The sequence below is a fragment of the Sceloporus occidentalis genome, unplaced genomic scaffold, assembly GCF_023333645.1.
Source record: "Sceloporus occidentalis isolate IW3139 unplaced genomic scaffold, rSceOcc1.0.p SCAF_3, whole genome shotgun sequence".
NCBI lineage: Eukaryota > Metazoa > Chordata > Lepidosauria > Squamata > Phrynosomatidae > Sceloporus > Sceloporus occidentalis.
The window spans coordinates 16,401,350-16,545,528 of record NW_028316983.1 but is presented as its reverse complement, the minus strand read 5'-3'; the positions used below and the strand labels follow the sequence as shown (position 1 = coordinate 16,545,528).

At 41.5% G+C, this 144,179-nt stretch overlaps 1 protein-coding gene across 1 annotated transcript; it reads left to right on the top strand.

The window, feature by feature from the left end:
- The first annotated feature begins 47,334 nt into the window (after nt 1-47,334).
- On the top strand, nt 47,335-100,791 carry EDN3 (endothelin 3). The gene is made up of 5 exons (XM_089518476.1): nt 47,335-47,932; nt 53,515-53,794; nt 97,210-97,386; nt 98,475-98,580; nt 99,557-100,791. Exons 1-4 carry the CDS (start codon nt 47,881-47,883, stop codon nt 98,542-98,544), a joined length of 579 nt encoding a protein of 192 aa, XP_089374602.1. The 5' UTR covers nt 47,335-47,880; the 3' UTR covers nt 98,545-98,580; nt 99,557-100,791.
- Nucleotides 100,792-144,179: the final 43,388 nt, after the last annotated feature.

The following is a 144,179-nucleotide window of genomic DNA, read 5'->3' as shown; positions in this document are numbered from 1 at the left end:
AATTCACATTATAACGTGAATGTTTTATCAAACCTGATTGCCCTTCTGTTGCCCTTCCGAATCGAGGGAGAATTGAATCCAAGGCAAGTAACGTGATGCAGATTCAAGCAAAGTGGAGTGAGTGCAAATTGTATTACCACACCAGTGCATACCATGTGGATTCATGATTCGAATCAGCAACCTTGCGCATGCTCAGTGGGGGTCTAAACACATCGTGACCTTGTATGTTTCTGGGGTGAAAAGGGCGCAAGTTCATGTTCCCTGTTTCACGTAATTGCGTGATTGTGTGAATATTTGCCTCGTGAATATTTCTGTGTCTTCTTCATCCCCCCCTTTTTATTTCCCCTTCCATTTCAGCAATTTCAGCACCCACATATATAGATAGATAGATGGATAGATATACATACATATCTGTATATTCACATTCTCTCTCTCTCTCTCTCTCTCTCTCTCTCTCTCTCACAGACACACACACACACACACACTCCAAACAAATGAGTGGTCCTGAACGTTGCCCTGAAAGTGAAAGGACCAACGAAAGGAAACGGGGGAAAATTGCAGCACCACATCATGGGAAATTTGCAACCTGGGGGGTTTGTGGTGGTGTACCAGAGCAGAAGCAAAGTTGAATTGCACACCAGACCAATTTGGAGTGAAATCGAAGTGAGTTTGGAAGCGATTTCTGTAAATTCACTTGTTACTGATTTCACCAAAATGAGGGGTCACTTTGGAATCACTGCAGAAGTGCCACGGAAGGAGCACTCATAGAAAGGAATCGCATGTGATAACACATCACATTATCACGTGAATTTGCATCGTTGGACCCGCAGTCACATCATATCTGAGCTGCAAAAAGCTGCAAAAACCTCTGTGTGATGAACACCATACTTTTTTTCTCTTTTCAGTTCTTAATTCTAAAAATGTATAAAGTTAACATTTGATAAATGACATGTTTTCTCCACTGCTTTCCCCCCTCTGGATGTATACATGTAATTTAGAGTTGTCATGCTTTATTTCAGATCTATTAGTGAAAGGATTATAGAATTGTATATATAATATAGTACAACTATTAAAGGGTTCAGCTATATGGGAACTTTCTCATCACATGTTGTTACATTTCATTGAGGAATTTTCTTTCTTTACAGAATAGAAGAAAACAGGATATTACATACCTTATATCACACAAGATGTACCTTCCAACTGTCCCAATTTGGCATTAACAATCCTGATTAATCCTGTGCCATCCTAGAGAGGTCTAGTCATCAAACAATCCCCAGGATTCCCCAGAACATTGCCATGGCAGTTAAAGTGGAGTCATTGTGATAAAACTGAGTAGTGTGAATCAACCTCTAAACTTGAAAGATTTCTCTTCTTCCCTCCTCCCCTCTCTCTCTCTTTCTCAAGGTTGGTCACCCCTTGGCATACAAATACTGCCCAGAGCCCAAGCAATGATGGAAAGGCAGCAAAGGAAGAGTAAGTGGCAGCAACAACACTGCTACTCATGCTGAGTGCATGTGCGTGTGCAGTGAACACAACCTGTAGCAATTTCCCTGCTTGAATTAAAAAAAAAAAAAGACCCAAAAGGCAGACCTTGATTTTGCCATTTTATATAAGAGACACCATTGTGACATTGTATATAATGAGGCTTCAACATCCATGGATTTTGGTAGCCACAGGGGCTCCTGGATGCCAAGGGCCCATTGTACCTTTGTTTTACTAGAAAGATATAAAAATTGTGTGCAAGCTGTTGCAACTACAGAATTCTGCACCAAGGAAAGATGTTTAAAAATCACAAAGGGGAAGGAAGAGGAAGAAATGATGTGACAGATTCTGCCTCAGTGCAGGCTCTGAAAGCTTGCTGCCAGTTGTTAATTGCATACCTGTCTCAAACTAGATTTCCCTTTCTACCTAGAATCACTCCTGGAACAATGCTGTGACTGACCAGAGTATAGATACACAAATTAAAGTAGCAGAGACACTTCTCAACCAAGGTATATAGTTCTTTTACTTATCCAAGCTTCTGTATATAAAATCAATTGTAAAAAGAGAAATACAAATTGTAAACACCACCATTAGGCATAGGCATTCATATCACTACAGAGTTATGCAGGTAAATTTCTTATGCATGCTATAGCAAAATATTAGTGAAGTTCTACATTATCAGGGCTAGACATGAAGAGAGCCAGCATGTATAGTGGTCTGAGAGTCCATCCACACTGCAGAAATAATCCAGTTTGACACTGCTTTAACTGGCATGGCTCAATGCTATGGAATTCTGTGAACTGTAGTTTTTTATGGTACCAGAGCTTTGCTACAATTCCCATAATTTCATAGCATTGAGCCATGGCAGATAAAGCGTGTCAGACTGGATTATTTCTACAGTGTGGATGCAACCTGAATGTCAGAATAAGACTGTGAGAAACCATGGTCTGAATCTCATTCATCCATGGAAACTCACTGAGTAACTTTAGGTAAGTCATATTCTCATATCCAAAAGGAAAAACCTCCTCTGAATAAATCTTGCCAAGAAAACCCTAAGATACATACCCTCCAACATTTCACAGTTACTGGGACACGTCTGGTCAAAACATTCAGAGTGTGGTAAAGATGGGAAAAGTTACTAAAGAGGAAGAGCACAATAGCTAGGAGAGACTGCAGCAGTTTGCTTTTGCCCAAGTCTACTGGGAAGCAAAAGATTCCACTCCATCCTCTCTTCCTCCCCTGCCTGTGTTAAGAGAGTGCAAACTACTTTTGCACATTGAAATATGCTTGCAGCAACCAAAGAGAGCTGAAGACAGAGGGGGAAAGTGGCTGGAGAGAGAAACTGAGACATTTTAAAAGCAATTGAAAAAGTAGGATGACAGAGAATGAAATGGAACTTCCAAATTGGAACAGTTGGAGAGTATCAAGACAGGGCCACCATAAACTGGAGTTGTCTTGAAAGCACATAGTAACAACAAATGATTGATGTCAGCACTGAACCCAGGCCAAGCATGTCACCAGAAGCAAAAGAGAGTAGTTTGATCTTTGGTTGGAAGGAATGTTTCTGCAGAAAACAAAGTGCCACTTTGGGATGGTGTAAACTCCTTTTCCTCCAGTGTAAAATCCCACTTGCTGAATGGTTAAATCTGATAATTCATCATGCAAATGCAGGGAAAGCCAAGGTAATAAGCAGAGCTAATTAGCATTCAGTTTTGTGTTATTTTTAGTTCTTTAGTTTAGATGAATATTAGACAGCTTCCTGCCCACAGCAGCCTCACTCATGATGGATGCAATCGAGAGGTTTGTTCTGCTGAGTAGATAATTGTCAGGGGAGGCTTCTTGTAACTGAAACTGGAACCCAGCAGGGGGCCTTTTCTGTTAAAAAGCTCTTTGGTTTAGCCAGGTTTTTTTCCTGTTGTTGCCCAGCCTGCTTTGGCTCCATCTAGCCTGTTTCTAAGTCCTTATTCTGTTCTGTGTATGCTTCTGTTCTGTTTCTGTTCTGTTCTGGATGAAGCAAGGATAAATTACCAGTCCCTGGAGAATGGGGGTATTGGCCTATCCAGGGACTACTTTCAGTCCTTTTTCAGCTATCCCATCTTTTTCTCCTTAAAGGTGATTGTGTGTGGCGGCAGTGGTGAGATGTTGGAGGAAATTATGGAAAAACATAATTCAAGCTGGAAGAGAATGTCATCTTGAACCCACCACATATTTCAGTGATGGAGGTTGGGTGACTAAATGACAAAATACATCTGGAAGCATCCAGCCACTCAGCTGCATGAGGATGAACAGAAAATTATATCCTTCATGCTGACATGAAGCCAAGGCACATGGTCCCCAAAGCCAGCATTTTGATGTATGGAGACTATCACACAGGGGAAATCCCATGAATGGTTTGTTGCTGGAGCATTCCTGGTACTTCTCAGGATAAGTCCTCTCTGATCATGATGTCATCTGAAAATTTCTGCCATAATTGTGTGTCTTCCTCAGGAAAATACCTTTTTAACCCCCTGATTTTCCCCATATGATAGACTCCTATGTGACAGAAATCTCACAACCAGCTCTCCCCATCACTGGCTGTAGCCTCTAATGATGAGTAGAGGCTCTCTCTCCATGTTCCATCTGCCATTGCTCTGGTTTCTGACAAGGAGAAGAGTAGCCAGCATCTGCTGGATTTAATTTCCTCCCTCACTTCTATTCTTTTTTCCTTATGTTGTTATATTGTTGTGTGTCTTCAAGTCATTTCCAATTTATGGTATCCCTAAGGGATTTTCTTGGAGTGATTTGTTCACAGGAGGTTTGTCATTGCCTTTTTCAGAGGTTGAGAGAGTATGATTTGCCTAAGGTCACCTAGAGGGCTTCCATGCTGAGTGAGGATTTATACCTTGGCCTCCAGAATCATAGTCCAATGCTAAAAACAACTACACCATGCTGGCTCTTTTCCTTATTTCCTGAGTCTTAGGTGTTTATCACACTGAGGTTATTGGAGCTAAGATCAGGGGTGAGTGAGGGTTGAATGATTCGAATTGACATTATAATGTGACTGTTTTATCACACCTGATTGCCCATTCGTTGCCCTTCCAAACTGAGGGGGAATCGAATCCAAGAAAGTCACGTGATGCAGATTCAGGCAAAGCGGAGTGAGTGCACAGTGTATTTCCACACCGGTGCATACCATGGGGATTCAACAATTCAAATTGAGACCCTTGCACATGCCCAGTGGGGCCCTGAAGGCATCCTGAACCTTTGCACTTCCTGGCTCCACTTTCGAATGACAGCTTCCCCTTTTTTCTTCCTCCCTTCTAGTTTCCCATCCCTGGCAGCCAAATTCAAAGGGTCCTCCGTGTCATAGCCCTCTTCCATTTCATCCACATCTACATCCATCCTCTTGTCATTCTCCTCATCTAGTCCATCATCTCTCCTTCCCTTTGTAGCAGTTGCCTTCTCTTAGGCTGCATCCACACTGGGGAGATAATCGGGTTTAACTCCACTTTAACTGTCCTGGCTCAATGCTATGGAATTCTGGGAACTGTAGTGTTGTCCTGAGACATTGAGCCTTCTCTGCCAGAGAGCTCTGGTGCCTCAGCAAAATAATTACTTAAATTATTATTATTTTTATTATTATTTAAAAATATTATTATTATTAATTTAAAATAATAAATTATTATTATTATTTTAACAACAACAACAACAACAACAACTACAACAACAATAATAATTACTATTATGGGAGCTGCAGTTTGTTGTGGGGTCCTTGGCTTGAGGCTATGGAATTCTGGGAGTTCCAACTCTCTTTCCAGCCTGCTGTTTCATTCCCTTCACATACATCTGTCATCTGGATTGAAATCTACCTCCTATCCCTTTCCAGTTTCATGTGAATGCTAGCCTCTGCATCTGTACTGCGGAAATAATCCAGTTTGACTTCACTTTAACTGTCCTAGCTCAATGCTATGGAATTCTGGGAACTGTAGTGTTGTCCTGAGACATTGAGCCTTCTCTGTCAGAGAGCTCTGGTGCCTCAGCAAACTATTAACTGAAATTATTATTATTAATAATAATATTTTTAAAATTATTGTTGTTATTATTATTATTATTATTTTGCAGTGAAAGATTTTTTAAATAATAATAATAATAATAATAATACATTTCTTTCACTGCAAAATAAGTGTAGAAACTGCAATTCTACTTGGAAGTAAATCCTGCCTCCACCTTGGCCCCACTTTGGAGGACGTCCTGCCCCCATCCCCAGAGTCCTTTGGAAACTTCACTAACCCCACTCTCTCTCTTTGCCCCCTCTTCCTCCCTTCTAGTTTCCCAACCCTGGCAGCCAAATTCAAGGGGTCCTCTGTGTCAGAGCCCTGATCCATTTCATCCACATGTACATCCATCCCAGTGGTCCCCAAACGGTGCCCTTTAAAGGACCCTGGACTTCAGCTCCCAGAAGCCTCAGCCATGTTGGCCAATAGCCTGGGATTCTGGGAGCTGAATTCCAAAAGCCCTTAAATAGCTATATCTATATATATGTACATCCATCCTCCTGTCATTCAGTTGCCTTCTCTTAGGTTGCATCCACACTGGGGAGATAATCCAGTTTAACTGTCCTGGCTCAGTGCTTTGGAATTCTAGGAACTGTAGTGTCCAGAGACATTGAGCCTTCTCTGCCAGAGAGCTCTGGTGTATATGTGTATATATATATATATGTCTGTGTGTGTCTGTATGTATGTATGAGTGTGTGTGTGTGTGTGTGTGTGTGTATGTATATATATATATATATATATATATATATATATGTCAGTGTGAATGTGTGTGTGAATGTGTGTGTGAGTGTGTGTGTGTGTGTGTGTGAGATAGATATGGAGATTGACAGGAGGATAGATGTACATGTGGATGAAATGGATGGAGCTCTGACACAGAGGATCCCTTTGGCTCCTGGCCAGGCTGTTCTGCCGAAGTTGCATGGGGAAGAGGAGGGAAGCAGAGAGAGAGAGCTCCAATGGAGCCTTGGTTGCCCTGAAAGCGAAAAGGGCCACTGGAAGCTATTGGGGCAAATTGCAGCAGGGCATCATGGGAGATTTGCAACCTTGGGGGTCTTTTAATGGTGTTCAGGAGCACAAGCAAATTGGGATTCCACACCAGACCAATTCGCAGTGAGATCGAACAGAGCCCCAATGCGAATCGCGTCAATCCACTTATTTAGCGAACTTGCCAAAATGCACCAAAATGAGGAGCCAGTAAGGATTCAGTTTGGAAGTCCCGTGGAAGGGGCTCATATTTAAAGCTACCAGGTATGAAAATACATTCTCGTTATCATGTGAATGCGAATCGCCCGATCCGCAGAAGCCCCGGATCTGAGCTGCAAAGACCCCGTCTGATAAACGCCTTATTTAGATGGTAGGCCTGAGGGCAGGGAACTTAAATTACAGTGAGCCCACCATATCAGTGGGCTAGTGATTCACAGATTTGGCTGGCTGTGGCTTCCCACACCACAAATTATTCAATGGCAGCATGTGCATACAGACATGCTGACACAAATGTGCACACATTACCACCCACTGAGCAATATGGGGCTTGAGTGTCCATGTTTTTCCCCATATCAGTTTTTCCCCATGGGGCTTAAGTGACCATATTTTCCCCCATCCATAGGAGTTCCCAGAGCCAAACCCAGATGGTTGGGAAGGGTCCACTGAATTTATAAGCTGCCCTGGGATCCTTCCTGGCTCAATGGTGGGGTATAAATATTCTAAATCCACCCTTCTGCCCAACCCAAAGTAAGACCAAAGTAAACAACAGTTTTCTGGTCTTTCATGGTACCCAAGACCTATTGCCTTTGCTAGCCATCTCACTCTGTCTCGTAACCTGTCCCCTCTCCCTCTTAAAAGTGGCTCTGCTAAAATACTGGCTGACATTCTACATTAGGGTTGTATAATGTAAATTATACAGTAATTGCTTGGAGCAGTATGGTACAACTGAATGTGGAACACATAGTTTGCATCCTCTGTATTGCTAATGCCTCCTTTTTCAGTGTGGGGGTTTTTGCTGGCATCTTATGGGTGTTGTGCTCTAGTCAAGTTGTGAGCTGCATCCCATCAGTCATAGCAGCACATCCAATGGTGAGGATGATTGGAATTGTGGGGTGCATAGCAGGGCTTCAAGGTGCTCTTGAAGGGCCAAATGTTGCTTGACCCTGTATTACAGCAACCTCCCCACCTCTGTTTTCTCTTTGCAGTAAAGGAAGAAATTCTTTCTTTATTCTCTTTGTGGAAAAGAACCAAACCAAACCGCAAACACCCCCTGCTGTGCAACATGGGTACATAAAAATAATCTTTAACTCCACAACCAAAAAAGGAGACACATCATCCAAGTTTTTCCTGATTGAGAACATCAGCTATTGTGTTGAAAACAACAGTTGCTGCACAGTGAGCCCTTCGGTGTGAGGCTTTCAAGTTACTCAAGCATACAGTTATGCTTATGAAAGATTGCTATGGTGCAGGACCATGTATGCGTATGAAAAGAAGATATTAATGAAAGCAATCTGGGTATAAACATGAAGGCAGCTTGCATGCAGGAGATAAAAACAAAACAAGAGACACACGACTGGAAAAAAAAGCAGATGCTCCAAACACTGAACTCCTATTAACAGTCTTCAGAGAACCATGATGATGTATCCTTGAATGGGCTTCACCTCTCACATGTGCTGAGGTGACTACTGATTCACTCCTTTAAGAGACAGTGGAACAATGGAATAAAAGGAAGTTGGTAATTTAACACACTCACCCACTAGGGAGAAGAAGACAACCAATTCTACTGTACAGGGCAGTGTGCAATAACATCCTAGATCCACAAAACCACAATCCTTTATTGGGCCAAGGAAAATGCACAAAATACATGATGCAAACTGTCAAAGCACCATTGTTTTTTTCATCAGACAAAAGTGTTAAAAATCATAAAGGAGAAAGAAAAATCTGATGATGTTAGAATTACAAGACTACATTTTGTCAAGATGTTTTTATTGTTTTTAGCTGAGATGGTAGGAAGGGATATCTTTGCAGACAGAGGCTATTCCTCTCTTTTGACCCTGTGGGCTCTGGGAATCTCATTAGAGGAATGGAAAGAGAAACAGCAGAAATTGAATATATCAACAAACTGCAATTCATGAGCAATGGGTTGAACAGAGACAAAGGTTTCCTGGCACACTACACACATTATAGCTAACCCCCCAGCCTCATGGGGGTTCTCTTGGCCTGCTTATCTTATTTCCTTTTTGATTCCCACACTACATCCCAATACTCATTCATATGGTTATCATTCATATGGCAAATCATATCATTCATATGGTTATCATTCATATGGTAAAGTTTCCATTCAGAGGAAATTGCCTCTCCCCAAATGATTCAGGGATGCTGGAGGGGAGCTGATGATTCCCTGACGTTTAGGAAGCACGCCAGGCTTTCACACACTTCCTAAATGTTTTAGCGGAGATTTACCAGCACTTACCCCATGGTAAGCGCTGGTCTGAAAATCATATATGACTCTGGAGACCAGGGTTTGAATTCCCGCTTGACCATGGAAGCCCACTGGGTGACTTTGGGCAAGTCACACACTCTCAGCCTTAGAAAACCCCATGGTTAGTGCACCTTAGGATCACCATAAGTCAGAAATGACTTGAAGGCACACAATAACAAGAACAACAAGAGAAGGTTGATAGGTGGCTTAATCATTTGTGCCCCAGTAAAGCATGACTCTGGTTTTTGATGGGTGTTTTGCTGTCAACTACCCTCCTGTTGACATCAGTTTATGACAACCTCAAATCATCCTATCATCAACAGTCCTGCTCAGGTCTTGCCAACTTCCTTGATTGAGTCTATTCATCTGTAATATGATCTTCCACTTTCCATACTGTCTTCTGACTTACCTCATTATTGTCTTTTCTAGTAAGTCAAGTTTTCTCATGATATATCCAAAATACTATAGTCTCAGTTTAGTAATCTTGGCTTCTAGAGAGTGTTCAGGCTTTATTTGCTTTAGGATCCATTTATTTGTCTTTTTAGAAATCCACAGTATCTCCAGGACCACAGTTTCTTTGGCTCCTGGTCAACTAGGCTTAAAAGTGCTAATCTTGTTTTTTTACATTATCTTAACATTCTACAGAGATGTTCTTCAAGTTGTATTTTAACAGTATGGTTGGTTTAGTGTTCTTTAGTTTTACTCTGATTTTTCATTTTATTTTACTGGTTCATGTTCTGAATGGTAGATTGTGGCCATGTTCCCACAAACTTTGTGGCTGTGTCTATTGTTTCCCCACCATTTTTTTTTACTTTTCCTGTCCTCACCTAAGCTGAGCATGTCTAGAATTTAGCATCCTTTCTCTGGTGCAGTCGTGATGTATCTCTGAATCCAATGTAATGTAATTATTAGAACGCTTGGCCCAGCTGTAGTCATATGCATGGTTACTTAGAAGTAAGTACGGTTGAATTCAAGAGTTTATCATCTGAACTGAGGTCTGAAGCAGTAAATTGGAATTAGAGCAAGATATTTGTGTATTTGGCCAATACTTATCACATGACATAGTGTCTATTCAGTTGCTGCTTTGCGTTTCCTTTGTTTCTGTAGCACACCATTTTATTGATGGGGAAAACCTGTCAATAGGCTCCTAATATTGCTCCTATTCTATTAGTCCCTGTAATATGATAGGCCTCTTCCATGGCACTAACAATTGATGGCAGTCATGTGGCACAAGGGGTGTGTATAAATCTCCTTCTCTTTCCCCTCCCCATTGCTATTCCCAGGCAGGCTGAGCTTCTTTTTATTCCATGCCTTTTACTGTCTTTATTTTTTGCTATTGCTGTGATTGGATAATTATAGCAAAAATAAAAATAAAAAAACCAAAAGGAACAGGGTAAAAATAACCTTAGCAAAGGCATGCATGCACTGAAAGGCATGGAAGGTGGGGTTAGAGAACAGATGTGCAAGGGACCATGGATCGCCAAGGCAGCACACTCGTGACTGAAGAAAAGTGTGATACTGAACTGTCATGTTCCCATTTGCTTCAATAATGCAGTTGTCAAGGGGGAAAGCTGGTGTGATTAAAGACCTCAGTGGGACCTATTCTGAATAGATGTGTCTTAGCCTTGCATTGTTAATAGATTTCTTCCTTTGAGAATCACAGCTATTTGGTTTGTTCTCAAAAGGCCATAGTGTGAGACAGTCTAAGCCATATCCTGATCCTTCTGGGTGGACCTGCCACAGTGACTTTAGGCAGCTTTGGGGATTGTTATGTTTTTCATACTTCGACAGACAATTTGTATTGAATTTGGAAAGATCTGTATATGTTTCCTGGAGCAAAATTACAAAGATTATTTATTCAGTTTAAGTGATTCTCTAATGCCTTTGCCTCTCGACTCTCATTCGGTCTCATTAAAACTATCACTCATTTCAAATAAAGTGCAAGTTCACTGGATGGCTGAAGTATTGAAGCAGTTATTCCGGTGAGGTTGGTACAGCATTGCTCTCCTTGGCTTCATTGTCTAGATTTTTGGAAAGGAAATTGCTTTTTATTAGGACTGTTTTCATAAGTGATTCCTTTTTGTGAATGTTGTTAATGCAAAACAGAAAGCTGGAGAGAACAATATTTAAATTCATGCAGCTGTTACATTCAATTTACAGATCCAGAAAATTCAAATTCATTTTCAAGAATAAATTGATGATGGCTTGAGGAATGGATGTAAGGTTGTAGGCTGGGTCTTACCTCTTATTCTGGATTTCTGGACTCTACCCAAATCATGACATTTTACCAGCTCTTTTCTGGGTTCTTTTATAATTCCACCTTGCTCTGTCCTCAAAACTACAATTTTCAGGTAGTTTTGCACAAGCTGGGAAGGCAAGGGTCTTTATTTCCTGCTGATGCTGAGTAAAAGTCAAGGGTCACATCTGTAAGTTACCCTACTTTTGGTTTGCTTTCCACCTACTTTTTGCTCTGGGCCTCCCAATATAATCTGTCCCCCTACTTCCAAAGTCCATGCTGGGGTGGGGGCTTTTTACAAAACCAAAAGTGATGTCTGATCACATTTGGATTTGAGAAGATCTAAAACAGCTAGGGCCTAAAACAGCTCAGACGAGATCAAGATGTAGCAAAAATCCTCTTCACACCCTGTAGAGCTAACAGCTTTTCTCATACTGTAAGAACTAACTTACCTGCTTGCTTGCTAGCTTTCAGAATATATCATCTATATACCCCTCTCTTGCCACAGTGCACAGTATTAAAAAAGCAATATTATTGTTACCAGGATGACCAGATGTCATGACTGCAAAGGAGGACAAGACACCTCAAAATGTAGTCCATTCAAGAAAAAGGTTGGGCATGACCAAATAAAAGCCCAAAACATTAATATAAATCTACATACATTTCATATGGTTTATTTTCAGCTATTTTACAATTGCTGTATTTTATTATTTATCCCTCTGATCTTTTATAAAATTGAAGGGACATCCCTCTGAGTATGTGAATGATATGTTGATATATGAATTTTAATGTGCTGTCTTGATTTTAAGATGTATTTTATATATGGAAATTGGTGTTCCATTTTTATTATTGTAAGCCCGCCTTGATCTGTAGGGAGAGGCGGGAAATATAAATAAACATTATTATTATTATTATTATTATTATTATTATTATTATTATTATGTGCTCAACCATATTTTGCTGATGACCCTACCTTCATTAAAATACCTTGTTGGCTTGTAATATATGGTACTTACAGAACTCTGAGGTAAACAAATGCTTAAAATTGTACTTTACATATCCTTGACTAAATCTACATTTAAATTATTTATTTCATTTGTCCATAGTGCTGAAATTAAGGGGGACACCCTTTCAACATTTGCATTGTGTCCTTGGGCATCCCATTGCCTCACACATTGCTGTCCTCCCCTCTGAGAACCAAATACTCTCTGTAGTTTTTTTTGTGGGTTTTTCAAGCTATGTGGACATGTTCTAGAAGAGTTTCTTCCTGACGTTTCATCAGCATCTGTGGCTGGCATCTTCAGAGAATGCTTGCCTGGAAAAAGTTGTGTGTGTGTGTGTGTGTGTGTGTGTGTGTGTGTGTGTATATATATATATATATATATATATATACATTGTGTGAGCCTGGGAATGCAGGAGTGATTTGCATGTGTATTGTTCTGTTGCTGATGGCAGGCCTCAAACTGGGAGGCTAATGCAAACGAGGATTAATGTCTGCTAATTGGTGATCATTATCTGCTGGGAAAGCCCCTGACTCTGAATGGTTTCCTATTTGCATTTGCTGAGTCCTCATTTTGCTATTCTTCAGGACTGGTAGCCAAATTTCTTCTTTCCGGTTGTAATTATCCAGATGTTTGTGGATTTCAATGGCTTCCCTGTGCATCCTGACATGGTAGTGGTTGGCATGGTCCAGAATTTCAGTGTTTTCAAACAGTATTTTTGCCCAGGTTGGTTTGTGGCATGTTTTGCTACTGCTGATTTTTCTGGATGGCCCAGTCTGCAGTGTCTCTTGTGTTCCTTGATTCTTGTTTGCACACTGTGTTTGGTGGTCCCTATGTAGACTTGTCTGCAGTTGCATGGTATGCGGTAAACTCCTGTGGCTGTGAGAGTGTCTCTCTGGATTTTCTTCATTGTTTTGTAAACCATTTGAAGGTTGTGCTTCCTCACCACTTTGTCTGTTCTGACTCTGAGTTCTGGAGGCAAGCCTTGTCTACTGCTGCTGCTTGGAAAAAGGAATTTTAGAAGGATCCATCCTATCCCCCTGTTTGCAGTTCTTGAAAAGTTCTTGAAAAGCCACAGCAAAAGTTCTTTAAAAGCTGCAGAGTAAACCTGGCTGGCATCTGGGGTGCATCTGGGATGTATTCACTCGTGCATGAATAATGTGATAAAACCCATTTTAAAAATAAATTTGCCTTTATCCTGTCAGGGATAAGGTGTATTAAAAGAGAGTGTGCTAATCTCCTGAGACAGTTGGAGAATATGGCCTAGACTGCTTAAATTGTTTATAACTACAGTAAAAGAAAGTTTCAGATAGGAGGGAGCTCAGGGCATCTCTGAATCAGTATTCTGGGAGGGACACAGAGAGAGAAGGAGAGAGAGAAAGAGAGAGAGGGGTCTCTGTGTGACCACAGATATTTGGGAGTGTCAGAGATCACATGACTTGATTGTCTTAAATATATTGATTATTGGCGGCAACGTGCCCAGGTCTGCTATGCCATTAAAAGTTGGGCAGAAAATGAAGGAATATCTTGGCAACTATGGTTTATGTCAGAAGTGGACAAAGTGTGGCCTACAGGCCACATGTAGCCCCCAGGGTAAAAAAAACCCTTTTGGCTCCAGAATATCCCCAAATATACTTTTGTGGGCATAGAGAACATTTCCATCATGTTTGAAGGCCCCCTCGAGTTTCCAGTGGTCAAAAACAATTTTTGATTTTTTTCCTCCTAAAAATGTGTTTCTAAAAAAAGGTCTTGAAATGCCCCCAAAGTGTCAACTGGGGCACATTTTCAGCATGTATTACAGCCTCCTTGGGTCAATTTAGGCCCCAAAGGAGCCTTTTTCAAAACAGGAAACAAACAGAAAATGACTTCTGCTAAAATGGCCAAAACGTGGTGAAAATGGGCATTGCTGTTGTTTTGGAATCAGTGTGCAGGATGTACACATTTGAGTCCTCATTTGACATAGCTTATTGTTCCCAATTGGGACAAAGATTTTCTCCCCTCTTATGGTTTAGAAGTCCTGCCAACTGGTTGGCTAAGTGCTACATTTTTTACATTCTCTTCCCTTCTTTTCTCCTTCTTGTCTCCACAACACAAGCAGCAGCAGCTGGTTCCCACTCCCCATTCCTACCCCCAATATTGGCAGTACATAAAAATCCTTAAAAAGTCCTTATCCATAAAAAGTCTCCATGATTACTTAGCTCTCCAGCCCTTCACCTAAACTCCAGTTCTTCCACTGAACCTCTTGCAGAACTTGGAAAAGTGACTTTGGCCATGCTGGCTGGCAAATTCTGGGGACTGTAGTCCCTAAAATGAACCTTCCCAAACTCTCTCTCCTAGCAGGTATGTTCCCAGTGGGATTCCAGCCTCCATCATATGTCACTTCTTCTGTTCCAAGAAAACATGGAGCAGGAGTCAGGGCTTGGGTTCCCAAACTTGTCTGTGGCTTCATCCTTAGACCTTCATGCACTGGATGGAAAGTAGGAAGGAGGAACCCATACGTGTTCTGCTGGATGCCCAAGATGAAATTGTGGGCAACAAATTGGACAGCTTTTGAAGGCAATTAAACAAATTAATGGAGGATATAAGTTGCCACTAGTGATGACAGCTGTATATTACCATCAGATGAGCTCACTACACTTCTGCATATTCATGGAACACAAGTGAAGGAAAGTATACATATGCATGATCATCATCTTCATGTAATCTTCATGTAATCCTAAAATACAGACTGTTCATTACTACTTTAGCAAACAAGCTAACATTGGAGGACAAATGCACAAGAATCCTCTTGTCATAGACAACCAATTACATCTAACTGGTTCTCGGTGCGTATGAAAGAGAGCACTGTGGAGCAGATACAAACTTTTAAGAAATGGTAAACCTCAATTCTGCAGCTACTTAACAGCAGAAATAGACACTGCCTGAAGAACTGGCAGCGTGTTCACTAGCTGGATAACTGGCCAGAGGTCATTGACATGATTGTAGCCACTATATCTCATCTGATCTTGGTAGCTAAGCAGGGTCAGCCTTGATTAGTACTTGGATGGGAGACCATCAATGAATACCAGGTGCTATTTCCTGTCTTTAGAGGTAGGAACTGGCAAAACTATCTCTGAGTATTCCTTGCCTAAAAATCCTATGAAATTCATGGAGTCATCATAAACTGACAGGCAAAGGCATACGCGTGTGCACACGCATGCATATGCATGCGCGCACGCACACACAGAGATTTTTGAGCAACAGTACAGTGTGCCCTTTTTTTATGTGGGGGATCTGTTCTGGACCTCCCCCCTGCATAAAAAGCCCCATTGAAAATAATGGGATGTGCCACCCCTTGTGCCCCGCATACTCCCTGGCAGCTTTCAGCATATGCTGAAAGCCACGTATAGTGCGTCCGCGTATAACGTGGGTGCATTGTACTATAAATTGACATGGTTGAATTATGCATGTAATACTTGAGATTTCACTTCAGTTATCAGAGGAAGAACTGTATAATGAATTGGTATGATTCACAGTAGTCTTGATTAGAAATATGAGAATATAGTGTTCTTAGGCCTCTGCTTGGTTGCTGTTATTTAAAGGCATTTGTTCTAAAATCGGGATTAGAACCCTGGCACTAGCTAATGGGAGTGAAGCCAGGAAAAGGTGGAGACTCCTCCCAGGAATGAGTATATAAGGAGGAGGAGCAATTTTGAAAGGGGTTGTTGATGTTTAATGTGGCCTGAGGGGTGAAGAGCTGTCAAGGCTAGGTTAGGCTGCTGTGATGCGCAGTTACAAAGGTTTTTAGGTAATAAAATATTTCTGTTGGGAATGCTAAACGAAAATGAAGGGATGTTATATTGAGGAGTGAGCAAGCTTGTTTTCTGCTGTTCCAGAGAACAGGACCCAGAGCAATGGATGCAAGCTCCAGGAAAAGAGATTCCACCTCAACATTAGGAAGAACTTCCTGACAGTAAGGGCTGTTTGACAGTGGAACACATTCCCTCAGAGAGTGGTGGAGTCTCCTTCTTTGGAGGTCTTTAAACAGAGGCTGGATGGCCATCTGTCGGGGATGCTTTGATTGAGATTCCTGCACTGCAGAATGGGGTTGGATTGGATGGCCCTTGCGGTCTATTCCAACTCTATGATTCTATGATTCTATCTAAAAAAAGAATATGGTAAAGTGCTATTTTATATGATTATAGCGGCAAGACCACTTAAGCCAAATATTGGAAATATGAGAAAACTCCTGATATATCAGAGTGGTATATGAAGCTTCAAGAATGTATGGAAAATGACAAACTCATGCAACTACTTAGGAATCGATCAAATGAAAAATTTGAGAGAGACTGGTTGAAAATAACAACCTACCTCAACTCAATTTAAATATTAAGGAAATATTCAAAGATAATATTTATGTGGTGGTATATAAATGTAAAAGATTACAAAGAGGAAGGTTATTGTAAAGGATACGTTTGTCATTAAGAAGCTTAAGCACGACAATAAATGAACTGGTTAAATATGCAAGATCAAGTAGAGAGACATGACTAATATATATATATATATATATATATATATATATATGTATATAATGGAAACTTAAAAGTCAGTATATTTAGAAATAAGAACTAACAGAGAGGTGAGGAAGTTATAAATGTATGTTTATGTTTGTATGATAATAATAATAATAAAAAAATAAAAAATATTTATATTTTCTCGCCTCTCCCAGATGGATCGAGGCAGGATTACAACCCGATAAAATATGCAATTCACATCAATAAAATACAATATCAGATTAAACATAATTCCTTTAAACAAATTCTATCAGAAGGCGAGGGAGGAGCAGGGATATTATCTGTTTGTTCTATGTTGTTTTATGTTTTTTTTTTAAAAGAGATAATGAATTCAAGTTATGTATGTTTGATAAGTAATATCATGAGTGAATGTCTATATTTATAAATATATAATTAAATTATACATTATATAATTAAAAAAAAAAGAAAAAAGAAGAAAGGGTTTTAAGTACCCAAGAAAAGGATGAAGAGTGTCCTTAATGAAATTGTCCTGTGGGAGACATAAGGTTTGGTGACTAGTGGAGTCACAGGAAATCAGAAGGGTTATAAGATACGAAAATTTAATAAAGGTTCTGTGAGAACTTAGGGGCTCAATAGACCACCTCTAAAGGGAGGCTTCATGCCGCCCCTTTCCTCATTGGATCGGGGCTGTGGCAACCGCATGCCATGGCCCTGATCTGGCCTTTCCATGGCACAAAAAGAAGCCAGAAAAGGTGGCTCCTTTTGCGACGGGGAAAAGGTGCCCTAGCTGCAGCAGTCCTTCTTTGGTGCAGGGCATTTAAATGCTGCACCAATGGAGCGCCATAATGCTCTGCGCCATGCGGTTGGGAGCACTGCATGACACCGGTGTGGGGCGGCATGAGGGCAGCCGGCGTGCATACACCACATCCCCACATCAACGTATAATTCCAGTTTGTACAGGCTCTTAGTCTGTAAGGGAACATATATATAAAGCTATAAAGAAACAATTACAAAGACAAACTAAAGAAACTGTTAAATTATGTAACCAATAAATTATACTCTGTATCCATTGTGACAATATCCATCAAAAGAGATACTGTATTCAGACTGACTTGTAAATAAATTTATTACTTTGTTTCAACAAGCAGCTGTCTGAAGTGATTTTAGAAACACATTAAAAATGCTACCAAGACGGAGAAAAGTCTTGTAGTTTGGAGATACAATAGGCAGTGGGTGTGTGACTGTCAAAGAATAGTTGGTGCCAAGCTGGGGAAATTTTAAAACCCAGAGTGTTGGCATCTAAAGAGGGTTATAGTGCAGGAGACACTTGAGAGAGTCCCGAGTTCGATTCTTGCAGTGAAGAATTGGTGAGATAGTGGTCATCACCTTCACATAACTGGTGGCAGTGGTGGCACATATGAAAAAGGAGTGGGAGGTTTTGGGGGATTTTGGCAGTACCACGTTGGCACCATGACATATTGGTGGCAGCAGTGGGATTAAAAAGATCCATTGGGTTGCCATCTGAAAAAGTAGCTGGGTGCGTGAGTCTCATGAGTTTTCTTATGCCTCTGGTTGCTGTTGTTTAAAAGCATTTGCTCTAAAATAAGGATAGGGAGCCAAAGACCCTGAGTCAAATCCAGGCTTCCTGGGTAGTTCAGGAAATCTGCTTTTTGTATTGGCTTTCTTCCTCATTCTGACAGATTGAAATGCCTCTTCTAAGGCACTGAAAAACATGGATTTATGGCCTCTAATTTGTCGCCTTCTGGATGTTAGTGAACATCTATCACTATTGACTATGCTGTCAAGGACTGTTGGGAGCTGTCATCCAATTATATTTGGAGTACTACATTTTCCCCAACCCTTCTTCCTTGCAGTAAAATCTAGAAATATGACAGTTGCTAATAAATTACAAAGTAAAGGAGCTGTCACATTTTTTTAAAATTACCTATTGGTCTGACACAATCTTCTCCAACATGGTACCCTCCAGATATGTTGGCCTGCCACTATTATCATGCTCAGCTAGCTTGTAGCTTTGGAAGATGTTGTAGCCCAACACATCGTGAGGACACACAATTGGGTAGGTGGACCTAACTCAAAGAGAGAAGAGCTGCTATTGCCATCTTACAAGTGTAGTGTTTGAGATAAGTTCTCAAACTAAGGGCTGGGTCAGATGGGTGCTTTGTGCCGGCCTGGGCCCAAAAGTAGAGCTAGGTAGGGCTCAGCGTTTACACACTACAAGCCCCACTATTGGTGCCCGAGTGCCATCTTGGCACACACCTGTCCATACAGGGCACGGCATGATGACGCATGGGCATCAGAATGCCCAAATGGTGCTCTGTGGAATGGGTGTCATAATGGCATGCGAGCCCACCTGTGACGCCCCTTTAAAGAAGCTGCTTAAAGTGGCTTCTTTTTAGGGAATAGGTCAGTGCCTCAGTGTGCGGCTGCTGCCTGTCTGTCAAACCCCTATGTCTCTTTTCCACTCCATTTTGCTGAAATCACCTACGGGCCTCATTATCAAGGATTCATTTGGGTGCACCAAACCACTTCCAACCTGTCAGAAGCCAAACTGTTTACTTTGCAATCCCCTTAAAAGCAAAGGACACCAGACATTTGGTAGTAGGGTACCTCAGAAGAACTCCCCCTTGCTAAATTTCACCCATACTTGGATTTCGTGGAAAGTTCATTTGAATTTTTGGGATCCAACTATGTTTTCCTAGCTAGTTCTTCAAATTATTATTATTATTATTATTATTATTATTATTATTAATTAGTGCTCTTTGCTTTTAATAATATATTTTGTCAAATGTGTCACTGTGGATGCATTTATGTAGACCAACCGGTTGGGGCTGCATGGTTCCTGGGTAGGGAATGAAGAAGGAGGTAGAAAACTCTAGATCAGTTGTTCACAAACATTGTTCCTTCACATATTTTGGACTTCAGTTCCAAGAAGCCCAAGTCAGCTTGGTCAACCGTCAGGAATTATGGGAACTGAAGTTCAAAACATCTAGAAGACAAAGTCTGGGAACCATTGCTTAGATTTTGGAACCAAATGAATGACCCCAAACTGAATGTAAAAATTATAAACATATAGAGGGAAGGTGGAAGGATATTCAGAGGAAGGATGTGCAGGGATGGAGATAGTGAGACAGCTTACTACAGATCATTATTACATTTTGAAACACATACACAAACACACTCCATAGTTCTTAGTGTAGTGATACCTTTATTTTTGTTGTTGTTTTATGTCTTATATCATCTATGACTTTTGTTGTTGTTAACTGCCCTCGAGTCAATCTCAACCCATGGCAACCCTGTGGATGAGACACCTCCAAGACTTCCTATCCTCTACTGCTCTGCTTAGGTCCTGTAAAGTCATACCTGTGATCTCCCTAATACAGTCCATTCATCTAGCATGTGGCCTTCCTCTCTTTCCACTTCCCTCCACCTTTCCCAGCATTATTGTTTTTTCAATGAGTCATGCCTTCTCATGATGTGTCCAAAGTACGACAGCCCAAGTTTTGTCATCTTGGCTTTCAGGGAGCTCTCTGGCTTCATCTGCTCTAGCACTCATTTATTTGTCTTTTTGGCTGTCCATGGTATCCTCAGCACTCCTCTCCAGCATGGCAACCCTAAGTCAAACTTATCATGGGGTTTTCTTGGCAAGATTTGTTAAGAGGAGGTTTACCAGAAGCTGAGAACATGTGATTTATCCAGTGGGTTTCATGGCCATATTGGGAATCAAATCCCGGTCTCCAAAGTCATAGCCCAACACTCAAATCACTATGCTTTGCTGGCTCCCAATAATGGTCCGATACAGACAGGCCCTTTGTGGTGTGGCGGCGGCAATACTAGGTTAGGGACCATAAGGCAACTGCATGGTCCCTAACCCTAGTACGGAGTGGCAACGTAACAATGGTGGCATCCCATGTACACGTAAACTGCCATTGTGACATAAGAACCATGCGGCATCTGCACAGCGCCACGTGTCACTTACATCATGAGTGTGCCATTGGTGCACTTGTGACGTCCACCCTGCAGTGCAAAAAGAACCCATTTTTGCCGGGTTCTTTTTACTCCGGAGGTAAGCTGCGTGGTTTGGCGGCTGCGGCTTCCTTCCGGAGGAAATTAGGTTGCTGGCAGGTCATCCTTTTCAGGAAACCTGTACTGGGCCTAAGCCAACCAAAAAGTGCAAAATTCATCATGCTAGTTTTCAAGGCTCACAGGCTTCTTTATCAAGCAAGCAGAGTAAAAAAGATGGTATGTGAGTGATGGTGTTGGAGTCATGGCATCTGCATTTTGCTCGAAAGTATCATGGGAGGAGGGGATTGTAGATGAAAAAAGGTCTGTATAGATGAAAAAGTTAGGACAAACCTAACATGGCAGGCAGGGACAAAGGGAGTAAAAGAAAGGCAACAGCCTTTTGTTTCTCCATCTGAAGACTCAAAGCACTCCCCAAATCCGAGTCTCCCTCTATCCAATGCAATGCCCATATCCCCTTGTTAGTCAAAGTGGACTGAGTTCCTTAGAAAGGTCTCTCTCTCTCTTCTTTCTCACACATGTCCACTCACAGAGAACTGTGAATTTTTAAGATTAATATATTTCTGTTGTTCTAATTAGAAGCATAGCAGCCACTCTTTTGCCAGAAAAGCCGACATTGAGAACTGGTAGAAGGAAGAAAATGTAAGAATCACAAAGGGGAAACAACCATAACAAGATACTTATGTCCCAAAATTCAAAGGGAAACAAAAATGTCCATCCTAAGTCTTGATAACTTGCTAATTCAAGGAAGGATTAGAAATCATAAGTCATTTGGTTTCACTCACTGATGTGCCCCAAGTTAGAAATTAAAGAAATACTATGACCTTCCTTCCACACTGAGGAGGCTTTCATTCATGCCCAAACAAATTACGTGCAATGAAGGACATCATATCTCTAGCCACTGCAGTTATTTCCCCCACTAAAAATACCCTTCCACAGCTGCATTTTGCTTCCACAGAGTGGAGTGGGGAGTACCTTCATTCCATGGGTCAAAAAAGAAGATGGGAATGTCTCTTCATGGAAAAACTGATGGAAAAAGGAAGGCAAGACAGCTCCTGGTCTCTATCATTTCACCACTTAAAAAGCTTCAGATGCAGGGTTGGGTTTTGCAGTTTGTGTGGTATGTGTGCGTGTGTGTGTGTTTGTGTATGCATGGTGGACAATACCATATATCATTGTACACAATTTAGAATATAGGTCGCCTTAGTCAATGATCTCCGTCTGGGCATTGACAGGGGAAGTGTGGCCCTGTTGGTGCTCTTGGACCTCTCAGTGGCCTTCAATACCATTGACCATGGAATCCTTCTGGAGTGTCTGAGGGAGTTAGCAATTGGGAGCACTGCGCTCCAGTGGCTCCATTCCTCTCTCTCGGGCAGATTCCAGATGATGATGCTGGGGGACAGCTGCTCTTCTAAAAGAGAGCTGACATCTGGCGTCCCTCAGGGTGCCATTCTGTCCCCCGTGCGGTTTAACATTTACATGAAGCCGCTGTGTGAGATCATCCAGAGACATGTGACACTGCATTATCAGTACGCTGATGACACCCAAATCTATTTCTCTATGTCTCCAACTGCTGCAATGACTAGAGATGGCATCTCCCCTCTGGATGCCTTTCTTGGGTCAGTAATGGGCTGGATGAGAGAAAACAAACTCAAATTGAATCCAGAGAAAATGGAGGTATTTGCGATAGGTACCCTTAGTCTGGGGATGGAGATTAGTCAAACAGTCCTGGACGGGATCACACTTCCCCTAAAGGATGAAGTTCGCAGTTTGGGAGTACTCCTGGATTCGTCCTTACAGTTGTCATCTCAAGTAGATGTGATGGCCAGGAGTGCTTGGTACCAACTTCGGTTGATACACTAACTGCGTCCCTATCTGGACCAAAAGGACCTTGAAGCAATGGTACATGCACTGGTATTATTATTATTATTATTATTATTATTATTATTATTAACCTTTATTTATAAAGAGCTGTAAATTGACACAGCGCTGTTCATACAATCTTTTTAATTGGACGGTTCCCTGCCCTCAGGCTTACAATCTAAAAAGACACAACACAAAAGGAGAAAGGAGTGGTGGTGGGGAAGGGGATGAGGGCCAGCAGTTCTTCTCTACCTCTGAGGCCTGGATCAGGGGAGATGGACTGGAGGGAGGGCTTGGCTTCTTAATGGATGGTTAATCTTCTTCCAGGGAGGCCTGTTGGAGCTAGCCTTCCTCTCTAGTAGGATAATTCATATAAAATACATAGCAATACAGGAAATGATTCAATAAAACAGGCAACAAAAGAGCATCAAATAGCAAGTGACAGTTATGCAATGCCTGGGAATGCTTCTCTGAACAGGATGGTCTTCAACTCCATTTTGAAGCTGGTTAAAGAAGTGATGGCTCTTGCTCGCGGGGGAAGAAGGTTCCAGGAGTGAGGGGCAGTGAGTGAAAAGGGGCAAATCTGAGATGGGGCAGAGGAAATCCTGGGCTGGGACAGCAGACCTTGACTACCAGAACGGAGGTCCCTAGTGGGAAGGTGAGGAGAAAGAAGGTCTGATGAGTAAGGAGGGGCCAGCCCATGGAGGGCTTTAAATGTTGACAGCAGGAGCTTATACTGAATGCGGAAAGGGAGCAGGAGCCAGTGAAGGGATGCCAACACAGGAGAGATGTGGTCAGAGCGGTGGGTGGAAGTGATAATGCGTGCAGCTGAATGCTGGACAGAAATTAAAGGATGGAGGAGAGAAAGAGGAAGCCCTGCCAGAAGGATGTTACAGTAATCAAGTCATGAGACCACTAGGGCATGGACCAGGATCTTGGCAGTGGAGGCAGAGAGATAAGGTCGGATTTTGGCAATATTGTATAAAAAGAATCTACAAGCCTTGGCTGTGGTCTGGATCTGAGGGATACACGATAGAGAAGAATCAAAGATAAAACCAAGACTGCGGGCTTGCTGGACTGGTTGAACAGAAATTTGTCCACAGAGACAGAAAATGAGTGTTGAAGGGTGGACTTAGGAGGAAAGACAAGAAGCTCTGTCTTGGACATGTTGAGTTTCAAATGCCGATGGCGCATCCACTGCGAGACAGCTGTAAGACAAGATGAAACTTGCTGTTCAAGCCTTGGAGAAAGGTTGGGGGTGGAAAGATACAACTGGGTGTCATCGGCATACAGATGGTAGGAAAAACCAAAAGAGCTAATGAGTTTACCTAAGGACAGTGTGTAGAGAGAAAACAGAAGGGGACCCAGAACAGAGCCCTGGGGAACTCCAAAAGATAAGGGAACGGAGGACGAAGTCTAGATTTCTGTAATGCGCTCTACTTGGGGCTACCCTTGTACCAAGTTCAGAAGCTTCAACTGGTTAAAAATGCTGCAGCCAGATTGGTCACCAGTACACCTAGGTTTGACCATATAACACCAATGTTAAAATCTCTTCACTGGTTCCCAATCAGCTTTCAGGCGCAATACAAGGTGTTGGTTATTACCTTTAAAGCCCTACATGGTTCGGGCCTGAGTTACTTGCGGGAACGCTTCTCCCTACATAATCCGCCCCACACTCTTGGAAGAAGTGGGAGGAATTTGTTGGAATATTATAACACTCGATTAAGCGCAACTTCCTATAGAGCATTTACTGCCACGGCCCCTAAATTGGGAAATAGTCTACCGGAAGAGATCTGTCTCATTACCACCTTAGAAGCCTTTAAGAAGGCACTTAAGATGGATCTCTTCCAGTGGGCTTATCCACTGGATTCCATAAAAGAGATTATGGTTAATGCTCCACCCCGATTATGATTGTATAACCATTTGATAACTGGATATTTTAAGGAACTAATAGGAATGTGTAATCCAGTATTAGTATTTTATAGATTGTTTTTCTGGATTGTACTGTATTATTTTAATGATGTAATCCTGCTTCAATCCTTGGGAGAGGCGGGAAATAATAATAATAATAATAATAATAATAATAATAATAAAATTTGGGAGCTACTCAGAGTATGGAGTGGAGTCCATATTACACACACTGTGCCACTTCATTCTAACAAGAGTGAGAAGCTATCTGTGAATTTCTTTCCTGTTTTGTTCCACACAGAGCCTAACTGTAAATTTTGCATGCATCAAATGTATTTTTATTAAGACATTATCAAAGGAAACAATTTCAACTAAGAAGGGCTATTACTTCTTAGGAGCAGAAAGAATGTCAGTTTGGTATTTTTGAAAGCACAGGGCCAGCCCTACTATTTGGCAAAGTAAGTCAATTATCACAGGAGGCAGATACATTAGAGTGGAGAGCAGCCTTCCATCTGTTCCTCTGGAGCCACTTGGCCTTTCTTCAGTCTTCATATAATCACAGAGCTGGAAGAGACCACAAGGGTCATCGTGTCCAACCTCATGTTGTGCAGGAATAAACAATAAAAACACTTCCTACAGGTGGCCATCCAGCCTCTGTTTAAAAACCTCCAAAGAAGGAGACTCCATCACACTTTGAGGAAGCATATTGGATAGCTGTTAATCTTGGAGGATGCTGTATGTGCCACACAACTTCTCCTGTACCCCCTAAACCTCCCTGATGTCCTCAGGTGTTTGCTGTTTCCTTTCAATCCAAGTACTGTTGAAGAATTGAATTCCATTTGAGGCAGAGGGAATCAAATGGAGAATTGTTTTCACTTGGGTCAGCTCAATGTGAAAAATTATTTGCTTGGTCCTCCATGAAGTATTTAAGTCTCACAGCTTGCTTGGTGGTTGAGGTGGTACCATTTTGCCCTTTGCCTGAGGCAGCAAAATATCTTGGAGCAGCACTGTAAGAGCATATACACCAGCCCCTTGAAAACAGTCGAAATGAGATGTCTTAACAACCCAAGACCAGTTGTGAAGAATTTCCTTGAGTCAATACCATGGAATTTGTAATTAAAAGCTTTGCCTGCTGCACTTGGAATGAATTCACTGACATTTAGTTCTAATTTGCTTACAAGTAACAGGCACGTTTCAAGAAACCAAGGCTACACACATATATTTGTTTCTATTTATCATAAAAGAAAGATATCCAACATTTCTTCCTATGTGCTCCAAGCAAATGTACACAACTTTCCTTCTCTGTCTTTTCTATATGACAACCGTATGAAAAAGATCAAGCTGAGGTAAAGTAACTAATCCCAGATCACTCAGTGAGTTGCGTGTCTCAGTGGGGACTAGAAACTGGGTCTTCCAAATCTTGGCCAATATTCTAACCATTCCACCACATTGGCTCTTCCCCCTTGATTTCCCACCCCTTCTCTATATAAATTGGTTTCATAAATATGTTTTGAATATATTTCTGATTAATCTGAATTGTTGGAAGAAATGAGAGGGTAGTTAAATAGTAGTGGAATTCCATGGGCACCCAGTATAAGCCTACTTATGTATGCATTGTTTGCATTGTTTGAGTTTAAAGATGTCCTGAACACCCTATTTCCCACTTCATTAGGTATTGTGTTTATTTAGGCAGGGCTGTTTTTTTTCTTAACAGCAAAATTATTGGTTGTTTCTTGCCATTTAATTAATTGAACTGAGTATAATAACTTTTGTAGCATTTGAAACCAAAGCTCAACCATATTAACCATCATACCAGATCAGAAGGTATTGTATCCAATAGTTTATTTGTTATATTAGTCATTGTTTAATGGATGTTGGTGCCACGTTATTTACAAAATCATGTGAAAACATGCACTCACGTCAGGAACAATAAAAGCTATGTTGAGTGGTCCAGGACAATTTGCTGAAAATGAAACAAATGCAGTAAATTTGAGAGAGATTCCTTCCCATGTTCTATCCAAAGTATGCATGTATTTCACCTACAAGGTTCACTACACTTGCAGCTCCACAGAGATCCCAGAATTTTCTATTGCACCTGAAATTGCACTGGTATTACTGATGGTTGCAAACTTCTTAGATTGTTAAATAAAATAAATTACAATAAAAATGTAAACTTTCCCCAGTATTTAATACATGTATTTCAGTTGGATTGCCTGCTTCAGTTGGTGGTGGTTGTTATTTTAATGCAGTGCATTCTATATTTTGATTCACCTGCTGAATACCAGGTGCTGTAATCTGTATTTCCAAGGAAGAAACTGACCAAACCACCTCTGAATATTCCTTGCCTAAGAAAACCCTATAAAATTCATGGTGTTGCCATAAGTCAAAAGGTGACTTAAATACGCACACACACACAAACACATACCTACATGTAGGCAAGATTAATAATGTCATGCCTGCCAATATTGAGCACCCTCCTTAAAAACAGTTCCAGGGTCTGAGTGATTGTTATATTCTTCTACTTCTGTTGCATAATTTTATGTCACAACAGGAAGAGTGAGCTAAGGATTTGTGTGTATTCATCCCTCTACTCATCCCTTTGGCATTAATGGTCAGTCTGACTCAAGTAGTTTTAGGACAGGAGCCAGCTGTTTTTAATTAAAGGGAAATATTATTCATCTACTTCAGAGGATCTTAACAAAAGGTCATTCTGTAGTAATACCTTTTTTGGGCCAACCAAAGGGTGCAAGATAAATCACATTGTTGTTATTTGCCATCACTTTAACTTTGTTCTTTATTGTTAACTGCTGTCAAGTAGACTTTGACTTATGGTGACTCTATGGATGAGAGCTCTCCAAGATCTCCTATCATCAGGCTCCACAGACTCAGGGCTGTGGCTTCCTTGATAGAGTCCATCAGTCTGTTATACAATCTTCTGTTTCCCCTACTGCCTTATATCTTACCAAGCATTGTTTTTTCTAGTGAATTGTCTGCTTATGATATGTCCAAATTACAACAGTCTCAGTTTAGAGTAATCTTATCTTATAGGGAGAGTTCAGGCCTGATAAACTCTATTATCCAGTTGTGTGTGTGTGTGTGTGTTTTACCGTCCATAGTATTCATAGAATCATAGAGTTGGAAGAGACCGCAAGGGCCATCCAGTATCTAGGTGAGGCCTTACCAAAGCAGAATAGTGTGGCACTATTACTTTCCTTGATCTAGACACTGTACTTCTATTGATGCAGCCTAGAATCGCATTGGTCTTTTTAGCTGCCACGTCACACTATTAACTCATGTTCAACTTGTGTTCTACTAGGACTCCTAGATACCTTTCACACATAGTCTCATTCAGCCAGGTGTCCCCCATCCTATATCTATGTATTTCATTTTTTTCCTGAAGTGCAGTACTTTACATTTCTCTGTGTTGAAATTCATTTTGTTATCTTTGGCCCAGTTTTCTAATCTATTAAGGTCATTTTGAATTTTTATCCTGTCCTCTGGAGTATTAGCTATTCCTCCTAATTTGATGTCATCTGCAAATTTAATAAGCATGCCCCCTATTCTTTCATCTAAGTCATTGATAAAGATGTTGAATAGCACTGGGCCCTTCTCCAGCACCACATTTCAGATAAGTTTATTTTATTCCTGCCAACTTTCTTCACTAGTGTCATCATGATAGTATGATGGACTTTTTATAGAAAAAGGCACCTTTTCTCAGTTAAGATCTGGCAGTAGATGTGTTGCTGTCTCTCTTTCTGTGTAGGCGTCTTCCAGTCACCTGCAGACTTGTGGCAACCCCATGATTTTTACAGGGTTTTCTTCAACAAGGAATACTCAGAGATGGCTTGCCATCACCTTCCCCTAAAATATAGCCTACAGAACTTTCATTAGCAGTCCCTCATCCAGGCACTAGCCAGGCCTGACAAGCATAGATTCCTACTTGGGCCCTCCATTCTGGTAGTCAAGGTCTGTTGTCTCAGCCCAGGATTTTCTCTGCCCCGTCCTGGATCTGTCCCTTTTCATTGCTGCCCCTCACTCCTGGAACTTCCTTCCCCCATGAGAAGCATGGGTCATCACTTCTTTAACCAGTTTCAAAACTGAGTTGAAGACCATCCTGTTCAGAGAAGCATTCCCAGACATTGCATGACTATTATTTGCTATTTGACGTTTTTAATTTGTTGCCTGTTTTATCGAACCTTTTCCTGTATTGTTATGTATTATTTATATGTATTATGCTATTATTTCTTAGATTGTACGCCATGGGCAGGTTTACTCTTATCTGTTTTATTGTTTGTATGTACAGTGCTGTGCAAATCTACAGCGCTATATAAATAAAGTGTAACAACAACAACAACAACAACAACAACAAGATCAGCTTGTCTGGTGCCTTCATAGTATTTAGGGATCCTGCTGTTGTCTGCATTGTGTGCAACTCACAGATATTGTATAATGATTCAGAATAGTCAGCAAAGAGATATTTCTGCAGACTAGGGCATAGTGGGAAGAGTCTGTGATACCCAGCTTTTGACTCTTGATTTTAAACATGAAGATGGACAGTTAGGCAGATGTGAAAAACAGCTGTTAAAAAATTTGTGGGTGTGTAAAAGCACTCTGGTGTCATTCTATGATATTATAAATATAGAATCTGGAATGTGTTGAGGTCACTTGTCTTAGAGATTCTGGTTGCAAGCTCAGTTTGGGAATTCTACTGTCAGCTGTTCCACATTCTAAAGTTTTTCTATGAGTGTTGCCCTTGTCTTTGCTTGAAATGGATACTCCTTTTTCCTTCTCCTTTCTTTTGTGTTGTTCAGCTGATAGATTGAGAACAGACCTGGGAGCTCTATCTGGGAAAGCTCTTGTTACCCACCAGTTCCAGAGTATGGGAAATTACCTTGTAATACTAGGGACTTGTTCTGGGAACCTAATGTACCATATTCATTTGTATGGTACATCTCCTAGTTTCTTTGAGGTGCATTTGAGAGACGTTCAAAATACAAAGCAAATAGGGATGATAATTCTTGATTATTTTATTTTATCCTTCCATGCAAAAATGAATAATACCACGTTGTTGTTGTTGTTTATTGAATTTATATCCCACTTTTCTTCTAAAATGGGATTTAAGGTGGCTGACAGTAATTTTAAAAGATCAAACTAAAACATTAAGTTACAAATAAAAACATGTCCTTACTGCTGCAGGGGAAAATGAGTATTTTTCCTCAGTAGTCTCCCCATATTCAAATGCCCAGAAGTGTTTTGTGCTGTTTGAATAAATCTTTGGAGAGATATAGTTGGGCTGGCATCCTGTTGCAAAGTTATTTCATTGTGAACTCAATTACAATTTCATAAAGTTGATTTGCATTCTTGTGCAACACTTATATTTTCAGCATAGGTACAGCCCCAGATAGGTTTGTCTTAGGATCACCATAAGTCAGAAATCTCTTGAAGGTATACAACAACAACAGCAACAACAACAGCAACGTAAGTATGCCATCAGGATCATTGTGCAAGTGGAGCCAGCAGTATGGCCATTGTAAACAGGAGCCTTTAAATGGGACATCTTGCATAATGTTAGGCAATCATCACAATTCATTAGTATGGTGATGCATCATGCTGGCAATGTAGCTCCAGCATTGTAAAGTTATGCATTGTAGTCTCTGGTGCAGATTTTGGCTTTGTATGTTTATGTGCAAAAAACATGTTTTGTCTGCAGGAAACACATTTCTGCACAGGAAACATGCTTTTTACACCAATCCCTACCCTATATTTTTCCAGAGAATAATTCCCATGGAATATTTTGGGACTTTGAAATATCAGGATAAAATTGTGCAAATGTCTTGTCGCTCTATTATATTTCTTTTTGTGGGGGACGAGGATTGGGGTTACATCTGCACTGCAGAATTAAAGCAGTCTGACACTGTTTTAACTGCCATGGCTCAGTGCTATGGAATTCTGAGATTTGTAGTTTTGTGAGATATTTAGCCTTCTCTATCAGAGAGCTCTGGTGCCGCAACAAACTGCAAATCCCAGGATTCCATAGGATAAAGCCATGACAGCTAAAGAGGTGTCAAACTGTATTAACTCTGTGGAGCAGATGCAGCCTGGGGGACAGATAATTGGAAGTATTATTTTCCGTCCCTATGTGTTAGTCTTATAACTAAAGAACAAAAAGTCTTGCAGTACCATTAACAGACTATTAGAGCATGTGCACTGTAGACACAATATCTTCTTCAAATGCATAGAGCATCTCTTGATAGGTTCAGATACATATCCAATACACATGGTTTACTGTAGACAGTGAAGTGAAGGAGAATTAAAATATAGAATTTACAACCATGGGCCCTGTAGATATGCCTGAACCTCCAAGATTGCTTTCCATCTACCTGAGGAAGTCAGTGGTGTGCCCATGAAAGCTCATGCCTCAGTGCATCTGTTTGTTTAAAGGTGCCACAATATTCTGTTGTTGTTGTTGTGTGCCTTCAAGACATTTCTGACTTATGCTGATCCCAAGGTGAACCTAGAATGGTGTTTTCTTGGCAAGATTTGTTCAGATGAGGTTTGCCATTGCCTTCCCCTGAGGCTGGAAACATGTGACTCAAAGTCACTATTTCATGGCCAAACTGGGAGTCAAACCCTGGTCTCTAGAGTTGTAGTCCAACATTGAAACCACTGTGCCATGCTGACTTTTCTTTGTTGTTATAAATATAGTAAGTGTTGGCAGCTTATGACATGGGAAGTTGTCTTCACACCTAGTTGAAGTAAATGTTGGTTGTACGAGTACACATTCATGCTTTAAACAGCACCAACTCATTTCAATCACAGACCCTTACTCAACCTTTTTATCCTGGAGGAAACCTTGAAATGCTTTTTAAGTCTCAGAGAACCCCTGTATAAAAATTATTGACCAGAGTCCTCTATGCACTATGTTGGTACATAACCACAGTATTTACACAGCAATACAGTGGATGCTGGCCTGTGCACCACCCACTCAATTTCCATTTATGGCCAGGAGCTGCTATGATCAATGGGAATCTGTTCCCCGTAGCTTGGGAATGTCCCCATTACCTTGCACAAGTGACCTCCATCACAACAAATAAAAATGGGATCCCTGTTGAAATCCTTACTTGCAGCCGAGATCACTCCACAATAGGTGTAGATGGGACCATCTGCCAGCTGCTTCCTGGGCAACAGGGAAACAGATTCTTGTTGATCGCTGTAGCTGCTGACCAGTAAGTGGAGACTGGGGGACTTAGGGATCATGAATATGAAGGAGTTATGAGTGCATAACTCCAAGTTATGCATTTATAACTACCCAATAGGATTCTGGTCATTATATCTATAGCTAAAAAAACCCAAAATCCATAATCTATTTTCATCACAATCTCTCTTGGAATCCCGATCAACCTCTCTTATTACTATAGGGTTTTAGGGAACCCTGGTTGAGAATCCCTGCTTTAGATTTGGTTGTAAAGAAATCTTGGTTAATATATGTCTGATGTTCACTGATACCATTTATCTCTTTTAAAAGATAACTTGCAAACATCTATTCCAAATTAAAAAACAAAACAAAACAAAAACCAGCAAAAGAAATATTCAGGGACAGATGTGTATGGTTTGAGCTTTTAGAACCATGAGAACCTCATGTTCTCAATATATATGTTCTCAAAAATAAATTAATCATATATTAGAAAGGATCCAATCTAGATTTATAGATGAAAAAAAGGTAAAACCTCAAAGCTATGTAAGCTGCTATCACAAGAGACTCACATGTGGCAATAGTTCTTTCAGTCAGATTGCTAACAGGAGTTTCTCCACTTTATAATAAAACATCTGAATTCAATAGTTACATTCACTATTCCCTTGGAATCAAATACACATGAACAGAAATACTCACCATTAGTCCAGTATAAGACGAACATTAGCCCGTCTTCTATAAAACTATTGAAGGTACTGGAGTCCTCTCTAATTTTCACTCTGACAAGCCTATTCTGAGGGTACTTTCCACAGAATGTGTCTTTCCAAAATGCACAGCATGAACAAAACTTCAACTGAAGTCCGTCTTCAGTTCCGTTAGCTTCCAAAAGAAGCAAACCAATTTCACCTTAGGAAACACCCAAACTGGTCCAAAGTGGGTTAACCCTGCTTGGACTTTGGACTTTAGCCAAATCCCTAAAACTATCTAATGAAAAAATTGTTAGCCATTTTTACAAATTTTGTACATATTTTTGTTTTGTTTTTTTAATGATAAAGTAAGGTGAAATAAAGCACAGGAAATGTAATTTAGCCAAAGGTGAGCAATTAAAAATATTAGCACTTTGAAATTATCTGATTTGTAGACTATTTCACAGTTAAACAGAAAGAAATGACTCTGGGCTGGAACAAATGGTCCAAATATGCTTGTCTTAGGGTGTCATTGGTGTGTGGCATTTAGATGCCACACGCTGCAATGATGTCTTGAAGCCGCCTGGAAGCTGGGTGGCTGCCCACATGTGGGCAGCTTCAAGGTGCTCCAGCCATGCGGTGTTTAGACACTGCACACTACTGGAGCAGCTTGAAGCCAGCTTCCAACTGGGGTGCAGGTGATGAGCCGAAAAAGGAGCTTCAAGGTGGATGTGGGCTGTGGTATGTGCTTGCTGCAGCCCCAATCCGTCTTTGGAAGGGGTGGCTTCAAGCTGCCCCTTCCACCAGTCTATTTCACCCCAATATGAAATATTTTGTTAACTGCCCTAAAGTCAACTTTGACTTATGCCCTTTCCTACTACTTTCTATCTTACCAAGCATTATTGTATTTTCTAGTGAATCATGTTTTTTCACGATATGGCAAGGCTCATATTCTAATCCAGTGCTAGACAAAGTGCATGCAGCCCACATGTTGTCTCTGCATCTCCAAAGAGTCCTCCTGTCCCCTTGAAGGGGCAAATGTTTTGCCTGCAAATGGCCAACAGTATCTGCAAGCTGCCTGGGGTGCTGTTGGTCAGAACTTAGGTAGTTAGGCCATGTTCTTCCACTTTAATTTTGTCTCTTCTATATATGACTGTAGTACTCACCTAGGTTGGTGTTCTGTTAATGACACACGTACACTCTTTTTGGAGTATTGCAGAGGAAGGAATTCAAAACCTCTCTTGTGCAACACCTTCTCACCTCCTCAAAATTTACTCAGGTCTTCTGGGACCCCAACCAACATATCCATGTAGCAGCTGTTGGAGAGTAGTGGGTGGAAGAGAAGTGTCCAGCAATATCCTTATATCTGGACACACAATTATGATGATATTTTCTGGGACCTCAGACAGGCCCCTGGGAAGTGTGAAAGGATGCATTCACTATTATGCCTCTGGCTACAGTGAAGGTGGGTCTTTCATCCTAGCACCTCCCCGTGGGAACCACAGCAATGTTTCAAAATGGACAGTTGTGACAAGATGTCATTGCTGTTTTTTGTCATCAGCCAATTTTCAGCTGATTTGGGGGCTTTGAGGGGCAAAACTTCCATATTAGATGGCAGTTTTGAGCTCTTTTGGACTTTGGTCCCAAACAGACAGGCCAAAATAAAGCTGTTTCGGGTCACTTTGGAGGTATGCTGTTTAAATGATGCATGCATCCTAAGAGTCCGGAAGCTGCGCCAAAGCCATGCCCCAGTCCTAAGAACTGGAGTGCAGCTTTGGCGCAGCTTCTGCCCTCTCAGGATGCATGCATCATTTAAACAGCATACATTGAAAGTGACCTGAATTAGCCCTATTTTGCCCTGTCTGTTTGGGCCCTTTTTCACCCCCACATAATCACTAGTTGTTTTGAATTTTTTGGGTAGTGTCTGTTGGCTTTGGAGGGAGTAGCTTTCAGACGCCATAAAATCAGGTCCCCTGGGCCATGCTTCCCGCTCTGCCAGGCTATAGGGACATAGCCAGCCCATCTGTCATACCCTAAATGGGCGTGGTGCTAGTGGTCCTCCAAATGATAGGTGAGCATTACCGGAGGCAGGGGGAGGTGGGCTGTAGTTTTATTTGGAAAGAACTTAATAATCCATTTCCCCATGTGAAATCTCAGCCTTGGAGTTCCCTGCAGCAAGTGAAAGAATGAGGGCAAAAGACCAGACTATTTCATTTCTACTCAGTAGCCATTTTAAATGTGTAGGGGCAATTTCCAAGTGCCTAGCCCAAACCCAAGATATCATGTTTTTGCAGTCTGAGTCTAGCATCTGAGGCAGTAGATTTAGGTCTATGGACTTTATCACATGGGAGAAAATCAGGGGTTTAAAGAGTCAATATCCCGGGAAAATCGTGGGATCGTGGTGAAGATTTTCACATACATTGCGATTACAGAGCACTCATCCCAGGAATAACCAAGGAATAACCAGCAAGAAATCATTCACAGGGAAATCCCGTGAATAATTTGTTGCTGTTTTTTCCTGGGATAAGTGCTCTTTAATCACGACGTCATGTGAAAATCATCACCACGATCATACGATTTCCCCAGGATATTGACTCTTTAAACCCTCAACTTTCCCGTGTGATAAATAAATAATAAATAATAAAAACTTTATTTATATACCGCCCTTCGAAACATCAGGGCGGTTAACAACAATAACAACATACATCCAATATAGATTAAAAGTCCTATGACAACTCATGCTGCCAGCTTCTTTCTTTCAGTTAATCTCAAAGACACTACAAGATCGATCTACATGCTGATTCTATAGACTTACACAGCTGTATCTTTAAATTCAGATCACTTCATTTAAGCAGCCAGAGATTCCAATCATCTTCTTCATAACAACACTTTGATCATTCATTACTCCATTTTTTCAGAGAAGAACAACATTTGAGCACAGACATTCCTCAGCTAACAAAGCCTTTGACAATGAAGCACCTTTTACAAAGTCTTTTTGCTCCCAATCAGCTTTGTCTCCTATGTCCATGTGGACATTGTTTAGCAGCATCAGCATTGGGAGGATGGTGCAGGAGGGCTAGAGAATGACATGCTTTTAATGCTAGGTTGCAGCCATGTGTGTACAGTATCCAATGCAATAAAGCTTGAGACTGGAAAAGAATGGGATTGTATGCTATCTGATCCTTTGGTAGCTGCCCACAGCAGGAAAGCAAAAGAACAGCTGCCTTCAGAATCCCTCATTGAGTATGTGTAATACAGAGAAAAAAGGAGAAAAAAAGACAAGTCTTCCTCATCAGCTATTCCAACATTTTATAAAAATATAGATCTATAAGTATGGTTGTTGTTGCTGGTGGTGTGTATGTGTTCAAGTCATTTCCAAGTTATGGTGACCCTGTCATTGGGTTTTCTTGGCAAGATTTGTGCAGAGGAGGTTTGCCATTGCCTTCCCCTCAGGCTGAGAGTATGTGACTTACCCAAGGTCACACAGTGGACTTCTTGGCTGAGCTGGGAATCGAACCCCGGTCTCCAGAGTCATAGTCCAATACTCAAAGCACTATGCCACGCTGGCCCCCCCAAATGGAAATCATAAGAAAAATGGAGGTAGGAGAATGAAAAACTCATCTCTTGGTGCTTTTTGGAAGAAGCCTTCAAATGGTTTCTAGAATGTTCAAAACATTTACTTTACTAAAGCAAGCCTGACCTGACTTGGTTGTTTCATTTCATTATGAGCAGATAGTTTGCTTTGAATAAAAAGTCTGGTGACACATGTTCAACTGCCCTTCTTGTTTATGGTTCAGGAACCTCTCGTTATTCTTTCCAAGTCTCTTCAATTTTCTTTTGAAGAAGTAATGCACAGGAGTAAAATTGCTGCAGCGGCGGGGGTTGGTGGGGAAGCAATGGATAGAGGCATATTTATACTTTGAAAAACTAATATATTTAGTTTGAGAAAAACATTTGTGATTCTGACTACCAATGAATGTATGGTTTACATGGCTAGATACAACTGGAAGCCCAAATTTTGCACTGTAAGAGAGGGTAGGCTGTTGTCATAACAGAAAAGGCCCCAGTTCTGTTGTGGTCTTTCCTGGTGCAAATAAAGAAACATCTAATCCCTGAACACGTGGAGATGGGGATCACTGTTACTGGGGGATTTAACAGTTCACCACATCAGCTACTAGGAACAACTGTTCATAATGAAATCAAGAAAACACATCACCTATTTGGACATAAGGCTAACCTTTTCTGGGAGCTGTCAAACAACTGATGAAACTCAAGTAAATTAAAAAACAGAAAACTAGATTATTTTTTTTTAAAAAAAAACCCTTAAGGAAATTATGCCTGAATAGTTGGAATAGTTGGTTTGGGGTTATTGTTGTTAATGGGGAAACCCCCCCCCCCCCCAGTTATTTCTAGGTTTTAAAAAAATATTCTGAAGCACAATACTTCCCAAAGGTTAGAAAAATTACATTTTTGGACTATAACTTTCAAAATTCACCAGCTAGCATAGATAGCCATTGACCATTCTGACTGGGGCATTCTGGAAGTTGTGCCCTAAAAAGTAATTTTTCCAAGCTCTGAATGCAGTGTTACATTTAGGATCAGTGAAATCAGAGGGCTTGGCATGGCTCCTTCTACAGATAATTGGACTGGGGATACTATGCTATCAACTGAAAAAAATTGCATGGCAGTAATAATCTACACAAGCCTTCAACTTCACAATAATCTACACACTCGGGTCTTTTCAGGATGCTCCAAAGGGGGAGCTAAAGTCTGCTGGCCCAAATCACTGAATGCTAGGAGGATTCATAAAAGGAAGCATTTAGTTATTATTAGAATTGCCCTAACCAAGTGCATTTGAATGAATGATGATATGAAAAAATGACATCTCAATCAATTGAACACAGGATTATTTTCAAAGTGGCTCTGATTTTGGAACTTCTGCAACAGGTGGATCTACACTGTAGAAATAATGCAGTTTGACACAATTTTAATTGCCATGGCTCCATCCTACAAATCCTGGGATTTGTAGTTTTGTGAAGCACCAGCACTCTTTGGCAGAGAAGACTAAAAACCTTCTAAAACTACAAATCCCAGTATTCTATAGGTTGGAGCTACCACATCTAAAATGGTGTCAAACTGTGTTATTTCTACAGTGTAGACACGCCCTCCATTTCTCCGAGTCTTTGATACACATGCTAACCTAAACCAGAGAGTGGCAAGTTGTGGCATGGCAAGGCTCTTGGACTGTAACTCCAACCAACTGTAGCCAGTATAGCTGATGTTGAGGAATGATATGAGTTGTAGTCTAAGCTGGGGGAGAACATGTGTTGCATATTCATGCCTGTCTAAATCATCATACAGTATTTCAAGTAAGTATGAACTACATTTTTTTCTTTTAGTGACACCACTGATAGATCCTGATTTAGCTTCTGCCCAGTTTGATCTAAACAAACTTAACTGCAAATAAACAATTGATGATTCCACCTCTATGATTCTATGATTCTGGATACAATTCAGCCAAAGTTAACCTCACTGGTTTCAACAGAAATTTTTGCTCACTTTTCTCAAATTACCATGACGTTGGTTCAGCTTCCAGGTGCCAAGCTTTGGCTGAATTATCATTTGCTTTCTTTCTGTTTTGTCCTAACAATATTTTTCCCAAAGGAAAACCAGCATGAAATCCTTGTGCTCCTTAATTTTGTTGTTTGTTCCTGTTCCCAAAATATTTGTTATACTCTTTGTGGGATTTACACAGCAGGAACAAACAACATGGTAACAGACAAACGTGGATGGCTTAATCTGACAAAGAAAAAGTGATTGGATGTAGGAGGGGAAATCCCACTGCAATTTTTGCTTCAATCAGTAACACAAATGGAACACACATGCCTCTAACCATTCTCAGGTTGCAGTTGACATCCAACCCCTGGTAAGTGACCTACGATCCATGCCCCTTAAATGACATTTAGAAATCAGCCTTGATTGAAAGCAGTCACAGATTTTTTATATTGAAAAGTGGCTTCATTTACTGGTTGATTCCAGAGTTCCCCCACCCGCACCCCCGGCGACGGCCTGCAATCATATACCCACTTATTTAGGATTAAATCCCACTGAACTCAAGGGACCAGACTTTTGAGCTGACATGTGAAGGATTTGTCTGTATAAAGGCTTGCATTATATATCACAAAGGAAATGGCTGGATAAAAGCCAGAACTTTGGATGTTTCATTTTGAACTTTGATTGCTGCTAATGGGGGAAAATGCATTTTATTACTGCTTAGGCTGACTTTGCACTTGGAGCAATTAAGAAGTACTCTTTGTCTCTTAGGTATATGATGAAACATGTGGGGAACATTTATTATTTTATGATTGGTCTTTTCCTTAAGTTTTAAAAAAGAAATCCTGTCCTTTCTCTGTGGAATTCAATTCAGGACAGAAAAGTATTGGTATTCAGCAGTGGAGCATAACTACCACTTACCTACATGGGCCTAGAACAATGGCGTTTATCAAATGGGTTTTTTCTAGCTCAGATCCAGGGCAAGTGCGAATCAAGCAATGCGAATTCACGTCATAACGTTAAAGTATTTTCACACCTGGTTCCTTTCAATGGGAGCAATTTTTGCGGGGCTTCCGTGGGGCTTCCGAACTGAACCCTTACTGGCTCCTCATTTTGGGGAGTCCGCTAAAAAGTGAGTTGATGGGATTCGCATTGAGGCTTGGTTCAAATTCACTGCTGATTGGTCTGGTGTGGAATTCCAATTTGCTTGTGCTCTGGAACACCACCGCAAAACCCCCGGGTTGCAAATTTCCCATGATGTTGTGCTGCAATTTTGCCCCATTTGCTTCCGGTGCTCCCCCCTGAATGAATGCATTCACGTTTTAACGTGGTGAGGAGACATGCTGGCAAGGAGTGGGGAGATCGGGGGGGGGGATAGAGAGAGGGAAAAGAGGGGGCAAAGAGAGAGAGTGGGGTTAGTAAAGTTTCTAAAGGACTCTTTGGGGGTGGAGGGCAGGACGTCCTCCAAAGTGAGGCCAAGGTGGAGGCAGGATTTACTTCCAAGTAGAACTGCAGTAGAACTGATTATTCTGCAGTGAAAGAAATTTATTAATAATAATAATAATTCTTTGACTGCAAAATAATAATAATAATAACAACATCAATAATTTTGCCAGTGGGTGATACATTCGGATGAAGCAGAGGGCATTTAGAGATAGGTGACATTCCCTATCATTCATGTGAGGCTAGGGATGGAGGGTAGGTCCAGATGACAGATCTGAAGGGAAAGAAACAGGGGGCTGGAGGGAGAGATGGAACTCCCAGAATTCCATAGCCTTGAGCTAAGGACCCCACAACAAACTCCAAGTCCCATTATTATTATTATTATTATTATTATTATTATTTAGTATTTGATAATAATAATACATTTTAATAATAATAAAATTATTATTATTATTATTATTATTATTATTATTATTAGTTTGCTGAGGCACCAGAGCTCTCTGGCAGAGAAGGCTCAGGACACTACAGTTCCCAGAATTCCATAGCACTGAGCCAGGACAGTTAAAGTGGAGTTAAACCAGATTAACTCCTCAGTGTGGATGCAACCTAAGAGAAGGCAACTGTTACAAAAGGAAGGAGAGATGTAGATGAAATAGATGAGGAGAATAACAAGAGGATACATGTCAATGTGGCTGAAATGGATGGGGGCTCTGACACGGAGGAGCCCTTTGAATTTGGCTGCCAGGGATGGGAAACTAGAAGGGAGGAAGAAAGGGGAAACTGTCATTCAGGTGAGGCTAGCATTCGCATGAAAGTGGAGCCAGGCTCCTTTCTTCACCCTGGAAGTGCAAAGGTTCAGGATGCTTCCAGAGTCCCACTGAGAATGCGCAAGGGTCCCAATTCGAATTGTTGAATCCCCATGGTATGCACCGGTGTGGTAATACAATTTACACTCACTCCGCTTTGCATGAATCCACATTACGTGACTTGCCTTGGATTCATTTCCTCCTCAGTTCGGAAGGGTAACAGAAGGGAAACCAGGTGTGATAAAACACTCACGTTATAACATCAATTCGCATCATTCAACCCGTAGTCACCCCTGATCTTAGCTTCAATAACCTCAGTGTGATAAATGCTATAGATTCCCAAAGTCTGGCCTTCCAGATGTTTTGGACTTCAGCTCCCAGAATCCCAGAGCACTGGCCAAGATGGCTGAGGCTTCTGGGAGCTGAAGTACAAAACAACTGGAGGACCAGAGTTTGGGAATCACTAGATTATACTGTGCAAACGTGATGTAGGATGATGGCCCACATTTTTGGGCATGAACCTGTGTATTTTGTACAAAATAAAATGGGCATTTACTGGGGTTAGGGGGACAGGACCTCTGTGAAAATGGAAAAAACGCAAATTAAAAAAACCACTATTTTTTTTACCTGAGAGAACACCTCTCTAGGAATCCTTAGGCCCTTCAGTGCAACTCTGTGGTCAACATCTGTCAGATGTTGACCATAGAATCATGCCAGAGGACCTACAAATGCCTAGAGAAACATTTTCTTTAGTAATCTTTAGGTCTTCCAGTACAACTCTGTGGTCAATTTCTGGCAAAGTTGTGCTGGAGGACCTAGAGATTCCAAGAGAGAACATATTAATCAAATCTGCAAATAATCAAAGCAGCAAATGTGGAAGGCGAAATGCACACATTTTCTACTCAAAAATATGCTTACCACACAGGAAAATCACATGTATTTTTGAGCAAAGGAATGTCCCTGTCCTGAAGTAATGAAGTGCAAAGAATCTTTTCCTCAGTCTGAGACTGCAGACATTAAGTATTCTTCACATCTCTGTTCTGGGCACAACTGGATGTGCTTTTTATGCTTTTTATAATCCATAAAGCCCATACCCTACAAGCTTATGCAAATTCAACCTAGACAATGAGAAAACTGAAATAGTAAAAGAGTTCCCATACCTTGGCTCAAAATGGGGGCTGCAGTCAAGAAAAAAGAAGAAGACTAGGTATGAAAAGAGCAGAAAAGATCCTAAAATGTAAAGATATACAACTGAGCATGAAAGTTAGTCTTGTACAAGCTATTGTTTTCCCGTGTATGGATGTGAAAGCTGTAAAGTTAAGAAAGAAGATAGGAAGGGAATCAATTTATTTGAGATGTTGTGCTGGAGAAGAGTGCTGAGGATTCCTCAGGACTTTATCGCACACACAAATTTAAACGTTCTGGGGACCGAAGGAGGACGCTCGTGTAAGGTAATCCGTCAGGCAAAAATCACGCCCGTCAGGACTGGACGTGAACGGGTGCGTGCCGGGGGACGGAACGGGGACTGTTGGAGGACTGAATTGTGTGCGATAAAATCCATTTTGGGGCGGCCGCACACGCACACGAGCGTCCTCCTTTGGTCCCCAGAACGTTTAAATTTGTGTGTGCGATAAAGTCCATAGACAGCCAAAAAGACAAACAAATGGGTCCTAGAGCAGATCAGGCCTGAAGTCTCCCTGGAAGCCAAGATGATAAAGGTGAGATTAGATTGTCATACTTTGGTCACATCATGAGAAGGAATGACTCATTGGAAACGATAACAATGCTAGGAAAAGTGGAGGGAAAGAGAGGAATATCACATGCAAGATGGATGGACTCTATGAAGGAGCTCACAGGCAGGAGGTTTGTGTGTGTGTGTGTGGGGGGGGATCACGCATGTAGGCAAGTCTTTCATTGTGCCAGCTAAAGACTAGCAGGCAAAGACTTTTTAAAATTTAATCAGACATTTACCTTGGTTTTAATGAAAACAAAGCTTCTCATTATTTTTAAGTGGATCTATTATAAAATGTATTTTTAAACCTCTCATTATTTTTTAACTGGATTTCCCTTTCCTTTTGATGCCATTGTTGTTGGAGATACTTTTAAATTACAAATGTATACATTCCACTGATTTCTATGGGTCTGCTCTAAATATGACTAAGCATAGATTCAACCCTTTAAGCTGCTAGAGATGCTTGTTGTTGTTGTTGTATGCCTTCAAGTAATTTCCAACTTATGGTGGCCCTAAGGTGACCCTTTCATGGGGTTTTCTTGGCAAGATTTGTTTAGAGGAGGTTTGCCATTGCCTTCCCCTGAGGCTGAGAACATGTGACTTACCCAAGGTCACCCAGGGGTTTTCAATGGTCGTTATCAGACAAGGGAAATTGGAAGTATAATCTAATGGCAATCCGAACGCAATCAGGGGGTTTAACATTATTGCGTGATAGACTACCATATGCAAATTCGGGCAATGGCGTGCTATTTTCAGGCTTTGGGAAGCCAGTTCGAATGCAATTCACATTCACGTAAATTTGCTGAACTAGCAAATTTACGTAAATGTGTTCTGGCCCCACTTTCTTTTCATTCAAAATTAAGAAAAATTCCTCACATGTGATAAAGTCCATTGCCAAGTGGGGAACTGAACCCTGGCCTCCAGATTTGTAGCCCAGCACACAAACTTCTATGCCAAGCTGGCTCTCACAACAGCTTAAAATGGCTATTCCTCAAGAACAAGGATCTATAAGTCTATAAGAAACTGGTTTGCCCATATTCTTTTTACTGTAATATGAGCACTTGGGAAAGAGAAAGAGTCTTGGGATCTTTGAAAAAAGGCTATAATAATAATAATATTAATAAAAATGAAGACTCATAGATCTTTTAAATGTTTCATTGGTTGCAATGATGAATTATATCTGGCTATTATCTCCCATGAAGAAGTGATCTTCCTTGAAGGTGCTGACCACTGCAAACCAAAAATGCAGTGAATCAGTGCATTTCTGCTAGTCATCACCATCATTACCATCATCTATTTATTTATATAGTGTACTCATCATGACATTTTATAAATAAAAGAACAACAAAACAGTTTCCTGACCTCAGGCTTACAATCTAAAAGTAAGTTTATATCACTGTGATATTTAGCAATGCCTTTTTCCCTTGGAACTGGGAAGCGCTCTGAATATTTCCAAACGTAAGGTCTGGCTAGAGGTGTTGGCTTGTGTCTAGACAACTCCAAGAAATAGTAGGTGTTTTTTTAAACAACACACACACACATACACACATCTTCCAAGCAAAAGGTCTGAAGAATGAAATCTACCAACATAAGATTTATACCGTGTAAATGATTTACCAATCTTGGAAGGCAGTTTATTGTATTATCACTTGCAGCAATTCCTCCAAGCTGAAGGAGCCATTCCCATGTCACAGAGCCATGCATGCCTTAGGCACTAAGCCAGATCTTGTGAACTACAAGAGTTATAGTTGCAGTATCTTAGAGGTAGTTCTTCACAAGCTAAAAGAAATGGCCCCATCCTGTTTCAAAACCTACAACATGTGTGGCTGAAACAGGAGGAAAATGGACCCAAGCCGCACTCCAGAGCTTAACACTGGAACAAAAAACATCCTGCTTTACTCTGGTTCAAGATGGAAAGAGTGAAGTATAGTGGGTTGCGTACCCATGGAGAAGCAGACAGGAGCAGGTGCACTGGGCAGGCAAGCCACCAGTGCCATTGCTAGCCATTTCTTTTGTTCCCTGCCCATGAATTGATCACATAAGTGCACAAGTGGGCAGCTGCACCATCGAATGATGAAAAACACATCAGTTACCAACAGTATAATAAATTTAATAACATTAACAAACTGGCTGGTCCAACATTAGGCCATGCGGGGACAGGTGGCATTGGCTGTTACATATTGGGGAGGCTCCATGATTGTGCTTTGCTAGTGTGTCACTGGATGCTGTAGGACAGTCGGTTGATCATGTGATCAAGCAACCAGTTGCATGGGGCATCCAATTGGCTGGCTGCTGGGCAGGAAAGGGAGTGAGTGACACCTGCTAGTGGAGTGTCTGTGTGCTTGTGTGCATGCATTTGCCTTTACAATAGAACAGAAAAATAATAATGGCATGGCTTATAGCCCTGAATGCTGTTATGGTGGGCCATTCTTCGCAGTGGGAGGGGTGTGGTGCAGACTGCATGTCAGATGTCAGATCATTGTGGGAGCCAGTGGTGTGGTCAGTGTGTTCTCTCCATGAATTGGGAAGCCCAAAGGACAGGCCACCTCTCCCCGTGTCTGTGTCCAGACTTAGTTTATCTACAGGTCAGCTGGCCTGGAAGCATCCATGAACCTATTTTACTTTATTCATTGTTGGATATAAGCTTTGCAATTGCCCAATATTTTGCTCTAAGCTAGAGTGAAACATCCAATTTTTTTAGCACAGTCTACTGTACAGGTTCATAGTTTCTTCACATTTTAAAAAGAAATCGCCTGTAATTTCTCTCTAATAAAGAAGCAAAAAGGGCATGGTTTCCATCAACCAGTTATTTATTTATTTGATTTCTATCCTGCCTTTCTCACCAGAAGGGACCCAAGGTAGCTCATAAATAAACATAGCAGCATAGCACCTGAAGAGTCTTGATGTAAAGCAATGTATTTGTTGCTTGTGTTGAGTTGTACCTGGATATTTTTAAATTGGTGCTGAGATACTGGCTTGCAGCCAAAATAACGAGGAACTATTGTTGGCAGGCTGCCCTGGCACTTTTCAACAGTCCTTTGGGAAGAAACACTAGCAACTGTAATTGGTTCTGAAGACATTTGCAAACAGTTGTGTAGCAGATTTATGGACTAGAAGATCACCGTGACATAGCCTAGAGGTCATACGTTTGCTTTGACACACCAACAGAGGTTGCTGGTGCTGTGACTGACTCCTGACCTATTCTCCCTACAGCTGAGAAAGGTAGCAGCTGTAGGCTCTCCAGTGTGAGGACATTTAAAAGTGGCCACATTTAGAAGCGTTCACCATCTGTGAGCAAGAACCTCATTGAATGACGCTGTTTGGAAACAAGAGAATTACCTATAAGTAAATGTGCATTAAAATGTCCCATTTTCTCTTTCCTCCTTCTACTTACCCTCTTTGTCCGCAGCTTATTTCATTTGCTGCAAACTGAGTTCAAAGTACAAAAGTAACATGGCAACTTGGAGGCTTCTTACTCATAGCTCACTCACCACAGCTGCCCATCATCTTCAGCAGGTAATTCAGGGGGAATGTGTGGGCCAGAATACCCTGGGAGGGGCAGTATTTGCATAGCCAAGTGGAGGATTTGTGTAGAGAAGTGGAGTTCACAGCAGCACCATCATGCCATGCTGGGCCCAAGGAACACCTTTATCAGAGAGAGCCAGAGTAATGTAGTGATTTAAGCATTGCATGATGACTCTAGAGACCAGGGTTCAAATCCCAGCTTGGCCATGAAACCCACTGAGTGACCTTGGGAAAGTCACATGTTCTCAGCCTCAGAAGATGGCAACAGGAGGCCCCCCCCCTCAGAAGAAACTTGCCAAGAAAATCCCATGATAAGTTCAATTTAGGGTTGCCATAAATCCAAACGACTTGAAGGCACCCAGCAACCAAAATGGGATTTTGTTACATCTTGAGACTCTCCACAACCCCTTTGCATACTGATGGCCTCCTTGGAGGATGGCATAAGACAACAGAGTAAGATGGCTTCCCTCCAGCAAAGGGACACATCCCTGCATTCCACAATGAAGGAGGCAATGGAAGCAGGGTGACTAGCTGTCCTAACTTCAGAGGAGGATAAGCCACTGCCAAATGCATAACGTTCAAGAACAATGTTAGAATCTCCTCCTTTGGGGATTTTCAAACAGAGGCTGGATGGCTTTGATTCTGCGTCCCTGCATGGCAGAAGGGAGTTGGGTCGCTCCTGGAGTCTCTTCCATCTCTATGATTCTATGTTGCACATGGCCAAAGAAAGGCCAACACCCCCCCCCCCAATAGGAATAGAAATCCATGCTTCTTAGTCATGCTCAAAATGGAGCACATTGTGGGATTCCTCCTCCTGGGCAGAAGGCTGAAATGGAGGATGGGTCCTGGAAAAGGAGGATGTGGCTTGGTCACCCAGAGAGGTGGCATCCCTAGGGTTGGTATCCCTCGGTGTGGTTAACTCATGGTGCCACCCCCCTGCATTGGCCTCCTCCCATTCCGCACCACACAGAATCCTTAGTAATGCTTTTTTGCACTAATGCTGCTCTTAAATCGTAATTCCCATATACCACTGAATCTGAATGCCATGCTAATAGCTGTGACATGTGGCCATGTCCTCGAAGAGTTTATTCCCGACATTTTGCCAGCATCTCAAGAGAAATGTATCTACATGGGCACAGTGAAGATTTGGTTCAAATGTGATGTTTGTTAAAGAAAATTGAAAAATTTGAAAAATTTCAATTTTAAAAAATTAAAAATTTGAAATTTGATTTTTTTTTTTAAAAAAGGTTCGGGGGCCCCTCCTTTCTCGTCCCTCTGCCCCCATCTCTTAAAGCCTTTGGAAGGGAAGCAGATTAATGCCGGAGCCTGTTTCTGCCCAAAGGGAGGTGGTTGAGGGGCAGTGGTGTCAGTGGTACCCCCCCTCCAATTATTAATTAACCAATGGGCGCTTTCCCTTTCCTCGATATGCAAATCCCGGGGTGGGGGGAGCCAATCAGGACCAGGACCTGGTGGGGGCTCCTCCTCCTCCTTTTCCTGGGAGCCCCCTTGCTCCCTCTGCCTGGCTGCCTGTCTGTCTGTCTGTCCGGCGGGTGCTGGGCTGGAGAGAGGTGCGAGGGATGGGCAAGGCTGGCTCAGCGGAGGCGGCGGCGGTAGCGGAGCTGGGCGGCCCTCCTTCCCCGGTCACCTGGGCGCCCAGCAGGCGGGGGCCCCCAAGGACCAGGCGGTAGAGGGCTGGGCTGGGCTTCTGCTCGCTTCTCGGCACAGGCGCCTCTCCGGAGTCAGGAGTAAGCAGCCAGAGAGAGAAGCAGAAGGAAGGAAGAAGGAAGGAAGAAAGACAGACAGAAGGAAGGAAGGAAGGAAGGAAAAAGAAGGAAGGAAGGAAGGGAAGAAGGAAAGAAGGAGAAAAAGAGAACGAAGGAAGGAAAAAAGAAGGAAGGAAGGAAGGAAGGAAGGAAAGAAAGAAAGAAAGAAAGAAGGAGAGAAAGAAAAAAGAAGGAAAGAGAAAGAAGGAAGAAAGGAGAGAGAGAAAGGAAGGAAAAAAGGAAAGAAGGGAGAAGGAAAGGAAGAAAGAAGAAGGAAAGAAGACTGAACTCTCTCCCTTCCTTTCCAAGCGGGCGATGGCGCTTGCCTGGGGCTGGCATCCTTTTCCCCTCCTCCGGGACTAAACCTGCTGCCGAAGGGGGACCTGGAGGTGAAGGGATCCGCAGCGAGGAGCCCAGCGCCGCCGGCCCCTTGGCCTTGCCTCGCGGGAGGGAAGGGGACCCAGGGCTGCCCTCCGGACCCGAGCCCGGGATCGAGCCTCCTCCTTGCTTCCCATCCTCTTGTCTTGGAAAAGCCCTCCCTCCCTCCAGCCTTCCTTCCTTCCTTCCTTCCTTCCTTCCTTCCTTCCTTCCTTCCTTCCTTCCAGCCTTCCTTGGCCCTCGGCTTTGCGGAGTTCATGGAGCTGGGATTGCATCTCTTGGTGGGACTGACCATTTTCTCCAGTGCAGGTAAAGAGGAGCAGGAGGAGGATGGGAAGGAGGATGCTGGGGCCAGTGGGATCATTTTTCCTCCTTACTTTGAGAGGTGTCCACACTGCAGAGATGATTCGGTTTGGGACCACTTGAACTTGCCATAGCTCACCAAAGGTGCCACAACAAACTACACTTCCCAGAATTCCATAGCCTTGAGCCATGGCAGTTCAAGTGGTCCCAAGCCGAATCATCTCTGTAGTGCAGATGCACCCTATGACAGCTTTCTCTGAAGCCACTCCGTTTCATTCCCCAGTGCCTGGATCCCACAGTTAGTTTCCCTTGAATTCTGTGGAATTGTTCTTGTTGTGTGTCTTCATGCCCCTTCCAACTTTAGGGCGAACCTATCATGGCATTTTCTCAGTGGGTTTCTTCAGAGAAGGTCTGCCATGATGGCCATCCTCTGAGGCGGAGAGTGTGCTGCTTTCCACAGCTGAACCAGGATCCGAACTCTGCTCTCCTAGTCCAGCCCTCAAACTGCTGCACCATGCTGACCCTTGGTGTTGTGGGTCTTCAAGTCATTTCGGAGTTATGGCCACTCATGGGGTTTTCTTGACTCATTTCTTCAGAGGAAATTTGCCATTGCCATCCTCTGAGGCTGAGAGAGTGTGACTTGCTCATAGTCGCCTGGCGGGTTTTGTGGCCAAGCTTGTGCCGTGGCAGTTCAAGCGGTCCCAAACCAGATTATCTTTGCAGGGCAGTTTCAGCCTATGGTAGCTTTCTCTGAAGTGACTCCATTTCATTCCCCGAACCCTGGTCTTCTTGGTCTTCAGAGTCGTAGGCCAGCAGTCAAACCACTATGCCGCCACACTGGTGCTCCCTGGTGAAAGGATTCCTTGGAGTCAACCTGGCATAGTGGTTTGAGCATTGGACTACAGTTGACTCTGGAGACCAGGGTTCAAGTCTCTTCTCGACTATGGGCAATTTTGGGTGAGTCACACACTCTCAACTCCAGAACACTGAAAGACAGAGTTGCCTTGGGGTCACAATAAGTCAAAACTTATTTGAAGGCACACAACAGTAACACGCTTAGCCCCAGAAAACCCTGTGATAGAGTCACCTTAGGGTCACCATAAGTTGGAAACAACATGATAGAGTCACTTTAGGGTCACCATAAGTCTGGAACGACTTGAAGGCATATAACCATAACACTCTCAGCCCCAGAAAATCCTGTGATAGAGTAGCCTTACAGTCAGCACAAGTCACCAACAACTTGAGACACAGAGCAATAAGAACAGTATTCCGTGCCTAAGACAACCCTGTGAACTTCATGGCTCACCAGAAGTCAATAGGTGACTTGAAGGCGCACACACAGAGAGACATAATCCCCACTGGATTCAGTGGGACTAGCTCCTAGACAAGTGAGCACCGTATATGCGGACTTCAGCTCAGAGTTTGACATTTGTACCACTTTGGACTACAATGCCCAGAATCCCCCAGCTTGCCTAGCCACTCCATGCAGATGACAAGGTTGGAGTTTTGCCGTCTGGGAAAGCTTACACCCAGTCAAACATGCTAGTTTTTAAGATGCCACAAGATTGGTCCAAAAAAGTAACTTTTCCAGGTTCTAATTAAACACATTTTCTTGGGAGTAAGTCCCATTGAACTCAGAGGAGATTATGTCAGCATAAATATTTAAAGTGTGGTGCTGTAAGGCAGTGGTGGGCAGAAGGTAGATCGGGATCTAGTGGGTCAAGCGCTGGGCAAAAGATGAGTTATAAACTAAATAAATAAGTAAATAAAGATGATCTCTGGTTGGTTTTTGTAGGTTTTTCTGGCTGTCAGGCTGTGTTCTAGAAGAATTTATTTCTGATGTTTTGCCTGCATCTGTGGCTGGCATCTTCCACAACTCTGAAGATGCCAGCCACAGATGCAGGTGAAACGTCAGGAATAAATTCTTCTAGAACATGGCCTCCTCGCAGCCTGAAAAACTCACAAAAACCTATGGATGCTGGCTGTGAAAGCGTTCGACTTCATGATCTCTGGTTGATTTACAGTCGATCCATACTGGTGTCTTATTCCTAGCTAATGACTGCAAAAAGAATCAAATTCAAAACAGCCCCACCCATTTTCTGTAAATTAGATTGCTGAAAAGATATGCTTGGGGAAAATCCAGAAATGGGTTTGTGCACGTGCGAGGAGGACTTCTGAGCTTTGTTCTGGCATACAGGATAGCAGCCCTGCAGGAGAATCCTGTACATGTCACAAAGCCCTGGGCTGAACATACAATGCTCAGAAGAGATCTCTACTTCTTGTTACCATGTTTCCCACTGCCTGCATCTTTACTTTGCATCTGGCTTTTTGGTGGATTGTAGGATGATGATAAAGATGATGATGGTGATGATGATACTACCAAGATTGAAGTCTACCAAGTCTGCCCACCTTTCCTTGTCAGTCTCATTAAAATTGATGGGCCTTATACAACACTAGAAGATTCAGAAATTCTAATGCACTTCAGCAGTGCTGGTAGAATTCAAAGATATAGCCATGTCAGTCTGTAAAATCAGTATGTAGAGAGATCTTGTAGCACCTTTGAGATTAACTTTCAGCAGTGTTGTTACTAATAATGCTATTAGTAATAATACGAGATCAAATGTTTGTATAATACAAAGATATAGCCGTGTTAGTCTGTAGAATCAGAAGTTGGCAGCATGAGCTTTTGTAGACTAAAGTCTGCTTCCTCAGATGCATTTAGCAGGTCCAAAATGCATCTGATGAAATAGACTTTAGTCAATGGAATTTATCACATGGGGAAATGGGAGAAAAATCAGGGGTTTAAACAGTGATTATCCCATGAAAATTGCACGATTGAGATTAAGATTTTCACATGACGTCGCGATCATTATCCCGGGAATAACCAGCAACAAATCATTCACAGGGAAATCATTCATGGACAAAGCTCATGCTGCCAACTTCTTACTTTCAGTTAATCTCAAAAGAGCTGCAAGATCTCTCTGCAAACCGTCGTACAGTAAAAACAAAATAAGAACCTCAAAATCTTGACTTCAGACATATAACATCTTAAATTAATATATGTACTTACTCACTCTCACTCTCTCTCTTTAAAAAAAGCAAGTTAGTGATATAATTGTTAACCTAACCTTCTGTGATGGTTATTCCTTTTAAATAAAATCTTTAGAATTTCCTGCAGATCAATGTGATAGTTCCCCAAAAAATAAAACTCCAGGATGCTTTTGAACCATACTGTCATCATGTGTCTTCAGGTCATTTCTGATTTATGCAGACCCTAAGGCGAATCTATCACAGGGCTTTCTCAGGCTGTGGCCCAACATGTCACAAACCCCTCTCCTTTTGCCTTCTTCCTTCCCCTTTGGTATTTGCCTTGAGGTGAAGGCGCAGGCCATTTGGAGTTCATGGAGCTGGGATTGCTTATATCGGTGGGACTTAAAATTTTCTCCAGTGCAAATAAAACAACCACATCATCATCAACAACAGAACCCTGGTTTCCAGAGTCATGGTCCAACATGCAATCCAGTGCACCACTCCCACTCTTTATTTTGGTGGAAGTATGCCCAATACCCTAAAGGCACCAGATCTTGACTGATCTTAGAAGCTAAGTAGGATAAGCCCAGGTTAGTATGTGGATGGGTGACTGCCAATGAATATCATGTCCTGTAGGCGATATTTCAGGGGAAAGAAGCGGCAAAACTACTTCTTTCTGAGTATTCCTTGCCTAAGAAAACCCTATGGAATTTACAGGGTCACCATAAGTCAAAAGATGACTTGAAGACACATACACACCAGGCATTTGGGCGGAACTGTGTGTATTCACACTGGAACAGAAGAGAATCCATTTTCTTATATTGGGGCTGTGATGATTAAGGAATTCTCCAATTCAGATCTAACCTCTATCATGAACTTGTGGAGCCTCCAGTAACAGCAAAAACAGCCTCAGCGTTGGTTAGAATATGGTGATACTGGTACATTCTCTCTTGCCTCAGATAGCTGAGGATTATCTTTGAAAGCATCTTAAGTGCTTTCAACATATAAAAAAGAACAAAATGGTGCTCAGTAAATGTATTTGGTCTCATACGTGGCCTTCCTGTACAGTGTAAAGATAGCACCCAGGTGTCAAAGGGGTGCGTGCCAGGGACGTAGCCAAGGGGGGGGTCCTTGAGGTCCGGACCCCCCCTTCTGTTAGATAAAATGAATGGTGCACGCTGCCGCACCGCCGCACCCAAGCCCCATTGTAATGGTGGCACTTAGTCTGGAACCCCCCTTCCCAAAATCCTGGCTACATCCTTGTGCCTGCAAAGGAAAAGATGCTGGGTGTTGCTCCATTGATGCCGTTAAAATATGTTTGCAGTTTTCTTGTGTAGACAGACTGTCTCTGATCTCCCTAGAAATCCAGTTCATTAGAGGGATCTGACAGATTAGTAAAATGCAGAGGGTTTTCAGACTCCTCTATTTTACATAGTGTAAAACAGAACATTCCTCCCCCCCCCACTAAGACATTTTCACACGCCATACCTCTGTCTGTTTATTTCTCATTATTCAAGGACCCTTGGAAATGTTTTCTACAGTTTGTGACCTACTAGGGAGAGTTAAATTTCATGCTTCTAGTGGGTAAAAAACAAAATTGGAAGCCAAAAGTCTTCCCAATAAATAAGATTAGGCTTCTTATCATATTTGCCACTTGGGAGAAAATAGTGCTTTTAAGGTGTGGAAAAGTAGAGCAATGTGATAACAGGCCAAAAAAAGTGTTTTTCTAGACTGCCTTAATATATTTGTATTCTTTTTTGTTTTATCATGTTCCATTTGCTCCAGTCTTCCCTATGTTGATTCTTTGATTAATTACTGCCATAGTGAAATAACAGGTTGACAGGACCTGATTTGTTGTTAGCATAAATGCCTGTGAATGTTGTCATTCTATATGTTAAATGCACACGTGACAATTTATTTTCAAATCAACAGGATCAAATTCAGAGACCTAATAGTTGCGTTAGTCTGGAAAGTGTGCGTGTTGATTCTGATTTATGGTGACCCTAACATGACTGTATCATCGGGTTTTCTTGGCAAAATTTGTCCAGAGGAGATTTTCCATTGCCTTTCCCTGAGGCAGAGAGCAAATCACTCAGTGGGATTTGTAGCCGAGTGGGAATTGAATCCCAATCTCCACAATTGTAGTCCACACTGGCTCTTATAATCATTTGAGTTAGTCTGAGAGAATTTCTGAAGAGTGGGGTATAAATACCATAAATAAGTAATAAATAGTCTGGAATATCAGTATGCAAAGGGATCTTGTAGCACTTTTGAGACTAAGTGAAAGAAGTTGTAGCATGAACTTTGCGTAAACTCTCTGTTCCCTTAGATGCAAGTCTGAGACTCAGTCTATGAAAGCTAGTGCTACAACTTCTTCCGTTCAGTGTGTTACAAGAGCTGCTTGCATGCTGGGGATCATGAGCTTCAAAGTGTTTGGGGCATACTCCCAAAAGGCAGGTAGTCCATATTTGAATTTCCCTCTAGATGTCCATTTTCACCAATGTGAACACAATTGCCCGTTTCTTAGTGTTGTTTCCTTCCCTCTCCTTGACATGTAGGCTTCTTGTTGCCCGTCTCTCAAGCCCTGCTGCCTCTCAGTGGCAACAGCAGCACCAGAGACAGTGGCCTGAGATCGCCTGGGCTCCGGGAGAGAGTCAGCAAAGAAAGCCAGACAACAATGGCAGGAGAGCAGCTTTCAGTCAGCAAGGCCAGCGTGGAGAAAGAGGCTGACCTGGGGGAAGCACATCGCCGACCCAGACGCTGCACTTGCTACACCTACAAGGATAAGGAGTGTGTTTATTACTGCCACTTGGACATCATCTGGATCAACACCCCACAGTGAGTTCAGCGATAAAGTCCTGGGTGGGAAAAGGGGGCAAGTGTCAAGTTTAGTGGAGCAGGGGAAGGGGATGGTTCTGTCGACCACCATCAAGAGAAAATCACACAGCCTCTTTTCAGCTTCAAAAGCACTTTGTCTCTGCATGATTGACATTGTTGTTGCTGTGTGCTTTCAAGTTGTTTCTGATTCATGGTGACTCTAAGGTGGACCTGTCATGGGGTTTTCTTGGCAAGATTTGTTCAGAAGAGGTTCACCATTGCCTTCTTCTGAGATGGACAGCATGTGACTTGCCCATGGTGTGTTTCATGGCCAAGCTAGGAATCGAACCCTGATCTCCAGAGTTGTAGTCCAGTACTCAAGTCACTATGCCTCACTAAGGGAATAAAAATGCTAACATGCACCTCTGTCCAAAGAAGTTATAACACAGAGTAGCTAATGCTGCAGGAGAAACATAGTTACAGGGTTTACTTGGGTGCTCTCTGGAGATGGCTGTCTGGCTAGCTGCAGTTGGAAACAAAGTGCTTTCCTAAGTGAACATTTGGGTTACTTGCATGTGGGTTCCACTGGTTATGTGGCCAACAACTATGTGCAGCTGTAATAATGATAATGATAATAATAATAATAATAATAATAATAATAGGATTTATTTATATCACACCCAATCACTGGGAATACGCGCGGCTTACAACAGTGGGGATAATATAAAGCAATAACAATAAACATAAAAATAATAAAACAATATAACATAGCAATACGTAGTAAATCATCACCATAATAATAATTTCATAACAATTCTATAATAACAAAGGATAATACAAAATATTACATTCAAATCAATAATTATCAAAAGGAAATCTCCATTTCCAACCCCAGGCTGAAATCCACAGGCTAGTGATCTGTGGATCTGAGCATCCACAGATTGCCATGCCCCATATTATTCAGTGGCAGTGCGGCTGCACATACATTGTTGCCCATTGGATAATACATGGTGCCACTGTCTACATTTTTTCCCATCTGCAGAGGGGTGGAACTGAACCCCATGGATGGGAAGGGTCCACTGTATTCGTTTTTTCCCTCTTTAACAGATTTTTTTTTGTAAGGAAAAAGATACAAGGAGCAGGAAGAAAATATAAGGGGGTTACAAGTAGAAAACATAATAGTTCCCCTATCCTTCTCTGTAAAATTATTTCAGTGCAGCAGCATGTCTGCATGGTTAAAGCTGCACTTGAAGCACCCTTGGTTAGATCTAGTGTGACAATTCTCTTGTTATGAATAACAGAATATTGAATGATCAGTTCTTCATTGATCATCCTAACAGTTTCTTAAAACTTATCAGGTATCTTCATTCATGCATTTTAGGGGACAGACCTGTGGATCATGATTAAAATGTTGAAGTAGTAATTTTCTGCAGTTCTGAGCACTACCATAGTGTGGCATGTAGAGTAGCAAAACAGTTCGGTGAATACATCTTTCCAGTTACATGACAGATATGAACAGACTTTAGGCTTGTAAGGTTAATTTTACTTTTGGCCACAACCCTGGAGTCCACCAGCAGTACCGAGTTTAGAACATGACTGCTGGCTTCTTCATAACAATTGCTACTGCTGGTATTGTAATTTGCTTTGTTACTAAATTTTAAAGACATTTTGGGGTCATTCTTTATTTATTCAATTTATTATGGGTGTGGGGACATTTGGCTATTTTTTTTGGTCTTCCGTGAGTGTTTTTCAAAATTTTTTGTATGCCTCCTCAAAGTCCACTCCAAGTGCCTATAACTAATCCTTTAATCCTTTCCCCTCTTGTCTTCACAATTCTCTTGTTGCTTTTTTGAAACTCCCCCCCTCTGTCTTCTCTACTTCTTCTCAACACTTTTCCTGCCTTTCTTAAGACATACAGGCTGCCAATAGTAGAAAGCACTGTTGGCAGCTTACCTTAGCAGTGAGAAGGAAGCAACTAGGTCCTCCAGTGTCACCCAACACTTTTTGGTGGGCATAACAGGAACACATGGGAGGAAGCAACAGGGTACTGTGCTGCTTTAAAAACCTTGTTTTTAAATGTTTAACAATAGAGGAAGAAAGTACGACGGTGGTCACGTACATGCTTCATAATAATAATAATAATAATAATAATAATAATAAAATTTTATTTATATAACGCTTTTCTATAAATCAAAGCGGTTAACAACATATACATATACAATATAAAAGACCATGAGAATACGAAACATCTTAAACACAAATTACAGCAATAAAACTCACAATGAGTAAAGTGCCAAATGCATTATTTGGGGGCCTTAGAAAACTCCACTGCTAGGTTTTCCTCAAAGAACAGCATGTTTATCCCTCTGTTGCCTTCCAAAAGTAATTTGCTGTAAATAATGTTTGTTACAGTAATAAATTAATTCCAAGTTCGAAGTAGGAGCCAGCTATAGCTTTGTATCTGGGCTGGCCCAGCCGGCCTTAACTAAAAACTAAAGAAGAAGATGCCTCATGATTTGCGCAGGGATTTGTGATTAGAACCAAATGGAGATGTATATTTCATAAAAAAAATCATGTGTGTTGTTGGCTTTTTGAACTTCTGCAAATATTGAATTTCCACCAACCCTGCTGATTCCTTCTTTGTACCTGAAGGGTGCCATTTTGGCTCACCTCTGAGCTTCCGAAACAGAGGGAATGGTGTTGCTGTGGGTAGACCAGTATCAGGTGACTGTTACACAATGCCTTTCACCCTAAGTGAGGAATATATTAAAATAATGTAGAACATTCTCGGGACTTTTTAACAAACTTCCACCAGTGTTGACTGATGTGTTATATGCCCGTGGGTGGGGAACCTGTCCTGAATTTTATTGTGAACTTTTAAAAATGCTATTCAAAATCCTGAACTGCAAAATAAGTTTAGCACCTTGGTTAGCTCCTTTAAAGTTTGGACTAAAACACAGAACCCACCTGTCACTGGTGCATTTTACACACACACACACACACACACACACACACACACACACACGGGGGTGTATGATACAGCATTTTCCAATAGATCAGTTGGAATCCTGTTACTGAGCTACACAGACATAATGTCAAATTACTCCTGCCAATGTCTTTTCATTATCATTGCAGAAGGAGGTATGTAATACCTCCTTTGAGCATTGATTCTCATGTCCATAGAACCCACCTGTTTTTCCTGACTTCCCAGTGGTCATTTATTGAACAGCTTAGGGTGGGAGCCAGTGTGGTGTAATGGTCTGAGCGTAGAACTAGGACTCTAGAGATCAGGGTTCGATTCCCCACTTAGCTGTAGAAACCCACTAAATGACTGTGGACAAGTCACATGCTCTTAGCCAAACAGTGTCTGGACATAGAGAACTGACTGCACTTTTGCCTCACCCTGCAGCCTTGCAATGCCTCTCTCCTTTGTTTCTTACATGCCACCACTCACTTTTCTCACTTTCCCTTCCCTTCCCCTCCTACTCTGTCTCTTTTTGCCCTTGCATTGCACCTCTCCCTTGTTGCTTGCGCTCTACCACTTGCACCACTGACTCCATTCCTAATCTCTCCCTCCCCTTACGACATGCATCCTTCTACTACCTACAGGGCTTTCCTCCCAGCATTTTGTGCACAGCAAATTCACCGAAGCGTACCTCCATGTTTTACCTTATATCTTGACTCATCTGGAGATGTACTTTTAAAACAAAAGCTAGGAATCTAAATGAGGTGACAAGCCTAAAATCCAGAAGCCCCCCCGCAAATAAAATTAGATACTTTTCCCTGGGTCTAGGGTTGCCATAGCGCCGGACCTCCAAACCAGGAAAAATGTAGGACAAAATTTTCAAATGTAGGACACACAAAAATGTGCCCTACATTTGAAAATTATGCCCTACATTTTCCCTCGCGATCGCAGCGGGGAGCAGAGGCCAAGCGGCGAGGGAAAGCCTCCACTTAAGGAGGCTTTCCCTCCCCGCCTGGGCCCCGGGCCTCGCCACGATCGGAGGCCAGGATCGGGGCCTCGCCTCGTTCCTGGCCCCCGCGGGGACCAGGAAGGAGGCGAGCAGGCCGGCGGCGATCGCCGCGGCCTTGCCTCGTTCCTGGCCCCCGCGGGGACCAGGAAGGAGGGAGGAGGCTACAGGGGGGGGAGGTTGGCACAGCTGCGCCCAAGAGGCGCCGCCTCCCTGCAGCCTCCTCCGCCCCAGGCCTCGCTGCCCTCCTTTTCCTCCACGCGGCCATGTGTGGTGGAGGAGGAGGACGAGGGCAGCGAGGCCCCAGGGTTGCCTAGCAACCCCGCTGCAACTGGGCTTTTCCTGGTTTTTGGCGGCACCCGTGCCATGACCGGGCAGGTGCCGCCAAAACCAGGAAAAACCCGGTTGCAACCGGGTTATGGCAACCCTACCTGGGTCCTGTAGATCTTACCAGAAGAAGCGGGAATAATTGCTCCCACTGAGGTTTTGCTTTGCCTTTCCCCCTAAGTGTTTTTCTTCCTATCTATGCACAAGTTACATGAGCAATTTGTAGACTGTCCTCTGAGTCCCACTCACCCACCAGAAGTTCCTTTGGTGGCCACAAGGCCCTCACACTATAAAAATGTTTTCTTAAAAATATTTTTCCTATTAATTTTTGGGTAATTTCACTCTCAAACTAGCCAAATCATAAAAACCAGAGCTTTTACTCTTGAGGCAGTAAAAGAGCTTATGAGTGAGTGGCTGAAGTAGTGTAGTGTAGATGGCACAGTTGCACAGTAGGTTGCATTTTTGGCTTTGCGTTATGATTTAACAGGGCTAATTCACAGTGCTACAGTGTATCCCAAATCCAGAGCATTGTGGTGTAGGTCTTGGTGAGATTAGTGCAGCCCATCATCCATGAATGCTTCTCTGTGTCACCTCTGCAAAATTTGACCATTGGTTAGCTGTGCCCATTGAAGTGAATGTGGGTACTAGAGGTACATATGGTAGAGGCTGGTCCATTAGGGCAAATTGGGTGCTACTCCATCAGGAGCCCTGAAGAGCCCTGGTGGCACAGTGGTTAAATGCCTATACTGCAGTCACTCACTCATAAGCCACAAGGTTGTGAGTTCAATACCAGCCAGGGGCTCAGAGTCGACTCAGCCTGGCATTCTTCTGAGGTTGCTGAAATCGTACCCAGCTTGTTGGGGGCAGTTAGCTTACACGTTGTAAACTACTTAGGGCGTACTTAAGTGCACTGATAAGTGGTATAGAAATGTACTTGCTATTGCTATATTGCTATTGCTACTCTTCCTAGCTCAGGCTAGACTCCGCCAGCCAGCTTAGTCTTGTCATCTTCCTCATATATAATCAATCCATCATGTGGGAGTCTGTGGCACACAGACGGAAATCAAGAACGATAGTATGCAGAGTTACTGAACCAGTATATTTATTTATGGGGAATAGAAATGGGACAAACCAGATTTAGTTGACTCCACTTACTGTTTAATTTGGCTTTGTTTTCATTGCTCACCCTGTCCATACCGCACCGATGGGCATCAGTGAACACTGCGCATTTCAGGATGGGCAACCCTATGGAGGGACTAGAAACCATTCTAGTCCATGTAAACCATACAAGCACAATATGGGGGCATGGAAATCATGTAAGGTCCCCTTCCATTCATTTTTACCTGGTTTGGGGGCAAAAAGGGCCTTCGGGAGGCATTTCTGCTATTGCTACTATTACTATTGCTGCTGCTGCTGCTACTACTACTGCTGCTACTACTACTACTGCTACTACTATTTATTTCTTACTGTCCTCTTCCCATGGATTAAGGCTGGGAACAACAACATTTAACAGACAAGTTAAAAGATATCAATTAAAACACACATCGATTTAAAAGGACAGATAAGAATGTATACATATTAAAACAATCCACATTTAAAATTCATCATTTAAAATCCACAGTTTAAAAAATAATCTAGATAAGCCTGCCAGAAGAGACTGGTCTTTAACACTCTTTTGAATTTGGACAGTGCATTCAGCTGCCAAATCTCTTCTGGCAGGTCATTCCACAGTCTAGGGATGGCTGAAGAAAAGGTCCTCTGGCTGACTGCTGTCAACCTAGTTTTGGCTGACTGTAGTAAATGTCTTCTAGAGGACCTGAGTGTATGGGGTGGATTATATGGGAGGAGGCAATCCTGTAAGTAACCTGGACCCAAACCATGTAGGGCTTTAAAGCTAATAACCAACATTTTGTATCTTGCCTGGAAACTAATTGGCAGCCAGTGGAGTGGTTTTAATATTGGTGTAATGTGATCACTCCTGGATGTCCCAGTAATCAATCTGGCTGCCATGCTTTGAACTAACTGAAGTTTCTGAACTTGGTGCATAGGTAACCCAATGTAAAGCACACCAGCATCTATAAGTCCTCCAGCTCTTGGTAGGTACTACTACTACTAATGATGATGATGTAAGTTGAGCGCCCCAATCCAGAAATCTGAAAATCCCAACAATGTGAAACTTTTTGCTACCAGCTGTTTATTTCCATCATTGAGGAAGTGGCCATGGCGCTCCTGCTCATTCATCTCTCAGATCCTCAGTCTCTCTCCACCCTCGGGTCTCATGCACAACACAAAAGGGCCCAGAGAGAGGCAAAGGAGCAGGGGTGCTTCAGCTGCTGCCTTGAAGGCAGAAGCAAGTGGCTGGGAGTAAAAGGATGCGAGGCTGGAAAGAGACTGAGGATTTGTGAAATGCCGGGAATACAGGAATAATGTGTGGGGCAAAGCCATGCCTTCCAACATTTCACAAATCCTTGTGTCTCTCTTTAGCCTTGCAAATACAGTACAGGTAGATATTATTCTACTTGTGTATTCTTAAATCTGAAAAAGTTCCAAATGCAAAACACTTCTGGTCCCAAGCATTTCGGATAAGGGATACCAATCTATAATTACAATACAATTTGATTTGTATCTCAACTTTTCCGCAAGATTGGGATGCAATCGTTTAAAAAATTACAATTAAAAACATTCAAGTAATCAGCATTAAAACTGAATTAAACTATAACCACATTAAAACACACACTCTATAAGAGGTTTTAAAAAGTTAAACAGTATAATTTAAAACAGTACAGTACTTACAGTCCTTTTGTTAAAAGCCTTCAATTCTGAAAGCCTGTCTGGGAAGAAAATATTCGCTTGTTGCCAAAAGGACAGCAAGAAGGGAGCCATTCTAACCTCCCTAGGGAAGGCGTTCCAAAGTCTAAGGGCAACCACTAAGAAAGCCCTCTCTTGTTTTCCCACCATGTGAGTGGAAGGAAATGGAAATGCCAAACAGCCACATTTGTGGGTGGCACATATGATGAACATGTGTTTTGTTCTTTGGAAGCTGTTCCTAAATAGAAAACTATTAGCTGTAAAACTCCCCCCCCCCCCAAAAAAAACAACAACAACAACCCTGCACTAAGAGTGGGCATTTTAGTTGCCCAAAATCAGACTTTGTTGTATACTCTACACAGAACCAGATCTATAATTGTAGGCATTCTATGGCATTGTTACCTGAACAGTCCAAAATAATTTCTCCAAATTTCAGCTAACAAAACAAACAAAAAACATCTAGGATAAAAAGTGTGCCTATCTGTTCAGTTTTCCCACTGAGATACTTTTTGGTCTCAACCAGTACAACGTATTAGGGCAAAAACATTTCTCCTCTTTTTTGGTGAAGCATGATGAATTGAAATAAAACTGGCATGTTCTAGTTTTTATTAGGTCGAGCCCTTCCAGGGAAATTGTAATTTCTTTTATACAGGGAAATTAGAATTCTTATCAGTGTCACAAAATAACCCATGATAAAAAGTCATCACCATTAATCCTAATCCTAACCTTAATATAATGGGCCCTTGGTATCCACTGAGGTTTGTTCCCAGGAGCCCCCCCCCCCCCCCCCATAGATACCTAAATCTGTGGATACTCAAGTCCCATTAAATATAATAGCCATTGGCACACTCGTGGCATCCGCCTGGTGGCTCAGAAAGACCCCAGTTTTTCTGGGTTCTTTTCATTCCGGAGGGATGCCACATGGTTTGGTGGCTGTGGCGTCTCTCCGGAGGGAAATAGGCCACCGTCAGGCTGCCCTTTTGGGGCGGTCTGTCCTGGGGCATAATTTTGTTTTTTCTTTTTATACTTATGTGGATTAGTTTAAGGATGGGGGATAAGGGGATTTATGTATTGATTTATGTATGGATGTATTTTATTTATGCATCCTATGCTGTAACCCACCTCAATCCTTTTGGAGAGGCAGGGTATAAATTAAACTAGATAGATAGATAGATAGATAGATAGATAGATAGATAGATAGAGGTTTGCTAAAATACTTAGATTCAGAATGGAGAAGTTGATTCTGTGAATCTGAGGCTTTCTCAGCAGGTTAAGGAGGGGTACTTATAATTTGCTGCCAGAAAGCTTGAGCACCATGCATTCATGGTGGTTAAAATGGAATCATAGTGCTATAACTTGTTGTGTGGAAGGACCACCATTAAAGCTTGGACTTGCATATTTGCATTCAGTATACAGGTAGATAGGAAGCAGGCACAGATCAATGTTTCATAACATGTTTGTAAACAATTTTAAATTAGGGGTGAGTAATGAGCTGACAGTACCAAATTGTGTATGGTTAGAACACAAAGGATAGAGAAGAGCTCCAAAAGAATCCCTCCAGAGTGTTCGGAATGGACATTAATATGACAAATGTGATTCAGTGTAAATTGTAAAGTCATGTGAAATGGGACACATTCACATGCCTTAACTTAAAATATTTGCTGGTGGGGTCTGAGTTAGTAGTGGTTGACCAGAAATTGGATTTTGGGTTGTGTGATGGAAGATAAAAGTTGGGAATCATTAGGAATCTAAAGCTGCAAAGAACTCAGTGTCTTTGTATAAAGCTATGGTGTGCTCATATTTGGAATACTGTGTACAATTCTGATAATTAGAAATACTACCAAAAATATATTTCCAAGATGGAAAATATGACAAAAAGTAAAAAAAAATTAAAAAGGCAAACAAAATAATGAGACCCACACATCTCCCTTAAGAGGAAATGTTTGAATGTTTGTAGACATTTAGCTGTCTGGCAAATAAAAAAAACAAACCCTGGGCATGTTGTCACTATGTGCCTTCAAGTCATTTCTGACTTATGATCATGAGGTTTTCTTGGAAAGATTTGTTTAGAGGGTGTTTGCCAGTGCCAGTGGGGCTGAGAGAATGTGACTTGCCCAAAGCCATTCAGTGGGATTCCATGGTTGAATGGGGATTCAAAGCCTCCCCTCCATAGCTGTAGTCCAACATTCAAACCGCCACACCACACTGGCTCTCTGGGCATGTTGACGTTTAGCATGTGCTTCCATCTGTCTAGCCTGTGCACTAAGATTTGAAATTGGAATTATAATGCCCTTTCAGACCAAATTTGGTTAAGGTTGTATAATTACTGGTTCAGGCTAGTAAAAATGACTGATAATAGGCTCCCAAAGAAGTGTTTGGAAGAAACAGCTGGTTAACAGGAAGGAATCACCCTGGTGATATAAATTTATCGTAGTATTTTTATTTGCACTGTTTCATAATTTGTAATGGTCTGTAGACTAATTCAAGAAATCATGCAATTATATGTGGTGCAAAAAAAAAAAAGAGAACAATTTCTCTATCTCCTATCATAATATTAAAAACCTTGGAATACTAAATTAAATGGGAGATTCAGGACTGACAAATCTCAGTATGGATGAATCATTCAGGGCTGATGAATGAAAGTACTTTTAAACTCGGTGTGCATGTGTTTAACTACAGACTGTATTAATTAGTGTCTGCTGATCTGGATGGCTTTAAAGGGGATCAGACAAATTTATGGAGGATAAGGAGTCATGAGGACTATATATTATCTCCAATGTCAGAGGCTGGAGGCCTCTCAGTGCTGGTTGTTAGGCAATCCTAGATGGGAGAATGCTCTCTTGTTTATGCACTGCTGCTTTGCTTCTCACAGGTATCTGATTAGACCACAGTGGGAACAGGATGCTGGGCTAGTTGGACCTTTGGTCTGAGCCAGCAGAGCTATAAAAGGTCAGGTTGCTCTAAAGCCTCTATGGGCAACTGTGGTCGTAAACAGAAGAAACAGCTTGCAGGTCACTTGGAGAATCCCTGTGGATCACATCTGGCACTCCATCCATGGTGTACTTTTTTCTTTTTTAGGTTTCAGTATATGCCAAAGTTTCTGCTCTTATTGGTAATGAATGACTGCTAATGAGTTTACCATGGTACTTCATTGTAAAAGCATTTTTCCTAGCCAGGGCTCTGGTTTGATCATTCAGGATCTGCCTTGGGTAGCTTGTCTAGAATAATGATTTAGCAATATGAGATGTAGTTTTACATTCTAGAGTTCTTGATTTTTTAATTAAAAATACTAGTTGAATTGTTTCCCATTATTTTTATAGGTTAGAGTTTGGCAGTGTAAATGACAGCTAGTTCTGGGTCAAAATAGAGACTATAAGTGTGTGCAGTATACCTCTAGGTATAAGAGCGCACTGAAGTCCTGTAGTAACTCAGGCTTTGTCATTGTGCAGGTTTAATTTTGAGGTGTTGTCTTTCTGAAAGGAATCCATCATATGGTTTTCATTTTAAAAATTTGTTGGGGTTGCTAATAAATGATGAAAGTGAGTTAAACTAGGAAGTACTGTCTTGAATTTGATTTCCTGCTCTTGCACTAGGCTGTATATTTATTCTGATGCAGACAGCCTGTATCTCTAGTGTACGTGCTTTATGCAGATCTCCTCTGATAAACTTGCTAAAGAGAGAGGGCTCTACAACTTCACCCTATTTGTTTTTGAACTCCTACAGATAGATGTCTTACTACTATGTGTAGTTGGTGCAATGTTGCTACAGTGGGGTTTAGCTTGTTTTTGTTGTTATACCTGGGAGCCTTGTGGCACAGTGGTTAAGTGTCAGTACTGCAGCCACAATGTTGTGGGTTCAGTCCTAGGGCTCCAAGGTTGACTCAGCCTTCCATCCTTTTGTAAGTCAGTAAAATGAGTAGCCAGGTTGTTGGGGGCAGTTGGCTTACAGATTGTAAAGCACTTAGAGAGTACTGCGTTTACTATTAAGTGGTATAGAAATGTAAATGCTATTGCTGTTATTACCCTATATACTGAACTATAAGTCGACCTTATGTATAAGTTAAGGGCAGATTTTGGGTCCAAAATTATGGATTTTTATATAACCCATGTATAAATCGAGGGTAAAATGTCAGGGGCATGTAACAAAGGGTCTGAAGGATGAAGCAAAGGAAAATAATGCCAAAACACACTGCTATTTTCCCACCCAGACATTCAAAAAGGTCAGAAATAGCACCACAGTGGAGAGAGTAAAGGGGATCAGTGCTTCCTTTAGTTTCTCCTGGGATGAACCTCTTGTCTTTTGTCACTCTACTCAGAGAAAAGAGATGCTTCCTTTGTTTGAAACGATTTAAGGTACAGTACTTACATTGACCTGTGGATAAGTCAACCCAGGTTTTTTGAGTTGATTTTTTAAATTAAAATTTCTAGACTTATACATGAGTATATCCTCCTCCTCCTCCTCCTCATCTTATATCCCACCTTTCTCCCACTACAGGGACTCAAGGTGTCAAACAACACATTTAAAGCCACACAATTTAAAAACAATGCAAAAGTGTTAAAATGTATAAATATAAAATTAAAAAAACAATTAAAAAAATTAAAACAGCATGCAGAGCACTGGACTTAGCCTGGAGAGATGAGAATCTGGCAAACACTGGGAGTTATAGTCCAAAAATAACTTTTCTAAGCTTGGAGAGAGACCCAGGCACAGGTGTCTGTTGTAGCTGATTGTGCATTTTTGCACTATCCCAGAGGCTTGCTGTCAAAACAACACTGGAAAACCATGTCGGCCACCTTGAACTCCTTGGAAGAAAGATGAATGAAATTAATAAATTAGTAAAAAGGAAATGGGTCTCTTAGCACCTCCTTTCTCTCCACTGAAATCCAGTTCTGAAATAAGTAGGTTTTCTGCATGAAGACTTTCTCTGTTGAAAATGGCAGACAGAAAGAATCCTCTGCCTCACAATCATGGTCCTGATCCTGTCCCTTCCAAATACTTTTGTGGGTGCTTTGAAAAGAAATCTAAAGAACTGGGACAAGCATGTATCTTCAGTATCTCATAGCACTTAAATTTCTCTATTGTAAACTCATTGACATGTTAACATGTCAAAGCAAGATTTCCTTTCTCTTAGACAACTTTATTTATCTTTTGTTTCCTGCACAATTAAGCTTCATTCATCTCTCACCAACCCACTCTTTATCTGGTTCACTGCTACTCTTACGACTATTCAAGGTGCTAGAGCATATGTTCAGAAAGTAAACCTGAGGACTTTTTCTTGGCTGAAACAGGCATAAGACACTGGCACTTCTGTGTAGCAGTGGGACTTTTTAAAGAGGAGAGGTAATTATGTAATCTGTCTTTCTTCCAAGGCTTTGTTGTGCCCTATGAATTTAGTTGAGATGCAGGGATGGCAGAATTTTGCAAGAAGCATTATATTGTTGTGAGTTACTTCTGTTGTCATGTGTTCCTGGCTTTTTTTTTTTAAACCCTGGGAAGGCTTTGAATGAATTACAGTATTATGACCCATTTGCTTTGCAACAGATTTGTTCCTAAGGGATATGGAAGTACTTGAAATGGTTTACTGATATAGATCAATGCAGTTACTACTATTTTTGGATTCTCTTTTGGGATTAGGCTATCATGATGATTGCTTGCATTTCAAACTTTTATCACCACATCTCTTGTGTACTAGTGATGGTAAGACTTGATTTTCTGAAAACAATGAATCAGCTTTTCATTCTGCAGCTTCAGAGCACTCAGAATTCCCCCTACCCATCATAATCAGAGCAAACTGTGACATTTACTTATCAAAGGTGCAGAGCTTGATAAGAAAACTTCGTAGTTTTTCAGAAACCATGAAACTTTTATTGAGAACTGTGCAGCTTTCTCCATGAAAAGAGAATTATGTAACAGTTTTGGACAGCCTGAGAGTCTTTTCCTTCTGCTGCATAACATTGTTTTTCTACCAATTCCAAATCAAAGTGTGTAAGTGTGACAAGTCACTCAAACCCCTTGCCTCTGTGTATTTTTCTGATTTTCTATCACTTTTATCACCAGCCCAAATTGCCAGTGTTGAATCCTTCCCCATGTTGTTGTACAGATATAGTGTCTCCATCTAGTTTTGCATTTTACATTTTTTCAAGCACATACCAAAAAAAACAAAACAAAACAAAACAAAAAAAAACAAAAAAAACAAAAAATCCCATATATCAGCAGGTGGGTGTTTTATCTCATATAGCTCCACAGTGAGAACACTATGAGTATAGCTTTTTACTACAAGACCATACAGTTTCTTAAACTATTGTACAGTTCTCAAAAAGTGCACAGTACATTATGCTGGAAGCAAAAAAGTTCCTGTAAAGTCAAGGGAACTTTCAATGTGCTCATTTCTTCCTGCTTTTTTTCTGGAGGGGTTGGGAGCTAAAATTCAATCTCAGTCAAGAAATAGACAAATTTCTATTCATTATGTACCTACCTCTGTAAAGTTCCCAATTGCTTCAGGTGTGCAAATCAGATATAAAAAATGACACAAAGGAGCAAGGCTAATTTTCACACTGGGTATGATTGGCCTTAAGTGAAATAATCAGCCTCTAAGGCATTTCTGCAAAGATGGGTGTCCACAGAAGTGGCTGAAGCAATCTAGGGTTGTACCACTTCAATCTATGATTGTAGGCTCATGTGATTGATTAAACTGTGTTAGGTGAGACATTCCAGCATGTTGACTTTGCTTCTTCTCTGAAATGAAACAACATATATGCGTGTTTCAGTCACTTTCATAAAAGCCATGGGTGACACCATATAAGCAAGCTTCTGCTTGTACAAGGGGACTACCCAACTATATGAAGCAGGTGGGAAGCCTATATCAGGATTCTATTCCACCAGCAGTGCTTGAGAACCGAGACAGAATTGACTACAACCCTCTGACTGAACTGTAGAGCATAAGTGGTGTTCAGCAAGGAAATAGTATAAGCAAGCTGTTGAAGAGCTTTGATTTCATCTGCCTCCAGATTCAATGAGCGTGTTTCGGAGAGAGATATTTGTTCTATCTGTTGGGTTGGTGATGTGAAAATATTTTGGCTGATTAAATTCCTGTTGGGAATTTATGACACTGAAACTGATTTAGGATTGCCCCATTTACAACTGTTGCATCATAGTCATATTCCCAGGAGGGGAACATTGTTGTAGCTGTGCCACTGGGACCACTGTTCAGTAGTACAACAGGAGATCACTTTGTGGCTGTCCAGGCACAATGGCAACACAAGGAGGTGGGGGGGAGAAGCAGTGGTTCCCAACAAAGCCATGGGGCACAGATAATCCAGGGCAGAGAGAAGTGGTAAAAATGGGTGCCCTGAAACTGGATGGAAAAATGTCCCCACTTTTCAAAGGACCCTGCCCCTGGTGGAAGACCCTGTTGCATCATCAAAGTTCTCTGATGTGGTTGTGTATCATGTCATTGATGTAGCCCTGTCATTGTAAAGTTACTACAGCCTGTGATGCTGGAATTTGGCCACTATTATAAAAGACTCTATGAGATTGTATAGTGCAGTGATTTCCAAACTGTGGCTTTCTCGGTGTTTTGGATGTCAGCTCCTGAATCCCAGTCCACTGGCCAAGATGGTTGAGGCTTCTGTGAACTGAAATCCCAAACACTTGGAGGACCAGAGTTTGGGAATCACTGGATAGTGCCATCTTTAATTAGCCTTAACACTGGTTGAGAATGTGAGAGTATAATATCAGGTCACCCAAGGACATGGCCAACTTTCGCCAGCATTGGGAACCAAGGCAGCACAATTACCATAGGTATCTTAAGTCTGAGTCATGGTTTCACAAGCTGTTTTTGATTCTTCCTCTCATTTTCTCTTAATAGTTGAATTTTGCACCATCCAGTTACTTTGTTGTGGAACACAACTGTGATTACAACTCTCATAATCCCCAGTCATCTCAGCCACTGTGGAATTATGGGAGTTGTGGTGCAAAAATAACTTTTCTGAGTTCTCTGTGAGTGTTGGCTCAAGACAGATATAGCCAGGGATGTAGCTAGGATTTTAGGAAGGGGGGGGGGGTCCAACTATTATAATGGGGCTTGGGTGCGGTGGCGCAGCAGCACACACCATTCATTTTTCTAATGGAAGGGGGGTCCGGACCCCAAGAACCCCCCCTTGGCTACGTCCCTGATATAGCATTTTAAAAAAGGGTGCCTGTTCTTTTGTCTTGACATACCAGAAATACAGAGCTCAGAAAAGGGTTATTTTTGAGGGGTGGGCGATCTTGAATCCTCAGTGAATGGCAATGTGGGGTGCGGATTTTTGAAGATGTAGTCCAAAAATAACTTTTTCCCAAAACTCTGAATTTGAATTAGTTTATGTCAGACTAAACTGTTTTTAATTGTACTTTTGGTCAACCTCTTTTAGCTTGAAAGGCTTATGAAAGGAAAGATCCATAGAAAACAATGAATAAAGAACAATTTAAAACCATGTACATTATCCTGTTAGGCCAGGTATACATGATCTAGCTAAAATAATGCTTGTAAAATATTTGAAACAGAAGAAGCCTTCCTTTTCACACATCACTTAATTAAAATATGGTAACGGTTTCCCCAATATTGGGTGTGAGCGGTTTAAACAGCCTGAAGCAGTGGTTGAGAGAATTCCTGTAATGTTAAGAGCCTTCAGCTATAAAAGCTTCAGAAATTTCCATGCTGAGCAGCAGCTGACAAGGTGTGGGTTTATGTCCTTGCATCCCTGCTGGAGTGTATGCCAGAGGCAAATTAGGTGGACCATTATTGGTCAGGCCAATGGGGCAGTTTGTGTATTTTTTTATATTAGTGTGGATTTGGAGAGCCATGGGCTTCCCGAAATATTGCTGAGTACAGCTCCCACTATCCCACACCACTGAGCAAAATTCTCATACCCTGGAACAGTCCCAGCTTGGCAGGGACAGTCAGAATTAATCTTCTGTTGTCCCACCTTTTCAACTACTTTTAAAATGTTCCAGATTATCTCCTCTTGTCTCCCACATGTTCTCAGTTTGTCGTCAGCTTGCTTCAATTTACACTTAACTCAGCAAGGGGGAGACCAGAGGAGAAAGCAGAATCATGCCCTTCCCACTAGGCTCAGGCAAAAACAAACTGCTAAACCACTCCTAGATTGCCTATTCTTTTTCATTAATACCTTTTGCTATCTTGACCATGCATGCTTAGTCCAATGTGTCTCTGTTTTTATCTGTGAAATGTTGGAAGATATGAATTTGTAGGTTAGGCCTGTAAAGCACTATATGATGGCTTCAGGCTCTACAATTGCTTTCACTAGGGGTGCAATTCTTCATTCAGTTTCTTCTTGAAGGTAGCAGTGAGTAATTGCAGCAATTTTCTTGTGCTGTGAGAAACTGTTAAAAAAACAGAATTTTTGAAGACTTTTGGAGTTTGGGATTTTTTTCTTTGCAAAATCTGCACCTGGTTGCTTTATAGAGAAAACACAATTTTTTGGGTAGGAAACAGCATTTTCTTCATGAACAATTATACTTCAATGCATAAATATTAATTTATGTACAGAAAAAGCTGTTATTTGTTCAAAACAACTATTCATGGATTTTATGCAGATGAAAACTTCCCATTATAAGATTTCCTCCACAGACATTATTATTTATGCATTGAAATGTTAGGTTTCACACATAAAACGCAGCTTCCTATGGAAACATGTTTTCTGCACAAAACAACCGCAAGAAATTTTGCACAGAATAAGTTCCAAACTGTGAAGATTCTTGTCAGTCCTCTCTGATAATATTTGCAAGTACTTTACTTTCCACTTTGCTTTTTGGCATATTTAAAGATGCTACAGGATGGTTTTTCCATGTCTGTTTCATATTGTGAATATTTCTGTTTATGTGAACCCTTGCATGATAAGAGCTATACTTTACTGTGAGGGTAATAAATCATAAATATTAGAATTTACCTGATGTGGTAAAGGTGAATGGTTGCCGTGAGGGATTGGCCAAATGAAATAATTATTACCATATTTATGAATCACGTGCTTGCCCAATGGATGCTCAAGGTGAGGTACAAATTAGATTTTTTTAAAATATCAATAATAAAACATCAGTGGATAAGAACAATCAACTAAAAACAGGCCTGAAGGGCCCCTATTTATGTGTTCATGAAAAGGGTTAAAATCCATATTCAAGGAAGGGGAATGCACTAGCCGGGAACATGTAAAGAGTGAGTATTTGATGAAGAGCTTTCTATTTTTGGAGGATCTCCACATGGAAAACCCATTTTTTCAGGATAACTGGTGGTTGGGGACCCTCATGGTGTGCAGGAAGCTTTGTTTTTCAGACTGTTGCTTTCCACATGGGGAAAGTAATGAAACTAATGACAGAATGGGTTGGTCTACCCATTTTTATCTATTAATCTACACCCCCCAACACTTTATTAAGGCTACAGTCTTTAGGATTTTGAGAACAGTGGACTTCTCCCTTGCTTGTTGTGCACTGTCACTAACACTGCTTTCTCTTCTGGCCCTCCCACTCCCTACCTTGTCCTACCTCATGCCACACTCACTGTGCCACGCTTTTGCTTCTTGTGCACTGCAAGTCACAGAGCTCACTCTCCTATCTTACATCATCTCATGCCTTTGTGATGCACCTCCCACTTCTTTCGTACCATCTATTCACTCTTACTTCTCTCATATCTGGATGTCTGAGGTGGACTTATTACTTGCAGAAGAGTTCAGCAGAAGAGTGCCTCCACATTTTGTCCTCTATCTCTCAGCTTCTGTAAGGGCTATTGACTTGGAATCTGGGCCAAATGATGGCCCAAAGTGGCACTGGGTAGCATACCTAGAATCTGGGTAAAACCTGGCTATTTGGGTGATATGGGAATGCTAGCATAAACACATATTTGATTGAGATCCTGCACTGGGGAGACAGAACATAACTTTATGCTCATGGAATTATGCAATGCCACATCACTTCAGTACAGTGGCTATCAGTGTGCAGTGCTGAATGCCTGTCAAGGGAGATAATAGTCCCCAGGATATCCTGCACCGGTCAGGCCTCATCTGCAATACTGTATACAGTTCTGGGTGTTTCATTATAAAAGTGATATAGACAAGTTGGAGAGAGTTCAGAGAAGGGCCACAAGGATGATAAGAGGTACGACAACAAACATATGAGGAGAGATTGAAGGAGCTGAACATGTACAGTTTGGTGAAGATAAGCTTGTGAGGTGACATGGTCACATCTTTAAATACCTCAAGGGCTGCCACAAAGAGGAGGGTGCAGGCCTGTTCTCTGCTGCCTCAGAGGGTAGAACTAGATTTAATGGTTTTAAATTACGGGAGGGTATATATAGACTGAACATTAGAAGGAATTCTTGACAGTGAGAGTGGTTCAGCAATGGAACCAGTTGCCTGGAGGCAATGAATGCACCCATTTGCAGCTGATTTTGAAAACAAGGCCAAGCTAGCAAGGATCTCTGTGTACAGCTCAGAAAGAATACTGGCTGAATTTCTCTCTTTTTCCAAGAAGCATTGACAGTACAGGGCTTGATAGATCAATGATTTGATTCAGCATAAGAGAGTTTCCTAAGTTCCTAACTAACAGGGATATACTGCTCCAATTCCTTGTGTAAGTCATCTACCAGAGGTACAAAGGGCTATTTGCATCTCAAAACCAAGCCTGAATCAGATTAGAAAGGGTAATCAGCTCAATTCAAGAATGTTTGGAGTTTATAGAAACACAGAATTGTAAAACTGGAAAGGATCCAAGGCTGATCTAGTGCAGCCTTTGTCAATACAAGATTTGTTACACCTCTGAACATTCTCACGTTGACAATTGTTATGGTTGCAGGATACTCTTCTCTTTTCTACCTGGCCACCCTAGTTCTGGCATTTCAAATGATGTCTGAAAGCCTATCTACTGAAATCAAAATCCAGTTACTTTTGCCTTTGAGCAGTGGATAAAAGAATAGCATTTCATACAGCTGTTGTTGTACATCTGTTCTTTATTGCAGATTGTAATGGCTCCAACTAAAGTCTTTTGCCAAAGCCACAAATGCTGAAAATTCTTCCCATTACTACCAATCTGATTTTGCATGGCATCACCAATGGCTTTTTTTGGGTATCATTCCTTAGAAAAATTACTTTTGATGTTTTGCACTCATATATTGTGTTGTTATTTTGTAGCATGATGTGGAGAAAGCTATTTTTTTTTTTTGGATTGGCCTGAAAAGTTCATACTGTGGACTTCTTTAAAGGGTGTTAAAGTTTGGAAGCATTTCCTTGTCTGTTCATGAACTGGATAGTGGACTGCTGTGCAACTTACTTGCACTTGGTTGACTGCTGCAAAGCTCTGCCTTAGGATATACTGAAGATTACAATCATGTCCTTTGGACATGCTAATCTTTATTACTGTTATACAATGTGATAGCAGAAGTATGCATGCTTTTACAGCCTCCTAATCAGTGGTGAACAATGGGTGTTTCCTTAATAGCCCATTAAACTGATATTAAACTAAAAACTCATGGCAAATCACACCCAAACCTGTCTCCAAAGTTATGATTAAAGGACACCCTTTGGACATTCTTTGAATATACAGATTAAAACTCTGGCCAGCATTCAGTTGTATCATTCCAATAGCATAAATGTGTGCTCCGGGACACTTTGTTCTGGGCTGTTTGCAAAGGGGTGGGAATCCAATGAAGTTTCCAGATGTGCTGAACCAGTTGTAGAAGTAGCTGATGAACCTGTTTCACAAGCAATTTCACAACCAGTAGCTTGACCACAGACCACAAAAACAAGTGTGCAAGTGAAAAACCAATGGTTTTCATCTAGCATGCTGTTTCCTTTAGCATGCTGTTTCTTCTCTGCTAATATTAGGCCTGAAACAAATGGGCCGAAAGCACCATGTCGGTGCCGGAATTAGGGTTGCCATCTTTGCATGGCATGTGTTGATGATGGGCGCTGCATTCAAACAGCGTGGCACGCGCATGTCGTCTCCGCACCGCCCCAGGCTGCTTATGGTGGCCTGGCGGTGTCATCGCAAGGAGCTCCAGAATGGAGCTCTTTTTGGGAGTGGATCATTCCTGCAGCAACCGCATGGCTGCGGGAATGATCCTGAGGAGAAGGGGGCCACCCCTTTCTCCTCTTTAGCGCTTGGGTGCAGTGGGCCCCTAAGGTGCAAAGGTACCCCTTTTCCAGCCGAAAGAGAAGCGGCATTTTTCTTGTACTTTCCCAGTTTCGACCACTAGGTAAATGGGTACTGATATACTAAAAGCCTCTAAAGAGAAGAGTCATCCCAGAGCCTCCAGCAATATAAGAATGTGGGAAATAAAAAAATGTACATAATTTAAATACTGAAAGAAAGAAGGACTATGCTGTAGAATTCTGGTGCTATACCAGGCTGTGAAGATTATTAAAAAGTATGAGGATATCCTAAGGTTATTTATTAAATTCATAGCCTGGCCTTTCTCCCATGGCCTGGATTCACGGCAGCTTCCAACACAATTTTTTAAAGAAATCCTACCAGTATATGTGTGTGTGTGTGTGTGGGGGGGGGGGGGTGAAATCCCAATGGTTTAAATCCTGGTTAGTTCCAACTAGAATAGAACATTTGAGTCAGTTAGATCTACCTATGTTTTAACTCACAATTGAATAATTGAGGGAGTCCAGTGCAGTACATCTGTTCTAGTTGGAACTAACCCACAGGATTCTGGCCAATACGTTATAGATATTAAAATGCAAATTAAATGGGTCTTAACCTAAGTAAAACAGTTTAAAATTCCTCAATAATAATGAATAAAACATGGAAAAGTCCACTCATTCTTGTCTGTTATCAGGCAGTTAATTGCTGGAGGCATATCTGAATAGAAAAGTCTGTTTGCCCTTGGAGGAACAGTGGGGAAGGAGGTAGTTCAGCTTTATTTGGAATGGAGTTGCGTAGTTTGGGAGTGGTCACAGAAAAAAGCTGTCTCTTGCATTGTCACCAAAACCTCTGAAGTCCTCAAAGCCTAGGTAGGTTTTAATCAGAAAATACCATATTTCAGATAACCTGAAGCCAAGTCATATATGGCTTTTTGTTGATCATAACCAGTCCTGTTAAAGTTACTGATGGTCACTCTTTCAAAGTGGCATCTTTGCCTCTGTTGCTCCAGCCCTCCCTCTGCATTGTAAAGATCTAGCTCTCCAATACAATATTTGGTGTGGACCTGTAGGACAACTTAAATTTATCTGTTGTGTGATGACTTGGATGTTCTTTTGATTTGTTGTTTTTTGAAAAAGAAAAAAAAAATTAGCCAAGATTTACTAAGATTAGCCATCTTAGGTTCTTAAAGAAAAAGAAATTACAGAGATTCTAAATCCACCATTTCATGGATAGTTGTAGTTGGATTTTTCTTCCCTCCTCTCTGTTGCCCTCTTCTGCCCTCTGCTCTGGCTCCCAAGTTACTCTTGGAGGATTACTCAGCCCACCAGAGCTGGTTTTGGGAATACATAGGGCTGTAGATGGTGTTTTCTTTCCCTTCCAAGTCTGTTCTGTCTTCCAGTTCTGCCTGCGAAATGCCAATACTGGATATTGGCCCAAAAGGTGGGATAGAACTATTGCAATAAACACAGGATCTCTCCTTATTTATGCATTTGATCTGATTATTTGTTGATGTTGTGTGCCTTCAAGTAGTCTTTGACTTATGTCACTCCTAAGGTATGATGGATTTTTCTTGGCAAGATTTATTCAGAGGGGCTTTGCCATTACCTATCTCTAAGTCTGCAAGGTTACCATTGGGTTTCCCTGTCCCAGTGGGATTCAAACATTGGTCCCCTACAGTCCTAGTGCAACACTCAAACTACTACACTGTGCTGGCTCTTAATATGATGAGGCTTGCTAATAGTGTATTGTTTATTTTGGTATGCTGATATGCTATTTCTCCATCCACATCTGGAGTGTGTAAAGCTTTGCTTGGGGCTGTTGTATTGTGCTGAGTTGTGAAAAAGCTTCATCAAATCTTTGAACTTGGTTATGCTGAATGAGGATAATGGGAGTTGTTATCTAAAACATCTGGTCAGGGAAGGCTGAGTTGCACTTAAGATTGTTTGGATGCAGAGAACCCTTTCACCTGATCCTATCCTGCCTCCTGAAAATAATTGGATTAGCCTGTAAAATCTAATTTTGGGAATGTACTAGAGCCCTTATTAAAGCATAGTGCTCTTCTGGAAGACTTGCGTGAGAGAATTCCACAGGACTGGGCTGCTTCTGCACATGTGCTAGTAACTTAGCCTGAGAGAGAGACAGGCAGAAGGATTAGGAGTGTATAAAAGTCTCAAACTATTAAAAGTAAATAATGAAGAGATTACGGCTCCTACCACTGATGGAACATACTGCAGGCAAAATAGACAGAGGCTAATCCTTTTTGGAAGCTACCAGTTCTGCCTAACTGTTCTGAGACAGACATTAGTTGACATTTTGCATGCGAGTTGTAATCTTTGGTTCTTCTCAGACATTAGGGAAAAGGATAAAGTGGGATGAGGTCGAAAACTGAACTTTGTAACTACTAAATGGACAATCCCTGTCCCAGCTTTTGCAATGGGAAAGTGTGGCTGTAGCTAAGGATAGAGGGTTAAGGCCCTAATGGTCACTGGACGTTATGCAACATGACTTCTGAGTACCATTATTTTGGCTGATATGTGACTGAATAAGGAAGTACTTTGGAAAGATTTGGGGTTATGAGGTGCAGGAGAATGGTTTGGGGGCCAAAATTGCACCAATTTAAAAAATAATTTGGAGTGGTGATGAGGTTGGTGGGCTCTGGGGGACTGCTGGGTCTGGGTCTTTAGGGATCACAAAAGTGGAGGGAGAAGCCATTTTCAGTCCATTGGCAACCTCCTCTCTCCCCCTGTGTTAAAGTTTCTCTATCCTTAATTGAGGATATTTTAGTCATTCTGCCACTTCACTCGATCTGTAGTTTGACACACTGGACATGTTTTTGAACTGTTTTAGCCTTTTCAGCTGTTTTGACTTGCCAAATTGTTTAATATGTTTTAGACTGTTTACATTATTTTTATTATTTTATATACAATGGGACATAAATATTGAGATCCTGCGTGGTGTAGTGGTTTGAGCATAAGACTAGGACTCTGGAGAGCAGGGTTTGATTCCCCGCTCAGCCGTGGAAACCCAGTGGGTGACATTGGGGGACTCACACACTCTCAGATCCAGAAGACCCAGTAATAGGTTAGCCTTAGGGTCGCCATAAGTCGGAAATAACTTGAAGGCACACAACAACATAAATATTTTAATGAATAAGTAATGAATATTTCAGTAGTGATACTGATACTCGCCTATGTCAATGCTGATTTTTTAAAAAAAGTAATTCTCATACACTAGGATTAAACAACAACAGCAACAACAACCGGTATTCTGAGTAATAGTGTATTTTCTGATCCCAGCAAGAAGGTTACTGAGAGTCAAAGGAGTTTATCAGACAAGGGAAATTGGAAGTATAATCCAATGGCAATCTGAACGCAATCATGGGGTTTAATGTTATTGCGTGATAACTCACTACACACAAATTTGGGCAATGGGAAGTCAGTCCAAACGCAATCATGTGGTTTCACATTATTGCGTGATAGACTGCCACATGCAAATTCAGGCAATGGCATGCTATTTTTGTGCAATGGGAAGCCAGTTCGAACACAATGTGCATTCACGTAATTGCGCTAAACTAGCGACTTTAAGTGAATGTGTTCTGGCCCCACTTTCTTTTCATTCCAGTTTAAGAGAAATTCGTCCTGTTTGATAAACTCCAAAGTCAGGTTTTAATGTGTGTGTGTGTGTGTGTGTCTACATATCAATTTTACTCAGATGGAACAAAACTGACACTCAGAGCACACTGCTTCTGTTTTATAATTCAATAAGAAATTGTGATATTTTTTGTCTGTTTTATTTCTTTGTTTTATTTCATTGCATTATATTGAAATAAATGCAGTGCATTACAGTGGTTGGGCAAAAAAGTATCTCTGTGTGATAGAAGTGATAGATTTTTTTGCATTGTTTAGGACCTAGATGTTTTGGGGGTGGGTGGGATAATAAAGAACTGTAGATAGCAAGTGACAGAGGTTAGGAGAAATTTTCATGGCACAGTGCCTCAGAGTGTCTACATTCAAGTCTAGTTCTGCATAGGTTTTTTTTTTTAGAAAAAACAAGAAAACTTGGGGAATAAAAGGTAATACCTTGGTGAATCAGTTTCAAGCATTTGTAGCCCACTCTTAAAAACACCTTCTATGCTGGCCTAACATTCCTTTTGTAATTGCTTTTTGTAATATATTGGACACTTTGGAGGTCTCATTATAACAGTGAAACAGGGTCACCCCAGTTAATATTACCAACTTATACAGAAAACACTACTTTAAAAATGAAATTCAACCCCTCCCCAAACAAAAGTTGTGCAGATGAAAACATCTCCCACAGGAGCATTATTTATGTATGCATTTATTTATTAAAAGCATTTTTATTTGCTCTTCATCCTAAAGCAGGGGTAGGCAACCTGCGGCCCGCAGGCTGGATGCGGCCCGGCAAGGCCTTGGGACCGGCCCCAGCCCGGTCCTGCCGCCGATTGCCGCCGGGGCCTTTGGGGGGCAATTATCTATAGAAGCCTCAGAAACATGCATTTATATTAACATTTTTTTAAAAAAAAGTGTCTTCCATTTGAAAATTTTGTCCTACATTTGTCCTGGTTTATTTATATATTTATTTGTTTTTTTTTTTTAATATTTAATTATTTATTTTTTGCTTCAGCCCCCCAGTTGTCTGAGGGACAGCAACCCGGCCCCCGGCTCAAAAAGATTGCCTACCCCTGTCCTAAAGAATTGGGACTAAAAGGGAGGAGTGGAAAAATGCCAAAATGTGGTACAGACATAATGTGGTAAAAACATAAAATGTATTAGAATAAAAACAAATGAAATAGAATAAAACCGTTTTTTCTGGAAAACAGGATTTGTTCCCATCGCTCCAAAATTTCTGGAAATTTTTCTTCTCTGATTTTGATTAATGTTTTTTTAAAAAAGGTTTTAAAAATGCAGAAGAGGTTCATCTTGAATCAACATCACATTTTAAAATACTTGGGCAAATAAATTGTTTTTTGGATGGCATTCAAACCTCAGGTTTTGGCACTAATATTGGCACTAATGAAAGTTGGGCACTGAAGGCATTTTAGGGATGGGATGCCACTACATAGAAGGCCTTCTGCCAAACTTGGAAATGAGCTGGAAAGGAACCAGAAGAAGTGAGAAACATTTTAAAGCTTAGACTTTAATTAAGATGACAAGGTGGAGGTTAGGGAAGAATTAATATATAACTCACTAGTTGAAAGTGGAGAAGTAAATTTTTTTTTAGTAACTTTGGAGCCACGGGAACAAATCCTGTTTCTCAGAAAAAATTAAAAATGCAATATTGAACATAGAAAGCCCTTGCTTCTTGCACTTTTCAAAACAGAGTTATGATGATAAATGATCTATTGAATATTGAACATAGAATAAAACAGAAATTTATAGAAAATAATAGAAATTAAATTTACCTCTTGTCAAAAATATAAAGAGAGAGAAAAAGAGAGGAAAACAAATTTAGCAGAAATCCGAAAGTACTAACTTTGGGAAAAATGTAGAAGAAACATAAATATTTCTGAAATCGAGGTAGTCAAATTGAAAATATGAAAAATTTGACACGCCGAAGAAAAGGAAGTAACAAATGGGACATGTTGTATGATTCGTTTTGTATAACAGGTTGTATATTATATTTGTTGTCTAAATATTTTGTAAAGAGTTTTTTGTATTTTTGAAAATATTAATAAACATATTTTTTAAAATGTAATACACTCTTACCCCGGGATACGAATGCGCCGCGATATGAAATTTCCGGGTTACGAAAAAAAAAATAATAAAAAATATTTCCGGGTTACGAAGGTTATTCCGGGTTGCGAATAAAATTTTGGTGCTTTTCGGCGCTATTTTGCACGGAATCGCGGCTTTTCCCCATTAGCGCCTATGGCTTTTTCGGCTTACGAAGCCTTCCGGGTTACGAAAATGGCGGCGGAACGAATTAATTTCGTAACCTGGGGGCCGAGTGTACTAGCATGCTTGATAGATTGAAAGTCACTTTATTACTTTAGGAACATAAAATGCATAATACATAATTTACCTTGACATAAAATTAACATGTTTGCTATAGTAAAAGTACACTGTATTGAGAATACAGTTAGAAATTGAACCAGTTTTGTTATGTTTTATTCACTGATTTAATGTATTTTGTTACAAATGGAGCTACAAGGTCCTGAATAGAGACAACCTCTTTGGCTTCTCCAGCTTGAGGCACAGGCCCAATAAGAGCAGAAGAGAACCATCAACATTAGTAAAACAGAGAAAATTATTTTGTCTCTGCTAGTTCCACATAATATCAGCCAGACATAACAAGCTCATTCCCATAAAAAGATCTAAAAAAGGAAGACCAAGACCAGGAATTATAATGATCTGATAATATACATACACATCTTCTTCTTTTAGAAATTGTTTAGGGGCAGTAGATATGTGAACATCCTGTCTTAAACATTTTATTCATCTTTGTCAAATAATTTTTCCCCAAATGCATTTTTCTTGATTTGAGGGGGGGGGGGGGGATCCTCATTACCTTTCTTGAATTTCCACACCTTTATTTGAGCCAGAGTTGTGTACTTTGTGAGAGAAAAGAGGGGTTGGAAACGGAATCAGAGACCAGATTTGAAATTTTGTGGTGCTTGTGTGTATATGCGCATGCACACATGCGCACACACTTTTGAAAAAAGGGAAATGATAATGAAAGGCAGTCAATAGGGGAGAATATCTTAAAACTCATATATATGGGGAAAGAGTTGAGTTTAAAATCATGTTAACAGCATGAAAGAGTAAAACAGTTGGTTCTCCAAGGCTGAAGTAGATTATGATCTACTGCTAGATCTCTGGTTGATTTGCAGTAGATAATGAAGGGTTTCTGGTTTCCATTTTGTTGTTGAACAACAAAATGATAGCTGAATGAGCTCTGTTCCCAGACTCAGAATTCTTTAACTCTTCCCTTCCATCCAGAGAAAAGGTTTTGAGGGTCAGTATGCCAAAATAATCTGTGAGCAAAACCCTTAATGCCATTGGGGGAGTAATAGATCACTTAGTAAAAATGCATAATTAATAACCATAGGGTCCATGGATATCTTAAAGTAAAAGAGGTTGTATGAGCTTAAATAACAAGAAATAGAAGATATAATACTTTAAATGAAACAAACAATAGAGTGGAAAATAGAAATCAAAGGAATAACCATGTTAGTCTAGAACAGCATGCAGAGAGATGTTGTAGCACTTTTGAGACTGAGAGAAAGAGATTTGTAGCCAATGCTGCCATAGACCGAGTCTGCTTCATCAGATGCATGAAGTGCATTTATGCCCATGAATGAGCAGGGATGTATATGAATAGTAACAGAAATACAAAACCTCTGGGTATGTTGGTGAGGTGACAAGTTAAATTTTAACAATTGATGCTCATTGGGAGACAAAATAGGGAGGAAAGATATAGTCTAAAGCCAAGATAACTGTATGGATGTTAAAGGGAGTTCTTGAAATGTAGCATGATGCTGGCTGGGAACAAGAATGGAGTTGTGATAAAATGAACAAGGGACAACTTGTCCCCCTTGTCTTTTTTGCACACCAATACTTTAACTGAAGTCTTCACAAGGCTGCCATGTTAACTAGTGTTATAATATATGTAGTGTGCCAAGAAACCATTGTGTTTGTTTAGCCCACTGTCAGTGGACTGCAGTTTGTGAATATATCCCAATTTTGCTTTCTCTTTCCAACCTCTTTTTGAAGTTTTTTTGCACAAGAACTGCTGTTCTGAGGTCCAAGCTGGAATAACTAGGAAAGATTGAAGTGTTCTGCAACTGTTGTTGGTTTTTTTTGTTTTTTGTTTTTGTACAGTCAACCCTTGCTTTGCGTGGGGGGTCTGTTCTGGACCCCCCACGTAAAGCTAATTCTGCCCATTTAGATGAATGGGGTGCACTTCTGTGTGTGGTGCAGTGTGAGCGCCACGGGTGTACACGCCATTCGTATAAATGGGGCTTCCTGTCCATGTGACCTCAAGTCCGTGTATGGGAAGCCAGTGTATAGGGCAGGCCGACTATATATCTATTCCTAATGTCTGATTTATGTCCATTTATCTTTTGATGCAAAGATTGTCCTCTGTAGAGTGCTGAAGGGCATTGTTGATAGTGGGTGGCATATATTAGAGGCTGAGCAAGTGAAAACAACTCTAATGTTGTGGGTGTTGTGATTAGGTCCTGTACTTTTTCCCATGTAGATGTGTGGGCAGAGTTGACATCTGGGTTTGTGGCAAGATCTTGTAAAGGGGAGAAGAGAGGGGGGAGGGGGAGAGAGAGAGAGAGAGAGAGAGAGAGAGAAGACTGTATAAAACAGTGGTATAGAATCCCCTGTCCTGCCCATGAGAAAAAGAAATAGACTGGAATCCTGTTGGTGTCATGTATGTGTGTAACCTGAAGTCCTTTTTTGATGGTGTGGAAGGAGATGTTTGCTACCTTCTTGTATACCAGTGATTCCCAAAGTGGGTGGTACGCCACCCCTACGGGCGGTGGAAAGATCCAGGTGGGTGGTGAGGGGGAATTGGGGCAGCAGGGGACAAAAATGGTGTGGCAGGGCGCTTTCTGTTAAAGTATTGGTGCAGAAAAAAGACAAAGGGAACCAGTGGCTTTTAGTATCATGGTGCATGAAACTTCTTTTCAGGTTCTCTTAGCTGCATCTTTCACTAGAAGTGGTGGGAAACCCTTGCAAGGGTTGGGCTGAAAGCATTGTTTTTGTTGCTTGGAGCAGTACCATTTGGGGACACATTGACTGGAGTAAGGAGTTAGAGCATGCGGCAGAAAGAAAGAAGCATCAGCAAAAAGGAGCTTTCACGTTTGAGACGCTGATTAAGCTTTGTGTGCTCCAGCCTGCTCTTGATTTCTTTCACCGAAAAGATTGAGAGATCTCCAATCTAGAGCATGTAGTCTCTGTAAACTCAGTACTGTACATATACACCGGCTGCACCTCTCTCTGCCTTGACGAAGAAGCATTCAACAAACAACCTTCCTTGCTGGGGAGACGCTTCTCCCTTTGCACTTGGTCACCTTAGGAGCAGCGATCAAGCAGTTGACTTCTTGCCTGCACTGACCTTTGAGACAAAGCTGGAATGGGTGAGAGGCAGAGTCACTGCTCAGCCAGCTGCATGGTTGCTGCTCTGAGGGTGTCCAGGTGCAAAGGGAGTAGTGACCAAGCAGTCAGTTGAAAAGTGACTGAGAAGCTTCTCACCTGTGCCAGCCTTTACTGCAAGGCTTGCACAGGTGAGAGGCTTCTTGGTCGCTACTCAGCCAGCTGCTTGGTTGCTGCTCTCAAGGTGCTTGGATACAAAGGGAGAAACAACCAAGCTTGTTTTTTTTTAAATGCATTAGAACAGTAGATTTAATATTAGGAAATAGACTTTGGGGGGCACTAGGGTTGTTGCTCAAAAGGAAAGGGGGTGGAAGCCCAAAAAAGATTGGGAACCACTGTTGTATATCATTCACTGTTCCAAAAGCTGTTAAGTCCCTGGAGTATGCTACCATGGTCATGTACTAGTCAGAGACTGGGGTGTTTTGAGTTCAGCTGCAGTTTTCTGGCCAGAAGAAGAAAGCTGACCTTACCATTCCTGCTCTCCATCAAGTTGCTGAAGATCTAGGATGGTAACCTCAGCCCTTCTCTACTGGCTGCAAACTTCATCCAGATGTTTCCTGGTCACCTCTGTCTTTCACGCTCTCTGTGGTCTAATATATAACCATGGCAGCAGGCTTGAAAACTGAGCACTTTAAAGCTGTCTTCTGGGGACAGGAGGAATGTGTAACTGTGTGGATCATGGCTGCAATGTTCCATTTTAAATTTAGTTATCAGGGTCTAATGACAACCCAATAAAAATGTGCAAGCAAAATTGTGCAAGCAAAATTGGACCAGTCTTTCCAAAATGTCATCATTAATTTTATTAGCATTTTAAAGAGTGTTTTTTTTAAAGAAGTAAATTGGAAACTAGTAAAAATAGCTATTGTTCAGCTAACCTGAAGCATTTTGAGGCCAAAAAAGAAAGCTTTAAAAATATCCTGCAGTGGTCAGCATTGTTTTAGTGATTTAATATGTCCTGATTGGAAAGCTGTTTCCTTGCCCTTGTACACCATCCGAAAACATCCACTGCCTGACAGCTGTCACGTCCCAAGACCATGGAGAAACATCTATCTGGTGCCTTAGGGTCATCAGACATCAAAAATTACTAGAAGAGCATGCAGCTACACTCATCTGATTATCACACATGGAAAATTTATAAACCAAAATTACTGTGTTCCTGTACATTCAGACTCTGTAGCATTTACATGTGGACATTTTGCTGATGAAAGCTGGAGACAGAATGGTGGACTAGTGAACCATTTGGTATCAGCCATAAAATCTAGTGCAACCTAAAAATAAGGGGAACATGGACAAACCAGTCTGTAAATGGTCCATGCCATTTTGTATTAAATCTCAAGATCACTCCATCCAGTTTCTACATCAGTTTTACTTCTTTTAAATATCATGTAAATTTGTAATTAAATAATTTTACCCATTTCCTGAATGTATGCATTTTGGCACACAGCTTTGCCTAATGTACACATTTGTGTGCATAATTTTTAGCTAAAAGCTGCTTTGCAAAATCAAAGATGCACCCTTTCTTGAAGGATGTTCCAATCTGTATTTAATCCAGGATGTGCAAATTAGGTCAGTTAACTTTAAATGCTGACCAGATGAAGTTCTCCCCCATCTCTAATGTGAGGAGAATGTCATTTTTTTTCTGGTACATTCTTTTCTGATGTTGCTGAACATTATTGTATAGAAAAGTACTAGACGCTGTTGTTTAGTATGAGCTATTTTAAAATCAGATTCCAGTGTTTTCTATTAATGCTGTGTTCATTGTTGAAATAAAAGCTCTGTTTTATTTCACATTCTCCATCTCAGGATTGATACTTATTGAAGCCCACCACCCCTCCTTCTCTTTTTATTGCCGGAAGCTCTGTTATTTGTTTTATGAGACCCAGCGAGACAGAAATTAATTTCTTATGCTTTGATTTTAAGCCAGACGTCTCAAATCCATGGGAGATGGAGTGACAAGGGGAGGGGTATAGGAGGCAATTTGATTGCATCTTAATATATATTAAAGTGACACAGGAAAAGCAAGCAATTTGGAAGGAAAGACATTTTGTACTAACTCCTTTGGGACTTAGGTTTTCCAGTGCAGCTTTTACTTCATTTGAATCTGGTTGGAACATTCAAAGTTTTCTATGGTTCCATACTAAAATACAGTCTTCCTGTGCTGGGATAAATTGCACAAGGACTCTCCTTGTATAATCCTAGAAGATTTCTTGCCATAACTCTCCTGCTGTTTTGGCTGACCATCCATTTCTGGGCAGGATTGAAAGTTCTGATTATGACCTTTAAGGCACTATACAGCTTGGGTCCAAACCAGTGGCATCACTACAGCAGTGCAGGAGTGCAGATCGCACCAGGTGACACCCTAAGAGGGGGTGACACCACTGCTCCTCAGACATCTGCCTCTGGCATTCATCTGTGTCCCACTAAAATGATGAAGAGATGATGTGAGTGGAGTGAGGCTCATTGTGAGAAGAAAGGAGAGTCCCCAGTGTATTTTTTTTAAAAAAAATCAAATTTCAAAAATTAATTTTTATTTTTTAAATATATATATATATATATTTAAAAACATCACATTTTAACAAGTTTTCACTTTACACACATGAAACTGTGTGTGTGTGTGTGTGATATTGTAATATAAAAGTATAATTTTAATTGTACTAATTGTTATGTCACAGCTATTACCATTACATCCAGTGATACTGTATGGGAATTACGATTTATGAGTAACATTGCTAAGAATTCTGTATAAGAGGAGGTCAGTGGCGTGGTGTGGTGTTACCACAATGGGTGACAACCGTAGTGACACCACTGGTCCAGACTAAAAACTGTGGGGTGAAACAGAAAGCAGCTTCCAGTCATGACGCATGCCTCTAAACTGGCTGGAGACCGAAAGTGAGCTCTGAGCCTAAAAACTGGAGCAAAAAGAAGCTGAGATACTCAGGCTCAGCAGGAAAAAATGCACCTGCATTTAAGCAGCCCAGTGCCAGTGTGGGGCTGCAGCAAAATAAAATAAAAATAAAAATAAAAAGTGTGATAACTCCAATGGATGTAATTACAACTTAAACAAACCACACAGTCCATGGGGTGAAGGGAGTATGTATCGGGAGCCTCCATAATTGTGCTTTGCCAGTGCATCACTCGCACATTGATTCACCGAAACCCTGCACTGGCAGAGCATCGCACATGCAGCTATATGGCTGATAAGAGGAGTGGCCATCCAAAGGAATGGCATCTGAGCAGGACGTGGGAGGTAACTGGAGGTCACAGGTAGTGTTTTTGAGCAATAGTGTGCATGCATGGTGGGGAGGTGACCAAAAAAGAAACAAACAGAGGCACAGCCTAATGCCATCCCATGTGGTCTACCTGTAGGTGTTCAGCACGCTTTGGGAATGGGCCATGCGGACAGGAAGGTTTCAACCCGCTTTCAGAAAAATCAGGATCGAGCTGCTTTTTCCTGTCCATCTGCTCTGGCTCTGGGTCTCCCCATACAAACTAGCCTGAGTTCTAACATCTTTGTGAGAGGGCTTTCTCTTGGTCCCAACACTTTCAGGGGCACAGTTGGTGGCTGCTCCCAGACTGTGGAACTCCCTCCCACAGGAGGTTTTGTCAGCCTGCTCCCTGCTCTCTTTCTGCTGGCAGGTTAAGAATTTTTTATTTAGGCAAGCTTTTTACTGATTTTAATTGTATGGAAGAATAATACAGTAGTATGCTCTGCTTTTATTTTGTCTATTTTAATTTATCTTTAAAATGTATTTTAAAATATTTGTAACTGTGTGCTCTTAATAGAACTGATGTTTAATTCTTTTTACATTTTTGTAATAGCTAAACTTTTATATTAAATTTTGTGATACCCCTTGGGTCTCTTGGCAGGAGCAAGGCAAGGCAAAAATTGAATAATAAATAAATAAATAACTTATTTTGTAAAATGAGAGAATATAATTTAATTTGGACAGTAGACTGTTTGTCCCTGGAATTCACAGAGAGTAAATTGGAAACAAGACTAATTGTCATCTCTTGTTTTCAGGCTGATGACAATGGGCTGAAGCTCTGTTGATTTTTCTTGGATAAGTATCCATTTTCTTTGCATCTACCCCTTGCATCAGTAGTTGCAGGCATATTAACCTGGGTTGCTTCTCATAATAACACTAACATTGCTATGTCCTATTGTTCAAAAATCTAGAGGAAGAAAAACATGATTTTGTAATAAGATATTACATAAAATAATCTTTGACTTCCTAGGAGAGTGTTACTAAATTAGGGTTATTTTATGTTTGGGTTATTTTACATGTTACAAGTGTACATCTAACAGGAAGCTACAAAGAGCTAAAGATCCATATTCAATGTGCTCGTATGATGTGCAAGCATGTATTTTTTATATTCCAGTATCCCCCTATCTGAGTCAGGAGTTCGACTCATAGGCCTTCAAGGTTATTTTTGTGACTGCTGTTTATGCTGTAGTATCCCCAATCTCTTCTCTAAAACTTCTCATTTAGCTCTCAGGGGAGGAAAGACAGAAGGTGGAACAATCTGTAGAAGCTGCCCCAACTAAAAACTACTTTTGGGGAAAGGAGTGGGGCTGGAAGAGAAGGGGCAGGAGCTTGGGTATTGCCTCCTTAGCATAATCTAGTTTACAAGGCAGGTCCCAAAATGCACCTTAGCACTGAAAGATCAAAAGAGTTTCCCATAAGTTCAACCTAGACAATGAGGAAATTGAAATGTAAAAAAGTTTCCATACCTTGGATCAAACATTGATCAGAACGGAGACTGAAGTCAAGAAATCAAAAGAAGACTAGGAATGGGAAGGGCACCCATGAAAGAACTACATAAGTGTAAAGATAAACAACTGAGCACAAAGGTTAGAATCATACAAGCCATTGTATTCTCCATCATCATGTACGAATATGAGAGCTGGACAGTGAAGAATTCCAAAAGAAAGAAAATCAACTCATTTGAGATGTGCTGCTGGAGGAGAGTGCTGAAGATACCATGGACAGCCAAAAAGACCCCCCCCCCAAAAGGGGGTCCTTGAACTCTCCCCGGAAGCCATAATGATGAAACTAAAGCTGTCATACTTTGGCCAGATCATGGGAAGGCACTACTCACTAGAAAATGTGATAATGCTAGGGAAGAGCAGCTGGCTGTAGAAAGAGAGGAAGACTACACTCCAGATGAATGGACTCAGTCACAGCCTTGGAGGATAGAGGATCTAGAAGGTGTCTCATCTGCAGAGTCACCATGAATCAGGGGCAACTTGAAGGTAGTTAACAACAACAACAACAGCAGTCCTGCTCAAAGTAATGGTCCAGGGATCAGTACCAATCTGTAGGCTATTGATTTCCAGTGTATGCAAGTAAATGGGATTTTTAACTCAGAATAGAATCTAACAGTAAATTGAATCCAGAAGTCACTTTAACAACACAGAGTCAAATAGTCTCTTGTTTGGAAGCCCAGGGTTCCACACCAAGCAGTTCAGCCAAGCTTATATAGTATTCTTACAAAAATGTGTGGTGGTAGCAATTGAGCAACAAAAGACTATGACAGAGAAACTTACCATTACAAACCTAGCACTATTTCCAGATTGTGCATATCACACTCATTATTGTATGTAGAGATATCTTGTAGCACCTTTGAGACTAACTGAAAGAAAGAAGTTGGCAGCATGAACTTTCTTAGACTAAAGTCTACTTCCTCAGATGCATTACTTCTTTGTATCCTGTTCCAGCTGTTATCAGCAGAACATATCAAGAAAGTATGGGGGATAGGTCAGAATGTTTTGTATACATATCTAACATAAAATCACTAAGCATGTAAAACATTTTGTATGCTTTTTTTTGGTGGGTTTTTCGGGCTATGTGGCCATGTTCTAGAAAATTTTCTTCCTGACGTTTTGCCAGCATCTGTGGCTGGCATTAAGATGCCAGCCACAGATGCTGGCGAAATGTCAGGAAGAACATTTTCTAGAACATGGCCACATAGCCCGAAAAACCCACAAAAAACCATGGATACCGGCCATGAAAGCCTTCGGCTTCACATTTTGTATGCCTTCTTAAACTATTTGATAGCAACAGCAACAGCAAGTATATTTCTATACCGCTTCTCAGTGAACTAACGCTCCTAAGCGGTTTACAATGTGTAAGCTAATTGGCTCCAACAATCTAGGTACTCATTTTAGCGACCTAAGGAAGGATGCAAAGCTGAGTGGACCTTGGAGCCCTGGGATCGAACTCACTATTTTAGCCACTGTGCCACCAGGGCATACACCTGCCCCCCCCCCCCCCAAAAAAAAAAAGTCTGTAATGTATAAAATTGTTGGTTATATAAAAGTAGCCATGTTACCTTGCCTGGGCCTTTGCTCTAAAAACTAATTACACACAATGTGCAGTGGTATTACTAGGAGTGTGCAGGGAGTGTGGGCTGCACTGGGTGACACCATCAAAGGGGTTGACACTTGGCGGGGCACTCGCTCACCATATGTCTCAAGATTCTGATTGGGAAGTGTTAGCTTCAGTTGCTTTCTCAAGATTCTCCTGGCTGCCTCCTCTGCTGACCAGGGCACCCCTGCCATCCAGCCACTGTGGCCATTGGTAGGATGGCCTGCAGCCGCCACCCACTGGATCCTACTGGGTCTGGTAGGGCTGTGGACCAGGGGAGATGCTGGCAATGGCAATGGTGCCCATGCACCTTTCTCCTTCTCCAAAAGGAGGTGCAGGGCAGGACAGCAGGAGGAAAGAAAGGGGAATATGGGTAACAATATGTCAGGCAGCTGGGTTGGGACAGTAAGGTGGACAGGAGGGGAGGCAGACAGTGAGTCCCCCTCCCTGCTCGCTTCCTTTGCCACTTCTCCTTCTGCTGCCCTCCGGTTCTCTCCCCAGGGTTGCGCATCCCAACTATGTGTTGGGAAGGGAGGACTTAGTACCTGGCACTGCCTACTGGATTTGTGTGGTAAACTGGCTACAAGGGCAGTTAGTTGTAATAATTGTGCTTAATTGCCTGCTAGTCTCTGGAGGTTGAGGCCACAAAGTAAGATTACTTATACCGTTTGTTAATTCTTTGAAACCAGACTGATTTTCAAATTCTTTCCTTTCACTTTTTGCTGCCATAAAGTCTTATTGAGTCTGCACACTTGTTCCCACCCTGCCACCTCTCCAATATTGCCCTGTTTCTCCCATTTATCTCCCACTTCATTTCTATCAATGTTTTCAGCCCATATTTCAACTTCAATGCACCTTCTTGCATCTTTGACTGTCAAATTCCCTGCTCCTCTGTCTTTTTCTCCTGACATGACACTTCAGTCATAGATGTTGCATAACTCTGTATCCAATTGACTCTGCCAATCTTTGTACATTGGGAATTTTTAACCTTTCACAGCAATTGGTTCTGATGATGGATCTCTTCTGGACTTCTGAAGCAGAAGGAGAAAATGTACAGTGATGCGCTGTTTCCTCTTTACTTTTTTAAAAAAAATGAAAAGCAGCCATTGTGAGGCTGAAATCAGAAGCAGAGGGGTGGGCCTGCTTAATCCTTTCCCCTTCTATCTGTTTGTCCACTCAGAAGTATTGTTCCTCTAGGCTTTCCTGCTTCTCTATCTGTCTCTCTCTCTCTTTGTCTTATTTCTGTCTTCAAGTCATCTGTCAAATTATGACAACAGCATGAATTTCATATGGTTTTCTTACATAAGAAAAACTTAGAGTTTTCCTTCCTCTGAAATGTAGCCTACAGCACCTGGGACTCATTCATATTACATGCATTGCAGTATCATTCCCAGTTTAATTGCCATAGTTCCATCCTAAAGAATCATAGGTTTTGTAGTATAGTGAAGCACTGGGGCTAGCATCTCATGAGGCTGTTGAAAAGACATGCAAAAGCCAGGAGTGTTAGAAGAATGAACAATATATGTAGAAACTGTCTGTCCATCAGTGGTGAAATTGCAGCACAAATGCAGTATCCTTAAATCCAGAAAACATATCCAGTCTTCTTGTTGTTGTTGTGTGCCTTCAAATCATTTCCAACTTGTGATGACCCTAAAGTGAACTTATCATGGGTTTTTTTTTTTTTTTTTTGGGGTAAGATTTGTTCAGAGGAGGTTTGCCATTGCCTTTCACTGAAGTTGAGAGCATGTGACTTACCCAAAGTCACCCAATGGATGTTACGTCCAAGCTGGAAATTGAACCCTGGTCTCCAGAGTTGTAGTCCAGCAATCAAACTACTACTCTGTGGTAGCCTAAAGGTTTTTCCAAACGCTACTGAGGCTTCTTGAGAAATTCAATATTCTTTGCCTAAGAGAGGTGGGTAGTTTCACACTGGACAGAAAAGTCTGGATCTCATGAAATCTTTTTTTTTTTCTGTTGCTAATGGAGTTGAAATTTTATTGCCTGGTTTTATGACTGTTCATCCCTCAGAGTCCCCCAAAAGGGGAGTAACCTCTGCCTGCATTGATATCCCTCCAGACCATTTTAACTTTCAACAAAAACATCTTGACAAAATGTAGGCCTGTAACTCTAACATTGTCTTTCTTCTTCTTCTTCTATATGGTTGTTAACACCTTTGCTTGATGAAGAATCCAGTGGAGCTGCCAGTTGTATTTTGTGGTTGGCTCAATAAAAATTTAACTGTTTTGTGGATTTTGGATGACGTTGTATTTTGCTGTATGGCCGATACAGCTGCCCCTGAATATGTTTTGTGGTGATAATGTGACTGATGTAGTTCTTTGCTCTAAGGATCCTGATTTACACTTCCAAGGAAGGAAGAATTCTTGAATGGATTGAAGTAAGGTTTATATACATGATGAATGGGACCTTTTATGTCTGGGTCATTTCTGTACTATATTATTCCTGGGTAGCAGTCTGGCCTTGTTGATCTCATCTCTTTCATTTGGTGGGTCTGAAAAATACTTGAAAGAAATCCTTGGCCTCAGTTGCTTTTCTGACTTTACCCCTACATGTGCTAGCTATTTGCTTGAATTCCTCCTTCGTGATTTCCCCCCTTTTCCATTTCTTATACACATTCCGTTTAAAACTTAGCTCAGTTGAAAGTTCCTTATTCATCCATCCTGGTGTCTTGAGACATCTTCCATTTTCCTCTCATTGGAACTGTTTGAATTTGTGCCTTCAGTATCTCCCTTTTGAGAAACTCCCATCCATTCTGAACTTCCTTCTCTTTTACTATTACTGACCATGGGATTACCCCCAGTATTTGCCTTAGTTTATTGAAATCAGCTTTCCTAAAGTCTAAAATGTGTGTCTGACTATGCCTGGTTTCTCCTTTCCACTGTGCAGTGCACCTTTGCCTTATGCAGGGGATCTGTTCTGGACCCCCCCCCCCCCGCATAAGGCAAATTCCATGTATGATGAAGCCTTATTCATTTGAATGGGGTGCGCACCATGGTGTATGGTGTGGTGTGTACCATGGGCATGTGCCCCATTCGCCATATTAGGGCTCATCGTCTGCACAACCTCAAATCCTCATATGGTGAGCCCATGTATGGCATGGGCGCTCTGTATAACAAACTCCAAGAGAACATGACCACTCCCACCTAAGGATCCCACCACTTGCACCCCATTAACCAGGTCATCCCTGTTGGTTAGGATGAAATCTAAAATGACTGATTCCCTTGTTGCCTCTTCCACCTTCTGGACAATGAAATTGTCATTCAGGCAAGTGAGGAATTTGCTAGACCTTAATGTTTTGGCTGAGTTTGATTTCCAACAAATATCAGGATAGTTGAAATCTCCCTTCACTACTACATGTCTCCAATCTGAAAGAGTGGTAATCTGTTCTAAAAAGGTATTGTTCAGTTGACTTCAACGTATGTTTAGTCAGTTTAGTAATCTTTGCTTCTAGTGAGAGTTCAGGTCTGATTTGCTCTAGGACCCATCTATTTGTCTTTTTAGCAGTCCATGGTAACCATAGAACTCTCCTCTAGCACCACAGTCCAAATGAGTTGATTATCTTTTATCAGCCTTCTTTGGTGTCCAGTTTTCACAACCATGCAGAGATAGTTTTAATGTTTACCAGAATTAAATTATGTTTGTGCTGCTCTTTGTTTTGTTTTTTAAATCATGCTTACCTGGATTTATTGATTTCATTGTTTTTTATACTTCAGTAAAATACAATGATGCTAGGAAAAGTAGAGGGTGGAAGAAAAAGAGGAAAGCTTCATGCTAGATAGCCAGACTCAATTAGGGAGGTCATGGGTCTAAACTTACAGGAACTGAGTAGAGCCTTAGAGAACAGGTTTTTTTTGGAGATGTCTCATTTACAGGGACACCATGAGTCAAGGTCAGCTGGAAGGCAGTTAACAACAAACAAATGTCACTGTATCAGGTTTGAATGTCTAATGTGACACACTATTTAGACAGATGAATGCAATCTCCAAGAAGTTGATCAAATTAAGCATTAGAAAATGGCTATAACTATTATACCTTAATTTACACACTTAATATGTGCACCTTAATTTATGCACCTACTTAATTTATGCACCTAGATTACCATGGACAGCCAAAAAGACAAACAAATGGGTCTTAGAAGAGATTAAGCCTGAATTTTTTTTGGAAGCCAAGATGATGAAACTTAGGCTGTCATACTTTGGCCATATTATGAGAAGGCACAACTAATTAAAAAAGACAATATTGCTAGGGAAGGTGGAGGGTAGTAGATAGAGGAGCAGATCACTCACTAGATGGCTAGACTCAATAGCAATAGCAAGTACATTTCTATGGAAGGATGCCAGGCTGAGTTGACCTGGAACCTCTGGCTGGTATTGAACTCACAATTCTCAGTCAGGGAAGTCATAGACTTGAGTCTGCAGGACCTGAGCAGAGTAGCGGAGGATAGGGGATCTTGGAGCTGACTCAACTACTGGGTCTCCATGAGTCAGGATTGACTTGTAGGCAGTTAACAACACCAGCAAACAATTTTTAATGTTTTCTCTGTGCAGTAAATCCATCTGATCAATCTGTAGCATTGTAAGATGCTTGGGAGGCATTTCTGCTCCCATATGGCCAACACATGCCTCATCTGTGCAGGTCGGTTCAAGAGGTGGTTAAATATTAAATTAACAAGAATGCTCTGGCTTGAATACATGGCCCCTTGCCAGATTCCTAAATGCTTCATCATTCCATTTAATGGAATGGGAGAAAAAACAGATCACTTACTCTCCTCTGAAGAGCAGTTAGCCTTTTTGGTTACTTACTGTAGACACTTTAGATGGCGGAGTCCTGCTGGCTGGGCGATAAAGTTAAGCTTAGGCTGCACTGCAGAAATGATCCATTTTGACACCACTTTGACTACCCTTTAACTGGTGTCAAACCGGATTATTTCTGCAGTGTGGATGCAACCTTAGCGTGCCAAACCTGTCTCCTTAGCCTGCATCCACACTGCAGAAATAATCCAGGTTGACACCACTTTAACTGCCATAGCTCAATGCTATGGAATTCTGGGGATAATAGCTTGTTGTTGCACCAGAGCTCTCTGACAGAGAAAGCTAAATATCTCACAAAACTACAGTTCCCAGAATTCATAGCATTGAGCCATGGCAGTTAAAGTGATGTCAACCCGGATTATTTCTGCAGTGCAGATGCAGCCTCTGTTACATTTGTGTGTTAATCTCTATACAGGAAAATGAATTCACATAAAGACTGAACTTTTGTGCATGCCTGCTTTGGAGTAAAACCTCTTTGAATCAGTTTGACTTGTCAGTTATCTACTCCCTTTGTTGAACTGAAATACTGATTTACTGTGGTTTAATGAGACTTCAACAGTGCCTGAGGCTGAAATTGCACTTAGCATACTTGGAACATTCCAACTGAGGCATAACTAAAAGGAAGATATGATACTTATATCTTCCTGAAAGAATGCCTCTCTCGGGAGCCCCAGGGTACACAGTACTACTGTGTAATTACTAAAGGTGCACTTTGTAATTTGAATTTGCTGCAAAAAATCTTCTCATTCTGGTACAGCTTTCATGCTAACGGGAGTGAACTCTGTCAAGTCTGATCTAGTGAGAGGCAATGCCTTCTGTCTCAGTATGAATCCACTCCATGTTCTGCTCCATACTTTAAAGGTGCTAGAGCTTCAGCACCCTGGATAGCTCCATTAACAGAGTAAAACAATGAAAAGCTTTGCAGCACATGGAAGACTAGTGAATTTTTGGTTGCACAAGATTTCATGGAGAACATTTGATTACATCAGATGCATTGAGTGATCCATTGCTGCTGATAATCAAAGCCTGCTTTCATTTTTTTAAAAAAGCAAGAAAGCTTAGCTCATTTCTGAGCTAGTTGGGCAAGGGAACAGTGGGGCAGAAAGGTTAGTCATTTGGGGTATGTGGTCATGTTGGAAGCTCTCCTCATTTCAGAGATAGCTGAATCAGTCTATTGAATGGAAATACAGTCAGCCCTCCATAACCACGGATTCTGCATCTATGGATTCAACTAACCACAGTTCAAAAATATTCACATGCAAAAAATTCCAAAAAGCAAGCCTTGATTTTGCTGTTTTATATAAGGAACTTCATTTTATTATGCCATTGTACATAATGGAACTTGAACATCCACAGGTTGTGGTATCCACAAAGGTTCCTGGAACCAAACCCCAGTAGACACCAAGGGCCCAGTGTATTAGAAGACAATGGATATTAAAATATAACCTGTGAGGTCATCCAAGCATCCTTTCCAGTAACTAGCATTTATGTGATTATTGCCATCATTGTTATTGGATTGAGTTCAAGAGAGTATAATACAGTGGTGGTTAATCTTTTTTGGGATCATGGATCTCTTTGACAATTGAATGAAAAGCACTGGCTCCTTCATCATAAAAATAAAAATAAAAACCATATGCTCACAGTTTATTTATTTTGAATGCAGTTTATACATATAGAAGATGGAATGAGCTAGTTTTCTGCTGTTCCAGAGACCAGAACATGAACCAAAGGTTTCAAATTACAAGAAAGATTCCATCTGAATGTTGGGAAGAACATATTTACTGTAAGAACTATTTTAAGAGTAGAATAGACTGCTTGAAGGGTGAGAGACTCTCTTTCTTTGGAAATCTTTAGAGGCTGGATGAGCATCTTTTAGTTGTGTATTCCTGCATGGCAGGGAAGTTAGATTAGATGGACTTTGCAGATTATGTGACTTCATTGCATTGTAAATTAGGTTCCTTCATGTAGACTAATCTGGAATAAAAAATGAAGAATAAAAAAGACTAAATGTAAACTCTTAAATTTCACAATGTCAAGAACAATTAAAAGTAACAAGGAGAAAAATAATTATCTGTACCCAGTTCATGGACCTCAAGAGACTCTGACACAGCTATTTAAAACCATCTCTTAAATGTGGGGTTGAAGAAAGTACTGAACTGTTTCCCCCACCCTTCATTTCGTGATTTACTGCTTTCATCCTTGCAATACAGCCCTGTCCTATGCATTGTGTTTTTAGAAAGAAATCCATGGAATTCAGTCAAACTTACCATCACATAGAATGACAGACTTAGGCGCGTTACAGACGGGTCCCTTGAGGCGCCGTCATTACGCGCGAGGGGCAGCGCTTCCTGACATGCCTTGCCCCTCGCGCGTAATGAGTGCATCAAAATGGCAGTGCCCTATACAGATGGGCGCCGGCATTTTGATGTCGCGGACTGGAAGTGGTGCCACGAGTGTGTGCCTCGCGCCTTGCGGCACCTCTTCCAGGGCCCAGGAAGAAGCGCCATTTTGGTGCTTCTTCTTGCTCCGTAAGGGAGCCGCACAGTTTGTCTGCTGTGGCTCCCTCGCGGAGCAACCAGCAGCAGCACAAGACTGCCCCTTCTGGGCAGTGTGTAACGCGCCTTAGTCTTTGGTCTCTTATTTTAGGTCATAGGTTTGAGTGAAGGGGAATGGTAAAATGAGGCTAAACTTGTTTGGCTTGTAAAATTATTTTATGTTTTGTTTATTGTATCTGAATTCTATATTTGTTATAAGTCTAGTACTTGTCAACAGCCTTAATTCTTTTTATGGAGTAGCCCATGATCATGTGAGAAGTTTCCACAGTAATTTTGGAAATGCCAAGAGGTTTTAAAGAATATATTTTTATTGCAGGAGGACTGTTCCATATGGACTGGCTAATTACAGAGGAAGTTTCAGAGGCAAAAGGTCTATAGAACAGCATCGCAAGAGCTTACATTCGTCAAAATGGCCTCTATTGCGCTGCTCCTGTGCAGACAGATGTGACAAGCCATGTATGAATTTTTGCACGAGGACCCAGGGTGACCACTGGTAAGAGATGTGTGTTATACTTGGATGAAATTGTGAATGGTGTGCATCAGCTGTCCCGCAGCATGGCACCATTCAAATATGTCAGATCACCACTCTCACCCACAGTTTGCAAAAGGATCTTGTAGCACCCTTGAGACTAATTGTGTGAAAGACGTTGTAGCTGAAGCATTTGTAGACTAGGCCTACTTCCTCAAATGCAAGAGATGGCTATGTCTTTGAATTCTACCCCCTTTGATAGTAGTTTCCCCCAAATAAATGGGGGAAATTCCATAAAAAGAACAGAAATGAAGTAACATAAATTCTAAACTAAATGTGGCTAAGTATTCTTGATAGGGGAATGACATAAGACCTTTCGGCTTCTACCACTAGAAAACAAAGTTTTACCTCACTTAGAAAGTAAGAAAAGATAAGGATACAAATTACTTTTTTCAGAAGCAGAGGTCAAAATGCCTTACCATAATATTCAAGCATTTCTGTTTCGTTAATTGCTATAATAACTGTTATGGTCAAGATCTTGCATCGTCAGAGGTAGCTACAGTGATGGCGTTCCACTGTTGTAGCTATTTTTGCCACTTTCTCAAAATACCAACTTCATAAGCCAGCTACACCTTGAGGTGCTACATATCACAGTGCTGAGAAAATTATGACTGCAATGCTCTCATACTGGCAGGGCATGCTGACCCTGAGGTGTTTGTCTAGCTCCTAGTCTCCATGACTGGGAGGGTACTCCAGTCAACATTTTCCAGTGCCCTGATCTGCAGCACCGCAGAAAGCTGTTGTTTGGGGGCACTGTTTGGCTTCAAAGGTAGGTTTACAGAGGCATGTTCAATCCTTAACAACTGGAAATGTGAATTTCAAAAGTTATGAGATCCCTAAGTACATCTTATGATCTATGCGAGCCAATATTCTTAAGTGATTAACTACAATAGTTTGAAGTGATGTTTGATGCATTAAAAAGCCTTTCTTTCTTTCTTTCTTTCTTTCTTTCTTTCTTTCTTTCTTTCTTTCTCTGTCTGTCTGTCTGTCTGTCTGTCTGTCTGTCTTTTTCTCTCCCTCCTCATCTCACAATGATTTATTCTCTTCCACAGCAATAAGGAACAACTGAATAGCACAGGAGAAACAGAACCCTATGGAGAAAAGGAACATGTTCTCACTTAGTAGCTCAGGAGAATTTAGCAGCTTCTGAGTGAAGAGGTATGTCTGTATTTTAATTAAAGATGCATGTGGAGGAAGCATTTGGAGAACAAATTAGTGTTTTGCTTAATTGTCAAGTCTATTATTTTCAGGAGTATTTTTTAAAAAAAAGAATACTTAGAGGCACGTAGCAGACATGTTTTTACCTGATCGTAAGCAGTTTAAAGGAGTTTCTAATCCCACCTGCTCATTTGGACAAAACAGAATTTAGTTTGCCTCAGGGTAGGAATGCTATCTATCTTTTGTGCTAATTCAGAAAATGGTGTTCTGATGGTGTTGAAAAGTGCAAACCAAACAGCATAAGTTAAAAAGATTATTTGATGGCCATGGGATAATTTTTTTTTAAAAAAATCCCACTTTTACCAATATTTGGCATTAGATAGAGTTTCCAAGTGTTCACTGCACTTAATATATATTGACCCAATACGCTGATGAATGTATGGCTGAGAAGGTGTGTGCAGACGATAACAATTCCATGGATGTAGTTCTGTGGTTCCCTGCCCAGACCACTGCCAAGCCTTGCAGGGCTGCTGCTATGAGTTGTACATAACCTGGGGATTGGGGAAAAGAGGATAGGCAGGCAACTGGGCAGTGGAGGCTGCTTTATCTACCCGCTACCCACAGTTTGCTAGACAGAGATGAAGAGGAATGATAGTAATGCCATTCCTCCACCTCTTTCTCTAGCAAACTGCAGCGGAGAAAGGTATCCTGAATCCTAATCTGATTCAGGGTCAAGTAACCTAATGTCCTTCAGGGCCCAAAAGATTTGGCCTTGGGCCATGCACACTGAGGCGTGCCATATTCCAAAATATCTGGAAGGCATCAGGTTGCCAAACCCTAATCACTACACCACACTATCTCTCAGTGTTTGTTGAACTGAAACACCCTGCCCCTGCCTTCTCACATTATTGTGCTTTCAAAATGACTTTTCATCATGTCTACCTGCTCATATTTAAACATGCCTCTTCTTTCAAAGGTATCAAGTTAAGAAGCTACTGCGTAAGATATGAAACTCACCCAAGGTGGATAAATGTGCCCAGATTCCCAAATGGATTGTCTAGCAATAGGTGCTGCCTTTTCTGGAACTGATACCATCTTGAAGGTGGAAAATGCTCCTGTCTGGAGAACCTTGTACTTTCCTGCAGTGTTCTGGTGTGTCATAACAGAAGGAGACAACTTCCATCCATTTTGGACAGAAACAGTTTTGCTATTTTGAAGGTCCAAAGAACAATTCTTACCAACAAGTTCAAGGGATAAACTTTCTTAATCAACGTATGAGATGGGGGAGGGGATATTGTTTTACCTGCTTGTTTTTTATACTGAATTTTCCAGTTTTCTGAAGACAGTTGTCATGAGAGAAATTGGTATATTAGAAAAAAATATTTGTGTTTGATGTTGTCACTTTTATATTAAAAAAACAAACAAAACCTTTTCCCTAATGTTATTCAAATCTGTCTTCATATTGTAATTTCAGTGGCAAAACATGACAATATCTATGCAGATTAAATATGAATGGCTAATATTAATATCATTATAAAATATAGCAAGCTAACAGTATACTGTGAGTATTTCATAGATTGTCAGTTTTTATGTGCCAATTACCTCTGCACTGAAATTGAATTTTAAGAGTTGTAACAATAGCAGCTAAGAGATACGATATTGATGAACTGAACAGTACACTAGTTTATCCTGCCAACCACTAAAATTGAGAGCTTCCCTAAGAGGAAACTATAAAACCTTATAAATGCTTAAATTGCAGTCAAAGGCTTGTATTAGTAGTCAATAATAAATTGTAAAAGAGAGATGATTGTAAAGACGTGGGATTTGCAATTATGAAAAGTGACTCTCAGGAACAGACAATGCAAAAGGATTGGATATGTTTCAACACAACTGAGGACCATATGTATTAGTTGGGCACATGTTTGATTTAAGAAGAATTTTAGAAGAACATTCATCCCATGTTTGCTAGTCAAACAGAAGAAGGGGGGGGGAGTCATTTACTGATGGTTGGAAGCCTTTCAAAAGATGCTATGGTAAAAACTGCAGGATTTCTTTGTTTTTCCGATAAAAGCTTTATATTTTGCTAGGACACAAGTTTGAAGACAACAGCTAAGGCTGTAAGCTGAATACATGAACTCTGCAAATGAACAACATCCAAAACCAGCCATTTAAAATTTGCAAAGAGGTAAAGGACATTGTTTTAAGCAAGAATGGAAGAGATCTTTTGTCAAAAATTTATATATATATATATATATAAAAATATATGAATATATTACATAAATAAATTATTCAACCTATTAAAGTAAAACGTCTCTCCAGTATCACATTTTACATTACTTTTCTATTATATGGCATAATTTGTACATTTTATAGAAATGCAGACTATTGGTTATATTGGAAAAAATGTGTCCTTGTTTATTGTTCATGTTTCTTTTAATTAAGTGGGGTGGGGGAGATCAGATTTTTCTTAAAGGAACAACCTTTTCTTGAATTTCATTTTAATAACCACAACAGGTATATGTACTTTGGATATATGCGAGTTTCTATTTTTAAAGCTGGTCTTGTTGCACACAATAATGCTGCAGTCCAGCTGGATGTTTGCCTGCTGTTCACATGCAAGATAAAGAAGCAACAGATCTCCATGGGTGTTTAATATGGATTTTATTTGTTTCTTGTTCAAATTCTGGAAAATCTGGAAAACCTCAAACCACCCAACCCTGCTCTTGGCAAGCAAATCTTTCTCCTTACCTGAACTTAATTATTTCATGGTAGCAACTGAATGCATGCGCACTCATTACCCAGTAGCCCATAGTATTAGCTGATAAAGTTGTTATAGAGCATGACTGTAGATTAGGAGTGGGACTGCACTGAGGACCGAAGAGCCATTTTCAGCATCTCCTGAATCTAGGAAGGTAGCATCTAGAAGTCACATTTACCTCAACAAGAAGTCACTTGTAGCCATTTTTTTGGCAAGTTTTGTTTGCTATTTCCAGGTAGTCCCTCTTGAAATGGCCAAAATGTACCAACTAGTGCAGGGGTAGGTAAAGTGTCCCTCATAGTCCCTCAACTATCAACGCTATTTTCAAATGCTTTCCCCCCCAAACTTCTTTTTGCCCCAAGCCCCTTTAGGGGGTATAGGGGCAATTGTGTCATGTTTTTGGTCTCCCTTGCCTCCCAAAATTCATTTTTTTTAACCCTCAAAATACCCACTGAATGTGTTTGGGGAGGACATGGAGACATTTTTGCCACATTTCTGCTCCTCAGATAATTTTAGGCCTGTGAAAAGGCTTCTTCTTCTTTTTATTATTATTATTTAAGAGGATGTGAACTAGTTATATCCTTTTCTAAACAAAGGACTCTCCTGGACCAAAAAATGCTGGGGGCAGTGTGAAAAAAAAAGCTCACTCAATGACTACAGCAGATTCAGGAAATTTGTGGGCAAATGTTTTATTTTTTCCCCTAGGGGTTGGGGTCCTCCAAGGTTTTCTGGGGGGCAGTTGTTTTTGTAAACTGCCTTTGAGTTGAGTTTGCCTCATGGCAACCCTATGAATAAGGGACCTCCACGGCACCCTATCCTCAACCTCCCTGCTCAGCTCTTGCAGAATCATGGTTGTGTTTTCTTTGATTGACTCTAGCCATCTGGAATGCAGACTTCTTCTTTTCCTATTGTTCTCCACTTTACCAAGCATTATAGTCTTTTCTGGTAAATCCATTTTGCTCATGGCATGATCAAAATATGACAACCTCAATTTAGTCATCTTTGTTTCCAGGGAATGTTCAGGCCTAATATACTCTAGAACCCATCCATTGGTCTTTTTAGCATTGGTCAGAACTATTCACCAGCATCACGTCTCAAATGCATTGATTTTCTTCCTATCAGTTTTCTTCACTGTCCAGCTCTCACAACCATACATGGAAATGGGCAATACGATGGCATGGACAATCCTATTTGATGATATTTCTTTACACTTCAGGATTTTGTCTAGTTCTTTCATGGCTGCCCTTCTATGTCCTAATCTTGCTCTGCTCTCTTCACTGCAATCTCCACTCTGATTGATGACTGAGCCCAAGTATGGAAAATCTTGAACTGTTTCACTCTCTTTGCCATCTACTTTAAAATTATGTAGATCATCTGTGGTCATAATTTTTATTTTCTTTCTGTGTTGACCTTCTTTGATAACCTTTCCATATCTGATATTTTCTGGTAGTATTTTGGTGTCATCTGTATATCTTAGATTGCGGATGTTCCTTCCTTCAATTTTCACATCTCCCTCCTCTGAGTTCAATCCTGCTTTTTGTATGATGTTCTTGGCATACAAATTAATTAGATAGGGTGATAAAATACAGCCTTGCCTGACCCACTTTCCAGTTGGAAATCATTTTGTTTCTCCGTATTCTGTCCTGACTGCAGCCTATTGTCCTGAGCATAGATTACACACCAGGACAATCAAATATTGTGGCACACCCATTTTTAAAAAGATCAGTCCATAGTTTCCCATGGTCTGTACAATCAAATGCTTATCCAGCGTATGTTTGCTACATGATCCCTACTGCCTCTTCCTTCCCTGAATCCTGCTTGGACATCTGGCAATTCTAAAGTTGGTAATCTCTGGACTAAAGTTTATGTTTGTTCAGGGGAAAAAAGGCAATTAAAAAAAAAATAAAGGTTGGATTTTGCAAGGCGCAGATGGCCATAACCTGTACGATAAGGAAAACTGGCATAGATCAGGTTGTTCTGGATGTAAGATTAATGCTTTGTAGACCTTGTGCAAGTCTAGATGATTATACTCTCTGATCTAAATTCCTGTGTCTACTCTAAATAGTGTCTTACGATCCTGTGCTGCCACTTCCCAAAATAGATCGTTTAGCATTGTTGTAAGAATATTTACATTTAGTAAAAGCACCAAATACCATCTGATCTTGGAAGCTAAGCAGGGTCAGCCATGGTTAGTACTTGAATGGGAGACTGCCAACAAATAGCAGGTGTTGCAGTAATTCAGAGGAAGAACTGTAAAACCACCTCTTAAATATTCCTTGCTTAAGAAAACCCTATAAAATTCATGAGGTTGTTATAAATTAGAAGGTAACTAGAAGGCCACATGCACACACACAGTATTTTTCCCCCCATAGATTTTTTGCATACAAAATATTCAAACTGGTCACACAAACCTTCAAGACATAAAACTGAGTTGTGGCACCTTTGATTCTTCAGATGCTTTGGATTGCAGCACCATAATCCCTTGCCATTGGCTGTTCTGGCTGGGGCTTCTGGGAACTGAGATCCAAATAATCTGAAGGTTCAAATATTCTCCAGCCCTGGTATAATAGAATCTTGCTTATCAGGAAATGGAATGTATGTGTGCACCACAAACTTATTGCTGATATATAAGAGAATATCAACCTTGCCAAGACTGTACACAATCCCAGGTGGGATTTTTTAATGAATACCTAACAATAAATGAAACCACTTTCTGTAATCCCAAGTGCTTGTAGTTCTAACAAAAATTGTGTCAATTGAAATAAGACACTATAGGCCTAATCCACTAATTTAGTCATACATCTTTATGAGGTTCTATTAGTTGCGACTAATTTGTTCTGTATAAGGGGCAGCTATGTTAGTCTGCTGCAGTTAAAACATCCAAGAAACGTATGGTACTTAAAGACTGATACACACACACACACACAAAAGGGGGGAGGGATAAAAAAAGGCATAATAAATCTGTTAGTATTTATCATGCTGACAGATTCTTTGTTACTTCTGAAGATGTGTAATGTGCTGTTATTTATAGAAGTTTGCTATTATGGGGATCTTAGAACCTAAGCCAAATTAGACATCCCAGAAATGTGTCCAAAACAGGGCTGCCTGCTTGAATACAGGATTAATCATTGACAGATCACAGATCAGGAAGAGATACCATAATGTTCTGTCAGGCACCTCTCCTCTCTCATTCCCCAAACCCATTTTTTAGCGGATGCTGCTGCTACATCCTCTGCCCTTGACACATCTATATACTATGCAGTGGCGTGTGTGTGTCTGTGCGCATGCGCACGTGCAGAAAAGAGTCCAGCTCTGGATGCACAATACTAAAAGTGATGCTATTACAATTATCTGTTAACAGGCTAAAGGAAACATCCTATATTTAACCTGCTAAGCCTAATTTATAGAGACGGCATAGTTTTGAGCATTGAACTAAGATTCCAAGAAACTAGGGCTGTGCCTGCCCTGATAGGGAGAATCCAGCTTACCATTTGGGCTTCTGGATGTGCAGTGTGGATGAGTTATCTGCACAACTGACAACCACAATTGATCAATACCAGCAGCATTGTCTGCACTCTCTCCCCTCCCCTCCTGGTCCTAGTCTTGTTAAAACACAGTACACTTGGCCCTTCTTATACGCGGATTTGCCATCCGTGGATTTAAGCATCCGCGGATGGCAAATCGGGAAATTGTCCCCAATGGTGGTGCACATGCACGCACTCCGCCATTGGGGACTTCCTTCTCCTCCCTCCCCTCCCTCGCTTCCCTCCTCCCTTCCCTCCCTGCCTCCCTCCCTTTCCTTCCCCTTACTTACCTTTAAAGTCTCGGCGCGGCTGCTTGGCCTCCACCACCGCCGCCGTGGGGCAAGCCGGGTGGCAGTGGCGGTGGCAACGGAGGCCAAGTCTTGGCTTCCTCGCCGCTGTCGTGAAAGGGCACGATGGCGGTGCTGGAGGCCTCTTGGCCCCCAAAAGCACCGCCACTGGGCCTTTCCTGTGGCAGTGACGAGGAGGCAGAGCTACTGTGCAGGAGGCCTTCAAGGCCAACATCACCGGCATCTGGCCTCCTCCATGCCTCTGCCACTGCGGAAGGGCCGGATACTGGTGCTGGAGGCCAAGAGGACCCCAGCACCAACACCCGGCCCTTCCGTGGCAGCGAGGAAGCCAGGTGATGGTGCCGGAGGCCTTGAAGGCCTCTGGTGCTGCTGCCCTCTGCGCCTCCTCTTCAAAAAAAAAGGCATGGAGGCGGCAAAGAGGAAGCGTGGAGGGCAGCAGCGTCAGAGGCCTTCAAGGCCTCCAGCACCGGTATCCGGCCCTTCTGCGGCGGCGGAGGCATGGAGGAGGCCGGATGCTGGTGCTGGAAGCCTTGAAGTCCTCCAGCGCAGTAGCTCTGCCTCCTCACCACCGCCGCAGGAAAGGCCCGGTGGTGGTGCTGTTGGGGGCCAAGAGGCCTCCAGCACCGCCATCGCGCCCTTTCACGGCAGCAGTGAGGAAGCCAAGACTTGGCCTCCGCCGCCGCTGCCACTGCCACCTGGCTTGCCCCGCAGCGGCGGCGCCAGAGGCCAAGCAGCCGCACCGAGACTTTAAAGGTAAGTAAGGGGAAGGAAAGGGAGGGAGGCAGGGAGGGAAGGGAGGAGTGAAGCAAGGGAGGGGAGGCGGGGGCAGGAACTTTTGTCCCAATGGCGGTGCGCGTGCATGTGCGCTGCCATTGGGACAAATGGGACTTGAGCATACACGGATTTTGGTATATGCGGGGGGGGGGGTCCAGAACGGATCCCCCGCGTATACTAAGGGCCCACTGTATGTGCCAAAGGAACCATGCCAACTTGTAATAGTACTATGACAAGAATTGGAATTTCTGGGTGGCAAGAAGTCAGCATTTCACTTGAACCAAGACGACGCATCCTAATCTCTTCTGCCTGCTGACTGCTGCTCCACATCCCTGAACTGGCATGCACTCTGCATGCTCGGGGTGCTCCATAGTTTTTGGCCTGATTTGGAATAAATGGGAACTCGTTTTATCCTGGAGAATCACCCTGGGGTGCAGTTGTGGCTCTCTGTAGTTTCTTGTGTGTGTGTGTGTGTGTGTGTGTGTTTTTTTTTTTTTGAGCTAAGATGCTGTGGCTGGTATCTTCAGAGAATACTGGCATGGAAGAGAATGGGGTATATATAATTTTGGTTGGGTGGAAATGATTTGCATGTTAATCTGTGTTTTGTTCTTTTGTTGAATGACAAGGCCTCAGGGTGTCCAATTAATGATCCATTGTCTGCTGGGAACCCCCCCCCCCCGACCCTGGGTGGTTTTCATTTGCATTTGCTAGGTCTTGATTTTGGTGTTTTGACTGGTAGCCAAACTTTGCTTACTTTAAGGGTTTCTTCTTTTCTGTTGAAGTTGTCCAGGTGTTTATGGATTTCAATGACTTCCCTGTGCATTCTAATCTGATAGTTGTTTGGCATGGTCCAGAATTTCAGTGTTTTCAAACAGCTTCTAGAACACTGCTTCATAGTCCGAAAAACCCACAAAAAACTATGAATGCCAGCTGTGAAAGCCTTTGACTTCAAATTGGATCTCTGTTTCTCCTGTTTTGGCCCTGTACATCATCTAAACAGGTCACTGAGGGAATGGTTTGGGACCATTTCTTTTCCTCTGTGTGACAGGGTTTGAATATCCATTTGGACAAGTCACACCGGAAGCCAATGGCAGACTTCCCTGAATAAATCTTGCCAATCTTGCAATAGGGTGACCATAAGCTGGAATTGACTTCAAGGCACCCAAGAATGATTCTAGACCACAGGATTCTGTATAGATGTGTATTCTGTGTATATCTATTTTTAAATCAAGGAGGGAGAGCTGTTTTTATCTCAAGGCCTAAACCAATTTTAGAGAAGTCTTGTGCTGGGTGGGACCAAAGGCCAGAGTATTAGGCCAACACTCTAGTGGTATGTGGGACCAAAATATAATCAAACTTTAGCTTCTACTGCCAATCACTAAGCCACATGAGAAACATTTTAACCTTTTGAAATGGGGGTGGGTGGGTTGGTGGGTGGGTAACAAAACATGGGAATGTACCAGACAATATTATAATGAACATAATGGGGAATGTCAGGGGGATCTCAGGTGGATTGGATTCAGTCCCAGGGTTGAAGGTTCCCCACCCCTCTTTCACATAATTTGTCCGTGTATACTGTGCAAACTGATTTGCTGTGTGAATTGCAGATTTAAGAGCTTTAAAAATATGGTCATGACCAATTTGAGATTTTAAATTGTAAAATTTTGTGGTTCAAGAATTTTAAAATTCCACCTTACTCTAAAAGGCACTATGCATAAGGTTAATCAGTATATCCTCTTATGTCTGATGATGATTTGAAGAATTCAGAGATCATTATACAGCTGCTTTGTGTGAATGTGCATCGGTGTTCATGTGTATGCGCTGATCGGTTAGTATTGAGGGAAAAGGAACTTTGCCATCAGAAATAGGACTTGAACAGAATTCACTCAGTTATATATTGTAGAACCCAGGGGGAATGATGGATATAGCATTCTAAATATGGCTATCATGTCAGTGTATTGTCTGTGGCATTATTGTTGGGACTTTATCACATGAGGCTACATAGTAGAATTTTAACAGGATAAAAGTATCTTTGATGGGTACTTATAACTTGATGTTGTAACTGTCCTGCTGTTGCCTTGCTTTCCATTAATTACTGTAGTGATATCAATAGGTCTCAGTCCCACTGCTTCTCCATGCTACTCCATTACTGCCTTTGTGCAATAGGCCCCTTCCGCTGCAGTTCCATTTCTCAGACAGTACTTCTGAGAGTATGTGTGATTCTGCTTTTCTCCCCTCTGCCAGTGGAATTGGGCCTTCCTTCTCCTCCGCTTCCTGCTCTAGCCCTCTGTGGTGGCAAAAATCCAGGATTTTAGGGTGCTTAGCAGGCTGCAAGAGGATTCTGGCAGAACCAATGAGATCCACAAGGATTAAACCATTGCATCCTGGCAATATGTATCAGGAAGCAAAAAACTGGTTTAGAAAATCATTCTACTGTCAAGAATGTGAAATGGCTCACAGTTTTCTTATGTTTATTTCTGTGTTTGATTTATATAGTAGATGGACTATTTTTGCTTCCCTCAGAATCTTAGCATGATGTGTGTGTATGTGTGCATGCACACACATGTGAGCTCTGTCTGTGTGTGTGTCTGTGTGTGTGTGTATTTAAAGTAACGAACAATAAATTAAAGTAGACTTGTTGATGGTGCTAGATGCTAGTTAAGAGGCGTCTTGTTTCAGTCAGCTTTCTGTAAGTTCAAACTGAATATTTTTCTTCTTAAAAGTTCACCCCAGGTCCAGGGCAGGGCAAGAGGAGAGTAATTTGTTTTGAAGGGCAGTGACAATGGCGTGTTACAGACCGCCCTCAAGCAGCTGTTCTCAAGCTGCTGCCATTAGCTGTGGCGGGAAGCCGCAGCGGCCAGACCGCGAGGCTTTCGGCTGCAGTGAAAAAGGAGCGCCAAAATGGTGCTCCTTTTTGGCCTCCGGAAGTGGCGCCATGAGGCGCGAGGCATGAACTTGCGGCGTCACTTCCGCCGCGCCACATCTGGACGCACAGCGTCCACGACGTAAAAATGGCAGCACCCATGTGGATGGGCGCTGCCATTTAGGACGCGCTCAGCGTGTGGGGAATGGGGCCGGTTAGGAAGGGGCAATCCTTCCTAACCCTAGCACGCCCCTTCCTAACCCTAGGACGTGCAGAGCGCGTCCTAAATGGAGGTCTGTAACCTGCCTGAGTTACCAAACTATCCCCATCCTTCTTGAAATGTTAGATTGACTGATAAATTCTGCAGTATATAATATAGAACAAAAATATGTGGTAGCCATGTTTCAGCAGGAAGAGATGATAATTCATTGAAAGAGGTTCCTATGAAATGAGATCAGTGTGAAACAGGAATATAAGTGTTCACATATTTCATACTCACACATAGGAATGAGCAGTTTGAAAAGCTAGCTCTCCTTCGGGCAAGGTTGCAAGAGCTGGGGGAGGTGTTGATGGAGGTTTTGTTTTCAGAACCTTTTCAATGAAAATTTCATGGAGGTTTTTTTTCCCCCTGCACAATATAATTTTTTTGCTGTTTGTGCTGCTGATGCAAAAAGTGCTGGTTATTCTATTCTATTCTAATTCCAACTTTCTCCCAGCACAGGATTCAAAGTGTTTCACAGTCATTTTAAAATAAAGTGCAATAACACTCCTCATTAATATAGAAGGTTAAAAAAAAAGAAAAGAATTAATCCTAATTTCTATTTAAAGCACACAGGTTAAAAACACAAGTTAAAGAGTTTTAAAATCATGTTTGAAACAATAAAATGAAACACAACACTCCCCCCCCCCATTAAAAGGTGCATCTGTTACTACAAATTAAAAACCAAATGCCTGCCTACCTAAGAAAGATAGTGGGGGGGGGGGGGAATCAGAATTCCACAATTTAGGGGCAGCCACCGAGAAGGCTCTCTCCTGTGTCCTTATGAAATGTGCCTTTGGTGGTGATAGGACCAAGGAGGAGAGAAAGCACTCCCCTGCAAATCCTCTTGTGTAGGGTGAAAATCCTTGCAGTGGTCAACTTTTTTTTGACAGGGTTTCATGCTGATGAAGCCAGAGGTCATAGGGTCAAAGCCTCAGGACTTGACAAAAATTAGGGACTATGACATTATCTGTCACCCTGTTCTCTCTAACTTTAGCTGTAATCACCATAGTAGCTGGAGATAACATGTATTTTCCCATCAGCTATGTAGTGTTGTATCCTTGTTGCAATCCTAAGTATTTTGAAATGGCTTGGTCTGTGGTGGGCAAGACCCACATGCTTTCCAAAAGACCTGCTCATAGTAAAAATAATAATAATAATAATTTATTTTTAAAATTTATTTAAATGCTTTAAATAAAGAACTACTCTTTTCAAAAAAGGATCAACACTGCTATTTGAATTTTTGGTCTCTCCTGGGGGGGGGGGGGGGACTATAAGGATATCATGAGAAAGTCATGAGGAGGAATTTCATTGATGAGATACCTGAAAAGCACCCTTTCTTGTGCCAATGAGAAAATGTTCTTTACGTTCCTATGTTATTCTTTACATTCCTACTATGAAGGTGACAATATGAAATACTATGGTTTGCATCTGAAAGGGTAAACTGGCAGGCTACCAATTTTTAGTAATGTAGAAAGGATACCTTGTTAGTAAGCTGATACTCTGAGGGGAAGAGGTACTCACATATCCATTTGGAACTTGATTCTCTCTGTTTCCCTTTGGTTACCAATGCTTATGTCTAAGAACAATGTATAAGCCAAACTTTTGAAGGATACCTTACATTTGAGCAGTGTTCTAGTGCTGTACAAATATCCAACATTCATTTTGTTTTGGGCATGAATAAATCACACTCCTTTCAAACCGTTCAGAGGAGACAGATTGATTGCCTCTTTGTTCTTGCCCAACTATTTATTAGATGCAGGAGAACTAAACCAAAACTGACTATCCAACATGAATAGCATACTATACTTATTTCATTAGTAGGACAGTCATAAGCAGGCCAAAAGAGGTTGCCCCCCCCCCCCCCAAACCAGAAATACTTAATAAGACATACCAAAGCTCTTGGCCACAAATGCATTACAGCAGTTTAGAAATCCATGGTTGGAGAAGGCTTCAGTAAGTGTTTTTTGTTCTGTGTGTACTTACAGTTTGCATTCTACCCACATGATTAATCTAAAGGTAAAAATGTCACCTTGGGCAACAGGTAAAGGGAAATTCAGACCTCAAGTCCACAGCCAGCTTTCCTAAGATCTCAGGTCCTAGATCCTTTCCTAGGATCTCATTTTGGCCCTCTGGGCTCCTCCAGCCATCTTTAAGATGCTCTTGTGGCGTATAACTGTTGCGCCACACCACAGTGCCCAGAAGCTGGCCCATATTTGGGAAGCCAGGTGGCTTGAAGCTGGTTTCTGGGAGTCTTGGGAGTGTGCATGCCCCCAAGATGTCCGGAAGCTGGCTTTTTATGCTGGTCTGTTTCACACCTTAATCTGCTTTTGGTCCTGTGCTCTCCCTGAGCACATGGCTTGAGGGGGTGGGGTTTCTACTGATCCACTAACCTGATTGGGGGATGAGCTATCAACAACTAACTCCCCAGTCCCAGAGAGTCTTTTGAGAGGATTGGTTTGATTAAGGGCGAGAGTCAGTTGGGGTAAGGATGTTTGGTTTGTTTGAGCCTAGTGGAGGCTTGCTTGTGTATGCAGTCTATTGTTCTATTGTAGTTTGGTGACCTTGGATCTGTTGGGCCAAGGCTGACTTTTTGTGCGAGGTGAGTGGAGGTGTGATTGTGTGCTCATTTGCACTCTATTGTTCTATTGGATGTAGACCCAGGTCCTGGGCACCTGATCATAGGAAGGTGGGGCTTTTGATTGGAGGAAGTGAGTTAGAGACTTGGCTGGAGAAGGAATAGCAGCCAGTAGCTCTCTATATAGCTACAGCCCCAGCCTCTGGAGGTTGGCAATAGAGCTTGGTGAACAGGTGATGCTAACAGGGTTGTTTTACGTGGGTGCTTGATGAAGAAGTTTTTGAAGGGGAAGCCACACACTGAGGCAGTGTATTCCACTGTCTAACAGCTCTTACTATCAGGAAATTCTTCCCAACGCTGAGATGGAATCTCTTTTCCTGTGGCTTGAATTCATTGCTCCATGTCCTAGTCTCCGGAGCAGCAGAAAACAAGCTATCACCTCTTCCCCAGGCTGAACATACCCAGCTCCTTAACTTACTCTTCATAGGGCATGCTTTCAACACCTTTCACCATTTTGGTCACCCTCCTATGAACATGCTCCAGCTTGTCAATATCCCTCTGGAACTGTGGCAAAAGAGAGTAGAATGGAGGTGAATAGAGTGGGCTGAAATATCACCTCTGGAAGCAAGTGCTATGAGGAGCTTGGTAGTAGCCTCTTGTACATTCCTTGTGATGTCTCCAGCTGCTTCTTTTGTTGGTGGTCAGAAATGTGGATGCCACACAACCTTCCTGGTTCTGCTGGCTCCCTTGCCAATGGAGGGGTCAGTCTGCTTCAGCTTTTAGTATGAACTTTTCAGTTGAGTTTGACTTATAGTGACCCCATGAATGAAACACTTCCAAGCTCTTCTGTCCTCAATCAGTCTGGTCAGATTCTGCAGTCTCAGGGCCTTGACTGAGTCTATGCATCTGGTGTGCAGTCTATCTCTCATTCTATTGCCTCTACCTTTCCTAGCATTATTGTATTTTCTAGTGAGTCCTGCCTTCTCATGATGTGTCCAAAGTACAACAACTTGAATTTAGTTATCTTGGCTTTGAGGGAGAGTTCAGGTTTGATCTGTTCTAAGATCTGTTTGTTTGTCTTTTTGGCTGTCCACAGAACCCTTGGCACTCTTCTCCAGCACCACATTTCACATGAACTGATTTTCTTTTCCTCTTTTTTTTTGTTTTTTTGGTTTTCTTTACTGTCCAGTTCTCGCATCCATACACGATGATTGGAAATTACAATGGTTTGGATGATCCTAACTTAGATGTTCAGTTTTATATCTTTGCACTTCAGTATCTCTTTTAGTTTTTTCATAGCTGCTCTACCCAATCTTAGTCTTCTCCTCATTTCTTGACTACAATCCCCATTCTGATCAATTTTGAGCCAAAGTATGGATAATCCTTAACTATTTAAATTTTCTTGTTGTCTAGATTGAATTTCTGTAACTTCTCTGTGCTTTTTATTTATTTTATTGTTCAACAGTAAGCCTGCCTTGGCATGTTCTTTTCTGAATTTCTTTACCGGTAGTTTCAAGTCTTTGATGCTTTATGTTAGTAGAATGGTATCATCTGCATATCTTAGAGACTGTACAGACAGCCCTGAAAGGGCTGCCGAGATGCATCTTTGAAAGCCAGATCAGGACCACATGCTGTGGCCCTGATCTGGCCTTTCCAGGGCACAAAAAGGAGCTGCAAAAAGCAGTTCCTTTTTGTGCCCTGGAAAGGGCATGATAGCCACGATGACATGGCTTTATGGTGCTCCTTTGGTGTTCCGTCATGTGGACGCAGTGCTGGAGGAGTGCTGTGATGCCACACACTGTGCAATGCACAGTGTCACACTACCCTGGGGTGGAGCTGGGGCATGTCTTCTCCCTAGGAAAATGTCTGGGACTAGCCCTGGGGTGTAACTATGGAGGGGTGCAAAATGAGCCCATTGCCTGCCCAAATACAGTTGGCTCTCCACATTTGTGGCTTTTGCATTTGTGGATTTGATGATTTGCATCTTTTGATGAATATATTTCTCTAGGAATCTCTAGGTCCTCCAGAGGAACTCTTCCAGAGATGAACATAGAATTGTGATGGAGAACCTAAAAGTTCCTAGAGGAAACACTACTCTAGGCATTTATACATCCTCCAGCATGATTCTATGATCAATTTCTCGCCGATGTTGACTACAGAGTTGCACTGGAGGACCTTGACATTCCTAGAGAGGTGTTATTTTAGATAAAAAGAATAGTGTTTTTTAATTTTTGTTTTTTCCACATTCATGGGGGTCATTCACCCCTAACCCCTACGAATGTGGAGGGGCCACTGAAATTAATTTTCTCCCCCTAGTAATTTTTTCCTTCATTCTCCAAATTTCTAACAGTACACAGAGTGAGCCATTGAAAATCATCCACTCCAAGAACTCTTACAATTGCTGTGTTCATAATCCCTTTATTAATGCTGCCTGCCCCTTTTCTCTGGATGTCTAAGTGGTCATCTGAAGTTCTGAGTTACTACAGTGCTAGAAATCTGGGAGTGTGGTGAGGTCACAATGTTTATTTTTGGCCCCCCACACCAGCATAGCTTTACCCATGGCCAGCCCTATTGCCCACTCCTAGTGAGAATATTATTTCAGTTTGAAACAATATTTGAGGAAGCTTGACCCCTCCCCAGCATTTGAAATCCATTTCTTGAAAGTCCTCCCTCCCCCAGGCTGCCCAAGCATCTCAGAAACATTCAGAGTTTAGGTTAGAATAAAGCTCCCCAAAGTACCAGATCAGCCAGTAAGAAGTGCCAGTAATAAACTTTGTAAACCAATGCAAACATTTTTCTTTACCAGAGGAATAACATACTCTTCCTGCCTGCTAACTTTAAAACTTTCAGATTTCTATTTGGTGGATAATGCAAGGGCAGCAGTCAAGGAACAGGAACAGTTTAGCTACACGAAATGAGATCTGTTTCTGCTGCTGCTGCTCTAAAAGAAAAAGAAAGGAAAAAAGGAAGAGTGATACACTTCTAATCTCCTATGTATGGAAAGGTTTACAGTACTGCAAAATCTTTTAGGATTAAGTGGCTTATAATACATCAAGCAAGTTAAACAAAGAATATTGAAATTCTGTGTTTATATTATCTTGATATTTAGCCGAGCCTTACTTTTTTCCTTTTAAAAAGCACTTTCTCCTAATAAAAATCGCTACTTGAAGTATGTGTGTTGGGGGTGGGTGACAGATGAGAAATTAAATGTTTGGGGTCTGAGTTGCACATGTGTGGCCACTGCCTATGGGTGTGAGTTGTGCAAGGAATTGCATGTGTATCTAGCAGTTTAGTTGCAAAATGTTGCCACTGTGTAGCAAAATTTAAGCCTAACTCCTCATATGGAGATTTACATTACAAGATGTAGGATTTTGGCCATTATGGAAAGGCTTCTGTGAGATGAACAGACGACTTTCCTATTTTGGAGCAGTGTTTTCCTCCCCAGAATGGAAGATCCCCTTCAGCTTTCAGGCTGCCATCAGTAGACCATTGAAAGTGCCCAATCCAATCCTAATGAAGGGCCATTTTTGTAGAAATAAACTGAATATAAATTAGGAACTGTCCACTTTTTCCAGAATTGGATTGTCTCACTGTCCTGGCAAAATGGCTCAATAATATAATTTCCCCCCAAAGTACGCACATCTCCCCACTACTAGCTATTTACATTGCTTCTCCTATGATTAGACTTGCAAATGATCCTTCTTTTGCAAACAATTTTCTAAACAATATTAAAACTGTCCCAGGATAGCAGAATGGGTCCTGAGTCACTGAAAACAAAAGGATGGTTCACCCACAAAAAACGTGAGTGAAAAGGACTGTAAAACATAGCATCAAAAGAAGGAACCAGCAAAAGCACTGATAAACATCAGTATTTAAATCCAGCATTTCAAACTAAACGATTGGTTCCACATGGAGGAATAAAGAACAAATGCTACAAAGTAGCCTGTATCTGTTTCTTATAAAATATATTTGGGTATTTCAAAACTTTGCCAAATTTGGTTCCAATATGAAATTGATAAGTGTATTAGGTTCAATTAGCTAAAATTGGGTTAAAAAGGCCAGTTGACTCTGAAATATAACGTGTTTTACTGGATCAGATTAAAACCAGGATTAGGCCTGTATTGTAATTTTTCTTCCAATTTCCTACAGGGTAAAAGGTTGCAGTTTCTTTTTTCCACTGTTTATTCTTTCTCTTTTTTTTGGGTGTAGTTTAGAATTGCTTTAGAAGCTGTATTTAGGCTCTCCTCAGTGTTGCGAAGGACTGACAGAATTGTCTCCTTTTCTCTCTTATTTGTGCCACTGTTTTGGTGACCATGGATGGAATTCTCTTGGTAATGTGTGTGCGTGTGTGTGTACAAGTTACCTGTCGATTTATGGCAACCTCATGAATTTAATAGGGTATTCTTAGGCAAGGAATATCCAGAGAAGGTTTTGCCAGTTATTTCCTCTGAAAGCCTACAGCTCCCGGTATTCATTGATGGTCTCCTGCCTAGGTACTAACCCAAGCTGACTCTACTTAGCTTCCAAGATCAGACCTGGTATCTGCAAATTTGTTGTATAAAATGTATGAAAACCTCGGAACTAAAAGCCCTTTCCCTCTCTGCACTGAGTGGTAGTTAATTTTGATTTCCATCAGCAGACTGCAGCAGCATTTTAGTAGCTGTGCTTTGTCCATAATACATTTGTACTCATCTTATTTTTTTCTTCCCAGGAAAGGTCATCTTCTTCTTCTCAAGGTGTTTCCCAATACAGGCAGAACTTAGATGGATTTAGTGTCACCCATAAAAATGATCTGCTGTGTCCAAAAGATCATTTTTCTGTGCCTGAAAGATCATTACTGTATCAAAATTAACTATCAATCTGGATCTGCCTTCTAACCTAATCCAGCCACTGATTGTGCATTATGCAAGATCTGAACCTAAATGCTATGGCCACAAGGCAAACTAATAATTAGTGTAATCTCTTGTTTCTCCAACAACTTCTTTAGTTGTTGCAGAAGGAGGTATCCATTCCTCTTTGCATTTTGCCATCCCAAGCAACTGCATCTTGACCATATCAGAGTGCACTGCCAAGGGCAATCAATGCCCAGGGATGAGCTCCCAAGCACCATCTGGCATGCAACTACAACTGGATGGTTCCTTGGTACCCCAGTTCTGATTGCCCATGGGGATGTGCCCCAGTGCCATCCAGCTGCCACACAGCAATGCTGGTCAAATTTTATATTCCTCCAGCTTTTGGATGAGATATTGGTCCATGATTCCTGCTCTGAAAGAAGTCCAAAAGGAGTAGTCATCTCAGTTACCCCTGGATGTTAACTGAAGAGTGGAAAGCTAGGAAAGATGCTGGCTCCCAGAGAACTGATAGTACAAAGAAAGAAATCTTGTGGCTCACTTGGTACACATACATACATCTTGTGGCTTGTACACACCCCACGTAGCCACCTTGTAAGTAAGATATCTACAAAATCCCTGCACCCCAATACACCAATACAAAGAATATAATTTTCTTTTTTCTTCTGTGAGCTTTTTTTTTTTTTTTTGAGAGAGAGAGGGAGGGCACATTAGAAACAAACTTTGCAAAAATCAAATTAAATACAAATTGTTGAAAAAGAAACCGTGGAAGCAGGTTTTTTTTTTTTGGTACAGCACTACCCCACATAATCTGCTCCCAATTGCTGCCAACCAGATGATATTGGGCGCTTGCAGCCACCTTTGCCACTTTCCTGGTGAATTAATTGGCTCTATGTTAACCACGTCTCTGAGGTATCAAAAGGCTGATGGTAAATTTTCTTTGTTAGGTCACACATCTTGTGGCTCATATATGTCTTACATGTGTTACAGCAGCACCCATCACAGACATGATGTAGTGATTAAGATGTTCCAGAAGGAACTTCCATCCCATCCATGCCTGCAGATATATTTAGGCCTGAAATTGGAAGTGCTGTCAGGGAGAGGACAGAAAAGTATTTTTTGGATCACGATGCTCATGCTTGCTGGAAGATTCTGGTAATTGTAAAGGCAACTTTTCCAAGATATGAACATAGAGTGTGTGAAAATGCTCACCACACCCCCAAATATTACTGTGCCCCTGGCTGCCTCATAGATCTGTCTGTGTTGGGCACAGGGTCTGTACTTTGGTTAAGTGTGCTGCTAGAGCTGAGATCAGGAACTGTGCCTTATCACCACATGAAGATCTGTTAGGTAGCCGGGAGAATTGAGGATGCCTGAGATGTACGTGTTTGCACACATCCTGTCCCCTCTTTAGCCTTTGCATGGTGCAAGTGAACACCTGCATGGTTCTTTTGAATCATCGCCACCACATTTTCTTCAAAGGAGCTAAATTACAATACAATTGCTAGCCAGCAATTGTTGAACAATCTTGTAACATGCATTTGTGCATAAATCAGATCTTAGTAATGTGCAATGCTAGAAGGAAAATCTGGGAGTTTGCACATTTATCACTTCTAATGTCTTCATTTAAAATCTTGTTTTGGTGTCCAGCAGCTGTGGAAATGCAAATAATACACTGCGGATTATTATGAGTAAGAAGGACTGAAAATGCTGGCTAAGATCATGGATTAGGGAAATACAGTGTAAAGGTCAACCAGACAAAACTACACCGTGTCTGCTCACTGCAGCCTTCCCAATATGGCCATTTACTAGTTCGTACAGAGAAGTGGTAGGTGGGTGGGTGGCAGAGAGGCATCCAAGTATGTTCCTCTAATGTGGATGCACAGTGGTGAGGCATCCTCTGTGATGTCCCTGGGGTTCACTGGAAGTCCCAGAAAATGATATCATTACTGTGCATCCAGCTGTAGAAGCAGAGCTGGATGATTTGCTGCTGCCTCTCTGCTTTCTACTTGCCAGCCTGCGGGAAGCAGCTGGAACTGGTAAAAGGTGGATTGGGAGGAAATCTGGCTGTTGCGTGAAGTTGGTAGAGAAGTCCTATGTCCACACTGATAAAAAAAAAATTACTTACAGAGGTGCATGTTGGACTTATGTCTGTGTAAGTCACTAAGGAGAATGCCATCCAAAATTACAAACACTGTAATATCATATGAGTCCACAGGGTGACCACACGTGGAATACTGCGTATAATTTTGATCACCATATCTCAGGAGCTTGTGGAGCTAGAAGTATTAAGAAAAAGATTGTGACACTGGAGCACCTCCTCTATAAAGAGAAATAATGACAATGTTTGGAGCTTTTTAGGGGAGAAAAAGAGAATAACTAAAGAGGAGGTTGATAAAATCCTACAAGAGATGAGAATAATAGACACAGAGAAAATATTGTCTCTCCATAATGCAGCTTGGGGGTAGTCTAATGAAACTGGCAGGAGATTTAACCACTATTCATAAACCATCCAACATAAAAAGCAAAGAAAACCAGTGCATAGTTAGATTGCACTATGTTGTCTGGTTGAGCTCGTTATGGATTACAGTTTACATAATTAAAAAAAAGGAAGTGCTTTTCATAGAATCATACAGCTGGAAGAGCCCACAAGGGCCATCCAGTCCAACCTCCTGCCATGCAAGAACTCTCAACCAAAACATCCCTGACAGATGGCCATCCAGTCTCCGTTTAAAGACCTCCCTAGAAAGTCTCCACCACACTCCAAGGAAGCATGTTCCACTGTCGAACACTGTCAGGAGGTTCCTCCTAATATTAAGGTGGAATATCTTTTCCTAGAGCACCCATTGTTCCGGGTTCTGTTCTCTGGAGCAACAGAAAACAAGCACGTTCCATCATCAATGTGACACCCCTTCAAGTACTTAAACAGGGCTATCATACCACCTCTTAACCTTCTTTTCTCCAGACTAAACATCCCCAGCTCCCTAAGTCTCTCCTCATAAGGCAGGGTTTCCAGACCCTTCACCATTTTAGTCACCCTCCTTTGGACACGCTCCATTTTCTCAACATCCATTTTGAATTGTGGTGCCCAGAACTGGACACAGTATTCCTGTGTGTTGTGCACAGAGTCTGTACTGAAGACATGTAAATGTCTTTGGTTAAGTGTCACCACCTCTTAACCATCTCTTTTCCAGGCTAAACATACCCTGCTCTCTAAGTCTTTCCTCATAAGGCATAGTTTCCAGGCCCTTCACCATTTTGGCGGCCCTCCTTTGGACATGCTCCAATTTGTCAATTGCTAATGTAAAGGCAAATGGAATTTTTCAGCTGTTTACAGCTGACTTCGGTTCAGACTAAACACAAATTATTGTGTTCCAAGGAGCCAAGAACACTCTTGGTTGTCTTAAGAAAAGCATTTCATTTGACAGAAAACTAAAAGAGACTAATCCATAGTGGACTTATTCAGACAACCACTTCAAAACAATCTCACATGAAGATATGGAGATACTCTTAATGCCATGGAACAAAGATTTGCTGGATTAGAATGGTACTACCCCTTCTTGGTAAAATTTTGGAGTGCATTGCAGAAATTGGAATGTGGGACAAAATTACAGCAATGATGTCTTCTTACAATGGGCTGCTCCTGTTGCAATCCATCATATTTGGGGAGGTTTGGTCTTAGATGAGCAGGAAGATGCCTTACTTATAAAGGATCTATTCCTAGGTAAAATAATGCTTGAACTGGTTTGTTGATTGGCGTTGACACAGTTGGCTAAATTTTTGGACTCTCTTTGGGAAAAGGGCTGGTAATGGGAATTTTTATGGTGAGAGCTTGCTCTTCAAATTAACTATTTACTATTTACTAAAATTTACTATTACAACAGCATAGAATACAGAATTCCTCAGAGCCTTCTCAGATATGGAACTGACCCTGGTGATGTGTTAAATGTCACATGAAATTCTCAGGCATGCTGTTGTATGATATCTTAGGGAATAAGCATCCTGATAGGGGTCATTCTGGAAGTGTGCTGAAAATTCCTATGTTGCATGTTCTAAATCTGAATGCTTTATAGATTATAGCTTCATTAAGCCTCCATATGTATAGCACATGAGAAATTATGGTTTGCTCTAAAAGAAATGGGAGCGCCACAAAATCTGATTGCCCTGATGTTTAATCTCTACTGTAGACAAGAGGCCACTGTTAGAATACTATGTGGAGAAACAGAATGGTTTTTCATTGGCAAGGGTGTCAGATAAGGCTGCATTTTATCAGTTTATATGCTTAATTTATATGCAGAATGTATCATATGGGAAGAAGGATTAAATATGGATCAAGTATGCAAACATATGGGAAGGGACAACATAATTTAAGACATGCAGATGACACCATAACAAAGATGACACCATATTACTTGCAGAAAATAACAAAGACTTGAAACAAGTACTGATAAAAGTTAAGGTTGAAATGGCATAGCAAGGCTACAGTTGTGTATTAAGAAGACAAAAATAAGAAGGGCAGATGATTTACAATAACAACATTAAAAGCATCAGTCTCTCTCTGCTCTGAAGACCTCTGATTATGTGTCAAATGCAGTTTGTTCTGGTTCTATTAAAAAAAACCTTTTTCTTACAGATTGGTGGCATCCCTACTATCATGCTGGAGTGTTCACAAGACACTTTTGTAGTTCTCACTCCAAAGGCAACAGTGTGATTTCCAAACCATAGACATAGATTGGGGGGGGGGGGGGCTATATGTCCTACAGATGAATGCACTATTCTGAGGGAAGATATTTAGATTTCATACAACAGCTACACTTCTTATGCTACAAATTGCCAAATCCTGTATCCCCAAGGCCCTGTAGCATATTGTGCCAAACCTAGGCAAGTTTCTCAAGTGTGTTTCTGGATGCAATTGGATGGAAAATATTTCATGGAAACATCCCCCATGAGGGTGAAATTCTACACCAAAGGAAACCAGTGGCAAAATGTCTAGTGATGTTCATGCAGTCAAATGGCAGGCCAGGGAACCTGCCTGCTTGTTTTAAATCTGCTGCTTAAACTGTAGAATACAGGCTACAGACCCACATCTGGCTGATGAACTTATGAGACCTTGCTGAAGTAGGACCCAGGGGACCACTTGTGGAGCATGCATTCAGATAAAACCCAATACTTGCTAAACAATCAACAGTCATCTGGGTGGGGGACTTATGACAGCCTAGACATGAAACATGCTGAAGGAAATGTGTGAAGAATGTCAATGGTCAAGGTTTTTAAGGCAGAGTTATTGCAATAAAGAGCTGATGGAATTTTTTAACCACAAAAATGACATCTGTAGCCAATGTGTTAAGACAGAATAAGGCGGAAACTCTGAAGAAGAAGAATCATTATATATCACAGATATGCACAAGATGTCCAAGTAACATGTGGACCAACATAAGAAATAGTGACTTGGAATGGATGGGGCGAAATGGCTTTATCTGAAGAACAAGTTTTATTAAGAATATAGAATGGTTCAATGTAAGGCAAAAACATTATTCACACAGTCTTGAGAACTAGTGGATAATACAGTGGAAAATTGCAGATAAACAGAAGTATGTTTTTTTTAAAAAGTATGTTTTATGCAAATATAATTTATGCTACAAGGAGGACACTGGGTAGATTGGGAGGTTGGATAACAGTCCAAAATTAGCTTTGAAGTTTCACATATTGATTTGTCTAGTTATTACAAGATTTAATCTGTTAAAGGAAAGATCCTTTAACAGATTATACAAATTTAAAAACAGCAACATGTAATTAAGGATAAAAGGCACCAATTGCGTAAAGCAATACTTTCCCTATCTCTTCTTCTGTCTCCTCCAGGCTGAAATTTCAGTGTTGCCAGAGCATATATTCTGGTAAGGAAGAGTTGCCAGGCATTGTAGCTACTTGGGTCAAAGTTATAGGGCAGCTGGGCTGCCTGTGACAAGAGGGTCAGGCACAATGCACTATTGACTTAGGCTTTTGTCATGTTTGAGATGGGGCTTGTATTTTTCTCTCAAGGGGGAGATAGGCAGCATCTGCTTAGGGAAAGAAGGGCCATATGCAGCTCATGGGTCACATGAACCCCCTCCCATTTTTGCAGTCTTCAACATTCCACCTTCCTGAGTGCAGGTGCAAAATAAGAATATTTCTGAGTTAAAACAAGCTGTTCAGGAAGCATGCGTCTTGGTTTGAAAGTGGACCACACTCCTGATGGTTGCTCAGAAGTACAATTCTATTTTTTAAATAAGATATATTCACATGAGAATCGAGTGACCTGTGTTGGTTCAAACTAGAATGTATTTTATTTTGATACCACTGTGTTGCCACTGGCAAACTTCAGTGGCCTTGGCAGGCCATTGTGTCCCTCCTGAGAATGTTTGAGAGAGGGGAGGAATTGAATCCAAGACTCACCAAAGTTGTCCACTTAAAAAAAAATATATCAATTTTGCATCCAAAATAGGTCTGAGTACCCCTTCACTTCTTCCTGAGTCTTTGCACAAATGCTATAACACTTGGTATCCTTGCATAGCAGCTGGGGCTCCTTAATGCCTTATCAAAGCTCCCATTACATTTAATTTTGCTACAGTGCTGCTGGAGAATTGAATCTAGCCATCACCTAAATTTCCTACAAATTATCCTGTCATTACAAAACCTCGGTGGTTCATGGGAAATGTTTAATTATGACTAAACACAACTGCCCAGCATTATTTGCAATGCTGCTGCTCACACACCACTACCAGTGAGAGATGCACGATGGGCCACCAACAGTGGAGAAGGAAGAGTATCAAAGGGCATATTAGACTAGCATTGTGCTAATGTTTGGCAGTTAGATCTATATGGTGTACAAAGTCATGGTCCTTTCCAGACAACTGTTAGTGTCAAGATGGAGAGCAAACATTTCTTCAACAAGGAACATGATTTTTCATAGAAACATAGAATTGTAGAGTTGGGCCATCCAGTCCAACCCCCTGCCATGCAGGAACTCTCAATCAAAGCATCCCTGACAGATGACCATCCAGCCTCTCTTTAAAGACCTCCAAGGAAGGAGACTCCACCACAATCTCCAAGGAAGGAGTGTGTTCCACTGTCGAACAGCCCTTACTGTCAGGAAGTTCCTCCTAATGTTGAGGTGGAATCTCTTTTCCTGGAGCTTCCATCCATTGTTCCGGGTCCTGTTCTCTGGAGCAGTAGAACACAAGGTAGCTCCCTCCTCAATATGACATCCCTTCAAATTTTTAAACAGGGCTATCATATCACCGCTTAACCATCTCTTTTTCCAGGCTAAACATCCCCATCTCCTGAAGTCAGGCATGGTTTCCAGGCCCTTCACCATTTTAGTTGCCTTACTTTGGACACGCTCCAGTTTCTCAATGTCCGTTTTGAATTGTGGTGCCTGACTAAAACAGAATAGAATGGCACTATTACTTGCCTTGATCTAGACACTATACTTTTATTGATGCAACTGAAAAACGCATTGGTCTGTTTAGCTGCCACATTGTACTGTTGACTCATGTTCAACTTGTGGTCTACTTGGACTCCCAGATCCCTTTCACACATAGTTTCATTCAGACAGGTGTTCCTATAATTATGGGATTTCATCCCTCCCTTAGCTTCAGAGAGATCATCTTTTCCCCCAAGTTTTCCAGGGGGGATGAAGACAATGCTGTTTGGACAATCAGTTAAAGATCTGGTCTTTTGATAACACATAGAGGTTGTTGTTTTTGTACATTTGTTGGTTTGTTTTGTCATATGATTGCTATTGTTCTTTTATGTGTAGTGGTGTTTAGCACCACTGCTTTAATGGTTTTAAAATTCTGATTGACTTTCTGTATTGAGAAGCCATGGTAGAAAAGCTTGGCTAAACATCTGGGACAATATCTTAGTAGCTCACATTCCCTAGTACTGAAAGACAGTGATGGAAATATACAGTGGACCCTTCCCATCCATGGGGGCTTGGTTCTATGAGGCTCCACGGATGGCAAAAAATGCAGGCAGTTGCATCCCATATTATTCAGTGGTGGTGATGTGTGCATGGATGCATCAGTACATCTGCATGCACACACCACCACTGCATAATATGGTGTATGGTGGTCAAATCAGTGGATCACCAGCCTGTTGAAACAAAGGGTCCACTGTGTTGCCCATAATGACTGGTAGTCTATTGATAATCTAAGGTCCGGTACATACAGTACCTCCTCGTCAGGGTGGGCTGGACGTCTCTGGTTTTCCCCTGGAGGGATGCCACAGCAGCCAAATTGCATGGTGTCCCTCTGCCCCAAAGAGAACCTGGAAAAAACGGGTTCTTTTTCTTTCACTGCGCAGATGTCACGAGTGTGCCATTGGCGCACTAATGATATAAGTGACGCACAGCGACATCTGTTTAGTGTGCATTGCTTATGTCATCATGGTGGTGCCCCATGTGGACAGGATGCCGGCATGATGCTGCCGCCGTCACGTTCTAGGGTTCTGGATCATGCAGATGCTGCGCACTCCGGAACTGTAGTATTTGTGGCGGCATGCTGCTTTTGGCCCGTCTGTCCCAGGCCTTAGTTCGTTTTGAAGCTGTCCAAGTTGGCAGTCATGACTACACCTTGCAGCAGTGAATTGCATAGTTTTAACTATGCACTGGGCAAAAAAGCACTTCTTTTCATCTGTTCTGAAGGTTCCACTCTTCAGCTTCAGTGGATGATAGCAGGATGTAGTGCTAATAAGAAATAAAGAGAGAGAGAAAGAGAGAGAGAGAGAGAAAGAGAAAGAGAGAGGTCCCTCTCCATTTTGTCTCCACCATGCAAAACTGATTAACTAAAACACTTATATCTCACCCTATATAATATGATCTCAGCCGAGCATACAATAAAATCTGCTTAAACGATTTTAATGATAGAAAACACTGAAATTAAACATACTGAAACAGTTTGGCAAGTTAAAACAAGACAATTAAAATAAGTTTTAAAAGTCTGAAGCAATATCAGCTCATAACACATGTGCAAATTTGGACGAAATCAATGAGGCCTCATTTTTTAGCTCTTTATTATGCACGCTTACTCAACTCCCTGCCCCCCTAAACCAGAGAGCCCCAAACAATGTAACCTCTTTTATAGGGAGTTGCTCTGGCTCCATGTGGTCATTTGGGTTGCCCTTTCTTATCTGAGGAAATGATTACCAGCACAATCTGATATAAAAATAATGTTCACTGATAGCTGTTGTCAGAAGAATAATATACATGTGGCACCACAACTGTCTTCCTCTCACCACATCTGGTCTTGGATATTAGAAACAGGCAATCCTGCAACTTTAGTTCACATTCAAATTTTGTCAATTTTTGTACATGCCTGTTTTAAACTTCTGTATGTTTTAAACTATATTGTACTGATTTTAGTTTGTAAGCATGCTTGAGTCCCAGTTTTGGGGGAAAGTGGGATATACATAAATTATTATTATTGCCCAATATTCTGTATCAGCTACTTAGTTAAGTATACTTAACTATTTAACCTCTCCTGGTCCGGCCCTCCCCTCCCCATACGTGATGAAAATGTCATTTGCGGACAGAATGGACCTTCTCCCCATCCAGTTGATGCCTGGTAAAGTAGACTGGGGAGGAAATTAAGACTGTGATAATATTAAAATCATGACCAAACAGCAATCCTGAATACAGAACACATATGGAAGAGTAAATCTAGGGGAGGTGGGGCCGGGAGAGGTTACTTCGTTAAATGTAAGTAAAGGTAGGCGATCTAAATATCCTATAGGCACCAGATCATATCTGATCTTGGAGGTTAAGCAGGGTCATCCCTTGTTAGTACTTGGTTGGCAGACTGCCAACCACTGCCAGGCTATATTTTAGAAGAAGGAACTGACAAATCACCTCTGAGTATTCCTTGCCTAAGAAAACCCTATGAAATTCATGGGGTGACCATACATTTCGACAGACAACTTGAAGGTCACACACACACACACATACACACACTAATATAGGTGGGATACAGACTGCCCAAAAAGTAGCTAATAAAGAATATTGGTTGTTATTGTTTCTGATTAAAATCCAGCTGAAATTAAATGCTCATCCATCCCTATTTGATATGAATTTATATCTTTTGAAAAGGGAATAAACATAGACATTGTCTATTGTTTGGTTTGGTTCACCACCAAGGCTTTCAGTAAGGCCTTTGACAAGGTCTCCCAAGATATTCTTGCAAATAATAAAATGTGCGCTAGACATTGCACCTGTTAGGTGGATTAATAATTGGTTGACTGGCCAAACCCAAAAAGTGCTCAGCTATGTCTCCACTTCATCCTGGAGAAAGTGACCAGTGGGGTGCCACAGGGTTCTGTCCTGGGCCCAGTGCTATTCAACATCATATCAATGACTTGGATGAAAGAATAGAAGGCATATTTATTAAATTTACAGATGACACCAAATTAGGAGGAGAGGATCAAAATTCAAAATGACCTTAATAGATTAGAAAGCTGGGTTAAAACTAACAAAATCAATTTCAACAGGGAGAAATGTAAGGTACTGAACTTGGGCAGAAAAAAATGAAATGCAAAGATATAGGATGGAGGACACCTGACTTAACAAGTCTACATGTGAAAGGGATCTAGGGGTCTTAGTCGACCACAAGTTGAACATGAGTCAACAGTGTGATGCAGCAGCTAAAAATGCAATTCTAAACTGCGGCGGGATACAAACTGCCGCTTTGCGGCGCTTCCCCGCCGCCACCGTTTGCTCCGCACGGGAGCTGCAGCAGCCAAACCGCGCGGCTCCCGCGCAGAGCAAAAAAGAAGCTCCAAAATGGAGCTTCTTTTGGAGTCGCGTTTGCGACGTAGCGAGGCGCCAGGGGCGCACTCACTACGTCACAAAGGACGCAACACGTCTGGACGCTATGCGTCCAGTACGTAAAGATGGCGGCGCCCATGTGGAAGGGGCGCCGCCATCTTGTACGTATAGGATACGTACTAGGGTTAGGGGGGTGCGGAAGCACCGCCCCTTCCTAACCCTAGTACGTATCCTGTACGTACTATATGGCGGTTTGTATCCCGCCTGCATCAATATGTATAGTGTCTAGATCAAGGGAAGTAATAATGTCACTCTATTCTGCTTTGGTCAGGCCTCACCTGGAATACTGTGTCCATTTCTGAGCATCACAATTCAAAACGGATGTTGAGAAGCTGGAGCATGTCCAGAGAAGGGGCAACCAAAATGGTAAAGGTTCTAGAAGCTATGCCCTATGAAGAAAGACTTAGAGAGCTGGGTAGGTTAAGTCTGAAGAAAAGATGGTTAAGAGGCAATATGATAGCCCTGTTTAAGTATTTGAAAGGGTGACATATTGAGGCTTGAGCAAGCTTGTTTTCTGCTGCTCCAGAGAATAGGACCTGGAACAATGGATGAAAGCTACAGGAAAAGAGATTCCACCTAAACATTAAGAGGAACTTCCTGACAGTGAGAGCTGTTTGACCGTGGAACATACTCCCTCAGAGGGTGATGGAGTCTCCTTCTTTGGAGATTTTTAAACAGAGGCTGGATGGCCACCTATCCGTGTGTGTGTGTGTGTGTGTGTGTGTGCTTGTGCTTTGGTTGCATGCAAGGGGTTGAACTGGATGAACCTTGTGGTCTCTTCCAACTCTATAATTCTATGATTCTACCCTGGTACTGAAGCCCCACAATTTTGTGGCCATTCCACAAAAATAAAACAACAACCAAATGGGACTGACTCACAAATCTCCCCCCACCCAGGTTGCCACATTCTTCCATGACCCTGCAACAGGTCAAATGCAAATGCCCACCACTGAGATAAAAGCAAACTCATGCCTTTTTTATTTGTATTTTGTTTGAACCAAAGGAAATGCGCTAACATCACAGGAATGAAGCCAGAATTTAACACCTTCTGGTGTCAATTTATCAAGTCATGGGTTAGCTGCAGGTCAAGCTGGTTAGCATTTTAAAGGTGATGCATATGAGTACATCAGACTGAATTTTCCCCTTTGTTGAAATACTTTTTAAATCACCAGTTAACAAATGGCATGGTTTCTGAAGCCAGAGGAAACTGATGCCCAACCCTAAACCAGTTTACATGTTTTGCTTTTATAGGCCACAAAAGGATTTGAGCCCATACTTGTAAGAAAGAACCATACCATTACAGCCTGTCAACTTCCATGGAAACACAAAACATGATCTCAGATGGACAGAGCTGTCTGTAATTTGACTCCCTGTTCAGAATTCTGAGATAACAAGACCTGGGAGGTAAAAGCTATGTGAGCTAAGAGGTGGTGAAGGAAAGAAATTTCATTAAGAGTGACAATCTCAATGAAAGTAACATTTTTGCATCTTCTGAGATTTGTTGGGAGAAAATATGCATCTCATCTCTATTATGTACGTTTGCACAGCTTACAAGGTATTTCTGAAAAAGTGTGCACAAACCAATGCACATATTTTTAAATGTACAGAACTGGATTTTTTTAAAACATGGAATAGACTTTAGTTAAAGGAGTAATGTTGCATAAATAAGGTAAATTAAACAAATACATATTCAGATCAGGAAAAATTGCATGCATGAATTTCAGTGCAGGAAGAAAACACAAAAATCTTGCAACCTGTTACTATACTAAACAAGGATGAGAAGAAACTGCAGGTGGGCTTAGAGAAAATCAGAGAGAATAAAGATGGAAAATATTTACACCCCAATTAGAAAAAGAGTGGTTAAATCCAAGTAATGTATTTCAGTGGCGCAGTTAGGGTTGCTAAGAGAAATAAGGGATGGAGCTCCTGTACAATTAATGTCCTTGTAGAAGAGGGAATTGCAGCAGATGTTGCTTGCATAACTTTTTTTTTTGTTTTCACTTCATATAAGAAAGTAAGAATGTTCAATTACGTAAATTAATTAATTGATTGCACCCAATGTGGTAACTCATGCTGTCACCCCCAACTGCCCCTCCCCCTTTGCCAGCCAGGCCACCTTTGTCATGGTGGTGGGTGTGGGGGCTGTTGCTTCTGCTTGACACTCTTTTCTGGACCTGGTGCAGCTGCCAGGTGATCAGGAGAGGGAGGTGACTTGCTTTCTTGACTGGAAGTCTGCTGGCCAAATGGGCAGTGGACATTTAGCCAGTAGCCTCACCAGACCTGGAAGAAGCTGCCGAATGGCAGCAGCACCCAACTTCCACCATTGGCCATATCCAATGGACAACAGATGTGCCTTGGCTGGTGGAGGGGGCAGCCAGGGGGGTCTTGGGACAGGTGGGAATGTGCCCCAGCAGGTGTTCATCCCTCTCTGAGGTGTCACCAGGTGCGGTCAATATCCCCCGAGCCCCATAGTGATACTTCTGAGAGTAGTATTAGATGTAAGGAATGTATGATTCTCCAAATGTTACTGGATAATACAGTAGCTCTCATCATGTTTTACTATTAGAATGCCAACCGGGCCTGATGGGAATTACAGCCAAAGAACATCTAGTGATCTGTTATGGTTACAGCCAGCATAAATTTTCATGCACTTGTCAGAAATCATTTTACCAAACTCTTCTCATGTGTACAAATCTGGTTGCCATATCCTTATCCAAACCACTTTACAGGGATAAATACTCATTTAAAAACCTGGGAGAGGCGAGAACAAAATTGGTCCTGATTGGACCTGACTATCTCCTGAGGTAGTTCTCCAAGGTCAGAACAACCCCAATCCACCCAGAACTCTGACAGCCTACATCTTGGTTTTTAAAAGTAATTTGTTCCTGTTATTTGTTACATCATTTGAGAAGTAACCTGCTGCTACTTGTGAGTTTTTTTTTTAAAGGAACTAATTCCCTTACTTATTATCTGCTTGTTACTTTCTTTTGCTACTTTGAAGGGCAAAATCTGAGAGAAGGCATTCCTATCAAAATGGTTCCAAAAACTGACTTTGAAAATTGTGTGTGAAGGTAAATGGAAACCATTTTTTCAGTACGTTAATGAATTAACTTCACTCTAATTTATTAAACTGCTTTCAAAATGTACCTTCCCCCCTTGTAACCCAAATATAAACTAGTTGGAGTTAACCACTTTAATTCCAGTGCATTGCTTCCAAGTTCTGTGACAGTCCCCAAGCAAGAGTGTGCCCTTAATTCCATTCTCATTATCCTTAATCAGAACAAGCTGAAGAGAACAGTAGACTAGGCATCATTCCAGTGCTTGGCTTAATGGGTCTTGGCATCTCTCATAGTCTTTAAGCAGTTGCCCAATCTTGCTGGGCATTGGCACCAGCCATGAAATCAACACCAAATTGTTTCACTTAATGGGATCAGGCTGCTGCTTGTTGTTGTTGTCGACTGACCATTCCCTGCCAAGTCCTTTTTATGAGCAAGCAGTGAAAGAATCTGTTACTTTGGGTGGGAATCATGCAGGTCTTCACATGGTGCAACTCCTAACCAGTATAGCCAGTGATGGGGAACATGGTCCATCGATATCTGAAGGCCCACATAACTCCACCTTATGATTTACTGACCTGAATGTGATGCATCTTGTTTGCATTATTTTTCTTCTGTACATTCTGCCTCAGTGGGTAATCTGGAAGCAAGGGAGGCATTGAGGAGAACAGTTTGAGGGCAACTTGGTCAGTCCCTGAGCAATAAGTTATTTCATCAAATACTGGTATAGTGAATAACTCCCATTAGCTACACCCAGCTTGGAAAGTAGCAACAGATGGTGGAAGCTGTGGTCCAAAACCTTTGGAGGCCCACAGTTCTCTACCTCCCAATGAAAGGATCAGGCCTAAGTCAACAGCTGTATAAAGCCAGTTGGAATCCAGTCAACCCCTTGTGTCATGTGACCCCTGCTGATCTGCAACACCGCTCCAAGCCCATCCTCAATGGTGGCATTGAAATGCAACAAAAATGAGATCAGGAGCAAGAAACTCCATTGGTGCGGACCACAAGATACATGAGACTTGTTGCTACAGTCCTGATCTTCGGAGCTTTACAGAAGAGGTGTCTCAAAAGTATGGAAAAGTGAAGGTCCTGTACTCTTTTGAGCTATGGAAACAGAAAGAGCAGGGCAACAGGAATATGGAGCTCTGGAAGCTGAGAGTAAGCAACTAGAATACTCAGGGTCAAAGGTATCACAGAGAACTAGTGGAAGGTCATATGACCATTGTGTAGCTAAGCTAGCTTGCCATTTGCATGTTGAGGAACAGACAAGAACAGGCAATGTCCTGTCATCAGTGCTCACTGTATAATCCATACGTGGAAGAGGTATGGAGATGGAATTTGGCCTCGCAGTGTTGCTAGCTCTAGAGTGCGTGCCTACTAATGCATTTCACGCACAGCTAATTTAATGCATCATGGCAAAACATGCAAATAAGTGGATAAATACAATAAAATTAAATGATGCGCTTATTCCAGTCCTTGAGGCCTGCCAAGAAATGCATGATTCAATCAAATAAAAAAAATAAATCTCTCATCTGCTCTTTAAACCTAAATACTTGTGAAGGATACCATATGGCTCCAAGAAAGTTCCCTTTGGTCACAGTCAGTACATAACACCAGAAGCTGTGTGAAATTCCCCATTGAATGAATTTAGGTTTTCCTCTCCCTCTACCCATCATACATTGCATTCAGGGATGCCACCCAGAAGAACAGTTGAGGTGGATCCTTTCTTAAGTGCACACGTTTGACAGAGGTCAGGACAAAGCCATTCTTGGGGATGGATTTATGGCTGAGTAGCCAGTCTAATGTGGTTTTGACCTGCTGTTTCAGAGGTTAACAGCCTGCTTGGCCTTGATTGTTTGCCTAAACTGACACATCTGCTGACATAACCCAACTTTGATGGCAACAGATGCTTGCTAGCATGGCCTCATTCCTAAAGTTGTAACGTGCATGTGTTGGAACTATTTTTCCAAAAGACATCTCTCTCACTTATGCTGTACACATAATTTCCTTTCCTTTCCATTTATAATTCATTTTTCATTTTATTTTTGGATTTACAAGGAGGTAAACCTCTTACCCTCCAATATTTCACAGATGAACCCTTCCCAAGCAACATCAGAGTGTAGTCAAGAAGGAAAAAGTCTGTAACATGCGTGGCCATACAAGCCAGCAGAAGCTTCTGCTTCTGCTTAGTCTGCAGAGAAGGGCAAGATTCTGCACCCTCTTGTTTTCTCCCCCCATTGTGTTAACTGAATGCAAACTATTTTTGCACTTTGAACTTCATTTGCAGCAGATAAATAGATACCGGTAGATAAAACTATGGATGAGACCTAGCTGGGAAAACCCCACTTTAAATGTTATGTCTCCATCCAATGGAATGCTAGAATTTGTAGTTGTGGAACCAGAGCTCTCTGGGAGAGAAGGCTAAGTGTCTCATAAAACTACAATTCCCAGAATTCCATACCACTGAACCATTCCAGTTAAAGTGATGTGAAACTGGATTATTTCTACAGTGAAGATCCATCCTGAATAAAATTTAGACAAAGACTTTCTCTCTCTCTCTCTCTCTCTCTGCTCTCAAGTCACCTGCTGACTTCTGGTGACTCCAGAGGTGGTTTGCCAGTTCTAAAATATAGCCCACAGCATGTAATATTCTGCCCAAGTACTAACCAGGGCTGACACTACTTAGCTTCTAGGATCAGAGGGAATCTGGTTCTTTTGGGGTATTTAGACATCACCACTCTATGTTGTTGTTGTTGTTGTTGTTGTTGGTGGTGGTGGTGGTGCTCTGTGCCTTGAAGTCCTTTCCTACTTAAGGCAAACCTATCATGGGGTTTTCTAGGCAAGCTTTCTTTAGAGGAGGTTTGCCATTGCCTTCCCCTGAGGCTGAGAGCATGCAACATGCCCAAGGTCACCCAGTGGGTTACACAGACAAAAGAGTCATAGTCCAATAGTCCAGAGTCATAGTCCAGTACTCAAACCACTATGCCATGCTGGCTCTCCCATTCACATACTAACCAGGACTGACCATGCTTAGCTTCTAGGATCAGATGGAATCTGGTGCTTTGGGGGAATTTAGGTATCTCCACTCTATACTCCCATACAAATAAGGAACCATGTTAAAATTGGAAGCCCTGGTAGATAGGCAGATGGAGATGGATACCTCCATGTTTAGGGAGACGGCAGCAAGATGTTAGAGGATAAAGCTCTGAATGCCAAATTCTGATTGTCCTGCAACTCCTGAGCCAGTTTGCTACCATGACAGAGGATTCATTTCTGGGCATTAACAGTGCTGATGTTAAGTGTCAGCTCATAGTCAGGTTAGCTTCTATATGTGAAACTGTGTGTGTATATAGAACATCTTTTTTTTTTTTTTTTTGGCCTTAGGCATCAAAATGTGGCCCAGCCCTGTTCTTCAACAAATCCATATTTTTGTCATCAACTCAGTCAACCTTATCAAATTTCTCTGGATGCAACTCTATCTTAGATCTTGCATCTTCATATACTGTTTTTTGGTTCAAAGCTAAGAAACATCAATAATGTTTTAATGTCAATTTTTACCGCTCCAAAGCTGAACTTGCCTTACAGTTTACATACCCCCCCCCCCCCCCCCCCCGCCAAGTGTTGAGATGTTGACATGCTTAGAATTACTTCCCAGGAGGAAAATAAAAAGTCAAAAGATAAGATCAGTATTGTAATTTTTTTCTCCAAATTGAGTTCAACTCCACAATTCTTATCAAATCCTCTTAATCCTACAATTATTATTTAATTAAATCTTCCACATTGGCTAGTAGGGATTTATGATTAAATCTGACATCTGATAACACCAGCCCTACCTTGGACATAATTGAATAAGTTAATTAACTAGATTCCTAACTAAGCTCCTTTTATTAGTGGGAAGTGATTCTTCTATTCAGATTCTTCCATTCTCTCAAAAATCTTTGGCTACAGAGAATGAACTTATTATAATTGCACAGAAGGGTCAGAGACTGCGTGTTGTTGGACTGAAGATGTTGGATTGTAGCTTCCATTAGCTCCAGCTAGCACAGTCACTGGAGGGGGATGATAGGAACTGTACTACAACAGCATCTGGAAGGCCACACAGTCTCACCTATTTACATTGGGTGATGCACTCCTGGCATATCGAGCCAAAAGAACAAGTGCTTTTTAAAAAGCAGTACAGGATGTGATTATAGAAGAAAGGAATGGAATATCTAGATAAGAATGTTCTACAGCATTTTTGGTGGGAGGGTTTGGTCTGTGGCCTTTGGTAAGGTAATCTCAAGTGTTTCAAGTCTCTCTTCTTTTTCTCAATGAAACACTAGAGGGTATGGCTAAAAAGATTTGCTCATCTGATTTGATGGAGGGAAAGAGTGAAGGATATGCGGGAAATGAAAGTGGGTGGGAGAAACTGCAGCATTCTTGGGTCTTCTAATACCTGAAATATAAACTATAATCAAGACCCTCTTTTCTTCAAGCAGCTTGCAGATTGTAGCCTTTGGTGACTTGGATTTGGGAGGGGCTCAGAGGGGAAGATTTGTTCCTGCTGTCTTGTATTTACAATTCAAACTGGGAATTCTGGCTTCCCATGATCAAGGGCATGGGCAACAAGGAGAAGAAGGAGGAGGCTCCTGGCATTATGCTCTCCACCATAACATCCATACATTTCTGGAATCTGGTGCTAATAATTCACAAATTTGTAGTAGGTATCTGCAGACGCAGAATGGGTTACGTGTCATTCCAAGTGGAATCTTGCACACACAAGGCATCTCAGCTGCATTACAGAATTGAGAGTTGTTAAGGCCAACTAACCTTTTTTTCTCTCTGTATTAATGGCTTTGTCTTAAATCAAAAAGTTTACATCAATTGCCCTGACATTCAACACAAGGGAGAGCTGCTGTGCCAGTAAGCTGAGGTGGTTACTTAAAAGTGGCTGCACATGTAGCAGCTACTGGGGAAGGGAAAGGCCTCTGTCAGAGAACTCTCTTTCCAATATTTGTGAATGGGAGAGTGGGGTGAGCTTCCCCTCAGAAGCTTTTATATGTGCAGCCAGAGATAGTGGAAAATGTCCAGATCCATTTGAAACTTCACCTATTCACCTATTACGATTCAGACTGGGGTGTCAGCTTAGGACTTAGCAAATTCTAAACCACAAGAGTAGCAAAAGAATAGCATCTTTGGCAGTATCAATTGCATGATGTTACCTCCAGTTTGTTGTGTTGTGCTGAAATGTTGTTAGAGGGCATCTTTCATTGACAGGAAACACATCAATAAGCAGCCAACCTTGCTGCCATCCTGTTACAATATCAGTGTGATAAATGACAGTCCCGATTAGTCTCAATATCAAGCAGTCATATGGTGTTATTTTCCTCCTTACCCCCTTTCCCCCTCCATTTCGCTATTCCCAGGGAACTGGTTGCCTTTCTGTTTTTCCTTTCACTCTTGTTCACTTTATTTTCTTCTTTTTTACTAAATCACATCCCCATAATTCTTGAATTGTGTTACAAATTAATTTTTAAAAAAGAAAGAAAGGCATGTTGGGTAGTGCATATGGCAGGGAGGCCTGAAAATTGCACTTAAAATCCCCCAAATATATGAAACATGCAAAAGAAACAAACAAATCTAAACCCCTTTCCAATCCCCTCTAATACCCCCAACCTCTCTCAAATATCTTCTCTTTATTTCTCCTCTCAAGCAGGAAGTGATATGAAGGGGAAACAGAGAGAAGACAAGATATCTTGGCAGGATTGAGGGATAATGCTCATGGGGAGGTATGGAGATGGAAAATTGGAGTTTGGGCCATTACCACCCCCCTGCTTCAGGGAATGACAGACGTAGGTTGAAAATGTAGATTCTCATAGTGTCCCTCTCTTTAGAATGATAACTGCTATTATGAGAGGGGAAGAGAATTTTTTTATCCTACTTCACGGTGAATTTGGAAAGCTCTGTTTAAGGCTATGTTTATTAAAGGAACTGAGGCAATTTCTCAAAACAATCTTAGGTAAATTAGTCCAAGAGAGATTGGCCCTTATGTGGCCACCTACACATCTAATGCAAATGCATGAATCCATACCTTCCTGCTCTCAGTCCAGATTAAATGCAAATGGTTCAGCAGTATGTAGAGAGATTTTGTAGCACCTTTGAGACTATGTGAAATAAAAAAGTTGGCAGCATGAGCTTTTGTAGACTTCAGTCTACTGCCTCAGATGCATCTGAGGCAGTAGACTGAAGTCTAAGGAAGCTCATGCTGCCAACTTTTTTATTTCACTTAGTCTCAAAGATGCTACAAGATCTCTCTACATACTGATTTTACAGACTAACACGGATATATCTTTGAATAATCCAGCAATAACCTTGCTTTTCAACAAGGTTATAAGCCATCTTCTGGATCTTCAGATGATCTACACAGTATAGCAAGTAAAAGCAATAGATAGTAAAGGAGTAATGAGTAACAAAAATGCAATAAATATCATTGGTTTTTTTTCAAATGTGCACATCTTTTGTGGGCCTTTGGTGGAGAAACTGGGGGAGAGAATTTAGTTTATGTTGATGCCATGGTACCAGAGGAATAGGAAGAGAGAGACATTTGTTTGCAGTCTGAAACTTTGGGCCTGAACAGACAGGCCAAAATAAAGCTGCTTCGGGTCACTTTGGAGGTATGCTGTTTAAATGAAACACACATCTTAAGATGCCAGAAGCTGTGTCAAAGCTATGCTCTAGTCCTTAGAACTGGAGTGTGGCTTTGGCATGGCTTCTGGCCTTTTAGGACGCATGCAGCATTTAAACAGCATACATCCAAAGTGACCCAAAGCAGTTTTATTTTGGCCTGTCTGTTTGGGCCCTTTGTTTCACAGACACCATGGTTTTATGGAGTGACTTTGCCATCAAACTGTCCCATCCCATGGATCTGCCTAAAGTTTTCTCCTGGGAAGAAGGTACATATGGGTTTTCAGATGAGGCAGGATCTATTTGGACATGTGTGTAAGAACCCTGACTGAGGGTGGGGAAATCAGAACCATATCTGCTATTGAGGTCCTTCCTACATTGGTGGACCGCTAGCTACAAATTTAGCTTGTGACCTTAGTGGACAGATGCCGGTGAGCATTAGAAATGTTGAAGAATGTTTCCTGTGGATGATGCTGATGCTGATATTTATTTATATCTGGCTTTCCCCACAAAATTGGGATACAAAGGTGCGTTACAGACCGCTGCTGCTGTTTGCTCCGCAAGGGAGCTGCAGAAGCCAAACCGCGCAACTCCCGCGCGGAGCAAAAAAGAAGCTCCAAAATGGAGCTTCTTCCTGCGGCGCAGTTATGACGCTGCAAGGCACCAATGGCACACTCGTGACGTCATAAGTGCCGCATGATGTGCAGACGCTATGCGTCCAACACGTAAAGATGGCGGCACCCGTGTGTATAGGGCGCCACCATCTTTACGCCCTCGTCACGTGCTAGGGGTGAGGCCGGTATGGACGCTAGGTCCTCGGCCAACCCCTAGCACGTGACGCGGGGCGTATTAAAGGCCCATCTATAACGTGGCAAAGTGGCTTACAAATAAAAAAAAAATACAGTTAAAAACATACAAAAATGGGTGTTAAAATAGGATTAAACAAGCAGTTTACTGCAGTTTCCAGAGCATTATGGGATATTTAGAATAGTAGCTTACAGATCCTACACAAAAAATATGTGGATGCTGAAAACTCATTCTTTACTGACATGGTGTGATAGTTCTTGTGCAAGTCATAACTGACAGTTTTCATGCCTTTCAGTTCATGAATGGGTTTACAAGAGCTACAGCCTCTCTTTTAAATCCAAGATGTTAAATTTTTAGAATATTTGTAGTATGTTGTGTGACATGGTGTCTGTCAACAGGGGACACAAGCGTCTCTGAGAAAGGCCTGTCTGAGGTGTTTTTGTGAGATGGAGCTAACCAGTATGTTGCAAATACCGAATATATTGTTTTTAGTTGAGTAGTAATATCAGCAGAAGAGCCATAACATGTTTATAGCACGTGTTCTTCCCTTCACAGTGGTTCAAGGCCAAACAAACCAGCAGCAACAGGAACTGGGAATCATCTATCAAACAGAAGTCATGCTTATAAACAAAACAGCTTTGCTTGTGTAGTCAGCGCCTTTCTGGTCACACTCCATTGTTCCAAAACTAACCATTACATTTTATGCTCACATCCATGGCATCCTGCTAGTGTCAAATCCAGTTGAGCTATTACTGAGCTGCAGCCTGATTTGGATCAGTTGTGTTGCTTCAATGTAACCGTTAATCAGGGGAGGAAAGTGTAAGTTCTATATAGTTTGTATTCAGAAGACCAATTCAATAGATTGAGTCAAAACTTATTTCCAACATTTCCAAGTTCTGCATCCCATTTTTTCTTCAGGTACTTGAACCTCAGTTCCACATACCCTATTACCTATTGATGGGTTTAAGGTTGTTGTTGTTCTTCTTTTCCATCTTCCTTTAAAACTTTCAAGCCAATAATAATTATTAAAAACCATCAAGAAAGTAAACATCAGATACAATGCAGATACAGATAAAAGCAAAACATAACTCAGGTGTATGAACCAGGTAGGTGTCAACCTCTGTTTGCAATGAAAACCCATCATAGGCATTAGTAAATAGAGTGATTTTTTTACTTGGCATCTAAAAGTAAACAAAAGAGGTGCCAGCTAAATATGGTTGGGGAAGGCATTTCATAGCTGGGATGCCTCACAGTCAATCAAAGCACTTTGTTTCTCTACCTCTGAATCTGTTGCTAATCTATACTGTGTTGTATATGCCTCTTTGAATTAATATTTCTGTTGAAGAAAGTGTCTCACCCAAGTTAATGAAGCTTACTACTTTCTCACTACAATATTTTCTTGCTTACTACTTTCTTGCTAGGATATTCACCCAATGCTGACTCCAGATTTTGGGAAAGGGAAATCACTGCTCTTGGTTAGTGCTACTGCATAGCTGAATTTATGGACCTAGACTGAGATGAGGAAGATCTGAAATTAGTCTCAGTAAGTGCAATTTCTCATTATTTATTGTTGTTTTACAAACTGGTTCCTGGCTATTTTCTGCACTGCTTGTTTTGGTTTGTTCTATTCTTCCTCACTCATGGCCAAAATGAAAGAAGCAGAAAGGGAGGGTAAGGCGAAGCCTTAGGAGATTATGTCACTGGATGTCTTTTCCAGAATTGGGCATGGGCTGAGATCGACCTGGGACCATGTCTTATTACACAGTTCTGTGTCCAGATCCCACATCAGATCAGGACTTCTCCCTTACTTAGCTAAAAATGTTTCTTTTCCATAATGGTAATGATCTGGGCATGGAGCTGTGTGATAACACATGGTCCCAGCCCAGTCTCAGCCCATGCCCAGATTGGGAAAAAAGCACTCCATAGTTTCCCCCTTCCATTTTTCATAGGATAAACAGTGGGTATTATGGCACCAGAGCTCTCTGACAAAGGCTATATATCTCAAAAAGTACAAATATTAGGATTTCATAGCACTGAGCTATGGCAGTTAAAGCCATGTCAAACTGCATTATTTCTGCAGTGCAAATGCAGCCTGAGAGATGGCTCTGTCTCAAGCAACCCTTGGCTATTGTTATGTATTGGGAGAAGGAGCCTCCATCGTCTCCTATAAGTATGTCATATACTGGCTAACACAAACCTCAGTAATTTTTAGAAAGCCATATTCAGAAAACTAAAGTTTTTCATAGCATAACAGTGTTGTCAGGACTGAAGCATTTTTGGTCGCACATAGCAATTCAAATCTTTTTGCCCATCCATACTCCATTATCTTCAAATCAAAGCATTCTTCTTCCTTTCCTCTCCTTACCAAGCATTCCCACAGAACTGTCCTTGATAGCTCCCAGTACATATTTTATTAACACACATCTGGTCATTATTCAACTTCAAAGAAGATAAATAATTTTCCCACCCACCATCATCAATTGTATGACATATCGCATTATCCACAAAGCACAGGCAGATTATATAGCTAGTAAGCATGGCACAAACAATGATTCTGACAAAGTATACTGGTGCATGCCACCAGACGGACCTTGAAAGCAGTGATCTCTACAAATGAGTTATGGTTCTTATGGTTCTTCCAGTTATGTAGAAACAGCAAACATTAAAACAGAAAAACAATTATGAAAGAGTGAAGGAAGATTGCCCCCTCCAACAGGGCTGAAAAAACTGCAGTGTTCTTTTGTGACTATTCTACTTTAATATGTTGAAAGTGGAGCAGTATTCTTTCACAGTGGTTTCTCAGTCTAACACTTGATACTCTGCCACTAACACAACCCCACTGCTATTTTGCAAGCAGTAACAGACGTGTTGATTTGAGGAAATGGAAGTACCAAATTTAAGTAGGCTCCATTGGCCAAGAACCTGCAGCTCTCAAATTGGTTCCATGTTTCAGTTTCTCACTGGTATTTAATGCCGCATTTTTACACAGATTGGCAGTTGTGTAAACTGCTGTGGTTTTTACCTAAGTATTTACATGGAGGTCCTGATATTTATTTAACTAGGGCAACACATATCTTTTTGATCTTTCACAGCATTTTCTCATCAAACCACTGATATCTTTGAGTTCCTTCAAAAGCTATCAAGCTCTGTTGGTACACTCTCAGTGTGTGTGTGTGTGTGTGTATTCTTCATTCCGCTGCAAATAACGAAATTTATACTGAGTCCATGCATTTTAGGGGGGGGGGGAAGAAGTAGTAAGACAAATAAAAATTACCATTTGGGATTGTTGTACATATTTGTGGTCAGGTCTTGTTTCCAATAGAAGAAGAATATTTATTTTCAGATTTCTATTTCTAGAGTGAGAAGAACTGGCAAAGAATAGAGGCAAACAGCAGGCATTCAAAGAATTTCAGACTGAAACTTCACGGTTCAGGCTTGGTATGGGGCAGAGATTAGAGCAATATTTTAGAAAAGGAATATATTTAATTGTTACTTTGAAGAATGTTAACATACTACTAGTTGCTTTAGGGGTAATGTATTAATTACATGTTAATTCCCCTTTATTTGTTATAAGTTTATTAACTCAAACAAAAATGGCCCCAGATTCTCCGAAATGACTCCCCACACACTCAGAATTTTAGAAGGAACAGGTAAAGTTTAATTGTTACACTCTAAAAGTTACAATGACTACTACATTGCTTTGCAAAAAAATAATGTCACACCCTCATAACCCCCAAAATTATATATCACAGGTATTACAGTTGTAAATGATCTACCACAATTATAAATTATACTTCGAAAGCTCATCTAAGCCTACAACATATTGTAACATGGAATGCTCAGTTAATATGAATATTAGACTTTGATGCAATTGATTAAAAATTCATAATGGACAGGTTAAGGCTGCTGAACCCTGGGTACTTTATCTTGGAAAATCCACATCTCATTTTAAAAAACCTCCCCTCTACTGATAAAGGAATGGTTTCACTGACTGAGATCAATTAGAATCGTAGATTTGGAAGAGACTGCAACGGCCATCCAGTCCAACCTCATTGTGCCATGCAGGAAATCTAAATCAAAGCATCCCCGACAGATGGCCATCTAGCCTCTGCTTAAAGACCTCCAAGGAATGAGATTCCATTACACTCCAAGGGAGTTTGTTCCACTGTCGGACAGCCCTTACTGTCAGGATGTTCCTCCTAATGTTGAGGTGGAATCCCTTTTCCTGTAGTTTGCATCCATTGTTCCATGTCCTATTCTCTGGAGCAGCAGAAAACAAGCTTGTTCCCTCCTCAATATGACATCCCTTCAAATATTTAAACAGGGCTATAAACAGGGGGTCTTAACCTTCTCTTCTCCAAGCTAAACATCCCCATCTCCCTGAGTCTTTCCTCATAGGGCATGGTATCCAGACCCTTCACCATTTTAGTCATCCTCCTTTGGACACGCTCCAGTTTCTCAATGTCCTTTCTGAATTGTGGTGCCCAGAACTGGACACAATATTCCAGGTGGGGCCTGACCAGAATACAGTGGTACTCTTACTTCTCTTGATCTAGACACTATACTTTTATTGATGCAGCCTAAGATTGCATTGGCCTTTTTAGCTGCTGCGTCGCACTGTTGACTCATGTTCAATTTGTGGTCTACTTGAACTCCTAGATCCCTTTCACATGTTGTCTCGTTCAGCCAGGTGTCCCCCATCCTATAATTAGTACGTAACTACCTTGTCTACCTCTACTGAACAGAGACCATGCCAAACTGTCATGGACTAGTATATGCCCCCACTGTCAGGTATATATCTAGACTAGTTGGCTTTGCCCTGTGTATGAAATTCATTGTCTCTATTGCTCAGATGCAGTAAGAACCATTATCACAGCCTGAAGGGCAGGTTCACTTCTGCCCTTTTGCAAGCACATGTTGAGGTGATGTTTGCCCCTTAGGCTTAGCTACAGCCCTTTTGCCCCACTTAGAAATATTCTTATTTTTATATGTATTTATATCCCACTTTTTGCTCAATATTGGGACACAAAGTGACTTACCAATTAAAAAAACAATACAATTAAAAATGTACAAAAATAGGCATTAAAATGGAATCTAACTAGTATGTTATTTAAAATACATTAAGAATAAAATACAATTTAAAAGATAAAGGCACTTAAAATGATATATCTTGGTGTACAACCTGCTTTTTGATCCAGCTCCGCCCCACTTTGTGAAGCGATTCCAAAAAGCCCCTCATTCTCACTATGAAAAGGGATCTTTTTTTTCTTTGCCACACATGTTGTTCCCATTATTTGGAGCCGGGGAAGGTGGAGCAGCCCCACAGCCAATCATCCTCCGTCCCCCTGGGAACCCCTTCGGAAGGCTGCAGCCCTGACTAGACCCCATCTCACTCTTTCTCTCTTCCTCCCCTCCCCTCCCTCCTTCCTTCCTAAACTGGCAAAGTGTCTTCATCAGGGGAGGGTTTCTCTTCTCCCCGGTCCCCCTACTGCCCTCTGCTCCACCTCTGCTGCCCCTGGACAGGCACTGGCCCTGACTCGAGGTTCAACCTGGGTAGTAAGGTGCGGCTGGGATGCCAAGGTGAGCAGCTTTCCTGCCTGCCCCCCCCCCCCCGCTTTCAGGTTGACCAGGGGGACCCTGGATGCCCCCCTCTCTTCTTCCCTTCCTGGGGCTAGAGGACCCTCTCTACAAACACAAACACACACAGCAAGCAAGCCCCCTTGGCCCCCGCTCCAGTTCCCTGGCTTCCCATGTCCCTCTTTCCCTCCAGAAGACATGGACATAAGCCCACCAGTTGTTTGTTGAGCATTGAGGAGGAAAAGCACCCTTCCATATCCATGTGTGCTGCTCTGAGCTTCCCGGAGGGAAAAAAGCGGGATGAGGGGTAAAATGGGGCTGAGCGGGCGAGTAAGGTGCATCTACTCTCAGAGGTGTTTATCACACTATGCTCTTAAAGAGGTACTATTCCAGTGTGACTCCTCTAGCTGCCTCCTGTTGCATGCTGGGATTGGCAGTTTTAAGGAGGGGTATTTAGAATTCTCAGGCAGAGAAGTTCAGCTCCTTAAAACTGCCAATCCCAGCATGCAACAGGAGGCTGCTAGAGGAGTCACACTGGAATAGTACCTCTTTAAGAGCATAGTGTGATAAACATCAGAGTCTGTCTCTCCTGCCAAAAGCAGCTCCAGGGATTAGGGAGAGAAGGGAGGAAGGCTTCCTAGGGCTGGGTGGGAGAGGAGGGCCTCAACGGCTGGACCACCTTTATCTCTCTCTCTGGATCAGGGAGTGCGGAGGCTGGAGAAGA

Coding starts and splice junctions, on each gene's coding strand:
- EDN3 (XM_089518476.1), top strand. CDS start 47,881: ATGGAGCTGGGATTGCATCTCTTGGTGGGACTGACCATTTTCTCCAGT. Junction 53,795..97,209: donor ATCTGGATCAACACCCCACA/GTGAGTTCAGCG, acceptor TTTTTATTGCAG/GAGGACTGTTCCATATGGAC. Junction 97,387..98,474: donor AGGACCCAGGGTGACCACTG/GTAAGAGATGTG, acceptor TCTCTTCCACAG/CAATAAGGAACAACTGAATA.